The following is a 144,179-nucleotide window of genomic DNA, read 5'->3' as shown; positions in this document are numbered from 1 at the left end:
GTTTGAACGATGTGTTTACGGTGCATAGATCGTTGTAGATAGGGAACACACATGAAATGCAAGTGTTCCCAATAACGATATAGTATTTATAAAAGGTGTCATTTTGCTTGACTCACACTATACAACTCTAAGCAACTGACAGACTTGAGCTGAGAAAACTGTGCGGGGTGGGGGATGTAATAGCAGGCTGCTTGCTGTTTGCTGCTAATCAACACATTTAAAGGACAAAAGACGCTAACGGAGAAGTGCGAAGCATTTTAAGGTGGGACGGACCTACGAGTTTTTTCGTAGGCTCTGGTAATTCTAGTGCTAGTCACGGATGGTCTCATCACATTAGGATCAGCAGTCACACCTATCCATAAGTTCCTCGTACAATCTGCTTGCAAACTCCTTAGAAACAACTTGATCTTGGCGTCTGGCCAGGTCCAGTCTCATTCTCCTACTAGGTGGTAGCATACTGGACCTAAACTGGATCTTCAGAGTAGCAACAACAGGTTTGTGGTCAGAATTGAAAAAATAGGAGCCTGAAATTCTGTAGAAGCCTCCAGCATCTGTCCACAAGGATGTGGTCAATCTCCTTTACCGCACCACCAGTATTGGAGTACCAAGTTAATGTACTTTGTGTACGGGTAGAAAGTTACTCACTGTCAATGGCCGTTTCTGCTTGTGTGGATGGGTAAGTGTAAGGCTAGGCAGGCACATGACTGGGCTGTTGCTCAATCCGGCAATTGCAAGCACAGCTGTGCGGACGCAGAAAGCTCTCCATCCCCATGTTGCTTCTGCTTTATGAAGGCTTTATAGCGGCTTGAATATAAACAAAAGACAAACAGTGTACCAGCATTTCACTCTTCCCAGTGCTTTAAGCCAGTATTTCCTATGGATAGGCACTGTTCTGTAAAAAGTATTTGCTGGTGTTACATTAATTTGTTGCGAAAAGGCAGGAGTGACAAGCATATTAACGTTGTTATAGCCTACTGCCGTTCCAAGAAAGCTGGCTATGATTGTCACTGGTCTGTGGAGCTTCCTATGGAACCAATCTGCTCCTCCATCTATTGTCACTTGATTGAGCGACTCAAAACCCCATGGGGGACCCCTTCTCTTTGATCAAATGTTCATCAGAGACTCTCGAAATTCCATGAAGAACCCAAACCCTTGGTCCAGCAAGAGATTCTATAACTAAAAACAGTCCACTTGTCAAAAAGGTTGAGAGATACCCGGGGGGGCTGCCATCAAGTGTCCAGTGGGAGGTATTGCACAGTCCATGGCTGCTCCCCTTGAAAATATAGCAAAGGGCACACTAGATATGAATGAAGTACCCTGTAATATGTTTATTTCACTGACACTTTAATTTACTATTAGGATCAGATGTCCCAGTATCAAGGACAATTCCGATTTTAGGCTATGCGTCCCAATTAATATCTGATTAATATCAAGCTTTCCGGGTTTTAATGGGCTAACTGTTTAATAAAGTTTTTCCAAGGCCGCAAAACGTTGTTTCACCTAAACAAATCACACTATATACAGTAAAATGCTAGTACTAATTAATCACTTGTTTGATATTTAAAAAACATCGATCAACAAGAAGCAGATTAAAAACAGACCACCGGCATTTATTAGTTAAGCACTGTGTGCAATTCTGTTCATTTGTGAACATGCTTTTGTTTCCATGCCCTGATCCCTGATTCCCTTGATGATGATAGATAGATAGATAGATAGATAGATAGATAGATAGATAGATAGATAGATAGATAGATAGATAGATAAAAAGACATGCAAGGTTAGGTGCATTGGCGATTCACTGTAAAAAATTATTTTTACTTTTTGTTGTCATAACTCTTAATTATTTGTCAAATCAATCTAGAATCACCAATGCTGTTAAGATAACCTAAAAATGTGTGTTTTTGTCTTGGAAACTTACATGACGTTTTTAATTAATTGAAACAAATTATTATTTTATGTTGGTTCCACAAAAACAAAATCAAAAAACATTTCACGTTTAAGAAGGAGGCGCCATTTTATTTCAAAGTCAAATCAAATAGAAAGTACCGTATCCTGGTTTAATAGTAAGTAGAATGTCGTATTTATCATTTTCGGAACAGTTTCAGTTTTTATTCCATAGTGAAGAAAATTAAGAATGCGGCCATCTTCATAATTATTAACACTAGAACTGCCAAGCGCTTTTTTTTCCAATAGTAAAACCGCCATGGAGTCGCAGGGCAGAGAACTGCTTCCGTATTCATTAGTTAAACGCCAATACATTTATTTCAGCTAGGCTCATAAAATAATACACAGTAAAGTAGAAACCTATTTTTATGGTGACATGTTAGATAGCTTTTGTGTGTCTGCACATGTGCACTTATAAATTTTGCACTCCATCGTTTTACCAGGAAAGAGAATGAGCAGCTTTCCCCTTTCCCAAGTTGGTTTTCAGCACGGATATAACCATTTCAGTATTTAATTGTAAAAAGCAAAAATACAGTTTTCGATCATCTGGAAGCATGTAATATTAAGTCAAAGCAATATGTTTCTGTAAAGTGGTAAGTGTAAAGTGTAAAGTGGTGTGTGGGTGTGTTTGTGTGTGTCCTGCGGTGGGTTGGCACCCTTCCCGGGATTGGTTCCTGCCCTGTGCTGGCTGGGATTGGCTCCATGACCCTGTATTCGGATTCAGCGGGTTAGACGATGGATGGATGGATTATATCGGCAAATGTTAGGCAGCATGATGTTCCAGGTATCGTGCCCATCACCAGCTCGTAATAATTTTTTTTGGCTGGCGTGCACTGGATTCAGTGTTACTTTGCTACTTGTGTTTTCTGCTCTGCCTTTACATGTTATTAGTGTCTCGCATCTCCCGTCTCATTTTGTATTTGTATTCAGTGCGGGGAAGTTGCTATCTTTAGTGCAAATAACTTACTTGCCAAGCTTGAAGTTGAACAATTTAGTGGCATTGCACCCCAAACGAAATCAGAGGTGAATTTTCTGCCTGACTGACAGGGGAAAAGTTTTAAAAGTCTTGAAACAGAAAGAAGTACATTGGAGTTTGAAATGAAGAAAAGAGTGGTGGACTGGAAGCAAGTCGATGCCCTTATGGACAGTACATTTTCTTTGAGGAGAAAGGAAGTGATTGAGGAGGAGCCCTTGGTGAAAGACGTGATGATCAGGTGGCCTGCTTTGTTTACGGAAAGACAGGTTAGTATCCTCTTTGTAAAAACTTGGTTTTGTCAACAGTTTACTGCACTGCAATATAAATGATTAAGATTGTTAAACTACCTGCCAATCGCAAAACAAACTGCTTTGATCTTTTTCTGTATCTTCTCAGCACAAGACTAATATATGTTCATATTGTATGTTTGCTGTTTCATCAGATTGCAGCATAATTTCAACGAACAGTATCTGCAGACCTTAAGAAAACCTTTTTTGATTGTCCTTGAAAAATATCTGCCAGGATTGTTGAGGCTGTATCGTGCAAGAGACCCGGTAGCCTTGTCTAGTCTGTTGATGTAAGCATTTATAATATTTTACTTTGGTTCTGGCATTTGTACTTAGATTTCAAAGCTCAATTACTGAATGCATTTTAGAAAAAAAAAATCATAATTGATGACATTTGTTACTTTGATAATTGAAATCCAGTGTGCCAACCAATAAACAATCTGATAAATTAGTTTTTCTGAAATGGGTACCACTCAAATTAATTGTGATCACTAGATGATCAGAATGTTCAGATCAGTGTCTTTGTTGCGGAACTCAAACCAGCGTAAGAGAGCCGTTGTCCTCCTTGGCCTTCCTTATTTCCTCAGAGAGAAGTCTGCCAAGCTTGTCAAGATCTGTGAGGTACATGGGCATATCCTCCTTGCTGTCTGCTTTATCAATTTTTGAATGTGTCACATGTATATGGTGACTGTGCTCAGCTTTCATTGTTTTTATGAGGGAACTGGTGGTGAACATGTTCTTCTTTGGTATGACACAGTTTGGTAGATCAGGCTAGACAATGTTTTATCACTGAATCTGGAAGCAGCTCATTGGGGTTTTTCTCCTTAGTTTCTAACCTGCCTAGACATACAGTTTGACAAGTTTGTGTAATAAGCTTGCTTTTATATCAAGTAGCAGATTAGACATACAGAATAGGGTGCAAACCTCTGTTAATGAAAGCTATTCAGAGGTGAAACAAAATAAATAATATGGGTTATCAGGATTTTGTTTAATGTTCAGATACTTCCAACAAAAGACAAATTTTAGTGATTTTTTTTCAGCCAACACTTTTTAAAATTTCTGAATACTTCAGAAATATGCATTTATAAAGCATACTCAAACTGCTACTTGAGAGTCCCCACTTACAGTATTGTCCATTTTAATACTGTAAATAGGAACTCCATCTCCATTTAACTAATTGTTACACTCTAGAACCAAATTGCTACACCAGTGATGATTTAGGCATGTCATTTAACTCTTTGAGGGCTGAATATTTTTTCTAAAAAACATATTTTTATGAAAAGTACACATAAATCAACATAAAACAAATGTTTCTACATGCCGTGGCTGCTGTTGGCGCATGTTCGGCATCTCTAGATGCAGTGGCTGCATGGGGGCACCTCGATGGACATCATGAATGTACGGTGGGCCTGCTGCCTGGCTGTCATTGCACAGCAGGTGGGTGGAGCTGGTGGTTGCAGTGCAACGCATTATGTGGTGGTCCTCCTAGGTGAATGCTGCTGTAGGCGCATCAGCTACAAGAAAATGTTCAGCACCATGATCAGCTGGGGACCGATCAGATGATGCTGGTACCTCACTTTCGTCCATCTCCAGATCACTTATACCAAACTCTGAGTCTGACAAGTCAGAGTCCTATTCAACGAAATTACGTAAAATGTCTATGGAGTATTTTGCTTTGCACATTCGCTTTGGTCTATCGCCAGATGTTGATGCCAATTTAGAGGTGGTTTGCTCTTTGTCGCTCATGCCCGCATAGGTCAAATCAACAAAGCTATGTAACTTTCCATCTAGCAAAGAGAGTCAAACTAAAATGTAAGGGCATTTTTTGTCACATTTTACAGCTGATTACCTTACTCTACCCCTAAATTTTGACAAAAGTTGACATCAGCCCTGAAAGAGTTAAAGGGGCTGTGTACTTATGTAATTTATTTTGTTTAAAAATTCTAATAAGTTTAAGCTAACTTGTAGAAACTTCTGACTTTCACATGAAAGAATCTTTCTGTTGATCGGTGTCAAAAACGTCAAATGAAATGTGCTGCGATTTATTGTTTTAAGACAAGAAAAATTCCAAGGGGGTGAATACTTTTTATAGGCATTTTAAATTTGGATTTGAAATGAAACAGCGACTGAGTGCATCTGCTAATTGCCTCCTCACTTTGCTAATTTCCTCAGTCTGGTAAAAGTCAGTTTCATTTGACCATACTCTTTTTTCTAAAACTTATGTTATAATATTCTTGTAACCTTGTCTCAGGTTGTGCTGGTGTAGTATTGCATTGTGTCTCCTATAGTGTTTCATGTATCCTAAAGAGTTCCTGTTACTTGTAAGTAGATTTTTTTAGTGGTATTTGTTTCATTCACACCACTCATTTATACATGTGTCAAGATGCTTTTTTTCAGCCAGATGATTACTTCATGATGGGCTGCTTCTTTAGCATTGATCTCTGGTTCCTCATTTTGCAACCCTAATCAAAAGTGATGTACTTAGAGACTTTTAAAAATATTTTGGCCCGTTCTTTATGCTTCAAAAAATGATGAAATGATATACTTCTGCTTAAAAACATTTGAGCTGTTAGTCTTCAAATGAGTTTTGGTCATTTGAATATGTATTAAAAGTATTTACCCAATATAAACATGGTCCCCTTTACATTAAAGCTGCAACTTGGCACTTAGTAGTCATAGTCACTGTTTTTTAATTTAGAAACCATCTGAACGAATAAACCAAAACAGTGGTGTTTTGCAAATTTGTATGCAGTGTACCATATACTTTGAAGAACAGTCCTTTTTAATACTTTGTCTAGTTGTAAATTGCCTTTCTTCTCTAACTAGCCTACGCCTGAAGACACTGTCAGAGGAATGAATATTGGACTCCTCTTGATAACAGAAGAGAATCCTGCAAGCCTTCTCCCTCAGGAGGTTATTGATGTGGCAGTGGTTTCGGAGAAGCAGATTTTACTTCATGACTTAAAGGATGTCCCAAATGCCTTTGTTCTTCTCATGGGTCTTCTCTATGCCTTAAACATCAGTTACCCTAAGGAGCTGAGAAGTACATTCGAGGTCATCCAAAAAAGTTTAATGAACATTGATGGGGATACATGCTCTGCAAAAGTTCATGGACTTCATGACGGACTATTGCAGAAAACTCTTTAATAATACTGTATATGTAATTGATGAAGAGAAAAGAAGTCCTAATGTTTGCTTCCAGTGTTTTTGTCAATAGTTCTGCTTTTCTTTTTCTCATGCCTTATTGCAACTAAAAAATGACCTAAAGTTAAATGCTTCTTTTTTCCACCTGATGTTTGTTACTGTTAAAGAATCTTTTATAACCTTTGATTCAGTCACACACAACAAGTTTTTCTTTATTTCACTGGTGTGACACTGTCCAATGTCAGAGTTAAGATTCTAATGTGAGATTTTTCAAATTTGATTTATCAATTCTGTGCATTTAATGTCTCCACACATATACATGCACATTTTTGTCATGTTCAGAGAGTTGACATGCTTTGACACAGCATTACTGTTAAAAAAAAAAGTACCTCTAATATTTAAATTTTGTGATGCACCATATCATTTATTCTCAAACACACAGACAGAAAAAGGAGAATCATTGCATTGATAATTCTGAATTATGAAGGATTAAATATTTGAAATAAATGTGTTTTTCTGTTCTTTACAACATGGTGCTTCTTCACTTGACTGCTTTCCAGTTCATTTTTTATAGAATAGCTGTAATGCATAGAATTGCAAATTCTTGTCATGGTAACTTAAGTAAAGAGTTGAAAGAACTTGTCATTTTAAGGCAACCAGGTCAATTTCTCAAAATGTTAATTCAACATTAATTGAAAAGATACTCTGTGTGAAATTTTAGCCAGTACAACTTAAAATTATACATTACTGCAACCAAATTTCAGTATCATAATGGTGGAGTTCACTCAAAATTGGGAGTTGACTCAGTCATTCCTGATGCTCACCAAAGTTGATATAACACATAATTGTATGTCAGATTAACTAAAAATAATGTTGTGTTAACAAAATGTCTTTAGTTTGTTCAGCTTTGAATGATTATAAATATTTGTCAGATCAGCATGGTAACTCCATTTGACATGACTTCATTTCAATACTGTGTTAACTTACTATTTGAGTTTGAGCCAGCTCAAAATTTTAAGGCAACCAGGTTACTTTTTTTTTTTTTTGTTAAACCAAGAAATAATTTTTTACAGTGTTCTAAATTGTCCCTTGTGTGTGCTTGGTTTGTGTGTGTGTGTGTGTGCCCTGTGGTGGGCTGGCGCCCAGCCTGGGGTTTGTTTCCTGCCTTGCACCCTGTGTTGGCTGGGATTGGCTCCTGCAGACCCCTGTGACCCTGTAGTTAGGATATAGCGGGCTGGATAATGGATAGATAGATAGATAGATAGATAGATAGATAGATAGATAGATAGATAGATAGATAGATAGATAGAAATACACTATATGATAGATAGATAGATAGATAGATAGATAGATAGATAGATAGATAGATAGAAATACACTATATGATAGATAGATAGATAGATAGATAGATAGATAGATAGATAGATAGATAGATAGATAGATAGATAGATAGATAGATAGAAATGCACTATATGATAGATAGATAGATAGATAGATAGATAGATAGATAGATAGATAGATAAATAGATAGATAGATAGATACTATATAACTCATAGATATAGATAGATAGATTGATAGATAGATAGATAGATAAGAAAGGCATTATATAATTAGATAGATAGATAGATAGATAGATAGATAGATAGATAGATAGATAGATAGATAGATAGATAGATAGATAGATAGATAGATAGATAGATAGATAGATAGATAGATAAACAGACATCTTTATTAATCCCCAAGGGAAGGATGGGCGTTATGTGTGGGCATAAATGCTACACAAGTGTCCTGGTCTGAGATTTCAAGAATCTGGTCACCCTATAGTTTACCATCAGAATGCCACATAATGACCAGTCGCTGTAATAAAATTTACCTATCACTGTTATTTCCTAACATTTGTCATAATGGAGTAGATTTGTAAGAACTATTTTGCAAAATTACTAACTCTAGATATGCTCAAGCAAATAAAGAATTAATTACAAGTTTTTGATTTTTTTTTTTTTGGTAATATTAATTGACACTTGTGTGTTTATATGTGTATGTGAGTGAGAGTGGTCCCTTTGATTGTTATTCAGCCAGTCCTGGTGAGATAGCCTTTAGCCACTGCAAACCTGATATGGATCCAGAAGATTCTAGAACTCACCTACTAAACTTAGTCTATTGAGGACTTCAATGCCTGCACAGCCCTTGAACGCTGAATTTTAGACCATGTGTACATTTTCTAATGTGCTTATATATAGGGTATGAAATATTTTAATCAGAGTTGTTAATGGGTTTGTATGACCTTCTATGTACTTTGCTGTCTCTTGTTTACAGAATATTCTTTATTGTGTTACAATGAGGGTACTTTATGTTGGGAGCATGCGCTGATAGCACATTGCTGCACCCACCACAAAACGAACCACCTGAATTGGGACCCGAGTGCAGTAGGTAACACTTCAGCACCACGCTGGAACAGTTTCAGTTTTTTTATTTTTTTTTATGGTGGCTCCATGTGAAAGTAGTTAAATCAAACGATAGCATCAAAATGCAGAGTGGCGATAAGCCTATAAACCTATAAACAGTGGAATAGCCAGGCTCGATCTTTGTTGTTAAAAACACTGATTTCCTTCATATAGAGACTTGTAAGAGCATTGCATAGATAAAAGACTCTTATCTGATACAATGATGTAAGCAGCTCTAGATTTGTTACAAAAACCCCCACCTCGTTTTGTTTTATTGTTTCATATTTACTTTCTTTGCAAATCTCCTTGTTATATTTTTTATTATTTGAGGTGTTCTATAAAATAACGGTTGACAAATTAATTATATGATTTATTAGCCCAGCATTACTTTAGGTGCAGCAGTCTATGGAGGACAGCGGTTTAGAAAAAAAAGTGAATAACATCCATCAAACTGAGATGCAAACATAGAACACATTTCGTTAAACAATTTCAACTCATTTGTCGCTTTTATATGACCGTCTTTGATTCCTGTTCTTTTCATTGTTTGAATACTTTACTCTTTGTTGTTAAGAATTCTGGGACACTTTCGATAACGCTGTAAGCATGATCTTCTAACTGCTGGCGAACAATAAAGACGTCCCTTAATGTGGTTATGCGGTATACAAGTGAGTGACACATCGGAACATTTTAATCAGAAGCGTTACACGACCGTATCTGTAAAATATATATTTTTTCTTCTTCTTCTTCTTTCCCTTTTTTGCTTTATCATAAAATTTATTATTATAATAACAACGGATTTGAAGAATCTGGAATAAATGTAACCTTTCTGACACCAACAAATAGCGTTCATCATGTGCAGCAAGTTGATTTTGGTCTTTGGTTTTCATCTGTTTTTCTACACGGGGATCACAGGTAAGCGTGAGATGTTATAAACCTCGACAGTACATTGCATTGTTGCTTCTTTTTTGCCGTCTAAATCAGCTATTCTTTAATGTATGCCCGGATTTATTTATTTATTTTTTTGTTAATTTAATGTTATAATTTAATAATTTACCTATCCATTCATTATCGAACCCACTTAATTCAATTCAGGGTCATGGTGGTCGGAGGCTAACCTGCGACATACGGCAGCCAGAAATCACAGGCAGGGCGCGATTTATGACTTTAAGGACGATGGCCAACAGCAAACGCACAACGAGAATGTTGTACTGTACTTAGTACGAGTCTGGCAGGAGCTGATCTTCAGGATTAAAGATCCATTGCAGGGAACAAATGAATGAGACGAATACGACCTCAGTTTTATTCCGTCTGCCGATAGTAACGTTAACGTGCTACTTAATCTGCGCCGTCACATTTAAGGGCGCACATTTTAAGACATTCTGTCTACGTCTCGTCGCCTTCCTAGGCTGTAAAAACTGAATAATATCGGAATCGATCAATATTAAACGTAAAAGGCATCGTTTTTAAAGACATTGAGCATGCACACAATACATACATTTCCAAATTTCCTCCGGGGGACAAATAAAGTTATATCTTTATTCGGCGGAAGTGTGTCAAGAAACACTCCTTCATAACAATGGTAATACTGTACGCCATTAGAATCTATCTATCTATCTATCTATCTATCTATCTATCTATCTATCTATCTATCTATCTATCTATCTATCTATCTATCTATCTATCTATTATATAATGCCTTTCACATCTATCTATCTATCTATCTATCTATCTATCTATCTATCTATCTATCTATCTATCTATCTATCTATCTAAATGATTAAACAATGAGAGCCCCTCAATGTTTGTGACAGTACACATTTAAGCCCCTCAACAAGGCACCATAATCCCAACTCCCTTAGCCCCATTTCAAGTACACTGAAGCTTCAGTTTACCAGTCGGAAAAAAATGGTAGATTTATACACTCTTAAAAATAAAGGTGTTGAAGTGTTTGTTCCTGGATGATGTCATAGGAGAACAATTTTTTGTTTCCAAAAGTCCTATCTTACAGTAATGAAAGATCCAGAAAGAAGCTTTATTTAGATCTGTAATAATTCCCACAAATAACCATGAACAGATGATGGCAGATTCGTGAAACACCAGTGGACTTCTGGTTTTAAATGGAATTTTGCAGCATAAAGTCACACGCTAAGTTCAGGTTTGCGTGATCTGTTAGTATAATGCTAGGCCGCCTACTATACATTAAAGATATATTTTGTTCATACATTAGGAACCATTTCAAAGCACTTCCCAGTATGAAATGGTTCTTTGTCAAGCAACTGGTTCTACGAGGAACCACACAACCCAGAAAAGTGCCATTAGAGAACCATGTAATGTTGGCTCATATAACTTGTTTAGACCTAAATGTTTTATTATTTACAAGTAACTTAATAGTGTAACATGCCACTAAAATAACTCACATACAGTATTTTAAAATATGATTGTTTTTCTTTATTGGATACTTCGGTTTGTCCAATCTATTCTTGATTACCTTTCTGAATCATACCCAATCCCCATTCCTATTAGTAATCAATGACTCTATTGTCAGTCAGTTATTCTCCAACCTGCTATATCCTAACACAGGGTCATAGGGGTCTGCTGGAGCCAATCCCAGCCAGCATAGGGCGCAAGGCAGGAACAAACTCCACGTAGGGTGCCAGTCCACCACCGGCCACACACTCGCTAGGGACAATTTAGAATCGCTTACCTGCTTGTCTTTGGACTGTGATAGGAAACTGGAGCACACAGATATGGGAAGAACATGCAAACTCCATGCAGGGAGGACCCAGGAAGTGAACCCAGGTCTTCTTACTACGAGGCAGCTGTGCTACCACTGCGCCACCATGCTGCCCTGATTCTATTGTATTTATTTTAAATTATTTTAACTGCTAATTGAGAGAAAAAGTAGATGTATGTTTTGGAAGCAGGATTTGGGTTGCATTAAGCAATGATAATATTGCTCAGAGGGGACTGGGCAGTCTAATGGTCTGGAATCCCTACAGATTTTTTTTTTTTTCCAGCCATCTGGAGTTTTTTTTTTGTTTTTTCTGTCCACCCTGGCCATCGGACCTTACTCTTATTCTATGTTAATTAATGTTGACTTATCTTATTTTCTTATTGTCTTTTATTTTTCTATTCTTTATTATGTAAAGCACTTTGAGCTACTGTTTGTATGAAAATGTGCTATACAAATAAATGTTGTTGTTGTTGTATCAAAAATATGGGGCTTAATTAAATAAAAATAATAATAATTTTATTTATATAGCGCCATTCCCATGCTCATCTGGCCTTGCAGTAAGGAGACTAGGGTTCATGTCCCAGGTCCTCCCTATACGTGGAGTTTGTGTGGGATTCCTCCGGCTACTCCAGTTTCCTCCTACAGACCAAAGACATGCAGGCTAAGTGGATCGGTGCTACTAAATTGGCCCGAGTGTGTGGTTGGAGTGTCTGTGTGTTTTCACCCTGCGATGGACTGCTGCCCTGTCCAGGGTTTGTTCCTACCTTGTACCCTATGCTAGCGGCCCTGTTTAGAACTATGCAGGTTAGACAATGACTGATTGACTGTTCTTTAGAGTAAAATGTCTTCTGTTTCCATGAATGGAACACAAGTGAAGTTCAGACACTGAGCTATACCATTAAGTTTTTCAATCGGCTTCTTCCGCTGTTTTTATTTAGGACTACAAGCCAGCATTCAAAAAACAAGGAACAGGCATTTGTCCACAGGTGCTGTATTTCCTTTGTCTTTGTATCTCTGCCTTGGGCAATTCTCATGGCTAGTGACAAGCAAAGCAAAAGAGCTCCTTTTTGAAAAATGTGTTTTGCATGCAGCTTTGCAAATGCAAAACTATGTAAAAAAAGGACTTACACATACAGTGGTGTGAAAAACTATTTGCCCCCTTCCTGATTTCTTATTCTTTTGCATGTTTGTCACACAAAATGTTTCTGATCATCAAACACATTTAACCATTAGTCAAATATAACACAAGTAAACATAAAATGCAGTTTTTAAATGATGGTTTTTATTATTTAGGGAGAAAAAAATCCAAACCTACATGGCCCTGTGTGAAAAAGTAATTGCCCCCTGAACCTAATAACTGGTTGGGCCACCCTTAGCAGCAATAACTGCAATCAAGCATTTGCGATAACTTGCAATGAGTCTTTTACAGCGCTCTGGAGGAATTTTGTCCCACTCATCTTTGCAGAATTGTTGTAATTCAGCTTTATTTGAGGGTTTTCTAGCATGAACCGCCTTTTTAAGGTCATGCCATAGCATCTCAATTGGATTCAGGTCAGGACTTTGACTAGGCCACTCCAAAGTCTTCATTTTGTTTTTCTTCAGCCATTCTGAGGTGGATTTGCTGGTGTGTTTTGGGTCATTGTCCTGTTGCAGCACCCAAGATCGCTTCAGCTTGAGATGACGAACAGATGGCCGGACATTCTCCTTCAGGATTTTTTGGTAGACAGTAGAATTCATGGTTCCATCTATCACAACAAGCCTTCCAGGTCCTGAAGCAGCAAAACAACCCCAGACCATCACACTACCACCACCATATTTTACTGTTGGTATGATGTTCTTTTTCTGAAATGCTGTGTTCCTTTTACGCCAGATGTAACAGGACATTTGCCTTCCAAAAGTTCAACTTTTGTCTCATCAGTCCACAAGGTATTTTCCCAAAAGTCTTGGCAATCATTGAGATGTTTCTTAGCAAAATTGGGACGAGCCCTAATGTTCTTTTGCTTAACAGTGGTTTGCGCCTTGGAAATCTGCCATGCAGGCCGTTTTTGCCCAGTCTCTTTCTTATGGTGGAGTCGTGAGCACTGACCTTAATTGAGGCAAGTGAGGCCTGCAGTTCTTTAGACGTTGTCCTGGGGTCTTTTGTGACCTCTCGGATGAGTCGTCTCTGCGCTCTTGGGGTAATTTTGGTCTGCCGGCCACTCCTGGGAAGGTTCACCACTGTTCTATGTTTTTGCCATTTGTGGATAATGGCTCTCACTGTGGTTCGCTGGAGTCCCAAAGCTTTAGAAATGGCTTTATAACCTTTACCAGACTGATAGATCTCAATTACTTCTGTTCTCATTTGTTCCTGAATTTCTTTGGATCTTGGCATGATGTCTAGCTTTTGAGGTGCTTTTGGTCTACTTCTCTGTGTCAGGCAGCTCCTATTTAAGTGATTTCTTGATTGAAAAGGTGTGGCAGTAATCAGGCCTGGGGGTGGCTACGGAAATTGAACTCAGGTGTGATACACCACAGTTAGGTTATTTTTTAAAAGGGGGCAATTACTTTTTCACACAGGGCCATGTAGGTTTGGATTTTTTTTCTCCCTAAATAATAAAAACCATCATTTAAAAACTGCATTTTGTGTTTACTTGTGTTATATTTAACTAATGGTTAAATGTGTTTGATGATCAGAAACATTTTGTGTGACAAACATGCAAAAGAATAAGAAATCAGGAAGGGGGCAAACAGTTTTTCACACCACTGTATAATATACATGGCCAATTTACTGTTGCTAAAACCACAAGTGTTTTGACTACTATGTAAAGGTTTGTGACCAGCAATGGAATTTAACACTTACAGAAAATTTGTTGTCTTACCATAGGCATTGGCCAGGGCACCAAATGAGCATAATGAAAGTGAACATCACAGACAACATACCGACAAAATATTTGTTGCAAGAAGTCCTCATGCTAACTTGCTTTTCTCTCCCTTAACTATTGCAAACATTTGACATTTTTGTTTTTAAATGAATTCATGGATCAAGTGCATGCTCCTAGGTGCCACCATCTTTCATTGTCTAAGTGCAATCACACAGTTTGTCACATGACAACAGCAGTGCCCGTAGCAAGCAAAAACAACATGGCTGCAGCCGTCTAGAACTCCACACAATGAAAAGTAATTTAAAATGATCTCAATGGTAAATCAATTAAATGACACCAAAAAAGATTCCTAAAATGAACTCAATTGATTTTACAATGGATTCAGAAAATATAGACCCCTTTCCTTTCTGCACATTTTGTTGTGTTGTAGATTTAATATCAAATGAATACATTTGCCCTTTTTGCCAATCACACTACACTTGATAACCTACCTATATGATAGAGTTTTGCAAATTTATTAAAAACTAAAAATTAAAATCTCTCACTTATGTACGCATGTAGACCCTTAACTCAGTACTTTGTAGAAGCTCTTTTGACAGCAATTCCAGCTGTGAGTCTTCTTGGATGAGTCTCTACAACATTTACATACCTGGTTTTGGGCAGTTTATTCCACTCTTCCTCTCAAGCTGCATTACATTGAATGGGAAGGGTCTGTAAACTACCATCTTCAGGTCTCTCCACAGCTCTGTTATGGGGTTTAAGTCTGCACTTGTCTGGACTACTCAGACTACTCATGCACTTGTCTTGGCTGTTTAATTCTAGTCATTATCGAGCTGAAAATTGAAGTGCCACTCCACTCTGACGTCAAGTGCATTCTGGAGCAGGTTTTCTTGAAGGACCTCTCTGTATTTGGTTGCATTCATCCTTCCCTCAGTTCCGATAAGTCCCTCTGTTCTTTCCACTGAAAAGCACTTCCACAGCATAATACTACTTCCACCATGCTTCACAATAAGAATGGCATTAGGTAGGTGATGAGCAGTGTTTGGTTTTGGATCAGATTGAATGCTTAGAGTTCTACCCAGAAAGTTTAATTTTTGTCTCATCAGATCAGAGAATATTCTTCCTCATGCTCTCAGAATCCATTAAACTTTAATTTGCTTTTTACTGAATAGTAGCCTGCACCTAGCCACTCAACCATATACACCTAATCAGTAGAGAACTGTTGAGATGGATACCCTTTAGAAGGTTCTCCCATCTCAGTGGTGGACTTCTGTTTAACATGACCATTGGGTTTTTGGTCCCCTCCCTGACCAAAGCCCATATTGACTTAGTTTGGCTAGATTGGAAAACCCTATGAACAACAACAACAACAACAACATTTATTTATATAGCACATTTTCATACAAATAATGTAGCTCAAAGTGCTTTACATGATGAAGAAAAGAAAAATAGAAGACAAAGTAAGAATTAAAATAAGACAGCACTAATTAACATAGAATAAGAGTAAGGTCTGATGCCAAGGGAGGACAGAAAAAACAGAAAAAAAAACTCCAGACGTCTGGAGAGAAAAAGTAAAATCTGCAGGGTTTCTGAGGCCATGAGACCACCCAGCCCCCTGTGGGCATTCTACCTAACATAAATGATCAGTCCTCATTGTATTCAGGGTTCTCATGGAAGAACTTGATGATGATGGTCATGTAGACTTCTGGCTTTTAATCCATCAATGTAGGAACATCATGGTGCTTTGATTAGGTGGTGGTGGCACAGATTGCCACCACAGAAAACCGGGAAAAGAAACAGAAGAGAGAGTAGGAGTCAGTATGGATTTTAGAGCCACCATGAATAGTTATTATAATGAATTGAATACATAGAGTATCAGGATTAAATGAAGGTGAAGTTATCAGAAGGCCATGTTAAAGTAATGTGTCTTCAGCAGTTTTTTAAACTGCTCCATTGTATTAGCCTGGATGAAGAGTCCTGGTGGTTCCAAACTTCTTTCATAAGAACATGACAAAAATTTGACAAACGAGAAGAGACCATGCAGTCCATCTACTCCATTTGTTTAAGTAATCGCTAAGCTTCATTTCATTTATTGAGGATACTGTGCTCCTGGGAACCCTTAAAGCTTCAGAAATGTATTTATTACCTTGCCATGATCTAAGCCTCACCACAGTTTTAAGGCACATGTCTTTGGACATCATGGCTTGGCGTTTGTCCTGACATGCAGTGTGAATTGTGGGAACTTATATCCACAGGTATGCCTTTCTAAATGATGTACAATCAAGTCAGTTTGTCACAGGTGGACTCCAATGAAGTTCTTAAAAACATCTTAAGGAGAACTAAGATAAGCAGGATGCACCTGACCACAATATGGAGTGCCAAAGGGTCCTAATGCTTACATGAATGAGAAATTTCAGCTTTAAATTTTTTATGAAATTTGCAAACCTTTCTGAAAACCTGTTTTCACTTTGTTATTATCGGATATTGAGTGTAGATTAATGAAAAAAATGGCAAATTTATCCACTTGAAATTAAATCCACAATAAAGTGTAAATAAAGTGACAGGGTCTGGATACGTTCTGAATTCACCATAAACATGCTAAAACTAAGCTTGAACACAATGCATAAGGACAATATGACACAAACACCAGGCTGATGTAATGACACCAACATGCCTATATTTTTGAGATGTAAGAAGAAAGTAAAATACCCAGGAAAACAAATGCAGGCACTAGGAGGTAATGTACACTCCACCCTTGTAGTTATTATACCCAGGACTGAACTCGGTTCACTGCAGCTGGCTGACATTAGCATTAACCTCTACGGCATCACAAAGGCCTACAAACTCAGGCATCAGCAACTATTTTTGTTTTAAAGTCTAACATTAGTAATCACAAAAGCCAAACTGAAAACCCATCCTGCAGTTTTCTCCTTTTTTATTCTCAGCACTATCTGAGTTGACCGTGGGCTCTTTAGACCGTAAATCTGAATAAACAAGGCCAGAAAGTAAATGAATAAATAACAACTTTGACATTAACAGACTTTGCTTGTTTAGAACTAATTGCTGTTTTTGGTATTTGTAATACAATCCATGGCTCCATATCTAACTTTTACAAATACTTATTTTACTGATTTTTGACAGATTGTTACTCTGTTCAGACTTGGCCAGGATCATCTATTTCACTGCCTTGTGAACTGAAGAATGGTCTGTCGAGGCTAAAACTTGATGGTGGTCTTTCATGGTACCGTTGCTTTGGCAACAAATGTGACCAGCTGCTTGGGACTATTTCAGCTACAGGCAACATCATTCATATAACAGAAGACAGAAGGATATCAATTTCAAGAGAATCGACTAAACAGCACAATTACTCTCTTGCAATTCGTGATGTGCGGAAGACTGACCAGGGTTCATATCAATGCTTAATGTATGATGCCAAAGGAATTGTGTCAATGCAAACAATCCTTCTCCAAGTGCTTGAAGGTAAGGTGTGTCACATTTATGCTAGACTTTACCTCCTTGGTGTTAACCAAAAGCATGATTCCAGCCTGGAATTCTATGTAATTACAGTTATTCCCGAGTCAGATTTGGGTGACATGATGATCTGCTTTACAATTTTAACCCCGAAAAACTCTTCATGACAGTATTCTGCTGCCATCTAGTGGATGCAAAAAACATCATGCTGCAAAAAATCATGAAAATATCTATGTATTTCGTCACTATAAAGTAAATCATCAATATTCATGAGTAGATAGATAGATAGATAGATAGATAGATAGATAGATAGATAGATAGATAGATAGATAGATAGATAGATAGATTTATTAATCCCAAGGGGAAATTAACATAATCCAGCAGCAGTATACTGATACAAAGAAACAATATTAAATTAAATAGTAATAAAAATGAAAAAATTAAAATAAAATTAATGTTCGCATTTACTCCCCCGGGTGGAATTGAAGAGTCGCATAGTGTGGGGGAGGAATGATCTCCTCAGTCTGTCAGTGGAGCAGGACGGTGACAAAAGTCTGTCACTGAAGCTACTCCTCTGCCTGGAGATGACACTGTTCAGTGGATGCAGTGGATTATTCATGATTGACAGGAGTTTGCTTAGTGCCCGTCGCTCTGCCACAGATAGGGCGGAGCCTTCAACCCAAAACACAATGATGTAGAAATGTGAAGCTATAAAGTCCATTTTATAACAAACTGAAACTGAACCATTAGTTGAATCAAGCAATAGTGATGACAATGTCAATTGGTTATCAGATGTCAACACGGAGAGTGAAACTAATGCATACCACCAAACGTCTTGATATACCTGGTGACTTCAGTCGCATAATGCTGCAGGGGAGTGCAAGTAAGTGCGTGACAAAAGGTCAAAATGTCCAAAAGGTCACACCACATCTTTTCAGGTTGGCTCTTGGAATTATAAGCGGACCTTCATTTGAAGATCTAAGGTTAGTGTAATGGGACAAACATTCCAAAATATAGGATGGGGTAAAATTATTTAAGTCCTTGTAAACCATTAGTAGACTGAAACCCAAAGCGTGAAGTAATTTTTCAGCGTCATGCAAAGTTATGTGAGGTCTAACTTTAGCTATATTCCTTAAGTATAAAAAAAGCAGTACTAGTAATCTTATCAATGTGTGATTTAAAATGTCATTCAGAGTCAATAGTTACCCCTAAATTCTATAACTCTGACTTGACTTTTAAACCTAAGGTATCAGGTTTATTTCTAATACACTCACTACAGGGTGGTCCAGATCTAATTATGCAGATCCAGATTGTCTGGAGGACTTTGATTTATGCAGGAACAATTCCAGTTCAGTGCGAAGATGATTCTTCATGTCGTCAGTTCGCACACTTCTTGATGGTCTGGGATTTTTTGGGTGATTTTCTAAGTAATAAACTTAATAAGTTATAGCGTAATGAAAATTGCATAATTAGATCTGGACCACCCTGTATATCCATTTCTGCCAATCATTAAGATTTCTGTTTCCTCCTTATTTAGTTTGATGCCATCATCATCTGCCTGCTCCTCACCTGGGCAAAGTTGGCAACACAGTTAGGTTTATAGTTTCTGATTTCTTCAGTGCCTTCAGTGCACCATCCAGCCATCCCTATTAAACTCTGGGTAAACTGGATGAGCCTATGGCACCCTGGATAATGGATCATTTGTCAGACAGACCACAGTTTGTGAGACTTAAAGACTGTGCTTCTGATACAGATGTGAGCAACAAGAGTAGGCCTCTCTGCTCTTCTCTTCACTCTGAACACATCAGAATACACTGTAAACATAACGCCAGGTCATGTCACTTGCACGCATTTTGTGATGATTCCACAATAATGGGGTGTGTTGATAAGGGGCAATGAGACAGAGGAGAGGAGTCAGGTGGAGAATTTATTTTCTTGATGTACGTAGTGAGAAGTTAAGCAAGATGACCCCTTTTATGGGCTAACTAGACAGATTACAATATGTAAGCTTTCGAGGCAACTCAGGCCCCTTCTTCAGGCAAGAGAGAATTTTCCACCGGGTCTTCAACTCCATGTAGTAGTGGTACATTTCAGTGTCTTGTATGTCTGTAGTACTAGGGTGTTCTACTGTATTAGCCATTATGGATGTAGTGAGAAGTTAAGCAAAATGACACCTTTGATTGGCTAACTATAAAGATTACAATATGCAAGGCAACTCAGGCCCCTTCTTCGGGAAACAACATTTATTTACATAGCACATTTTTATGCAAATGATGTGCTTTACATGATGAAGAAAGAGAAAAAAAGACAACATAAATAAGAATTAAAATAAATGGAGAAAAAATATAAAATCTGCAGGGGTTCCAGGCCACGAGACCACCCAGTTCCCCTTGGGCATTCTACCTAACATAAATGATTTCGATCAGTCCTCTTTGTATTTAGGGTTCACATGGAAGAACTTGATAATGACGGTCATGTGGACTTCTGGCCTTTAATCAATCAATGAAGGGACATCACGGTGCTTTGATTAGGTTCGTGGTGGTGCTGATCGTCACCACAGAAAACCAGAAATGAACAGAAGAGAAAGTAGGGGTTAGTAACGAATTTTGGAGCCACCAAGAATAATAATGATAATTAATTGAACATACAGAGTATCAGGATTAAACTAAAATGAAGTTATGAGAAAGCCATGTTAAAGTAATGTGTTTTCAGCAGTGTTTTAAAGTGCTCCACCGTATCAGCCTGGCATTCCTATTGGCAAGCTATTCCAGATTTTAGGTGCATAACAGCAGAAGGCCGCCCGCCTCACCACTTCTTTTAAGTTTAGCTCTTGGAATTCTAAGCAGACACTCATTTGAAGATCTAAGGTTACGATTTGGAGTGTAAGGTGAAAGACCTTCTGAAATATACAACACCAACAACAACAACCTTTATTTATATAGCACATTTTCATACAAACAGTAGCTCAAAGTGCTTTACATATTAAAGAATAGAAAAATGAAAGACACAATTATAAAACAAAATAAATCAACATTAATTAACATCGAATAATAGTAAGGTTCAATGGCCAGGGGGGACAGAAAAAACAAAAAAAAACTCCAGACGGCTGGAGAAAAAATAAAATCTGTAGGGAAATATAAGATGGAGCAGATTATTGAAGGCTTTGTAAACCATAAGCAGCATTTTAAAGTCAGTTCTAAATGAAAAATCACACTGTTCCACTCCATCTAAACTAGTGTGGTGGTGAGGTGTCACCCGCTGCATGGCTGCACTCGGGTCCTAATCTGAGTTGATTGGTCATGTGGTGGGTGCGGCAATGCGCTGTATCAGTGTGTGCTCCTAACCTCTCTCTCTCTCTCTAAATGGCACAGGTAACCAGTGTAGTGACGCTAAGACTGCGGTGATGTGCTCAGATTTGCTTTTCCTAGTTAAGATTCTAGCAGCTGCATTCTGTACTCGTTGCAATTGACTGATGTCTTTTTTTGGTGGTCCTGAGTGGAGTGCGTTACAATAATCTAGTCAACTGAAAACAAAAGCGTGAACTAATTTCTCATCATCTTGCAATTTTATAAGAGGTTTAACTTTTGCTATATTTCTTAAGTGAAAAAATGCTGTCCTAGTGATCTGATTAATATGTGATTTAAAATTCAGGTCAGAGTCAATAATTACCCCTAAATTCTTTACCCCCATCGTGACTTTAAATCCTAATGGATCAAATTTATTTCTAATAACCTCATTATATCCATTATTGGCAATCACTAAAATTTCTGTTTTCCTCCTATTCAGTTTGAGAAAATTACTACTCAGGCAAGATGTATTTCTTGATGTATAAAGAATTGTCTGCAACTTAACATCTGCAAAACCAATAAACTGACGTTCAGCACACCTAACAGCCTCCATGACCGGTCACTATTCAGGGAGTAGATGTGGGGGTGATGCATCCCTACAAGTAGTTGGGGGTCCACATTAATAACAGGCTGGTCTCATAACACAGAGGAAGTGTATAAGACAGGACAGAGCAGACACTTTTTTTCTTAAGAGAATGCACTCCTTTAATGTGGTTAGTGACATCCCCTACATGTTCTACAATTCTGTGATGGCCAGTACGTTTTCTACACTGTGGTGTGCCAGGCTGGTAACATCACTTCAAGAGAGGCCCGCTAAATTAATTATCTAATTAAAAGGGCAGGCTCAGTTATTGGACACACACTGTACCCCCTGAAGGTATTAGTGAAGGAGAGAATTAAAACAAAACTGAGTGCCATTATGAACAATGCAGCAAATCCTCTCTCTGACACACTAACACTGAGGACATTCAGCAATCTGGTGGCCTGCCTACCCACACTTACTTACTGGAAGACTCTGTCGTCACCATTGTGTGTTTCTTGGACTTTGTGTGGGTTTGCCACAGTTTTGTTTAAGCCTATAACCCATGATATTGTGTAAAGGAGATAATTATTCAAACACAATTATGATTTTTGTTTGTTTTGTTTTTCCTGTCAAATAAAGCAAAAGATGTGAAAATGAACACAGAGCCAGCAGCCTCATGGAGATACACCATCACTCAGCCTTCCTATACCACAGAGAAGATGTTGGAGAGAGCGCCACTGTCCCTTACATTTACAGTCCTTTTGTCCTGTAGCTGTGTTGCCTTGCTGCTTCTCATCCCCTTTGTTTGTCTTTGCTACCAGTATAACACACTGCAACAAAGGTGAGCCAAGCTATTGCAAAGCTTCCTCTAGAAACCACAATGATAAGATAGCCACTTAGATGTAACAAGAGATTATTGCTGCCACCCTTCCTTGATGATAAACACCAAAACAAAAAAACACAATTTGGGTCATTTACTGTAAGTGTAGGTTGGTTGCATTAGCGGTCCTTGAGCCATTTACCTTCCATACCAAAATGCTAAAAGGAAATAACCAATATCATTTTGCTACCATAGCTTCACCTAATATCAAACAACTCACAAAACTGAGCCAGACTGGTTATATTAAATTAGCGATTGTGAGCGGTTGGGCCATGACAATGCTGTGCATAATCCATCTAGTCCAGTGGAGAACTGGCCGATGTTGAATGCCTCAGCAGAGGTAAAAGCAGCTCAGAAAAAAATGGTAGAACTGGTGAGAGGGTACAATGGGGAAAGAGGAGTTTTGTGAGGGTGGAGTGTGGTGTGGTTTGGGGTAGATGATGGGTGGGTATAGGGACATGCAGCCAGGTTGCCTCACCTGTCATCAAAAAAAAAAATTACGATAACATAAAATAAATGTGTCCACTGGTCTGTGCTATAAATTTGTTTTCTGTATGATTCTAATAATTTTGATCATTTTTATTGTCAAAATTGCTGAATTGGTGCATTTTCTGTTCAAATATAGGGGAGAAACGCGAGGTGTAGCAGCGACGAGCCTCACCTCACCTTGGACTGTATACAATTATTGTGTGCTTGTTGCTGTCTCTTTGTGTGTCACCAGTATAATGTTTGCAGACACGTTTATTATACACCCTGACTTTCCACAGTCTGGCTAATACCTTTGACGAATGCATGTGACATATTTAGTCTTGCTGATTGGACACAAAACCGCAGTGAAAAGGCACAAGATGAGGCAGACAGTACCGTGCCGCACTGAAAGGGGAAGATGTGAGCCCAACAGATACTCATTGCTGCTGTTCTTCCATGCCAAGGATCCTCAATCACAGTCCTAGAGATTAGAAAGCAGTCCATGCTGATAATGAAACTTGGTATTGAACTGTTTAGCATGTTATTAGTTCTCTTCATCAAGAGCAATTTTAATTACACTGTAGAGTTTCCTTCTGTGAGAACATTATCCATGTGTTTTGTGGACCAGAATAGATTTAAACTTAATGGTCCTTCCAATTCCACTCTCATTCATTTCTAAACACAACAATTAAAACTTAAATGCAGCTGCTAAAATGTAAAATAGGCAATTAAGGGTTCTGAATGGTGACAGGCAAGAGAACTAAAATTAAGCCCAAAAAACATATTGCTTTAGTAGTAAACTAGCTGATTACCTAGTGGCTTTGCTCACTGAGTGCAAGGGAAAAAAATAAAATGTAGTATTTATAAAATAAGTTATTAAGTAGTAAAACGTTTTGATAAAAGAATTTGAAGAACATATAAGAAGCGTATAAATTATTAAACAGTAAAATATTTCCATAAGAGAATTTGAATGATATATAAGAGTAAAACAGTAAAACATTAACATTTAAGAAGCAAAGATACATTGAGTACTACTGCAGTGGTTTCAGGTAAACTACCTGCTTGACAACCTTGCACTACGTGCCTGTGATTTAAGAGGAAAATTATTTTGAGAAATGTGGATGCTGCCCTTCCGTGCTTAACGGGCAGAAGGTCCAAACAATTCCTAAGTCCAATACTTTACATGAAGAAGTCGGTACATCTTCTTAGATGTAAACCCTCCATCTTATTAAAAGAATTGATCACAAAAGCAGCCTTGAATGTTGCGGGGTTTTAGTGACCCGAACTCACCTTAAGGGACAGTAAGTAGTCGGGCAGCACAATTTACCAAGAGAGTCACGCTTCGATGGCATCAATTGCACTCATTCATAAAGATTTCCACTGTCCAAGGAGCCGACGGGGCACTTGAAGTGTCACAAACAGTGCGAGAAGAGAGGGCGCTGCCCGAAACCGCGAAGCTCTCGACCCGGCGGAGCAGCCCAGCATTCTGTGCCTCCCAGCGTCCACTTTGTTGTCACGCCCCTCGCCACTGAAGGCGGTCTCGTCTTCACATTGTTTACAGCTCGGCGCAGTTAAAAAGTAGAAAGACGCAATGCTGTTTTCTTCATCTCTTCTACTATTAAGTATTGCCGATTAAAAAATAGTTACAATATGGCAGTTTCTGTGACAGTCACTTGGACGAATAAATAAAACTTCTCTGTCAGAACACACCTGGTGGCGGACAGCTCAGCACTGGAGTCGAGAGAGGAGGGTGACGTGGGGCGCACTACTATGGGATAGATCGGCGTGTTTGTGTTTACTTCTTTTAAATATCAGTAAAATAACTCTAACACAAATAATAACAATTCGTAAAGATGATATAAAAATGGCATCCACAAATGGAGTGATTAGTTCCTGTATTATAATGTGTTCTGTGGCCATACGTAATTTCCGTTTCGCGTGGTCATACGCAATTTCCGTTTCAAACACGAAAAGAATTTTATATATATAGATAAAAGGATTCTAATTAAGAAATTGGTTAAAGTGAAAACCTGCAGCCACTGCAGACCTCCAGGACTGTAATTGAGGACCTCTAAAATTTGCCTTTGATGACTAAAAGCACTGACAAGGCATAGAGTTAAAAAGCAACATTCATTATCAGCAAGGACTGAGTTCTAATTAGGACACTGGCTGGAATGAAAACCCGTAGACACCGCGGCCCTCCAGGACCGTGATTGAGGACCGCTGTTCTATGCAGAGGCTCTCGGCGCCAATAAGTTATCGATATCAGAAAGTCAAGTGCACTGCAGCGCTCCATTTATTTTTAGTTTTTGTTCTGATTGACTGCCACAATGGAAGATTAAGGCTTTTAAAACTAATGACTTTTACAAGAAAGTGACGGAGATTTTCGTGGAGAAGGGTAGGCACACTTCATTTACAACTTAACGTAAGACCATAAACGTTTTTCAATTTTATAAAAAAATGCGTTCAGACAAAGAAAAAAAAAAATTTAATATTTAAAAACTAAATTTTGACCTTAAATAAAATATTCTTGTGTTTTTCTTGTTATCCTTTTGTTGAACAGTCTGTATTAAAATTGATTAAAGCATCAGAATTAAAAGCTTTTTAAAACAACTAAATATTTCAGTTAAGGTCAAAATTGAAATCCGTTTTTCTACACCACTCTATACTCTACTCATTTGTGTTGAAAGAGTATTAATTGTGGAATTGCAACAACAAATTTTGAACACATGGAGGGTGAGGAGCAAATGCGCTCTCTCCGCTCTCCCCCTCTCTCTCTTGCCGCTAGAAATGTGACGTTCTTTCTTAGCCAAATATGCACCTTAACTTACTTATGTGTGTGTAAAGAATGCTGATGAGATATGACTCTGGGTGTCTCTTCTTAGAGGTGCGCCAGGCAGGTCCTACTGGAAAGAGAACCTGCAGCAGGCCCAGAATATGCTGGACTGGCCTGGGAATGCCTGGGAATTCCATACAAACAGCTGGAATCTGTAGCTGGGTATACAGTAGAGAAGTCTTGACTCTCCAGGAGAAGTTAGATGAGAAGATGAGAGATGATGAGACATAATAATTAGACCCACCACTCCCCCTCATTCATTAACTAACTGTCCTGTCTTCAAATGAAAAGGACAACCCCATGTGAAGTGGATTACTTTCATTTTATAGAGGTATTTATTTAACAATATTTTAGCAAACAAAATACATGAACGTTGTGAGCATATACTGGATGACTTGATGTGCAAATTATTCAACAAAAGTAACATGAGATTTTTTTCATGGACATGTTTTAGAATGATTTGCTGTTGTCCAGCTTTGGTCACCTTTGGCTCCTGTCCTGTCAGAAACATAAGATTAAATTTTTTTCTGAGTCATCACTACAAACTACTTGGGGAAAATGACTTAGAAAATATATCATTTTTGGGTGGAGTATTCCAACGGTGTCCCTGTGTTCTTGCTGAACTTATTTTAAAGTAACAGCCAGTATCCGCTCTACCAGTTCCTTTCACAATTTAAAAACCTTTCATTTTGTCGTCTTTTCATCTCCGGCTACTTAAAAGTTCAACTCTTTTAGTCTTTCCTCATAACTCATACCCTGCAGTCCTGGAATCAGCCTAGTCCCTCTCCTCTAGAACTCTGTCACGTCTCTTTTGTAGCCCAGATTCAAAAACTGCACACAGTACTCCAGGTCAGGCCTCAACAGAGCATGTAATAACTTAACCCCCTTTTTATTTGTAAGTTAACTGTTTTATTCTCTTTCTTCACCTAAGGGTCATTGCTACACCTGTAAGGCCCGTCCCAGATGTCCAAGAGGACATTACTGGCTTTGTGCTACATGGAGAACACATCTACTCAGAAATTCACCTTTCAGACAATGAAAATGCCCTCCAAAGGAGTCTTTCAGGTCAGATGGCGCTCTGTTTTATCCACCTTATTAAAAGTGTGTCTGTGTATCTGTGTGTTTGTTAAGTTTCTGTGTCTCTGTCATTCCAATAGATCTTGCATCACAAACATTTGTAGTAATAAAATGCATTACTACAAATGCTTGTGATGCACCGTTTGTTAGAATGACAAATGCAATACATATGTCTCTGTTATATACCATTTTGTTTGGGATTTGAAACAGCAGTGCTAATGTTAGATGATGATGTGCCATCTGTTGGAATGACAAACGCAATACATTTTATTACAACATACATTGCAAAATACATTCCAACAAATGGTGCACTGCAAACATTAACACTGAGATTTACGTTGATTATTTACATTTCAACTGTAAAAGACCCAAAACCCAAAACACAACTCACTAAACAGTCCAAGGTGCAAAATAAAGGGTTTTATTGCAGCAAAATAGCTTCTTTGCAGACCAATCCCACAATCTTTCAATAAACTATGCCTCCTTTTCCTCCTCCAAGTGAGGTCTCGTCTCTGACTCCCTGGAGGAGGCAGTATGGCTCGTTTTTATGTCAGACCCACAATTACTTCCAGCACCCAGGCATAGCCCACCAGAAGCACTTTTGGGTCAGATGGAATTCTCCTGAGGCAGGGAGTCGTCTCTCTGCAGTGCCCTCTGGTGGCACCCAAGGACCCTGAAAGGGTTGTCCCTCAGGACTACGACTCCCATAAATCCCTACGGGTGTCTTTACTGGGTCCACGCCAGCAAAGCACTGCCATCTGTCAGAAACTGCCCTGGTTGCACCAACTCCCCTTTCTTATCCATTAAGTTATCCCTAATACTAATTGTTGCTTCAATTACACCCTGGCTAGGTTATGACTCCATTCATACTGTCCTTACATTATGGTGTCCTAGCCGGGAAAGGGTCCAGCACTGTACTCACACGACCCATCTTGGATGGGTAGCACAGCCATTTATTGTACAGATTAATCGTTATAAAAGCGATAGATGGCTTGATTTCAGCTTTGTGCCACTGTTAACAGAACAAACCCCAGTGAAGCACTCAAATCACATACAGTATGTGTATGACAGTCCTGTTCACAACTTGTGTGCTTTTGGGGGGTGGCCATCATGTGGCAGGATGAAAAATAAAACTTAGCACCCCACTGAGAGCCACAAACACAGATACATACATTTGTTCTTCACCAAAATCCTGACGTGTAGTGGATCGATTTAGGGGTGGAGAATCCACTTCTGAAACTGGAATTTCTCTACCACACACCATTTCTGTGAGCTATCACAGTCTGTGAAAATACCCTTTTGAAAAACAAAGTAGCTGTTTTACATTGGTTTTATGACAGAAGTATTTTTCCTGCTCAGAATATTATTAAGATTATATTTTGAGCTATAAAATGGAAGTCTTCCTCTTTCTATAATATCAAAATCAAATATTTGCCAAAGATTTTTGTTCTCAATGACTTGCTACCTAAAATCAAATTTGATTGTGCTGATCTTGTGGAAGGCAGTGTCATTTTAATTGTTATGCTCTATGCTACCAATCCCATTTTAAAAATCTAATTGGTTATCTTGAAAAGTTTATTTTTCAATATTTCAAAAGCCTGCCCTAAACCTGTTAAATCCTGTTTTCCAGTGACTGACTATGAGTACATCAATGAAGGTGTGGACTATGAAATTTTAAGCAAAGTTACAAGATCAGTCAATGGTAAGCATTACATTTTGTCTTTCTTTGCTTTCCTGCATGATGATCTCAGTAGTGTGGAGGATGACTATGGTGACTGGACTGTTAGTAGTCTCTGGTTTTGTTTCAAGTGACAAGTTTCAATGTGACTTTTCTCAGTGCTGGGTAACCACAAGTCCATCTTAAGCGTATTGACGCCTTCTATTTTCCATTGTGGCTTTGCTTAACCAAGAAAGGTTTTGAGCTCTGTGGGTTTGATATAAAAGCAGGAGACAAACAAAAATGGAACAGAAGCCTAATGTGGCATTTCCAAAAATAATAGTAATAATAATAAACATAAAATAAAATAGGCGGCATGGTGGCGTAGGAGAGTGGGTAGCTCAGATACCTCCCTCCAAAGACTGCCTCACAGTTAGGAGACCTGGGTTCGCATCCCGGGACCTCCCTGCGTGGAGTTTCCTCCGGGCACTCCAGATACCTCCCAGTCCAAAGACATGCAGGTTAGGAGGATTGGTGATTCTAAATTGGCACTAGTGTGTGCTTGGTGTGTTTGTATGTGTCCTGCGGTGGGCTGGTGCCCTGCCTGGGATTGGTTCCATGCCTTGTGCCCTGTGTTGGCTGGAATTGGCTCCAGTAGACCCCCCGTGATCCTGTGTTCAGATTCAGCGGGTTGGAAAATGGATGGATAAAATAAAATAGGTGGCATGGTGGCGTTAGGAGTGGGTCCCGGGACCTCCCTGCGTGGAGCTCCGGCTGATACCTCCCTGACATGCAGGTTAGGAGACCTGGGATTGGGTTGCCCTGTGTTGGCTTCCGGGTCCTCCCTGTGTGGGTAGTTTGCATGTTCTCCCGTGTTCTCCCGTGTCGTGGGTTTCCTCCCACAGTCCAAAGACATGCAGGTTAGGTGCATTGGCGATACTAAATTGTCCTTAGTGTGTGTGCCCTGCGGTGGGCTGGCGCACTGCCCGGGGTTTGTTTCCTTGCCTTGTGCCCTGGATTGGCTCCAACAAACCATCGTGACCCTGTAGGTTGGATAATGGATGGATGGATAAAATAAAATAGTAGCAAATGGCGCAATTGATTACTAACAGTAAAATATAAAAGCGGTAAGGCCAACTTCTATTATAACTTGTCAAGAAGTGCTGAAGATTTGAACATTTTGTACATTCACTATGAGAGGTGAGTTGTGCTCAGTAAAAGCCAAGCGTCAGGACAGTAATGGCACTCATGTGGGTTTTTGGCCCCTTCAGTAGAAAACCTGAGAAAAACATAATAAAAGACAAGAAAGGAGATGGCAGGATTGGCAGAGTAGACAGACAATGAAAGTGGGCACCAGAAGGCTAAATTTAGTCAAACATTTGTAATCCTAATGTATACCAGTGCTTTCCAACCCTAGTTCTGAGGACGCCCTGCACCTGCAGGCTTTAATTCCAACCATTTTCCAATCAGCCACTCATTTTCCCTTTAATTGATCCCATTGTTAAATTTGCTGGTCTTTTTTTTTTTCTTTTCTTATTATGCATTTAGAACCGAGCAGTAGGGTGAGGTTTGCATTTCTAGCATATTTCGAAGCATTCGTTTTTTTGACATACTGTACGTATCTTAGTTAGGATATAGCGGGTTGGACAATGGATGAATGGATCTTTAACCAGGGCCTTCTTAACAGCATCATAGGCCCCCTGGGCAAAGTAGTGCATGAGGCCCCTGTTTTGATACCAGAACAGAAATATACATGGGCATCAGAAACATCTTGGACCCCCATTCTTCTGGGATCCCTGCCCAGTGTCTGTTGTGCCCATACGTTCAGATGGCCCTGGCCTTTAGTTCTTAACTATGTGGACAAGTGTAGAATGCAGCTGAGCTCCCAAGAATTCAAGACAGAGACAAGAAAGCACAATGCAGTAAAGCAAAGATATAAAAATACACATTTATTTATGTATAAGATGGGGTTAAATCTAATTAATGAACATGGACCTCAGTGTTAACCTTTGCAGTGCACCATCTACTGGAATGTACAATATTTTGCAATGCATGTAGTAATAAAATTTATTGCATTTATTATTCCAATATGCATTGATACAAATGTTTGTGATGTGCCATTTGCTGGAATGACAAAGGCAATGCAGATGTCTCTGTTATATTCCATTTGGTATGAGATTCATAAAACCAGTGTTAGTATTTGTGATGAGCCATCTGTTTGTTGGAATGACAAATGTAATGCATTTTATTACCACAAATGTTTGTGATGTGGCATCTTTTAGAATGACAGAGACAGAGCAACCAGATGGACACACAGACACTTATCCTTATTTATAAATTTATTTAATACACTGGGGCACTGGGATCCACATTCAAGCCGCAAGGGAAGCGCCCCACTACTGGCCTGACCAACACCTGTTCCAGCAGCAACCCAGGCTTTTCCTGGTTGGCCTCAAGCTGGGCCCGAACTTGCTTAGCTTTAGGTGGATTACCTGTTCTGAAGGGCATGTGAAATGACTGCTGGCTATGGATCAAGTACCTGATGACTGGCAAGTTACTCCAGTCCATAATATGTGGCACAAAGTGGGTAACAGTAATTTCAGACTACTATGTTGTACTTCTGTCTCATGTAAGGTTGTGGAAAATAAAATCAGAAATACAGTAAAATCATGTCTGGGTGGCACAGTGGCGCAGTGGGTAGCACTGCTGCCTCGCAGTTAGGAGACCCAGGTTTGCTTGCCGGGTCCTCCCTGCGTGGAGTTTCCATGTTCTCCATGTGTCTGCATGGGTTTCCTCACACATTACAAAGACATGCAGGTTAGGTGCATTGGCGACCCTAAATTATCCCTAGTGTGTGCTTGGTGTGTGTGTGTGCGCGCCCTGCAGTGGGCTGGCACCCTGCCCAGGGTTTGTTTCCTGCCTTGTGCCCTGTGTTAGCTGGGATTGGCTCCAGCAGACCCCCGTGACCCTGTAGTTAGGATATAGCGGGTTGGATAATGGATGGATGGATAAAAATCATGTCCACATCTGTCAGAGTGTTTCATGGTCGTTCAAGCCTTCATCTTTCCTCTTCACAGATGTCTACAGCACACTGAGCCAGGGATTGGAAAAGAGACCTCATAATGAGGGTCCGGACGGCTGTAAAGCATGATGACTGCTCCACCTTATAACACCTGCATTATACCAGGTTACTAACAGGCAGCTGGCTGGGTTTTTAAAAGGTCTGGGCTGTGTAAGTGAAGGAGATTTCTGCATCTGTTAATAAAAGGTCTTTACTGTATAAATATGGGAATTGTATTCCTGCTGATTGTTAGATTAGCTGCACTATAAACTCCTCATTCTGTGTTTCTACTGTGTGACAGAACCTTCTGCACCCTGATCGTGTAGTTCCACTATGTGAAGAGTATCTTTAGCATTTCTGAAGGTTTTTTTTCTACAGTCATATAATACTACCTTTTTCCCCAGACATTTCCATTGTTAAATGAAATTTCATTAAGCAAAAAAAAAAAAAAATTAGAAAATGTACACATGGTATGAATTCAGGTGCATTCAAGGGCTGTGCAGGTGCTGTAGCCTTCAATGGGTCGGTTCTGGAACTTTTTCAATCCATTTCAGGGTTGTGGGGACCAAAGGCTATCTCACCAGGACTGGGCAAAAGGCTGAAAACAAGCTTGGATAGGACTGTAGTCAATCAAAGGGACCACTCACGCTCACACACACACATAAACACACACACTATTATAAAAAAAAATAAAAACTTGCGACAATACAAGACTTTTACCCAGGGACGAGACGTGATCTTTTGAAGAGAGACAGAGAGACACTTTCACATCCCACGACATGGACAAGTCATGTCATACTTTACAACCTTCAGACGCAAGTCCCGTGATGCACATGCAGAGTATCTTACAGAAGAGATAATGGAAGTAGGAAAATTTGAAAGTCTCTAAAAATGAGAGTAAAGATTGCATTAGCGCAAACAAACTGAAAATATTAGATAGATAGATAGATAGATAGATAGATAGATAGATAGATAGATAGATAGATAGATAGATAGATAGATAGATAGATAGATAGATAGATAGATAGATAGATAGATAGATACTTTATTAATCCCAAGGGGAAATTCACATAATCCAGCAGCAGTATACTGATACAAAGAAACAATATTAAATTAAATAGTAATAAAAATGAAAAAATTAAAATAAAATGAATGTTAGCATTTACTCCCCCGGGTGGAACTGAAGAGTCGCATAGTGTGGGGGAGGAACGATCTCCTCAGTCTGTCAGTGGAGCAGGACGGTGACAGCAGTCTGTCGCTGAAGCTGCTCCTCTGTCTGGAGATGATCCTGTTCAGTGGATGCAGTGGATTCTCCATGATTGATAGGAGTTTGCTTAGTGCCCGTCGCTCTGCCACAGATGTTAAACTGTCCAACTTTAATCCTACAATGGAGCCTGCCTTCTTAACAAGTTTGTCCAGGCGTAAGGCGTCTTTCATCTTTATGCTGCCACCCCAGCACACCACCGCGTAGAAGAGGGCACTCGCCACAACCGTCTGGTAGAACATCTGCAGCATCTTATTGCAGATGTTGAAGGATGCCAACCTTCTCAGAAAGTATAGTCTGCTCTGACCTTTCTTGCACAGAGCATCAGTATTGACAGTCCAGTCCAATTTGTCATCCAGCTGCACTCCCAGATATTTAAAGGTCTGCACCCTCTGCACACAGTCACCTCTGATGATCACAGGGTCCATGAGGGGCCTGGGCCTCCTAAAATCCACCGCCAGTTCCTTGATTTTGCTGGTGTTCAGGTGTAAGTGGTTTGAGTCGCACCATTTAACAAAGTCTTTGATTAACTTTCTGTAATCCTCCTCCTGCCCACTAATGATGCAGCCCACAATAGCAGTGTCATCAGCGAACTTTTACACGTGGCAGGACTCCGAGTCATATTGGAAGTCTGATGTATATAGATTGAACAGGACCGGAGAAAGTACAGTCCCCTGCGGCGCCCCTGTGTTGCTGAACACAATGTCAGACCTGCAGTTCCCAAGACACACATATTGAGGTCTGTCTGTAAGATAGTCCACAATCCATGCCACCAGGTGTGAGTCTACTCCCATCTCAGTCAGCTTGTGTCTAAGGAGCAGAGGTTGGATGGTGTTGAAGGCGCTAGAGAAGTCCAAAAACATAATTCTTACAGCATACTCAGTGAAATAACGGAACAACGAAAGGAGATCAAATATTCAGGTGCTGTACAGGCTTTTAAATGTTCGAATCGCTGTACCAAATGCAGATCACGCAGAACACAGCAGCAGCAGCAAGCCAACAGTTTCTCGAGCAAAGAGGAGGTGAAAAAAACAACTGTTACTTGTTTCCCAATGTATCACCGTTTAAGAGGGGTTTCAGAGGAGTGGCCGCATCTCCTTGGGGTGCACTCAGCCACCCTCTTCACAATGGCGGGGGGTCAGGAGGGAGAGTAGGCAAGCGGAATGCACTTGAGGTCTGCAGCAGCAGCATGCCAGAAGCTGCTCGAGCAAAGAGGAGTTAAAAAAAAAAAGAATTTGTTTCCCATTGTATCACCATTTAAGAGGGGTTTCGGAGAGGTGGCCGCTGGCAGGGGGCAAAGTGGCTGGCAAGCAAAGCGAGCAGAGGGTGAAGCCCCTAGTAACCTAAAAAAAAAACTTTGTACAACCCCAATTCCAATGCAGTTGGAAGTAAGTTGTGTAAAACGTAAATAAAAACAGAATACAATGATTTGCAAATCCTTTTCAACCTGTATTCAATTGTTATTGTTGTTTTGCAAATCTTCACTCATTTTGAAGTTGATGCCTGCAACACATTCCAAAAAAGCTGGGACAGGGGCAGCAAAAGACTGGAAAAGTTGAGGAATGTTCAAAAAACACCTGTCTTGAACATTCCACAGGTGAACAGGTTAATTGAAAACAGGTGTTTGTCATGATTGGGTATAAAAGGAGCATCCCCAAAATGCTCAGTCGTTCACAAGCAAGGATGGGGCGAGGTTCACCACTTTGTGAACAACTGTGTGGGCAAATAGTCCAGCATTTTAAGAGCAACGTTTCTCAACATACAATTGCAAGGAATCTAGGGTTTTCATCATCTACTGTCCATAATATCATCAAAAGATTCAGAGACTCTGGAGAAATCGCTGCAAGGCCGAATACCAACACTGGATGCCCGTGACCTTCGATCCCTCAGGTGGCACTGCATTAAAAACCGACGTCACTCTGTAAAGGATATTACCACGTGGGTGCAGGAATATTTCAGAAAACCATTGTCAGTTAACACAGTTTGTCGCTACATCTACAAGTGCAAGTTAAAACTCTACCATGCAAAGCGAAAGCCATATATCAACAACACCCAGAAACGCCGCCGGCTTTTCCATCCATCTGAGATGGACTGACGCAAAGTGGAAAAGTGTGCTGTGGTCTGATGAGTCCACATTTCAAATCGTTTTTGGAAATCATGGACGTCGTGTCCTCCAGGCCAATGAGGAAAAGGACCATCCGGATTGTTATCAGCGCAAAGTTCAAAAGCCAGCATCTGTGATGGTATGGGGATGTATTAGTGCCCATGGCATGGGTAACTTGCACATCTGTGAAGGCACCATTAATACTGAAAGGTACATACAGGTTTTGGAGCAACATATGCTGCCATCCAAGCAACGTCTTTTACAGGGACGTCCCTGCTTATTTCAGCAGGACAATGCGAAGCCACATTCTGCATGTGTTACAACAGCGTGGCTTCGTAGTAAAAGAGTGCCTGCAGTCCTGACCTGTCTCCCATTGAAAATGTGTGGCGCATTATGAAGCGCAAAATACGACAATGCAGACCCCGTATTGTTGAGCAACTGAAGTTGTACATCAAGCAAGAATGGGAAAGAATTCCACCTACACAGCTTCAACAATTAGTGTCCTCAGTTCCCAAACACTTATTGAATGCTGTTAAAAGGAAAGGAGATATAACACAGTGGTAAACATGCCCCTGTCCCAGCTTTTTTGGAACGTGTTGCAGGCATGAAATTCAAAATAAGTGAAGATTTGCAAAACAACAATAAAGTTTATCAGTTTGAACATTCGATATCTTGTCTTTGTAGTGTATTCAATTGAATATAGGTTGAAAAGGATTTGCAAATCATTGTATTCTGTTTTTATTTACGTTTTACACAACGTCCCAACTTCATTGGAATTGGGGTTGTAATTAATTCTTGGCTAGAGCATGTTTGGCCATAAAATGGGACTTGCAGAGGTGTTACATTATAACAAATATGTAGCGGGTGCCACATGTGCCATTGTTTCGTTAGCAGTTTGCTGCTCCGTCGGGTGCATTGCAGGGAAAGTGGACACTGCAAATACACCTTTAAGGGGGACGCCATAACACGGTCAGGACAGTTGGTGCTGAAGACTTTAAAAAATGGAAAAGAAGGGGAGAAAGGGAAACATCTTGTGGTGGAGCAAAGGGAAGCGATGAGGTAGCGCCAAGAAAAATACCTGCTGGAAAAAGTTTTTTTTTTTGTTCACTCAGCAACACAAGGGAGACGCGTCTCTGAAGACGGACTCTTTTTTCTTTGGTTTCGCTGACAATTCTTTAGACTGGTAGGACTGAACTTTTTTGATATCGGCTTGACGGCCGGCGTATTCCGGTGGGCTTCCTCTTTGTCATAAACAGTAAAGACAGTTAACCTATATGGACAAACTGATTTCTCCTACTCATGAACATCTCGCTCCTAAACCAGGGAAGATGGTGTTGATTGTTATGTATTTGTTTATTTGTTTGTTTTTTAGTCTATATGTAAAATATATATGTGTCATTTTTTTGTCTCTTCTCAATTTTGTGATATGGCTTGTAGTTTAATGCGGAGCTGGGACATGTGGTGAGGGGTTAAATAAAAGGACGAGCATTGGTCACGTTGCCCCGATAGATTTTCGATATTTAACTGCTTTGCTCCAGCAGTCTTCTAATTGTGCGGCAACCTGAGGGTTAGTTGTTCTCCTGGGGCAGTGGTACAAATGTGAAGGAATTACAGAAGTGAAAAGTAAAATTTATTACAGCGAGTGGCTATTGCAGATATCAGGCGAATGTGGCACTTTGATGGTAAATTATAGGGAGAGCAAAGTTTCAAAGTCACAAACCAGGGCACTTGTAGCATGAAGTCCATTCTCATTTGTTCAATGCCTGCTTTATCTCATCGTCATCAGAGAGGGAAATTCTTTCACAAATGAAGATGTAGGATTCCATGCAGTGCTTGAGGTGTAATCAGTTCAGTTTGTTGTACAGGTGGTGTTATTCCAGTTCTGCATTTGCCTGATGCACCTCCACCAGTGCCCATTAGGCCAGCTACAGGGCCATCATTTAGTGATGTTTCACCCCTATCGAGTACAATTTCCTATGGTGGTGGCAGTGCCCACTCCCTATAGCTGGCCTCACCAGCCACAACCAGTAGCTGGCCTACTCCTCCTCCTCTGCCAGCTCTTTAATGGCCTTCTGGAAGTTGGTACCAGTCATACCCATAGCCCGCATGAGCCAGATTACTGATTTACCCATAAAGCCCCTGCATCTACCCTCTACTGGGTAGATGGAAGTCACTCAGCCTGCCTCTTTGCACTCTGCTGCCAACTTCAGGCGTTGCACTCTTATGCTACTGGTAGCCCCTTTCTCCCAGGGGATGGTAAATTCGATGATAAGGACTCTTCTGGCAGCAGTGCACCACATTACAGTGTATGGTCTTAATGGAGTTTGAGTGATTTCTGATGGAAAAACCAGATGCTTATCCAAATCCAACCTCAACTCCCATGCTTTCTTGGGGGTCAACACTCACTGCTGTTTTTGGTCAAGTTTCACCTTGTTTAACAAATACAATGTCAGGCTGATGGAGTTCTGAAGTATTAGTTGGCACCACCCTGCACCTTACTAATAGCTCAGCTAACTTCCTCAACACTAGGTTAGGGCGCCACCTATAGCGCCCCACATTCAACCTCGCATCCCAACAGGATGTGCTGGAAACCTGCGTTACTGTTATTACACAGTGGGCACTTCTCCTCACTCCCAGACCACAGAGCGAGGTTTCGTGGACAAGGGAGAGTGTCATACGTGGTGGCCCTTATCTGGAAGCTCAGCCATGCATGTGGTGTCCTCCAGATGTCTGCTCAACTGACAGCTCTAGTTGTATAAGGCCTCCCATCATGTCCATGCTCCATACTGGCCCTGAGACTCTGCCTTAATGAGGTAGCACTCATGTTTCACCAGTGTAACCTTCTCCACAACCATCATCTTTCTCTGTTCCTATGTGGCCTTACTCCATACCAGTGTAGGTTCTCCTCCACCCAGTCCTACTCGGCTGTATTGCACTTTCCTCAGGACTTTTAGTTGTTGTGCAACTTAGTGATGGCAAGGCCACCATCACTCATGCCCTTCACTTGCATCCTGTGCCAACATGTACAGTACTTCTATATTCCTTATCAGGTGATCCCTGGATTCCCTCAGTTCTAGCACCAGACAAGTTTTCTCCCATTTGTATCCAAGGCTCACTACCTTGAGAGGGCATTCTTGCTAAAGAGACCTGTGTAGTTGAAGTAATGGGGGGCGGCCAAGCCACTTCCTTATGTAACAGCTAACTATTCTGGTAACTATTCATGGTACCTTGCTCACTTGAGTGGCTAGTAAAGTGCGTACTGATAACACAACACCTTTTATTTCCCTGGAAGCTGACAGCTGCCAGTCTTTGCCAGCCCTTCTGACAATTGTTTCTGTGCCAACTTCAACCTGTTTGTCCAACAAGTGTATATTGTCTCCCCAGACTTCTGATAGGTTGCTCTACCAGCCGTGGGATTTCTTCACCTCCAATGACAAACACAACGTTATCCTTTTTAATGCCCTTCATGCTCGATAGGTTTCGAGACTTGGATGACTTGATCTTCATCCTCGGTCATGTAGTCAGGTCATCAAGACGTTTCAGCAGACTTGTTGTACAAGGGGCTATCTGGAAGATACTTGTGTTGTCGTCCATATGACTTCTAAGAGGAGGAGGCCTATCATTGGATGGAAATCTCATGCCTCTTACTAGCTGTCTAGCTCCAATGAGCATTAGAGAAATGGGGCATGCCATACAAATGCCAACTTTCAGTTGTTGCCATGTGGTCATAAAGCCCCTTATAGCAAATAAATGGCAGTGCTGTGAATTGTGGGACCTTCTCAAGCTTTATAATGCACTGGTGAGACCTCATCTGGAGTGCTGTGTGCAGTTTTGGTCTCCAGTTTTCAAAAAAGACATAGCAGCACTAGAAAAGGTCCAGAGAAGAGTGACTAGGCTGATTCCAGGGCTACAAGGGATGAGTTATGAGGAAAGATTAAAAGAGCTGAGCTTTTACAGTTTAAGCAAAAGAAGATTAAGAGGAGACCTGATTGAAGTGTTTAAAATTATGAAGGGAAATAGTCTAGTGGATGGAGACTGTTATTTTAAAATGAGTTCATCAAGAACACGGGGACATAGTTGGAAACTTGTTAAGGGTAAATTTCACACAAACATTAATAGGTTTTTCTATACACAAAGAGAGATAGACACTTGGAATAAGCTACCAAGTAGTGTGGTAGACAGTAAGACGTTAGGGACTTTCAAAACTCGACTTGAACCCAACTTTTTTGGGAGAAATAAGTGGATAAGACAGGCTTTGTTGTGCTGAATGGCCTGTTCTCATCTAGATTGTTCTAATGTTCTAAACACAGGTACACGTGTGCCTTTCTAAATGATGTGCAGTCAAGTCAATTGGCCACAGGTAGTCTCTAAACAAGTTCTCAACACGTCTCAAGGAGAATGAAAGCAATCAGGCGGCACAGTTTGGAGTTTTACAGCAAAGTATAGGAATACTTCTATGAATGAGAGACTTCAGCTTTTGATTTTTATTAAATTTGCAACGGGCTACTGAATGTAGATCGGTGGTCAAAAATAGCAAATTTACCAATTTAAAACAGTTCTACAACACAATGAAATGTGCAGCAAGTGAAGGGGTCTGAATACCTTGTGAATCCACCATATTTTATGAACCATTAAAGAGTGAAAATGAGCTTGAAATTAATGCCAGCACCATCAATGACAAAGCAGGAGCCAGCCCTGGTCTGGATGCCAGTTTCTCATAAGGTGTTCTCACCACACTCTTACAAACTCCAGTTTCGAGACGCAGGATCAACCTACACACAGATTTGCGATCTAAAAAGAAACTGCGGCACGTGATGAAAATCCACACATGTTTACTGGGCTGTGAATTGAACCCAGCTGCCCAGAGCTCTGTGAGGGAGCAACGCAAACCGTCCCGCTGCCCCTCTACAAAGTACACGAGTCTATAGCACTTCCTCGGGTCATCATTTAGTATTTATTTTATCTAGTACCTTTCACATAGCACACTACATTAAGGCACTGTACAAAGCAAACAAGGTTCAGTTCTCACTTTTAATCAGTCTTTATTTTATATAGCGCCTTTAAGAGCAAGCACCATCCTAAAGTGCTTTACAAAGCAGAACAGATTATGTCAACTCTACGTTCACCTTTTACAGCCCATGGAGGAGGGAAAGCCGTTCTTGCTTGCTTGACAGTCACAGCCAGACACTCGCAGAGCCTGGGAAGCTGGGAAATCTTTTAGAAGAGTCTGGCCGCATCAAGATATAACACAATTTCATGGTCCGGTGATTGTCCAGTTGGAAGGACAATTGTGCCAGGATCATTTGAACAATTTACTTCTCTTTGACCATCGGGGCCAGCATTGTGTGTTGTCAGTGGATTCCCTCTGCAGTTCTTTCTGGGCTCTCTTGTCTTGACTGTTTATGACCTTTGATGAAAGTGGTGCAATGTGACCTGGGAGGACGTGATGACCAAAATATTCTTTCCATGCAGTCCACTTCCCCTTGGGCCCTTACAGTGGACACTACGAGCCACTGATCATCAGCTGTCATGAAGTCCAGTACCTTAATACAAATAATACTCATCTAACTCTTTAAGTCCACAATCACACATTCACATTGTTAAATAGCCTTCTCTGATCTATTAGGTCTTCTTTTTTTTAATAAGGAATCTGTAGGGACTTTGATGCAGGAATGGACACATATCTGAACTATTCAAGTTTATCTAATCATCCACAGCAGATAAAAATGACTTCTCGTTCAGTCACTGAGCAATTCCAAACCGACAAGGCTGTCAGGGTCTCCGTCACGTCTCTCCATCTACCCTCTCGCCCTGTGTCTTACGTCACTGGGGTGTCGACACGGCTGCTTGCTTGTTTTTGAAAGTCTCAAAAAATGCCAGCATACCCTTCTTCATACTGGAAGTTGCAAACTTTGGTGAGGAACTGCCCCGGGTGCTGGGCAGGAACCCTGAGCTGTCCATGGATGTGGCCCGCTTCACCTTAGGCTCAGCATGGGATATCTTGGACCGCACTGGTGGGGTCTGGGCCACTAAGCATTTCTGATACTGCACCTGCCACAAGAGGAAAATAAAAAAGTAAGACGCTATACACAAAGAATGTAATGACACCTTTCTCAATGATTGCTGAGAAGGTCAGGATACACTACAACTGTTTATAGAAATACTAGGGTGCTTATCCCCTGCTCGCTTCACTCACCAATCCCCCAGGGCCTGCACCATGTGCCAGCCACTTTGCATCTCTGCTGCTCGAGTTGTGAAAAAGGGGGGCTGAACGCACCCCAAGGAGATGTGGTCGCTCCTCTGAAACCCCCTCTTAAACTCTGATGCAGTGGGAAACTATATTTCAAATAGTTTTATTTTACCTCCACTTTGCTCGATCAGCTGCTGGATTACTGCTGCTGCTGCTGCCGTCATGCGTGATTTGCATCTCGCATGGCACTTCAAACATTTAAAAGCCTGTACAGCAGCTGTCCTACTCTTTGTCTTTTATTTCTGGCCCATGGCATGGTTAAATCTCTTTGCACAAAGCCTCGTCTCACGGGACGTGAGTTCTTGATATTTTTTAGTTTATAATTTAAAAACGGAATAAGAATCTGAAAATCTAACAACATCACATTAAAGCGCGATAAATTCTGAAAAGAATGACACCAAACATATATATGTAGGTTTTAAAATAAGCCTGATTTAAAGTGTGACATAAAAACATCACATAAAATCGTTGCGCAAAATCGTTGCACTTTTAGGCTTAGGATTTTATATAGAGAGAGATTTACAGGCTAAGTGACATGTTCAGTGTCATACAGGGAGTCACAGGCCTAAGCTGAATCCCTGTTAAGGTGTAGCTGTAAGCTTAGGAATATGCAGCTGGTCCGGATAATGCAGATCACAGCTTGTGCACCTAAAGGATTGGTCTGTGATAAGGAGGTGAGCAATGCTGAAACACTGCAAGGATTAGTCCTGTCACCTGACCTGTCTGACCTGTATACCTCAAGCTAGAAATATAGCAGCAGGTCACGTCACTTGTAGAAAATCTTAGGTGATTTTGCTTTAATGGGGTGTACTGACAAGGGGGATGAGACAGAGAATAGGAGTCAAGTGGAGAACTTTGAAAACTGTTTGAAACTTAACATTAGCAAAAACAGATATCTGATTACTACTGCACCAAAGGGTCTCAATGTCTGGTCACTATTTCAGGGAGCAGATGTAGAGGTGGTGAACTCCTACAAGTACTTGGATGTCCACATCAATAATAAGCTGCATTGCTCTAGTAATACAAAGGAACTATAGAAGAAAAGGCAGGAAAGATTCTTTTCTTTTAGGAGACTGCGATCCTTTAATATGGGTAGTGAAGACCCTTTATATTTGCTATAACTCTGTGATGGCCATTGTTATTTTCCTACGCTGTGGCATGCTGGGCCAGTAAGACCGCTTCAGAAGAGGTCTACTAAATCAACAGCGTGATAAATAAGCTGGCTCAGTTATAGGACACAGTCCTGACCTGCAGATCATAAGGGGGAGGGGGGACAGCTGCACAGGTTATCTAACGAACAGTTGGTTGGCAGAATAATAAGCTTGGCCAAGGGTGCAAAATAACCTAGCTTGGTACTGGATAGAGGTATAAGTGAAGGAGAAAATGAAGACAAACCTGCATGTCATTAGGAACAGTGCAGCACATCCCATCTCTGACACATCAGCATTGAGGAATTTTAGACAATGAAATACTCAGCAGAAGTATGTTAAGAACATAACAATGTTAATACTGAATGCCTTTAGAATCTATCTATCTATATATCTATCTATCTATCTATCTATCTATTTATCTATCTATCTATCTATCTATCTATCTATCTATCTATCTATCTATCTATCTATCTATCTATCTATCTATCTATCTATCTAGTATTGCCTTTTATACAATATAATCTATCTATCTATCTAGTATTGCCTTTTTTACAATGTAACGCATCTATCTATCTATCTATCTATCTATCTATCTATCTATCTATCTATCTATCTATCTATCTATCTATCTAGTATTGCCTTTTTTACAATGTAACGCATTTTTCTATCTATCTATCTATCTATCTATCTATCTATCTATCTATCTATCTATCTATCTATCTATCTATCTATCTATCTATCTATCGGTCAACCTGTGCTTAGAAAGTCTTTGATAACCTGTACTGATATGTTACAATATGAATGAATACTATTAATTGTACAAACTCGCCTTTCCAATTTTGAGTAGCAGGACATATCCCTTCAAATTTCATCCATCCACCCTCCAAAACCATGTTGTTCTACGTAGGATCATGCAGAGATGAAAGCTTTAGCGATAGCACTGGACATGAGACAGGATCCAGCCATGGATGAGATGGCACTCTATCAGTTTCACACATGTTTATACACTCAACAAGTTTCACACATACAGATGGGTAATGAAGAGTTGGACTTTAGCAACCTAAACATCTTGGCTCGATGTTGTTTTGGACAGTCTTAGTAAACAGGATGAATGAGCTTGTTGGGTTGAGTGGTCTGTTCTCATCACAATTTTCGAATGGTCTAATGTTCAGTTTTCACCAGTCAATTTTACATTTTCAGAATCTATACATTGTTCTCTTCTCCTGCTAAATGACTCTTAGGCTGGAGAAGTCTGTAAATTTTTACCTTGAAGATGACCCCCTTTAAGCTTTTCCAATGCTGTTTCTGTCATGGTATCTACGTACATAAACACAGGAAATTCTAGTTTCTGTAGTACATTTTGCCTGAAGAAGGGGCCTTAGCTGCTTCTAAAGCTTGCATATTGTAATCTGATCAGTTAGCCAATAAAAGGTGTTGCTTTGCTTGGCTTCTCATTACATGTACACCTCATAATACTTCATTTTTGAATCTATCTATCTATCTATCTATCTATCTATCTATCTATCTATCTATCTGTCTGTCTGTCTGTCTGTCTGTCTGTCTATTTGTCTGTCTGTCTGTCTGTCTCTTTACCAAAACCATATATATGTGGTTAGGTACTACTACAGCACTATCCAGTTTTAAATTATGGTATCACATGAGCAGTGTCTATTCATGCCTTTTGTCTTTCTCAGCATAGCATTGCGACCAGATGCTGGTCTGAGTACCTCCAGTCACAACATTCAATTCTCTCCTCTTACCATACAAGCGGCCTGAACAGCTTCTGAAATGCTCCCCGCGTCTGGATCACACCAGAAGACATGACACTCAAAACGCTGGCGTCCAGCATCCACAATTACTGCAAATGTGTGTGTGTCCTTTCCTATTCCTAGGAAAGTCAGGTAGCGCACTTGGCATTCCCAGAAAGGGTCATCTCCATCCTATTACAAAGAACAGACACAGATAGAGAAAAAAAAAAACAATAAAGTGAAGAACAACTTTTTTGATTAAAGAGGGTCACTCAATAGACACTTCAAAATGGTGGCAAAGTTCGATGACTGTGGATTATGCAAGTACTCAAGCACCTTATATAACTTTCATTTGATTGCAAGCAGACAAACAGACAGGTAGATGTTGCTGTAGCCATCTCTAACAAGTTGTGTGACAGCATATTATTGCGAGTGTCTCTATCTGTATCAAGCTGAACAAAAGAATGTATTCATCTAAGTGAGTAAAAAGAGAGTCAATAATATCTGCCTTTTTATACGCCTTGTTAGAGACAACTATGAAAATCTCAATATATCTGTTTATTAGGTTGCCAATGCTGTAATTCAAAATGCCAAAAGGGAGAGGCCTCAAAAAAAGTTCCATACACCAGGTCAGGGCCATCCCTAGCCCTCACCCCTAGGCCCAGCAGCCTGTCCTAAACTCTAAGGATTGGTTTTGGCCTACATGGGCCTAAGAAGAGTCTGTTTCAGAGACAGGATTGTGTCAAGGCACAGATCTGGGGAATGCAACAGAAAAAAATACAGTAGTACTGATGGATCCCAAAAGCACAGTGGCTTCCAGAATTCTTAAATGGAAGATGTTTGGAACAAACAGGACTCTTCCTAAAGCTGGCTTCCTGGCCAGCTTGGGAGAGATTCCATGGTAAGACAGGTGACTAAGCACCTAATGGCCACTCTGACTAAACTCCAAAGACCCTGTGTGCAGATGGGAGAAATTACCAGAAGGACAACCAGCACATCAACAATCCACTGCTCTGGGAAAAAGCTTCTCCTGAGTAAAAGACACTTGAAAGCATGCGTGGAGTTTGCAGAAAGGTACCTTTTCGACTGTTAGAAATCAGATTCTCTGGTCTGATGAAAACAAAATTGAACTGGTAGGCCTCAGTTGTAAGCATCATGTCTTGAGTAATCCAAGCACCACTCATCACCTGCACAATAGCATTCCAGTGGTGAAGCCTGGTGGTGGCAGCTTCAGGCTGTGGGGTTTGCTTTGCAGTGGAAGGGACTGGAAGACTAGTCAAGGTTGATGCCAAGCTAAATGGAGCAAAGTACAGAAATATCCTTAATGAAAATCTGCTTCAGAGTGCTCTGGACCCCAGATTGGATGGAAGGATCACTTCCCAACAGAACAATGACCCTAATCAGAAAGACAACCCAACAGTGGCTTAAGGACAACTCTGGGAATGTCATTGAGTTATCCAGTCAAAGCCTGGACTTGAACCGAATCAAACATCTCTGGAGGGAGCTGAAAATATCTGTCCATCAACAGCCTCTATTCAAACTTGACAGATCATGTGATGATCTCCAAAGAAGAATAGCAGAAAATCCCCAAATGCAGGTGTGTAAAGCTTATTGTGTCACATCTGAGAAGACTTCAGGCTGGAATGGCTGCCAAAGGGGCTTCAACAAAGTACTGAGTAAAGGGTCTGAATACTTCAAAGAGATATCCATCCATCCATCCATCTCTTATCCAACCCGCTATATCCTAACTACAGGGTCACGGGGGTCTGCTGGAGCCAATCCCAGCCAACACAGGGTGCAAGGCAGGAAACAAACCCCGGGCAGGGCACACACACACACGCACACGCACACACACACACACACACCAATCACACACTAGGGACAAATTAGAATCGCCAATGCACCTAACCTGCATGTCTTTGGATTGTGGGAGGAAACCTGAGGACCCGGAGGAAACCCACGCAGACACGGGGAGACAAAGGGATATCTCAGTTTTTCAATTTTTTTTAACAAACTTTGTAAAAATTTCCATAATACTGTTCCTGCTTTGTCATTTCAGTATATTGATTGTTGTCTGATGAGGAAAAAAAAATAATTTAAATCAGTGGTCCAGTGACCCAGTTTTGTCTTTTAAAATCGATTGATGACACACTAGAAGATATTGCAAAACTGCTTCCTTGGTGAAAGCTCACTTAGAAACCTGTCACGAAGCCCTGCCGATCGCTTAGGTAAACTGGTCGCAAACCAACGATGACAACTTGTGACCAACCGATGGTAACCCAGGTCTGATCTAGAGATTAAGAAGCCCTGATTTCATTGATTTTAGTACATGGCTACAAGATCGGGAAATGTGAAAAAGGGAAGGGGTCTGAGTACTTTCTGAAGGCACATGTACTGTTATATGTGTGTTAGTGGTAGCAGCAGAGATATCTACTGATAAGCTTGCCCAAGAGTTTAAAGTAAAGCTGCTTAGAGGTGACATCAGTGAGATATCATAATGACATTTGAGGCACTTTACTAGCAGCCTCATCATACCTTTGTGGCAGGACTGGGAGTCAGGAAGTCCCCTGGCCTTTATGAGCAGGAGGCCCTTATTTCAGAAACAACATTGTGATTTATATTTGCAGTTGCTACCTTAAACAGGAAATGGCCACCCCCTGAAGACATTTGTGTCACTGTTGTTTTTTCCGGAGGGTCAGTGTGGAAAATTCAGTACAGTACCTCTCCTTTCCATAATGATAAGACAGTGTCCGAGACGTGAATGGTAATGGGTTCCCATTCAGATCGCTCTGATGAACTCATGACATTTTCAATCGCTCTGTTCAGCACTTCCATTCCTAAAAAAGGATTTTAGAGAAACACAGAACAGTGTCTTAATAAACCTTAAACAGATATGCTGAAAGGTTGCACGGTCTGTTACAGTGAAGTAATTGGATGTGTTTTATCTATGCAGAACATAGATCTTGTGTTTTTCTCCCCCTACACATGAAATATGACATCAGATTTTTAAAACAACACTACTTGAATCAAATTCTTATATATTACAGTCAATCAGGTAATAAAATTATTACCCTTGGCATATAAGGCATTGATAAAGTAGCTGATCTATCTATTGTGACAGATTAGGGCTGTATTGCTCCCTTGAACCCCTGTCCAAGACTCCAGACACCAGATAAAAGTCCAAATGATGACTTTATTTAATTGCCACAGTGCACAAAGCACCCTCTCCTCCACTAAATTCATAAACCAAACAATAATCACTACAAATACAATCCTCCGACTCCCAGACACGTGGCCAGCCTTCCACCCAGCTCAGCTCGCTGTCTGGGAGCTCCCACAGTCCTTTTATCCTCCCTGACCCGGAAGTGTTCCCAAACCCCAGTCCATGTGATTCTTTATCACTTCTGGGTCAGGTACAAGTCCTTCTTCTCACCCCAGAACCACGTCGCTCTTCCTATAACGCACTTCCGGGTTATAGGGCACGAATGATTCTTTGGTCCTCCCTGCAGCTCCCTCTTGTGGCCCCTGTGGTATCCAGCATGGTCGTGTATAAAAACTACATAGTCCATGACTCCCTGCTGGTCTTTGGAGCACCTCCATACTGCTGGGAGGACTCCATCTGGTGGCCTGGGGGTATTGGCCAGGATGACAAGCTGGCCACAGACCACACTATCTATCTATCTATCTATCTATCTATCTATCTATCTATCTATCTATCTATCTATCTATCTATCATGCTATCTATCTATCTATCTATCTATCTATCATGCCTGTCATTTCTATCTATCTATCTATCTATCTATCATTATATAATGCCTTTCATTTCTATCTATCTATCTATCTATCATTATATAATGCCTTTCATTTCTATCTATCTATCTATCCAACCCGCTGAATCCAAACACAGGGTCACGGGGGTCTGCTGGAGCCAATCCCAGGCAGGGTGCCAACCCACCACAGGACACACACACACACACACACTCTAGGGACAATTCAGAATCGCCAATCCACCTAACCTGCATGTCTTTGGACTGAGGGAGGAAACCCACACAGACACGGGGAGAACATGCAAACTCCACACAGGGAGGACCCAGGAAGTGAACCTGGGTCTCCTAACTGCGCGGCAGCAGCGCTACCACTGTGCCACCGTGCCACCCCTATCTATCTATTTCCTTGAATTATTTAAATATCATTTTTCATATGACATCACTAATTCTTTTTTGTTTTTGGTTTTGTTTTGTCATTGTAGTTATGGAATACGGTACTGTGAAAAAGCGATTGCACCCTGTCTAATGATTTTTTCCCTTTTTAATACATGTGGACATATTCTGAATTGATCTTCATTTAAACAGTACCTATTGGTAAAGGTGACAGAATATAATAAACGTCATTCCACATTTACATTTTTTAGTCCATTGTATAATTAAATATTAATATTAATATAAATATTAAACAATAATGCAAATTTAATTTGTGGAAAAGGTAAGTTCACTCCTCCATTTATATGAAGATTTATGTGAAGGACAATAACACTCTCTCTGAATGTCAGCAAGACTAAGGAGATGGTCGTTGATTTCAGGACTTTAAAGCATATTGGCCAGTTACCCATTTTCAGGGCCTGCTTCATTTAGAAGAACCCCCAGTTCATGACAATACACTGCTATCTCAAAACAACAGCATTTTTAGTTGAATAGCATGCCAGGCTGCTGAAAGTCCCCAATTCAAGTGAAAGACTTGCACTTTACACAGGATATGTCAGCTCAGGCCAGGCTGAAATACCCTTCTAGTTATAAAAATCCCTAACCACAAAATGACTTGGACATTCTGTAAACAGCCAACCACCTGGGATACAAAACAAATATTTTCACACAATCTTTGCCAGTCAAGATAATGAGGAATATACCAAGGGTCTCTGTATGCTTGGTGGTCCAGCAGACTGACAGTTTTGTGTTCAAAATTCTTGTATTTTGTGTTGTTTAGTTTTGGTCCTTCTTCTGTTTGCAGTTTTATTAAACTATATCACTCCTTTTGTTCGTTTGCTTTAATTTTACTTTTCAAATGTGTTTCTGTTTTATTTTGTGTTTAGAATTTAATTGAAGTATTCTGTTTACTCATTAGTTTACTTTATATATATTTTTTTGGGGGTTTTGAATTTTAAAAAATAGATTTTTTCATAATTTGTTTTCAAATGAATTAATTATGTAGGACAGTTTTCTGGAGTTAGTTCTCTTCCAATTTAGCCACCACTAAAAAATTTTAGTACTCAAAGGTTGCTCTTTGATGGTTTGTGAGACTTAAAAGAGATTATCATTTATGGTTCATTTAAGAATCATGTTTGTCAGAGAAGTTTCTGCTAAAATCCCTTAGGAGGGTAGCTTTAGGCAACAAAGGACACATGAGATACAACCGATTTAAAAGTATTCAAAATTGAGAATTGTGTTCGAAAAGCATTTTATATTTTGTGAGATTTCTTTCTAGTCTTGTTTTAATCTCCTTTGACACTCCATAAATTGTATTTATTTTTGGACCAATGCTTTTTAACCAAGATGACCTCTAACATTTGAGACACAATCAGTTACATATCTTTTGCTCTTCCAAATAGAGCACAGGTATATGTAGTGATTAGGTCATAGTCACATGGTGTCAGCAGTGGGATTTGAACCCACAACCTCAGGATTTGAGGTCCAATGTCTTAATCACTTTACCTCACTGCATGTCACTATGATCTAATTGGAGAACAGCAGTATAAATTCGAGAAACTAATAATATTATTCATTTATACAGTTTTCTAATCATAGTTTTATCACCATAAACAACTGTCTGTACATTTTATAATATTAGGGGGCTCTGCTCCCTGCTCACTTTGCTCACCAATCCCCGGGCGGGCGCTACTAGCCACTTCACAGATCTGCCACTCACGAATGGGGAAGCAAATGTACAATTTAAACAGATTGTTATTTCCATGGGAATTGTTACATATGCATAATAGAACTATTTTACATTACAGAGAGTAATTAACCATAGTAAAAAATAGTAAAATGTAATAAATTGAAAAAAAATTATGCTTCATGTTGCATTAGAGGTATTCGTAGTGTTATACGTTTCGTTCTGTTTGACTTTGAAATTAACACACAAATACCTTTTAAACTTTAACTGTAAAACGTCAGTAAAAACAATATTTGGAATTAACTTTTCATCAATATTGCATTGAATTTTGATTCCGTGTTTGGATTTATATCGTGACAACACTTCGTATAACTGCCCATGAGTGAATATCGTTTCTTTCTCTCTAATAAATAAACAGACTTTTTCAAATGTTTGTCCCTGTGATTTGTTAATTGTCATAGAAAAAGCTATTCAAACGGGAAAGTGTAAAAGTTTGAATACGAATAGCATATCAAGATCTCCTTTGGTGTCTAATGTTGTCCCTTGAAGAAGTACTGCATTACCTTTCTTGTCGCCTGTTAAAATTTGACATGTCAGAATTGTTCGACCAGTTTTGAATACAACTAATCTTGTCCTATTACATGGCCCGTCACTCATACATAAATTACACAGTAACATTACGGTACATTCTTCTTTCAACAGACCGGACAGTTTTAACGGATGTAGATATTCTTCGTGATATTGTAAGTTGATGTTTTCATCTTCCACACCATCACCACCAACTGCTTCAGCAAAGTCTATTGATACGCATTTAACCAATCTGCCATGTAACCGGTTGACAATTTTCACATTAATTCATTTGACTTTGTTTCTCTGTGCTAGGATTGCCCGTGTACTCATTTCTTCTGTTGATAACCCTTCGGAATGAAATTCTTCAATAACATTTGGACATAATAAGTCTTCTCTTTATTGGGAAATTAAAGTGAGGAAAACATAAAAAGTTATCAGAGCTGAGAGTGCAGGAACTGTGTCTGACAAAAGCATTCACACGAATGAGAGGTGAGAGGACCGTGGGAGTGGGCCGTTAACCGGAAATGGTTGAGAGGAGGATGGGATCCCCTCTACCAACCTGAAAAAAATCTCTTGGCAATAGACTCGTCTCGTGTCAAGATTTTCTTTTATAACAGAGAGATTTTACTGAGCACACAATGCAAATATTTTCAAATTGCATAATAGCATCAAGACATGACTTGGAAAATCTGCGCCGCTTGTGTGACTTTGCTGAGACCTCTGCTAAAATTCAAGAGAAGACACTTGTGAAACTACCGAGGTATTTTTCTAAGGAGAGGGGCTTGAGACAGAAAAACATGTCTTCATTTTATTTTTTACCTTATCTCATTGTTGTTTAGGAGAAACTAAAAAGATATTAAGGAGATCTCTGTTTTGATTTTTCAGTCCTATGGGAGGGTACAAATCATAATTATTGCAAACTTAGAATTCTGTGACTTTCATGTGTGAAAATCCACCAGAGAAATGAACTGGTTGACCAGACGAATCCCACTGAATTCCCAGGACAGCAAACCAAGCAATGTTTTTGGTTCTGTGTTTGAAAGTGACTGCTCAGCATTTCCTGGAATAAGGTAAGAATCTTGTATAGAATCACCTGAATTTTAAATATTTAAGAAGATGAAAGGTCCAATAGTGAGGGATTTTATGCATATATTGCAAAGAAGAAGATGGATGACTTTTATCCGATTATACATTTGCAAAGCGGCTTACATGCAAGCTGAATCCTGCGTATGCTTGTAAGATTAGAGTCTTAATCACTAAGGCTTTTCCTTTTTGCAAAGATGAGCTCTAAACTGGAGTACTGTCATGAGCTGGAGTGCTTTTAGTCATTATTTAAAGGTTCTCCTTGGCCTCTAAAAATAATTAAAACTTTCTTTTGGAGAGTTTAAATTTCAAGGAATCTGGTTGTCACATTGGCTTTCGACTCTGACACATTTTTAATTTAGATTCAAAATAAATACGTTCTACCCCAGTACTGTCTTGTTTTTGTATTAGATGTTGTTATCTTCAGCACCTGTAGTTAGGGGCACGATTATGGGATTGTCGAGTGACATCTCTTGAAAGTGACATTATCAGCTTGATGATTCATAAGCTAGCCGCATGGAGCGTTCATCATCCAAGTGCTTAGCATTTTTCTTTGGACATTTAGAAGAATCCCTGGTTTGTAACTTTGATCTGCCCCTCATCTTCTGTTGATAACCCTTCGGAATGAAATTCTTCAATAACATTTGGACATAATAAGTCTTCTTTTATTGGGAAATTAAAGTGAGGAAAACATAAAAAGTTATCAGAGCTGAGAGTGCAGGAACTGTGTTTGACAAAAGCATTCACACGAATGAGAGGTGAGAGGACCGTGGGTGTGGGCCGTTAACCGGAAATGGTTGAGAGGAGGGTGGTATCCCCTCTACCAACCTGAAAAATTTCAAGGAATCTGGTTGTCACATTGGCTTTCGACTCTGACACATTTTTAATTTAGATTCAAAATAAATACGTTCTACCCCAGTACTGTCTTGTTTTTGTATTAGATGTTGTTATCTTCAGCACCTGTAGTTAGGGACACGATTATGGGATTGTCGAGTGACATCTCTTGAAAGTGACATTATCAGCTTGATGATTCATAAGCTAGCCGCATGGAGCGTTCATCATCCAAGTGCTTAGCATTTTTCTTTGGACATTTAGAAGAATCCCTGGTTTGTAACTTTGATCTGCCCCTCATCTAAGAATTCTGTCTAACACTCATGGCTTTGGCTCCTGTAGTGGGGCGTAAAATGAGTGTATATCTAGCATATAAGTTGATAAATATTTTTTAGATCTTTATTTGCACGCTGGAGAAACCAAATGTGATATTAGATGGTGTTTCAAGTGGCATGTTTTACTTTCATAGCTGTGCTATGATGTTTAGCTAACCAACCCTCTTGATTCTTTAAGACTGACTCGTGGATGCTGAATTTATGGCAGGGGGGCGTATGTATCAAACCAGTTTTGCAAGGTTGATTGTGTTTAGACTTACATGAACCTATAAACCCTTATTACAGGAAGGCCCTAAACTACAAAGCTGGCCAAACAGGCCACAACTAATCGAAGCATCTGGGAGATGAGTTTTACCAGAGCACTTTCATTGGTAAATTATCCAGGAAGGGACAAGTAAACTAATTTTATTAGTCTGAAGTAAGACTGTTTTTGATTGGTTTTGAACCAGAGGCCTTTCTGTACCACAATACCCTATTGGTTCATGATTTATGATAAGAATGTTACAAAATCTGGTCACTCCACTTTTACCTCTCTCGTTCACCACCTGGCCATGAAGAGACAACCACCTCTGTTTCTTGCAACTTCTCCATAATGAAGACAACTCTATCATGGCAGCCTTATTGAGACAGGCATGTGGCCCGTTTCAATATGCCTTCAATGGCCATATGGTAGCAAAGACAAACTTTGACCTAGGATAAGCCGAGAGCCACCTATGGATGCAAGTTGCACTGCTACTCAGGCTGTAATTTTATACTTTGAAAACATTTATATTGTACTCTGTTTCCTTATTATTTCTGGGCATATTATGAATAACACATCATTAAATGTTTATTTTAACTTCTGCTTGTTCCTTTACTCTGTCTAATTGCCTGAGGTTATAGAAGAAGAAGATAAGGATGCAGAAGTGCTGAAATACTATACTGAGTAAAGATTGGTCTTGAGTATAAAGGGTGTGATGGACAGCCGGCAGCTCAACTTGGTCGGCACACCCAGGACGCTAGATGGCGACTTCCCTGCAGCTTAGCGGTGCCCCAGATTCCCACAGGGCACTATAGGAGATGGGGTTCGGCTTTACAGCCCTGCTGGGTACCGTGGGTGCTGCCGGGTGATGCTGCAGGGAGACAGGGTGATTTTTGTTTCCCATATAGCCTGGAAATACTCCCAAGTTATGGGGACTGAAGGACAGAAGTACTTCCGGGCTGAAGAAAATACAAGTCTCCATCTGACCCGGAAGTGCTGGTGAATCACATGGATGGAAAGACAGAAGCACTTCTGGATCAAGGACTATATAAAAGACTAGTAAAGACCCAGCAAGAGAGCTGGAGTTGGGAGGGAGTGTGACAAGGCTGCTGGGAGGAGAGAACTATTGTATTTATTGTGTTAGTTTATTGTTTATTGTGGTGGGTGTGGTGTTTTGGGGCATAATACTGAAAAATGAAAAAATTAAATTACTTCTTAGTGATTTTATCCCATGTCTTGCATACTGTCTGTTGGGGTAAAGGTGAGCAACAGCACCATCAAGCATCCACTTTGTGACAAGGGGAAAATAGGTTTACATGAAGACAAAACACTTGGCGTAGTCGGCTGTATTTTGGTACAACCATGTTTTGCAGCCTGTTTGCAAATACTGTTTTAATGCGTGTGTGTGTGTGTGTGTGTGCTCAGAGGTTACAGGGCACCTGCAGAGGGAAAAATTGCCACTTTCTCTCCCACAGAATGGTCACACCTCAATAGGAAGAACAACTGTGGTAGAAGTAAGACAGTGTTGGTTAGAATGTATGACCAAAGTGTTGAGTTTCATGTGTCACAAGGACACCTGCATGTTTGCTAGTGCTGGTGATAGTAAGTCCTTATATAACGAATCCTATGTGGTATATTGTAGAGTGCCTGAGAATTGGTCACCATTCAAGACTTTGTCTGGCTTTGATCTCTTTATGTATGTGTGTGAACATTGTGGGGGGGCTGGCAATTGGACACCAACTGAGATTTTGTCTGCATAGGATCTCTCTGTATATGCATGTGTAATTATATCTATATATATGTGTATGTGTGTGAATGAAGTTTAGGCCATAGGGTTATCAAGGCTGAGAAGTTGCTCCTCAATAGAAGAACAAGGGTGGTGAAAGTAAGACACTGTTGGTTAAGAAAGTGCTGAGTCTTCATATGTTGTGATGATGTTTGTTAGTGCTGGTGATTGTGAGTCCATATGTAGAGAATCCTATGTGGAATATTGTGGAAGGACAATAGGGCACTACTTGAGACTTTGTCTAGATGGGATCTCTCTATGTTTGTGTGTGTTAGCTTACAGATGCCAAAGCAGTCAAACCCATAACAAATTTTTCAAATAGTATTACATTAGCATTTTAGATTCAGAAATATCTAAATTCATATTAAAGCCAGCCATATTTAAGTGGAATGGTAGAGGAAATCATGCTAAAGCTAGGAAATGGAAATCCCTCATGGAGGAAGAGAAGGCAGATGCTGAGACGAGCATGCCACAAAATATAAGGGATCTGGAAGGATTAAAAGTAAGAAAATGGAGATCAGGTATAAAGAAGACAACTGATGTTAGACGAGGTATACTGACTTGTATTGTTGGTAATAAGGAAGAACAGTATGTGGAAGAGAATAGGAAAGTTGTGGCAATGAGCGAAATTTTAAAGTTGGTGTCCGATGGATGTAACAGTTGACATGAAAAATGTGAGGTTCTACAACATTGAAAACCCACTGCTAAAGCAGAGAGCAAAGAAAGAAGAGAAAGGTCAGGAGCATGCACTGACAGTGTGTTGGCGCACCCACCACACGACAAACCACATGGATTGGGACCCGAGTGCAGTGGGTGACACCTCATCATCACCCTGGAACAGTGTGAGGTTTTTTTACAGTGACTAGAGTGCCAATCCTGCCACCATCCTACAGTTTTCCCTGTATATTGGAGGACCTGCTTGAAGAGTTGGATGCAAGTTAACGTCATACCCAGGACAAAGACATTGCAGCTTTAAGGGCTTTGCTCACAGGCCCAACGGAGTAGAGTCACTTCTGGCATTTATGGGATTCGATTGCTGGTGCAGATCCCTAGCCTCTGAACTAGCAGGGAAAAGAAAGAGAATAAGCCAAACATAATAAGTTAGAATGAAACCCTAAAAAATGGCAAGTCAACGAGTGCTCAGATAAAATGTGGGAAATTGAGTGTGAGCAAAAAGAGAAGACTGAAAACAAAGAAAAAGAGCAAGGCACTTCCTTCCATTACTCTCCACTGCAACATATTATCTTGTAATTCTGAGGTCCACCTGGTGACCCTGAACCAGAATGTTGTGTTATCTTGTTACATCTGTGCTTATTTTTATTTTCTTTATAAAGCTCCCTTTGATAAGGTGACGTGCAGGAGGCAGTGTAAAAAAAAATACACAGACTGGTTGTGTTTATTTAGAAATGTCCTACATGTCGTCACCGAGTGAATCATTTCCTGTCAAAGTAAAGAAGATCTTAGAGGAAGGCGCTTTTTTATTTTTTGTATAGATTTCACTTTAATAGCTAATGACTTGGTTAGAAATTTATTGAAGACATGCAACTAGTGTGAATCCAAAACTTCAGTTATTCCTGTCCAAACCTCACCTCATGCTTCACAATGTCAAACTCTAATGGTGTCACCACAGAATCAGATACATGAAGCCCTATGTGGCTGACATTAACTTAGAATCGTGTGTTTCAAACTTTCATTTTCTGTCTTTTGTTTAATTAAATAATTAAAAGGTAACATAGTCCTTACCCATAGCTCTAGGTACAGGCAGATGTCCAATATAAAGCACCTGGAACTTCTGAATGCTTTCTCTCACAGCTTCCAAAAAGTCAACTTTGAGGAAAAATCAAAAACAAGAAATACCAAATATATTAGCATAAAAAAAATGAATGTTTAATCTTGGAAGTAAGTAAATCCCACTTCTGCCACCATCAGTCAGCTCTACTGTGTTGTAAAATTATGTTCAGTGTTTTTGAGGGGACAGAATCTACTTGTAATAATCATTTTCTTTACGGTGTTATTAACTGTTGTTGATTGGTGAGCTCCTGGGATAACCAGAAGCAGGGCCGTTCTTAGCAGTTTGGGGGCCCTACGTGGTTCAGAAATCTGCACTTCCTGTTTTCCCCTTTAAAAGCTTCCACCTTTTCCCTATTCCCTCAGGTCTGTTTTGGACTCGGTTTTGTGCGCATCAGTGCTGTATCAATTTAAAAGCGACCTTGCAGCCAGGAAACCAAATTATACGGGTGGCTGCCCCAAACCTTTATATGACTCTGTCTTGAGTTTGTGACAAAGGACATAGCAGCACTAGAGAAGGTCCAGAGAAAAGCATCTAGGCTGAGTCCAGGACTACAGCAAAAAGATATTAAGAGAAGACGTGATTAAAATGTTTAAAAGTAGGAAGGGAATTAGTCCAGTGGATCAAGACTGTTATTTTAAAATGAGTTCATTAAGAACACGGGAAGATAGCTAGAAACTTGTTAAGGGTTAATTGCGCACAAACATTAGAAAGTTTTTCTTCACACAGAGAACTACAGACACATGGAATAAGTGACTAAGTAGTGTGGTAGACAGGAGGACTTTAGGGCAGGGGTGACCACAGTTTTTCGGCTTGCGAGCTACTTTTAAAATGACCAGATCGAAATGACCTACCTACATTAAAAATAATATATAAAAAAAAAAATATATATATATATATAATATATATATATATATATATATATATATATATATATATATATATCTTGTCACACACGTGCGCATGGGAATCAGCTGAAGGGCCTAAACACTAGTAATTCTACGCCAGGCCAGGGGGTGGCGGAGTGTACTGACTATCTCTCTCAGTCCCTTGCAGAACTTTTCCGGGAAATCCTGCCTGTTGCCGGCCCCAAGGATGACGTCACTTCCGGGCACAAGGACACCACTCCTAGTTCCAGCATAGATGACGTCATTTCCCTTCCAGCCATCTTGCCTCAGTACAGGCAGTTCTGTTCTGAACTCTAAACTAAGCACATCGTGCTACTTAAAACTAACTTTTGCATCTGATTCAATTATACGGGTGGCTGCCCCAAATCTTTATGAGGTCTCCGATGAAGGGCAGAAGTACTAGTGATAAAGGCGCTATATAGTGCCCGACCCGGCACAGACTGACACAGAGGCACGTGTAAAATCACACAAGTTTTTTATTTTCTCTTCAGCCGTGGGGCACGTCTTCCCCGTGTCCCATAGGCCCAACACAGTCCTAAAGCACTTTAAACAGAGCACAAACAACCCTTCCTCTGGCACCACCACTCCTCCCAGGCAACCTCGTCCTCTTCCTTCCGATTCTGGCCATTGAGTGATGGAGGCTGGCCAGTTTTATAGCCCACCCGGAAGTGTTCTAGGTGTTTGACCACCTGGTCCCAATTGCACCTCCGGGTGGGGCTGATGACTCATCCAGCCGGGTTCTTGAGACTCAGCAGCACCCCTTAGCGGTCATCCCAGCTCCGAACCAGGCTGTGGAAGACTCCATCTCCCATGGAGCCAAGTGGGAGGCTGGGGAATCCTCTTCGGCCCGGGAGGCTGCCACCAAGCATCCCAGAGGAGGTATTGAGCTGTCCAAAGTTGCCCCCCCCCCGAAACATACATAACAGGGGCTTCCCGGTCGGGCATGGAACCCAGCCCATCACAATATATATATATATATATATATATATATATATATATATATATATATATATATACCCTGTATATATATATACTGAGTATACATGAAATGTATGTTGTTGTACCTTGCATAACTGAATAACCTTTATGGCACAATAACAATTCAATACATTTATCGTCACTACTCTATTTGGATTTAATAATCATCATGTGAGAAAAGGCTGACTCGCATAAATAAGTAGAGCCAAATAATGCAGTCAAGGAGCTTTTGAATTCAGCCGAGTGAAAAATGACGGCAGTCCGATTAACTGCGATTTTAGTTCCCTCTCCTTTCTCTTTCTCAGATCGCTTTTTGGAAGGATATCAGTTTCGTAGTTTTTATGAACAGTTCGAAAATGCCTTTCCACATTTTCCTTCTTTGGAATAGCAATGATAGATTGACAGATCAGACAAACGCACTTTGATTGTGACATTATGAGAAACAAATCCTCTTCCAATTCCACATCCAGCTCATACCCTCCCCAAACATTTTTTTTTTAAAATCCCTTCTTTAGTCGATATAAATTGGAAGGTTAACTAGATCACTGAGATAGCCGGAGTTTTGCAGTAGCTTGCGCATTTGATCATCTGTGCGGGATGACCAGTGTGTTAGAAGAGAAGAGATCTCAGACTGGCCGTCCTGTATGTCAATCAAGTGGCAAATGCCATATGGAGGATATATTATAGACCAACGTTTACATTTTTTTTTTTGTGAATGCAACGCGATCTACTGCACTACCTTTGCGATCTACCGGTTGATCGCAATCAACGCATTGGGCACCCCTGGTCTGGGGACTTTCAAAACTCAATGTGATGTTATTATAGAAGAATTAAGTTGATAGGACTGGCGAGCTTTGCTGGACTGAATTGCCTGTTCTCATCTAAATTGTTCAAATGTTCAAATATTGCTGTCAAAATAAATAGATGGATCAGGAAGAGAGTGTAGTGGGACAAGCAAGGGTCCAAAACCAGGAGATCAAAACAGCCAAGAGACTAAACCAGGGATTAGATAAGAATTGTAGCTGAAACAGAAACCAAAATAAACATGAGAACAGAGTGCAGCAAAAGGTTTAGAAACAATATTCTCAAAGTTGGTCATTTGAATGATCTATCCAGAAGCTACTTATAATGAATTGAAACATGAATTTGACATCAAGAATTGTGATATAAGTCAGTCAGTCAGTTAGTCATTACCCAAACCGCTATATCCTAACACAGGGTCACGGGGATCCGCTGGAGCCAATCCCAGCCAACACAGGGCACAAGGCAGGAACAAATCCTGGGCCACCACAGTGTGATATAAGTTGAAAATGTTAAAGTTAACCGCATAGTGATCAAGATGAAATAAGTCAAAGACTGACCTGAAGGTGACTGTGAAAAGTGCTAATGTTACAATCAGACATGTGCCATGTTTTACCTTGTAATGGCAGATCTTCAGGGGAGATGCTTTCCATCGTCAGAGACCTGGGCACTGAAGGGTACATTATCGCTCGTTCTGCCATGATCTGCACAGAGTAGAAAGAAAGACAATTTACAAATAAAATGTATCATTATTATTATTGTCATTATTAGCTTGTTTCAAGGGTTTCATGCCAGGGTATGCACTGGTGGCTTGCTCATTGAGCGCCAGTGAAAATAAAGGGGTAGTGCATTTATGGCTGAAACCATAGAAGCAAATTTCATCAGAAAACTTTGTTATGTTCGTTCTCTTTGCAGACATGAGACTGAATTGTTTCTCAGCCATCACTAAAAACTACACGGGGTAATGAACAAATAAAAAATATTTTGTGTGGACTTCTTCATACTTTACTGATCCATGGTGTCACACATGTGCGATTAGGAGGCAGTCAAAGAGCCTAAAGGTGAGTGAAACATCGCAGGATAGAGGGTTGTCACGTGGTACTTACCTGAATCTCTTTTGCCCGACAGAAAACTGGAAGAAAAATAACTCCTCCACTTCCGGATTCCAAAATGGCCGCGACGACGTCACTTCCGGTCCACCATGATGATGTCACTTCCGGCTCCATCAATTCACATCACCTCCGTCCCATCCTGATGACATCACTTCCGGTTCCTGTTTTCAAACGTCACTTACTGCCAACCATTTCCTGTCCCATAATCCTTCCCTCTCTAAAGTCGCCATTTTGTCTCAGGAAGATTGTTCATTGTTTTATTTTTGACTTTGAATCGTGTTTTCTTTGATTGTCTGGACGACAATATATGGGGACGGTCCCCAAAACTTTTTCTTTGTTTGAGTATCATTCTTTTGAAGAAGAAACCTTATCACATTGGCGTAGTCGGCAGGATGGGACGGAGGTGATGTGAATTGATGGAGCCGGAAGTGACGTCATCATGGTGGACCGGAACTGACGTCATCGCGACCATTTTGGAATCCGGAAGTGGAGGAGTTATTTTTCTTCCAGTTTTCTGTCGGGCAAAAGAGATTCAGGTAAGTACCACGTGACAACCCTCTATCTCGCGATGTTTCACTCACCTTTAGGCTCTTTGACTGCCTCCTAATCGTACATGTGTGACAATGGTAATTAGTAACTATCAAGTCATGTGTTAAATGAGGAAACCCGGACAACTTTAAAAGGTATCGGTTTGAGATATTGGAACCTCTGTTAGCTAAACAAACAAGCTCAATAGTCTGAATGGTCTCCACTTGTCTGTCAGCCTTCTTATGTTCTTATTTTCAATGTTCTGGCCATCTCTAGCTGAGATGATGTTACACAAAGTATTCAACTTTTTCATGTACTCACACTGAGTCATATGCCTAGGGCTGTCAGCAGCAGTGCAAAACTCTGCTAGACAGCTCGCCCTAGAGAGTGGTCCTCAAGGCTGGAGATGTACTGAAGGTCTTTCATGATTTTCTCTGATGTTTGCGTGGCATTGGTGGCTCACTGGTAGAATTCTCGTTAGCCACTTGGGAGGCCTGAGCTCGTTTTCCCTACCAATGCAGATGCTCTTGGCAGGTGGTACATTGTAGTGGTTAAGGTTTTGGACTTCAAACCCTGAGGATGTGGATTCAAATGTCTTTAACTGATACTTTGTGACCATGAGCAAGTCATTTCACCTACCTGTGCTCTAATTGGAAAATCAGAAGAAATGTAACCAATCATATCTTAAAAGCTGTAAGTCACATTGAATAAAGGTGTCAGCTAAATAAGTAAATGATGACTGCAGTTACCTTTGAGCACATCTCATGTAGTGTAGCAGCGATCGCTTTTGCCGGGACATCACAGCGAAAGACGTGGCATTTCAGCATACAGGTATCCTTGTCACTGGCAACAAACGCAAAATCCCTAGAAGAAACAAAAAGACTTGTCACCTTATCGGGTCAACGCAACCACAGAGTGCTCATAAATTTAGCTTGTGGACACATGCTATTATATATTGTACCAAAAGAGAAACACCTAACATGATCATTCGCCATACTGGTTCATTCGTTTATCTGAAATGCTAATTAAAATCTACTTCCATGTTACATGAAAATACACTTTAAATGCCATTGCTGCCACATGTAAGGGGTCAAGCGAAGTTCTTGTGCTGATTAACATGCAATAAGTCGCCACTCTCAGGTCATGGGCGGAGTTACAGATTTTGGCCAATGGAGGTTTTGGGTAGACAAACCATAAAAACAATATTACATTTTATTGGAGCCACAACTGTACTACTGAATATTTACATCATATATCAAGTCAAATATCATAAATTCTTCATAAAATAAAGTTACAATATAAAATATTAGTCAGTCATTTTCCAACCCAATTAGTCATGAACAGGATCACGGAGGTCAGCAAATTTAAAACTCTGAAATTATGAAAACTACACAAGTACAGTTAAATATATTTAAATGGCAGAAAACTTCGAATTTTTTAATTTGTTTACTTATGGTATTTGTGGCAAAATGCAAATTTTTTTTAACAAATTACAAAATGAATGGTGTATCATTCAGGTGTGTCCAGCATATAGTTGCATTTGTCCAAGATTTCCAAACCTCTGCAACTTTAGTTTGCTTCAGAGAAAGATTCAGACAATCAGTTTGATACACATGCAAGTAATTGCACAATACAAGTATCTTTGTTTTAAAAGTTTTCGTTAAATTTAAAGCAAAAGTAGTTCACACAAAAAGGACGAGAAAAACTGACAATACATTGTCATGTATGACAGTGTAAGGATCACCTTCCAGGCTTGGGCATAAGAGACGCCGATGCTAACAATGCTGTCTCTTTTCTTCTCTCTAGCTCTGAGAAGCCACCCAGTGTGGGCACTTAAGCCATGCCTGCTATTGTTGTGGAGATGAGAATGCAGGACATCCCATTATTTGTACAGAAATATCTCAGTCCAAGGAGTGAGCAATCAATTAAACAAATCATCTCCTTTTATAGTCTACTTTTTCTAATTACCATTACCTCATCAAATACATCAGATCATCCGACTCTTGATATGCAGAATTTTATCACCTCCTCCAATCAACTTACACCACCAGTAATTTCTGATTCTTGTTCATTCTCCTATTATTCTTTACACCGCTTTGTTAAGAGAGCTGTTTAGCAGAATGTCCTATTGATCTTGGCATTGCGTCATAGGAGACATACATGGGCTTTCCCATCAGTTTATCCCCACTTTCTGGACTGGTGTTTGTAACTCATTTACCTCATTCAAATCTTGGAAAATTACATTGGTAGTTTCTCTAAGACAAGGCAAAGCCCTCATGAGCTTAAGCTTTAAGTTACATTAAGTTAACTTTTGAGTTTCAATCAGTTCTTTTCTTTATGTTTAATAATTCATTCTGTTATACTTCCTGTTTGTGGCACATTAGTATATGTGAGAGGGGAAAACTTTTCAAGATGGGTGGTGACCATGGTGGCCATTTTGAAGTCGGCCATTTTGGATCCAACTTTTGTTTTTTCAATAGGAAGAGGGTCATGTGACACATCAAACTTATTGGGAATTTCACAAGAAAAACAATGGTGTGCTTGGTTTTAACGTAACTTTATTCTTTCATGAGTTATTTACAAGTTTCTCTTTGTTTACAGCCATTGACATGTCGCAGAGGTTAACACGTGAGGAGCGGATAGAAATTGTGTTGATGTCTGGTGAACGCAGTAACCGGGTCATTGCAGCAGATTTCAATGCAAGACACCCTACGAGACCACCCATCTCCCATGCTACAGTTAGCAAACTGCTTGCTAAGTTTCGTGAAACTGGTTCAGTGTTGGATTTGCCAAAATGTGGACGCATGAAAACTGTCACTAATGAAGAAACATCAGTGGCTGTCCTAGCTTCATTCAGCAAGAGCCCACAGCGTAGCACTCGCCGCATGTCACTGGAGAGTGGCATTAGTCGAACATCCTTCGGCGGATATTAGCTACTCACAAATGGCACCCTTACAAACTCCAGCTACTGCAGCATCTCAACGAGGATGACCCAGATCGGCGCACTGAATTTGCAGAATGGGCAAAACAAAAATTGGAACAGGACCCTCAGTTTACGCAGAAGATTTTGTTCAGTGATGAGGCAAACTTTTATGTGAATGGTGAAGTTAACAAACAAAACCACCACTATTGGTCTGACACTAACCCACATTGGATAGATCCCTCCAAGACTGTTGGAACAAAAAATTGATGGTATGGTGTGGTATATGGGGTACAAAGATAGTGGGGCCATTCTTCATCAATGGAAACCTCAAGGCCACTGGATATGCGAAATTGCTACATGATGATGTGTTTCCCTCTTTATGCACCGAAGCTGGCACGTTGACTGAGTTTTTCCAGCAAGATGGTGCACCACCACATTATGGGTGTCAGGTCCGAGCATTCCTAGATGAACAGTTTCCTGGAAAGTGGATTGGTCGTCGTGGGCCAGTTGAATGGCCCCCAAGGTCTCCCGATCTGACCCCCTTAGACTTTTATCTTTGGGGTCATCTGAAGGCAATTGTCTATGCTGTGAAGATACGAGATGTGCAGCACCTGAAACTACAGATACTGGAAGCCTGTGCTAGCATTTCTCCTGCGGTGTTGCTATCAGTGTGTGAAGGGTGGGAGAAGAGGGTTGCATTGACAATCCAACACAATGGGCAGCACATTGAACACATTTTATAAGTGGTCAGAAACTTGTAAATAACTCATGAAAGAATAAAGTTACGTTAAAACCAAGCACACCATTGTTTTTCTTGTGAAATTCCCAATAAGTTTGATGTGTCACATGACCCTCTTCCTATTGAAAAACAAAAGTTGGATCCAAAATGGCCGACTTCAAAATGGCCACCATGGTCACCACCCATCTTGAAAAGTTTTCCCCCTCACATATACTAATGTGCCACAAACAGGAAGTTAATATCACCAACCATTCCCATTTTATTAAGGTGTATCCATATAAATGGCCCACCCTGTACTTTAATATACTATTTAATATATAGACCATTTATCTGAGAAGGTAATTGTTACAGCTGACTTCTGTTGTGCCACCACATACTAACCACATGCCCCTGCATTTGTTCAATTTTTATTCTCTTTTTTTCGATTCCCGCATTAAACAGGGTGGCCCGTTTGGCACCCCAACTTTTCTTTAGGTCTCATTTGCACCTCACAACACAAAAAGGGAAACGTTCTTGCAAGTTTCTGTTTAAAGCTTGCATATCTTGTTATGTTTCTTTAGACATTGTCTTCTGTGTTCTTTATATGACTTACGGTCATATGCAACATTTGGTCAGAAAACTGTACGCCATTGTATCCTTCTGTTTATCTGTTCTGTTATACCACTACAAATATAGCTTACCAATAAGGGTGTTCCATTATTACACTGGCGCAAAGGTGGATGCTACACATCAGTAGTGGTTGAAGTGGCTATCAACTCACTATGTAAAGCATCTTGAGTAGTGAGAAAGCACTATATACTGTAAATGTCAGTCAGTCATTGTCCAACCCACTATATCCTAACACAGGGTCAGAGGGTCTGCTGGAGCCAGTCCCAGCCAGCACAGGGCGCTCGGCAGCCCAGCGCAGGGCACACACACACACACCAAGCACAAACTAGGGACAATTTAGGATCGCCAATGCACCTAACCTGCATGTCTTTGGACTGTGGGAGGAAACCCCATGCAAACTCCACACAGGGAGGAGCTGGGAGGCGAACCCGGGTCTCCTAACTGCAAGGCAGCAGCGCCACTGTGCTGCCCCACATTATAAATGTAAATATTACTATTATTTTAATTGTAATTATTATTATTGTTATTATTATTATTACAGATTCGCTTTAGGGACTAAAACAGAATCTAAAACAGAATCTTCCATTATTTATGTAGCTTTGAAAACCTTACATTCTGTTCAAACTAACACTCATCTGAATTCACCCTTAGCATTAACATTCTAGGTTTGGCTCTTCCATGGGGATTGTGTTAGAAGTTTTGTAAGTTGAAGTGTTTTGAAGACATCTCATTTTAGTTTATTAAATGCTAGCATATCAAGACACCCATTTAATTAAACAGTAAGTCCATCTGTTTCAATCACGTCCTGCATTTGAAAACCTCTGCTCACCACATATGTCTTACATCTCTCTTTCTTTGTCTGTCTTGTTGCCTTTTTTCATTGGACATTCAGCCCCTGCATTTGTTTTCTTTGTGCTTCTTGTTGCCTTTCTTCGTCAGACAATCCAGGCCTGTTGTAAACGCCGGATAACGTGTTGCCCAGACACATGGACATATGCTGCACAGTTTACTGTTTTACACCAGCCACTTCCCTTTGTTCAGCAGACATTCCCACTTCCTTGTGGAAATCAGATGACATTACACCCAGGCAAAGGCATGGATGCCGAACAGACAGACATCTTGTCGATTTATATAGAGAGAGATTAGTCACAGTGGTGTGAGTGCGTGAGATGTATATTTGAGGTTTGTGTAGACCGCCATGTCACTGTTTGGACAATTGGCACTTTCAGGCATCAGGGAAAAAATGAATGGAAATGATTTTAGCATAAGGCTGCAACTTAACAAAATATATAAAAAGTGAATGGGTCTGAATACTTTCTGAAGGCACTGTATCTGAAATATTAACATGGAGAACTCCATTGGAATGATTGGCAGTAGATCAAACATCCTGATTAAAGGAAAAGCAGCTCATACAAAGCAGAGCTTAGGGGGGCAAGTGGGAGAGCCGCTCCACTCCTTAGATAGTTGGGAAAAAGCAGGACATGCAGGTAAGGGAAGGATGATAGTTTGTTAAAGTCTCCCTTTATAACATCACATTCTGCCAACCCAGTCGAGTATCCCTTGCATTACATAAGCCAGTCAACTAACACTGATGTGCTGTGCTACTGTATGCTATGCATTTGATTTTAAATGGCTGACTTTTTACCTGATATTAGTCTCTATACCATAGCTTTCATAATTATCTTGAAATTATACTAAAAGCATGAGTGCAGTTTCTTACCTGTCTCTGTCTCAGATCACAGGTATGGAAGCAAAAGAAAAGAGAAAGAAAAAAATCATTAATAACATTTGGAAAAATGGCAATAATAAGCCAAATACATAGCACTCCATTCTGAATTCAGCTTAATGAATTCTATGAGGACCTCCTTAAGACACAATACACATAGTCAATGATGTTATTCCATTTATGATCACTCATTACTAACACCGTGTGATGTATGGCCGGCCATTCATCCCGGCCAATACCCCCATGCCGCCAGGTGGAGCCCCCCCCTCCCCTGCAGTATGGAGGTGCCCCGAAGACCAGCAGGGCATCATGGACATTGGAGTCTTTATGCACAGCCCTGCTGGATACCATGGGGGCCGCTAGGAGACGCTGCAGGGAGGAACGACGATTATTTGTCTTACACCTCAGAAGTACGTCCGAGTCACATGGGCAAGGGGAATGACGTGCTTCCGGGGTGAAGAAAAGGACTTTTGATCTGACCCAGAATTGACAGGAGATCACATGGACTGGGGAATTGGAACACTTCCCGGGTCAGGGATGATAAAAGGATTGTGGGAGCTCCCAGACGGCGGGCTGAGCTGGGTGGAAGGGTGGCAACGCGTCTGGGAGTGGTGGAGAGTTTATTGTAATTATTGGTGTATTGTTTAATGAGTATTGTGGAGGAGAGGGTGCTTTGTGCACTGTGCTGTATAAATAAAGTCTACTTTTGGACTTTTACTACGTGTCTGATGTCTTGGACAAGGGTTCAAGGGAGCGATAGCGGACCCAATCTGTCACAACTGGAATTTGTAAATTTAATTCTCATTTCCATGGACTCTTTTTCCATGGGAGTTGGGGATACTCACTATGTCACCTGAACAATACTCGACTTTCATGTAACTCCCGTAAAATGTGTCTGAGAATGTTATTTGAAAGAATAGAACAGTGTCACAATCTGATTTATAACACAATTCACATTCTCTCACAGTAACGTCTTATTTTTCCAATGGACACCACTATGTTGTAGACTGACTGCAAGGAAATGACATCCAATTGCTAGGATGTGGCTTTGAGTGGTTTCTTGGCTCTGATTATGTTTACCGTATTTGGTTCTACAACTTACCACTCAATTCCGGCTACACATCCTGAGCTTAGTTATTTAATGATTGTCTTCCCTGCAGAATTCTCTGACCTTTTATTCTTTTTCAATTCCGTCGCAGTACAACAAATCATAAAGCATGAGATATCAGACAGACTAGCCTTCATTGTGTTTGTGCAGTCCAAAAGACTGTTAGGCGTTGTACTTTCGGGTGATGCTCATTGGTTGTCAGGTCTCACAGCTCTCGCACACAAGCCCCACCCCTGCAACCTAAGACAAGTTAGGGGGCAGTCACAGACTGGTTTGACTGAGTCATTAAGGATGTCACATTACACAACTAGTGGTCACAAGGGTACACTAGAATTACGTAGATGAAATCTGTGGCTGAAGATTGCTAGAAATATTGTGGCATGTGATTTAAGTTGTTTTTGTACTCAGTCTGGAAGTTTATAGTGATAAGTCCACTGCTACTCCTGGGTTCTTCTCCTAAAGCGTACTTTCAAACTTCAGACCTCTCAACGAGAATTCAAAATTTAGCATTTTAACTTCCTACATGAAATACCTTGTATTTACTTACAATGAATTTCATCCACCACAAATATTAGAACATTAGAACAATCTAGACGAGAACAGGCCATTCAGCCCAACAAAGCTCACCAGTCCTATTGACTTAATTCTTACAAAATAACATTAAGTCAAGTTTTGAAAGTCCCTAAAGTCAAACTGTCTACAACACTACTTGGTCACTTATTCCATGTGTCTGTAGTTCTCTGCATGTAAAAAAAACAACTTCCTAATGTTTCTGTGAAATTTACCGCTAAAAAGTTTGTCCTTGTGTTTTTGATTAACTTGCTTAAAATTAACAGCCTCGATCCACTGGACTAATTCCCTTCATAATTTTAAACACTTCACTCATGACTCCTCTTGATCTTTGTTTGCCTAAACTGAAAAGGCTCAGCTCTTTCAATCTTTCCTCATAACTCATTACCTGTAGCACTGGACTCAGCCTAGTTGCTCTTCTCTGGACCTTCTCTAGTGCTGATATGTCCTTTTTGTAGCCTGGAGACCAAAACTGCACACAGTACTCCAGATGAGGCCTCGTCTCCTCCTCCTTCTTCTTCTTCTTCTTTTGGCTGCTCCAGCTAGGGTTCACCACAGCAGATCATCTTTTTCAATATCTTCCTCACCAGTATGTTACAAAACTTGAGAGTTATCTCATTTGACTTGTACATCACACATCAACATAACTTAACATTCTGTTAGCCTTCTTAATGGCTTCTGAGTACTGTCTGTCAATTGATAGTGTCAGCTCCACTATGATTCCTAAATACGCTCATAACTGGTACTTTCGATTTTCATACATCTTATTGTAAATTCATACGTAACATTTTTGCTTCCTACATGTAATACTGTACATTTACTTATACTAAATTTTATTTCCCACAAATCTGCTAAGCCTGTATGCTGTCTAAATCCCTCTGTAATGATTTAATGGGTTCCAGATTTATCAGTGAATCCACCTATCTTGGTATCTTTTGCAAACTTAACCAGCTAACTATTTATATTCCTATCCAAGTCATTTATATATTTTAAAAATAGCAGCAGCTGTAGCACTAACTCCTTTGGACACCACTCTTAATATCAGCCAATTCTGATCAGGTTCCTCACACCATCACCCTCTGCTTCCTGTGTCTGAGCCAATTCTGCACCCATCTACAAACATCACCCTGAACTCCTGTTTCTTTTAGTTTGATGCCCACCCTCTCCTGTGGCACCTTAACAAATGCTTTCTGAAAGTCAAGATAAATAATATCATATTTTCCACTTTGATCAAATCCTTTTGTTGCTTCCTCATAAAGTTCCAGCATGTTGGTGAGACTTGACCTCCCTCTTCTGAACCCATGTTGACTGTGCAATAAAACTTCTGTTCTTGCCATGTGTTGCTCAATCTTTTCCTTAATAATTCCTTCCATTAATTTACTTGTGATGCACGCTAAATCTTCCCAAGTCTGAATTCTCTCCAGGTCCATCTGTTATGATTTTGCTAATTCTGTATTACCTACCATTCTGTGTAGTTCTGGTATCATCTACAAACCTAATTAGCTTGTTATTTATGTTCTCATCAAGAGCACAAACAGTGATGTCAGCACTGATTAACATCACCTAATTCAGAAAATATACTTCAAATCATATCAGATCTTGTTTTTCACATATACATACAATACAATATATAGTGAAATACTGAGTTACTCAACTCCAATGATTGTGCCTTGAAGAAGAATATAAAAGGACAATAACAATAAGACATGACTTTGTAGAGCCTTCTGGTCCTGTTACGTACTGATCCTGTAATACTTCCTGTCAGGATACCTTAAATGGAGGATGTGTAGAAGTTTTTAAGTAATTGTTAGGGCAGCCTGAAATTCCTGAGGTGTCTAAGCTGGTAAAGATATTGTCGTGCCTTCATTACGAAGGTGTTGGTGTGTTTGGACCAGGTCAGGCTACCTTGCACCAAAACCCTTGGTGTCCTGTGTTTGTAAGTTTTGCATAGTGCGCCTTGAACTTTGACTTCTTTTAGTTTGATCCTTAGAGTTTCCTGCAGTACCTTGTCAAAAGCTCTCTGAAACTCAAGATACATCATTTAATATGCACCTCTCTGATGCTTTTTCTTCTTCCTGATAGAGTTCCAGTATATTGCTCCTTGGACTTTGACTTCTTTTACTTTGATCCCTTTGGGTTCCTGCAGAACCTTATGAAAAGCTTCCTTAAAACCAAGATAAATAATTTGATATGCACCTCTCTGATGCTCTTGCAGCTTCCTGATAGAATCCCCCCATACTGATGAAGCACAAATGTCTCCATTTGAACCCATTGTCATGGATCACTAATGCGCCTGCTCCTGCCGTGTGCTGCTTGATTCTTTCCTTATTGATTTCTTCTCTTAATTAACTCCAACACATGGTAATCTTACAGGCCTTACTGACTTGGATCAGTCCAATGACCATTTTTATACACCGGGGTGACACTTTCTAGATTTTATTCTGCAGAAATGTCTCCAATGTTCTTGGATTTCTGAAAAATATGCATCAATATTTTATATGTGCACTCACTAAGCTTCTTAAGCACTCCTGAATATTTCCGCATCTGCAATTTCTCTGAATTCAGCATTTTTAATCAAAGCAGAACTGCTCTACATACAATTTGCAAAAAAACTGCTGATGTTATCAGCTTTTGCACATGTGAAAATGTAAGAAAAATGCAAATTTAGAGCATTCAGTGCCTCACTGTCTGCATGTTTTAGCCTGCCCTGGCCATTTTTAATAGTCTTCTTCTCCTCCTCCTTTACCATTCTTTACTACTAAATACTGAAAGAATTTGTTTGGGTCATTTCTATTATTTATTTATTTGCACTTTCCATAATAATCCCCACCAGCTGCCTTTTAACTTTTCTAATGCCATTTTTAAGTGTTTCTCTCATAAGCTATACAGTGAGTGCTGAAGTTATTTATCTTGTTCACATTATGCATGCTTTTTTTTTTTTTTTACATTTTACAGCTTCTAATTTTAGATATTTATTTATTCACTGCAAATTTTTCTTTACTTTCTTTCTGCTTGTAAATTTCTGAATGAACTTGTCTTGGATTGTAAAGAAACTTCTGAAAGTATTCAGAAAGGATTTTTCACATTTTGTTGTATTGCATCCTTGTGATAAAATCATTTAAATTCATTTTCCCCACATCAAGCAATGCTCAATATCCGAGATTGACAAAGGGATAACAAAAATTTTAGGAATTTGTGCAAATTTATTAAAAGTATAAAACTGAAATATCATATTGACTCCGATATTCAGATCCTATGACTGGCTCAGGTGTATCCCATTCTTTTGATGATCAAAATGTTTCTACACCTTGTTTGGAGCCCACCTGTGGTCAATTCAGTTGAATGCACTTGATTAGGAAAAGCATGCACTGGTCTAAAGAAAGTCCTATAAGTTGAACAAAATGCAAGCCATGAGGGCGAAAGAATTGCCTACAAAACATTGAGACGGGATTGTGTTGTGGCGCAGATTTGGAGAAGGCTACAAAAAGATTCTGCAGCATTAAAAATTCCCAGGAACACAGTGACCTTCATAAATCTCAAATGTAAGAAGTTTAGAACAACCATAACTCTTCCTAGAACTGGCCACCTGACCGAACTGAGCAATCAGGGGAGAATGGCCATGGTAAGAGAAGTGACCAAGAATCTGATGGTCACTCTGGCTACATAGATAGATAAATAGATAGATGGGCCTGTTTAGGCCATTAAGTATGAGTTGGGGTTTGGATGCCGGGGAGAGGCCTATGTGTGGGGCCACTGTGTCATAAGCCCTGATTGGTGAAGTGCTTCAGTGATGGTTGTCCACACATCTCCACACATGAAGGACAACCATCACTTCAACACTGTGTGGAGACAGGAGAAGCTTCCAGAAAGACAACCATACATACATACATAAAAGCCCACTTACATAAATACATGAAAACCCACTTGAAGTTTGCAGAATGCAACCTAAAGAACTCTCAGACTGTAAGCGACACAATTCTCTGGTCTGAGGAAACCAAGGTTGAATTGTTTCATTTCATGTCAGTATTAAACCAGGTACCGCTCATCACCTGTGTAATACCATTCCAGCAGTGAAGAGTGGTGGTGACGCCATCATGATGCTGGGTTGTCTTTAAACTGCAGGGACTTGGAAATTAAACAGGTTTGAAGGAAAGCTAAATTGAAGCAAACACTGAGATATCTATACTAATAAAAGGCAAAGCCCTCACTGACTCACTCACTCACTCACTCACTCACTCATCACTAATTCTCCAACTTCCTGTGTGGGTGGAAGGCTGAAATTTGACAGGCTCATTCCTTACAGCTTACTTACAAAAGTTAAGCAGGTTTCATTTAGAAATTCTATGCGTAATGGTCATAACTGGAACCTATTTTTCTCCATATACTGTAATGGAGTTGAGCTCGATGGCCGTGGGGGGTGGAGTTTCATGTGACATCATCACGCCTCCCACGTAATCACGTGAACTGACTGTGAGCGCAGTACGTAGAAAACAAGGAAGAGCTCCAAAAAGCGCTGAAGAAAACATGCATTATACAATTGAGAAGGCAGCAAAACAATAAGAAGCGAGCGAGTGACACATACAAGCATATTCATAAGTGCAGCTACTGCGGAAACAAAGCACAGTGTAAACTTAAAGTTTAAATTAAGTTCATATACAGGCTGCCGCTGGTGTTTGTCATGCCCACGACTAATGCAGGATACAAGTTTAATGAGAGGACGCAGGATATAAACGACAGTTTTGATCACTTTGTAACTAAGTTAAAATTGCTGGTGAAGGGCTGTGCTTATGCAAATTCCGAGAGACTGTGTTTGTGGGGGATTGACAGTTAAGGCGGGTGGGGGAGTCACGTTATCATCTCCCCTCCCATTCACCTCATTTCGCTCTGAGCTGAGCTCCGCAGCTAACGCGGTCTTGCAGAAGCAACTTTGTCACGCTGTCACCAAATACTGACAGAAAAATCCACAAGTTAATACACACGCTGTCTCTAGAGGTTCTCCACATTCAATGTATTCCTCGGATCCCTGTTACACCCTCTGATCTCCCATTTCAATTGAGATACCTCCATTTTCCAGTAAGGCTCTGCTTCGCGATGAGAAGTAAGAAGTCTCAGGGACAGACCCTACAAAAGGTTGCCATTGATTTCAGTCACGATTGCTTTTCTCCTGGACAACTATACGTTGCATTCTCAAGAGGGAGCTCGCGCAGCTTCGTCATATTACAACCAGAGTGCTGAACTGACAACGTGATACATGTATATAAAGAGAACTATAATAATCGTAATAAACGAACAATAAAACAGCAGAGAACCCGTGGATTAAATAAAAAGGCAGCTTTCTTGGCAAAGCAAGGAAAGAGGATGGCTTTATATGTCGTTCGTTTATAAAACAGCGGAAAAGCTGTGTCAAGGCTGCTTCACAAAAAGCCAGCGGAGCGCCTTATATGAGCAGGCAGTCAGCTAAAGAAGGGAATCAATAAATATCTCTAACCGTGATAAACGAACAAAAAATAGCATACAAGCCACGGATTAAATAAAGGAAATGGGTACCTGATCAGTAAAGTAAGTCTCGAATAGCTACACAATAGCTATAAGAATCGTAATAAACGAACAATAAAACATTCTCAAAAGTAATCTCAGTGCACAGCTTGGTCATATTACAACCAGACTGCTGAACTGACAACATGGTATACGTGGGGATTTTGCTATATACACTATATATATATATATATGTAGATATATATGTATGTATGTATGTATGTATGTATGTATGTTTATATATATATATGTAGATATGTATATATGTATATATATGTGTATGTGTAGATATGTGTATATGTAGATATGTTTATATGTATATATGTATATGTATATATGTTTATATGTGTGTCTGTCTGTGTGTGTGTATATATAAATATATATATATACTGTATATATATGACAGCAACACTCATAACAGTGACAAAACAATTACATTGACAATCATGTTATGTTATTTTTAAAATGTTTCCTTTTCTTTTTCATAACTTCTTTAATACACTACTTCTCCGCTGCGAAGCGCGGGTATTTTGCTAGTCTTTAATAAAAACCTACTCAGCCTGCTCAAAGTGCTTCTTAGAATAGGTTGCAATTACAAAAGGACTCATTCAAACAAGGAAGCTAACGCCCCCTGCTGGATAAAACTTGTCTGCACTCAATTTAAAATTTGTCTTACCAATATTAAGCAGAACAGTTTCAATATTAGAATACACCAAAATACAGAGAAATAATTTATACTATGGTCGTCATATCATAATGGTTTGTCCAACTCTACTGCTAAATTCCCCCCTGATTTTTACAGAATGATAAATCTAGGCAAACATCCTCAGTCATTGCTGAGAGGTCTGCCTGCCTCTCTTTCTACACACTTCATTTCATTTTTTCATGTGATTTATTTTCTTAATACGCAGTCCTTCCCTGATTGGATCCTGCTCATTACATTTTCTCAGCAGCTTTGCTCATATTATACTCATTCCTTACTCTCCATCTCATCGTCAGTCCAAACATAATTTGCTTTTTGTTTTGTCGTATTTACCATTGCTGTTCCTTATGTGTAAATTCAAGCTGCAAATGAATGTCTAGCATGGAGGACACTTCCTCTTCTTGTTTCCACCAATATGCTTTTTAGGCATTTGTGGTCATTTTACAACAGGCAGAGATATTTTCGTAAAGCTTTCATTAAAAAATGCTGTTTTTAAATTAAAACATAGTAGCATGGACATAGCCACAGATGTGGGATGTCTGACTTATGGCTGTCCTGTGCTAAACCTTTGAAGCATCAGCTGAAGTGGAACAGTAGCTGGTTTCCTTTCTAAGTAACTGGAATGGTTAAAAGTGGCATCCATAGGTCTGAATTCACTTTGCTATTTCAAAATCAACTTTTTAACTCTCTTTTCAAGGCAAGTGACACTCTTTTCAGCTCTCTCTGCAAACACCAGTTTTCAAAGAAGTCTACATATAGCATGTGACACCAGCTAACCGGCTCCTCATTGGCTCTTGTGTTATCTACGTTTAGCTCGTATTTACAAGATTGTTAAAGATTCAAAATATTTTAGTCATCCATGTTATTTCTTCAAATGCCAAAAGACTAAAGCTATGCTCTGTGCTGAAGAAAAAAATAAATTGGGTCCCACAGGAATCATGTCAGCCCCATGACAGTGAATTGGACTGAGTGGATTTCGAAAAGGATGGATGGATGCACATTGCAGCTTCTCACGACTTACTTTGTGTCTATCTTCAAGTCTTGTTTTTAAGGATTGCGGAAGCCTTATACTGTAGATAGATCAGTCTAAATATCTAGGATCGGTGGTAACCCATTTGATGCAGAATTAACCCATAGAGTGCAATGTGGATGGAAAAACTGAAAGAAGAAATCTGGAGTTTTGTGTGATCAGAGAATTTAAAGTGAAGGTTAAATGTCATTTTTTAAGACAGTGGAAAGACCAGCAATGATGTAACGTATGCAGCAGAGACATGGGCAGTAAAGGGAGCACAGCAGGAAAAGAAGTTGGATGTGGCAGAAATGAGAAGGTTGAGATTGATGTGTGGAGTAACAAAAAAGGACAGAATGAGTAATGAGACAATCAGAGGGACTGCAAAAGTGGGAAAGATATGTAGAAAAGTACAGGAAGTGGCTTGGACATGTGATAAGAAGAGACAATGAATATGTGGGCAAAAGAGTGATGGGAAAGGAAATACGGGGGAAGAGAAAGTGAGTGGAGGTCATCATCATTATCCAACCCTCTATATCCTAACACAGGGGTCTGCTGGAGCCAATCCCAGGTGCAAGGCAGGAACAAACCCCAGGCAGGGCGCCAGCCCACCAGCCCACAACAGGGCACACACACACTAGGGACATTTTAGGATCACCAATGCACCTAACCTACATGTCTTTGGGAGGAAACACACGCAGACATGGGGAGAACAACTCCACGCAGGGAGGACCCAGGAGGTGAACCCAGGTCTCCTTACTGCAAGGCAACAGCGCTACCACTGTGCCACCCGTGAGTGGGGGTGGATGGTTAAAATCTGACTAGGGAGGAGGTGCAGGACCGAGCTGTATGAAGAAGTAGGATCACGCAAATCGACCTCTATAGAAGTGGGAAAAGAAGAAGAACAAAAAAATGACATAGAAATTTTATCATACAACATAGCAGTCATTTGTGTTGTGCTAACATAGATTGATAGGTAGACAGAAAACCAAAAACAAAGAATTAATTATGTCATATAAAAAATGCTATTTAAATAATAGATAGATAGATAGATATGAAAGGCACTATATGATAGATAGATAGATAGATAGATAGATAGATAGATAGATAGATAGATAGATAGATAGATAGATAGATAGATAGATAGATAGATAGTGTGGCAGCATATCTTCTGGGGGAGCAACAATAGGAAACCCAGTATCTCCCCCTGGATGCTAGATGGCAGCCTCCCTGGGTTGCAGTGGTGCCTCGGATTCCCCCAGGGCTTCATGGGGGTTGGAGTTTTGTGCAGTTTTCCACAGGAGCCGCCAATGGGTACTGCAGTTGGCACTTCTGAGCCCAGCTGGACTAATCTTCAGCCCCACACTGGAGTGCAACCAGAAACAGGTGATCAAGCACCTGGAGCACTTCCGAGTGGACCATAAAAGGAGCCAGCAACCAGGAGGAGGAGGACAAAGCTTGTGGATGAGTGGTGGTGGAAGAGAGAGAGGAGTGTTTTGGTGTTTCATTTGTGTTTTGGGAGTGTGTTGTGGCTGGGGGGATTACGGGGAAGATGTGCCCTCCAGTTGAAGAAAATAAAAGTTTATTTTTATACATGCCTCCCGTGTCCAATCTGAGTCGGGTCGGGTGCAATATAGTGTTTTGTTACAATAGATAGATAGATAGATAGATAGAAATGAAAGGCACTATATAATAGATAGATAGATAGATAGATAGATAGATAGATAGATAGATAGATAGATAGAAATTTGGCTTATTGCTCAAATAAATAAATAAATATTATTATATTATGACAGACAACAAACCCTTCTGAAATACAAACCAAAATAATGAAAAGAAAGAAAACTAAAAAGGAAAAGAACACTTCTGACTTGCACTAACTGTACCTGCCATTGTTACATCCAACTCCCCAAACGCGAATATTGATGATGGGCTGGCAGTGGATTAGGCTGTGGTCCACGGGGTCAACCAGGCTTAGGGTGTCTTTTTTGAGGATCATGACCATATCTTGGCCCTGGCAAGAGAAACACATTAAAAGCCTAAATTAGGTGCGGTTGTCCATCATGGCTGAGGTACTGGATTTTTCAATCAGAAGGTTGCTCATTCCATTAGCCGCCTTATTATTAAAGACCTCAGGCATCTTGCTCGGTCAGCTTTTTCACTGGTGCAATTGGCACCTGTAACCGCACACTCAGGAACTAGGTCTATCCCTAAATCTTCATCAGAAAATAAATAACAAGATGGTTAAGTTTGCAGATGATACCAAAATGGGTGGAATGCAGATAATGGAGAACCTGCTAAATTGTTACAGAGGGATTTGGCTTGGGAAGATTTGTGGCAGATGAAATTAGAAACTAGAAGTTAATGGCATCAGAGGTAACCTACAGAACTGGGTCTCAAGTTGCTTAATAGACAGGAGAAGGAGAGCACAGATAAGTGGAGGATGGATTGAGGTTATCAGTGGAGTTCCTCAGTTTATCCTTGGACTGTTACTTTTTCTAATTTATATGAATAAGAGTTTTGAATAATTAATAAATTTGTAAAATTTGCAGGTCACAGTAACATTGCCAGAATGGCAGACACTGAGGAGGCAGCAAAAACAATTCAAAATGAGCTGGACAATCTTCAGCACTGGGTGAAAACTACTTTAATGTAGAAAAGGGCAAAGTGCTATATATGGGCAGAAGGAACATCAATTATAAATACAAGACGGGAGACACTGTCATACGGGAAGTAACCTCTGAAGAGGATTTAAAGGTTTATCATGACATGGCATTTCCATAATCTAATCAATGAACAGAAGCTATTGAAAAGGCAATTTAAAAAGGTTATATTGTAAAAACTGCTGAATGTAAAGTGAGGGATGCTATGCTCAGACTATATAATGTACTGGTGAGACCACACCTGCCGTGTTTTGTATACTTCTGGTCACCACCATACAAGAAAGACATGGCAGCACTTGAAGCTGTGCAGAGGAGAGTGATCAGGTGCATCTCAGGACTTAAGGACAAGTAAAGTAGGCTGCATGGAGACCTAAGCCAGGTCTTTAAAATTGTCAAAGGCATTGATTAAGTAGATCCATTAGAATTATTTTGATAAACAGTGAATCACCTAATCAAGGGCACCATTATTAGTCATGAATTTGATGATAAAAGATTTGTGAAGTTTCAACAGTCTCCTAATTTTAAAAGGACTCTTGCTGAATACAATCGCACAGATTAAGTTCTGGTTTTCTTCATCTGTTAGTATCCTGCTAGGTAGCCTACTATACACAAAAGATTTCTGTATTGTCCACATATTTGAAATCTTTTCAAAGCCTAAAGAACCAACTTCACATAGAAAGAACCCCACCAAGAATGACATTTTTCTTGGTCAAGCAATGGAGCTACAAGAAAACCACACAACCCAGTAAAGTGACATGAAAGACCTATTGTTATTAAGAGTGTGTGATTCTTCAATACCTCATTCTTGTTCATTCTTGCACCACAACTTTAATTTTTAAAGTAGTTAATAACTACTTAATGACACAAAGAGCTATGCGATGCTAGAGCCTTTTAAAGATGCACTATAAAATTGCTGAATTGATACATCCGGCAGATTCTTTTTAGAAAGCATTGGGATCAAATCAAAGTAAATGTACTCCTTTGTTCATGTGCTATGGGAAGGTTACCACTTGTCACGTCTCGTCTTGCCACTTTATTTTGTGTGCATAAATTTCTGGTTGGTATTTGAGGGATATGCAGGATTGCTGTTGATTTTCTATTTGTTTTGCATTTTTGAAAATGAAAGGCAGCCCAAATGCATTAAGCATGGAGTGTGTTGCTCCAAATACAACTTGGCCACCAAAATGTCATTTCAGGACGACCTGTTTTTCAGTTTTATAATACTGAATGAGATAATAGATAACTGTTACATTATCAGTTGGCAAATTTGTGATTTTTCCAAATATTCCCACTGGAAGGTTCACTTGAAATTTGCCAGTACGAACAGTATACTTTCTGTCCATCCCTTAGCACCTGAATGCGGCACATGAATATGAATAGCTGGGTCTTTGACACAACTGTGCTGAGCGGCAGTGACATTTCAGTCCCGTACCTCTCCCCAGGCTCCCACAGCATCTCTCCCCTCACACTTGCTGTGGGACAGCTGCTGAATGCAGTTATTCACTGCAATGCTACTCTTCCCTGGAGTTAGATCTTCTTCTGGGATTTCCACCCATCCCAGCGAGCGAACAGCAAAGCACTGTGAGAGGAAAAACAAACAAAATACAGGTGAGTCACACGTGAAAGGAGACAATACAATGCCCATTCTAATGACTGAGCCAGGAGACAAAGCGAAGTAAAATAGCAAGTATCTGCAGCTCTGTGCTGTTAAGATAGGAGTCCATGTCATTGGATAGTAGAGAATGTCGATACTGGAGTGTGGAGAAATCTCTTTAGGGCCAAAGCCTAGGATGTTCAGACCCTTCGAAGAGTCCAAGTGGAAGTTACTGCAGACATGATAATGATGCAGAAGGAGAAACCAGCGGAGAGATATAGGAAGGGATTAGCTGATCTGGTTTATTTCACTACAGGATTAGCGGTGTTTCAGTCTATCCTGTTATAACTGGGTGCAAAGCAGAAATGAGGCTGGTGGGGCAGAAATCCACCAAAGAGAGTCAATAAGCACACACACATTCATGCACCAGCTCATTTAAGAGATACTACCAGTTAGATACCCTCTGCATGTTTTTGGGATGAATATTTAGAAAGACCCTACATAGACACTCAGATATACTGTAGTGTTGTACAGGCAGAGAGGAAAAGGGCAACAGAGCTCAAGGGGTGACTCAGTCGCAAGGGGTGCACACTGTAACACATGCACGTCTGAGAGACTCATCTTTGGTAAACAGTACCACCCCAGGGAAAGGGAGGGCACTGTCACTAACGGTATTATCTTATTTTGTCCCCGCAGCACAGAGAAGACACCCAATGAGCACAACTGACTCCACCCCTTCTGATCGGAGGACTATAAGGCACTCCTGGAAGGAGGAATATCATTATGGACTCACAGTTAATGGAGTCAGAGCTCTACTCCAAAACTGAGACGTTTAAGAAGGCATAGCAGCCCTTTGTTGTGCTATGTTGGCACCATCATGCACTGTTTTTGTTGCACTCTCCATCATTAACTGAATGGAGCGACCCAACAATTGTTTTGGATCCCTAGTCATACCTCGCACGAACACAACGCATTAAAGTCTCAGTCCCTCTCTTGAGCTGATGGCATGTTGGACTTGAGAATGTGACCAGACTGTCAACCAGCACGTCCCACTAGGTAAACTTACAGTAAGTGCAGTCCCAATTCCAAAAAAGCTGGGGCAGTATTGGAAATGGCCAAGCTGTTACATTAGTGAGTCAGGGACTGTTTCCTTTAGAAACCCTAACCCTAACCCTAACCCTAAAGCTCCCTTGTTGGTATAAGTTCTTTTAAATTGTGGCGTTTTAAGTAACCAGAAACTATATAGATATAATGTAAAAGGCGATATCTCTCCCATAGTGATATTGGGGTAACAATCACATAAGAATGAATAATTTAGCTTTCTTTAATGACGATTTATGCGGCATTACAGACGAAAGGAAGCCATGACAACATTTTGTGCATAGTTTGTCATTTTTGTCACTGCACTGAAAGGATTTTCCGGACGGATGACATAATCTTACGTCCATCAGCTTCGAAGTGTTTGGCAGTTGTCCAAGCCTTATATACTGGCTGCTCCACGTGCCGGTCCTCTCTGGTCTCCAAACAAGGAAAGTAAAGGACTCAACCCCTACCTCCAAAAATACAAGAATAGCCCAATGCCTACCCTCGCAGTTGTTCCCTTCATTTTCCAAACTGCTAAATTAGTGGTGTCTAAATGCAGCACCTAGCCCCTGTGCTCCAAACTTGGCCTGCACAAGTGAATCAATCGTTTAAAAGTATTTTACAGAGACAGTGACATTAACCTTAATATTATAACAGGGACTACATAGCAAGAGGCTTGCAAAGGCATGATCTCTCTCTCTCACTCTTTGTCATTTTACATCCTGAGAAGACCACCTCTCTCTCTCTTTTCACATATTCAGACAGACAGTGTTGCCTGGCTATAATCAGACAAACAAGAGAAATGACATGTAATGACCAGAGAGAATTGAGTGTAACTGCAAGTTTATGATCTGCCAGAAACGAAACATCTAAAACTATTAGGTTGCATGGTTCCAAAGCCTGAGAAGACCACCTCTCTGTCTGCAGCCACATTTAGACAAACCATGCTGCCTGGTCCTGGAAGAGCTAATTAAATATTTGCTGACTAGAAAAAATTCAGTGTAACTACAGGTTTACACACAGCCTGAAACTAAACAACTAAAATTATGAGGTTTGCAAAGCCACACTGTTTGCTATTGGTTTATGGCAGTACTCATAATATTTAAAGATTAAAAGTTACCATCTATAATACATGATGAACAACCATGTAACATTTTCTCTGACATGTTCTGGTGCTCTATCTAAATGCCTGAGGTTACAGATGTGACAAGAAGGGAGAAGTGCTGAGCTTCAGTAAATGACAGTATGGTAAGAGTATGAGATTTGGGGCATTCTGTTAAGATCTACATAATAAAGAGTATAAGAGTATACTGTATCTCAGCAGCCATACCGCATGCACTTCAGAACAGGTCATCCACCTGAAGCTAAGCATGATCAAGCCTGGCCAGTGTATGAATGGGAGACTAACCAGGAAAAAGCTTGGGTTGCTTCTGGCAGAGGTGTTGGTGAAGCCAGCAGGGGACGCTTACCCTGAGGTTTGATGCAGTGATGGGGACACTGTGCTGTAAAAATGGCACTATTCTTTAGATGAGACCTAAAATCGAGGTCCTGGCTGTCTGTGGTAATTAAAGTTCTCTGGTCATCCTTTGTAAATAGTAGGGTGTATCCCAATGTCCCGGTTAAATTGCCCACCATATCCTGGTCATTCTGGCCCCCTATTCATCCCCTGTCTCTAATGGGCTATTTCTCTCACCACTTCACTACCTAACAGCAAATATGTGGTGAGTATACTGGCACAAAATGGCTGCTGTCACATCATCCAGGTGGATGCTGCACATTAGTGGTGGTTGAAGTGGCTCCCCACTCACAGAAGTGCTTTGAGTCATGAGAAAAGAGCAATATAAACATAATAATAAGTATTATTATTATTATGGGTGGCGCAGTGGTAGCGCTGCTGCCTCACAGTTAGGAGACCCAGGTTTGCTTCCCGGGTCCTCCCTGTGTGAAGTTTGCATGTTCTCCCCGTGTCTGTGTGGGTTTCCTCTCCCAGTCCAAAGACATGCAGGTTAGGTGAATAGGCAATCCTAAATTGTCCCTAGTGTGTGCTTGGTGTGTGTGTGTGCCCTGTGGTGGGCTGGCACCCTGCCCAGGGTTTGTTTCCTGCCTTGCACCCTGTGTTGGTTGGAATTGGCTCCGGCAGACCCCCGTGACCCTGTGGCTGGAATATAGAGGGTTGGATAATGGATGGATGTATTATTATTATTATTTTATTTTTTTATTATAAAGGGGATACTAGGGACTCCCTAAAACCCTACCATGACAAAACAAAGCCAATGTCAAGTGCATGACTTCTAGTAGGAGAAAATGTTAATCTGGACGACTGAAGTTGCTAATCATGTCTTCCTGAGCACTTCCTTCTCAACTAGAAATCACTTGGGATGTTGAAATAGATGACAGTGTTATGACTTTCCAGCACAGTTTCACATTTCCAAAGTACTGTATTATGAGTGTAATCTTGAAAAGGATGTCAGATCAGACTTGGAAATTAAGCAAACATGCAGGTCTTCAAGTTGTAGCAGGACACCAGAAGGGCCATTAAGAAGTTTTGAACAAGAAGATAACAGAATCGACTCATGGACTTGATTTGGAAATTAATTTAGGTCACCGGAGATGTAAGGCAACAGAGCTTACCTCTCTGCCATATATTAGTGAATCACAGCACCTTTGAACACCAATATGACACCTGAGGTGGTCAAGATGAAGTAAAATATGAACCAATAACTGGCTAAAAGTGAATATGACTACCTTAGAGTCTGGGTCACTGTTGGTCCGGAAATATTCTTCCTCTTGCCATGGTAACAGATTTCTGTAATGCAGAAAGAAAATGTAGAATATTTAATATTAAGGTCCCAATATGTCATACATATAGACATATCAAATTGGAAAAAAATATTTTCGGTAGGAGAGGTCCCCTTGAAAAATTCTAACCTGTATAATTAAATACAACTTGCAATGATTTCAGAAAGGGGGAGGTCATCCACCATTTTAAAACTTTCACACCATGGTGTGGTCCTTCCTTGAAAATCTCTGTGTGACCATAATAGGCTGTCACAGAGCCTTGAACACCAGACACAACTCCAGCAAACACAGTTTTGGGATAAATAAAAGGATTTTTTTATTACCCAGAGACATGTTCACATGATTTCAATAACAATCCAACACAGTATTTGTCTTTAATAAAGCCCCTTCTCCTCTTCCATCCCCTTTCATTCTTCCACACTAGCTTTCATTCTCTCCCTTCCAAATCTCACTCCTGGATGAGGCAGTGCACTAGAAACACTTCCAGGTCATATCCAGGAAGCTCTCCAAAATGGTAATGTCCATTCTCCTAGCAAAGGACACCGATAGGATCTCCCTACCAGATTACAATACTCAGGCATTCCTGCGGGTGTCCTTACTAGGTTCCAGGCAGGGGAGTACTGCCACCTTTCACACCATGGAACAAAATGTCCACTAGCTCCTTGTCCATCCATTATTTGGTTGTCCTGAGTGGACAGTAACTGAGGAACATCCAAGCCGGGTCGTGTCTCCAGTCTTGGGCTTTATCCATTACAGCCTTCCTGCCAGGCATTTAGTCATTCCTGACTCCAGTCGGGAAGCCAGTCCATCCAATCCAGCACTTACATCAGTTATACTTTTTAATATAATTCTCTTGATTTTTTATACTAGGGTTGTAGCCAACATAACAAATTGGGTTCAGACAGCAGTTTCTAGGAGATTGTGGATGACCTCAATCAGGGAGGAGACATTAATTTGCAGGAGACCTTGAAAACTTCAGGGAGTTTTAAGATGTCTGCACAGATTGGCATAATCTCACCATGGAGAGGCTGCTACTTCACCACCTGAGGCCACAGGTCTGCCAAGCCCTTGACCCTCTGCAGTTCGCATACCAGGAGAAGGTGGGGGCCATCATCTACATGATACACTGATCCCTCTCCCACTTGGACAGAGGCAGTAGAGTGGAGTAAGAATCATATTTCTGGACTTCTCAAGCTCCTTCAACACCATCCAACCTCTGCCATTTAGGGACAAGCTGACAGAGATGGGATTTATACCTGGTGTCATGGATCGTGGACTGTCTTACAGACAGACCTCAGTATGTGCGTCTCAGGAACTGCAGGTCTGACATTGTGGTCAGCAGCACAGGAGTGCCGCAGGGGACTGTACTTTCTCCGGTCCTGTTCAGCCAATATACATCAGACTTCCAATACAACTCGGAGTCCTGCCATGTGCAAAAGTTCACTGACAAAATTGCTATCATGGACTGCATCAGGAGTGGGCAGGAGGAGGAGTATAGGACCTTAATCAAGGACTTTGTTAAATGGTGTGACTCAAACCACCTACAACTGAACACCAGCAAGACCAAAGAGCTGGTGGGGGATTTTAGGAGGCCCAGGCGCCGCATGGACCCCGTGAACATCAGAGGTGACTGTGTGCAGAGGGTGCAGACCTATAAATACCTGGGAGTCCAGCTGGATGATAAATTGGACTGGACTGCCAATACTGATGCTCTGTGCAAGAGAGGACAGAGCCGACTATACTTCCTTAGAAGGTTGGGGTCCTTCAACATCTGCAATAAGATGCTGCAGATGTTCTATAAGACGGTTGTGGCGAGCGCCCTCTACTACGTGGTGATGTGCTGGGGAGGCAGCATAAAGAAGAGGGATGCCTCACGCCTGGACAAACTGGTGAGGAAGGCAGGCTCTATTGTAGGCATGGAGCTGGACAGTTTGACATCTGTGGCAGATGAGCAGACTCCTGTCAATCATGGAGAATCCACTGCATCCACTGAACAGGATCATCTCCAGACAGAGGAGCAGCTTCAGTGACAGACTGCTGTCACCGTCCTGCTCCACTGACAGACTGAGGAGATCGTTTCTCCCCGGCACTATGCAGTTCCACCCGGGGGAGGTAAATGTTAACATTATATAAAGTAATTGTGTGTTATACCTGCCTTGCACTCTCCTCCTTGCATTTTTTAACTTGCACTGCATTTTTATCACTATTTAATTAATATTGTTTTTATCAGTATGCTGCTGTCGTCTTCCCCCCGGCACTTCCTGGTGTGGCGGAAGTGCCGGGCTCCCGGGATAATCAGGCACTGGGGCGGCGCCTGGCGGTGGCCACGGGTCCCTACAGGGCTGGGCTTCCAAGCCCTTTACCCGAGGCCCCCAACACAACCAGGACGGACGCCCCCTCGCGGTCTGGAGGAGGCACAAGCCCTCCTCTGGTCCTCCTGGGCGTCCCGGCCGGGCTCCAGCCCCAGCCGGGGACCACACTATCTATCTATCTATCTATCTATCTATCTATCTATCTATCTATCTATCTATCTATCTATCTATCTATCTATCTATCTATCTATCTAATATTCTCAAACCTAACTAATCTAAGTCAGGACTGAAGGGTCCCAGGGCCTATCCCAGCAGCACTGGGTCCAAACCAGGAACCAACCCTGCACACGGTACCAGCCAATCACAGAGTCCGCTCACTCATACACCCACTCTTAAGTGACTAATGTGAAATTGTCATTACTCAAACTTACACACATCTTTGTGATACCACCTGTTATGCTATAGCCAGAGTTTCTTCCCTGGCTTATGTGTATTTTCCTTTGTATAATTGTTTTTGTTATTTTTCAGTTGTTGCTTTCCCTGTTTTATTTAATTTTATTAATATTTTATGTTTATTTTCTGTTCTATTTTATATTTATGTATTTGAGTGTGTTTTCTGGGTGGAACCCCCAAGAAGTGGGGCCATCGTGACATCACTGCTGAAGTACCACCCTCAGTCTTTATATTTGAGACTAACGAGTTGGTCCTTCAGTGGATCATTCTGAAGAGTGTTGTAATTATTTATTCTTTGGTTTCACATTTTATTTGCTTTTGTTTTTATCACTCAATTCTTGTATTTCATGTTGGGATTTGTTGGCTCTGGACTGCCTCTTTTGACAAGACCATTTCTCGAATGTTTTCAGTGTTTGATTTGTAACACATTTGCAATTTTTTGGGTCTCATTAAACCAGAGAGACTTTTTCCTCATGCTCTGAAAGTCCCAAAAATGCTGTGTGGCAAACTCCAAGCAGGCTGTCCATTCTACCATAAACACATGATGGATGGAGAGTTGCTTAGATGGTCATCCATTAGACAGATTCTACTATCTCAGTGAAGGATTTCTTGAAGCTTTGTTAATGTGACCATTGGATTCTTGATCACCTCCCTGATCTAGGTCCTTCTTTCCCAGGTAATCAGTCAGCCTAAGAAGAGTCATGGTGTTTAAAAGTATTGAGGCCCCTGTTCTCCTGGTAACACTCAAAGCTTTAGAAATGGTTTTATCCCCTTGCCCTAATCTATGACTCACCACAATTTGATTGAGGAGGTCTACAGAGAGTTCTGTGGACTTCATGGTTTCATGTTTTCCAGACACAGAGTGTGAATTGTGAGATCTTATATACATAGGCACACGTGCACCTTTCTAAATGATGTCCAGACAAGTCTTAGACACATCTCAAGGAGACCTAAAGCAAACAGGAGCACAATTTTGAGTTCTAAAGCAAAGGTTCTAAATCCTTAGATTAGATTAGATAACCTTTATTAATCTCTTGCAGAAATTCAGATGCATACAACAACAGAAATATAAAAAATCAAGAATACAGACTCACAGGACAAATATCATGGAGATGAGTCAGGGTCCAGGTTAGGCATGTAGGACTTTGTCTTGTGGTGCAAGAACAACTTATCATCAGCAAGGCAAAAGAGATGGTGGTCGACTTCCATTGTGCCGAGGAGTCTCTGAGACCAGCCACCATTACTTATTTATTTATTTGGCTCACTTACAAAATTTATGATATAAGTGGTTGCATTTGGTTTTCCAATTAGAGAACAGGCAGGTCATATGAATTGACTAGGTTCACACAGTGGTGTCAGTGGAAGGATTTGAACCAACAACCTCAGGGTTTGAAGTCAATAGCCTTAACCACTGCACCACACTCCCTGCCATTATAGCCACCATCCAGTGGAAGGACGTAAAGGTGGTGCAGAGCTACAAGTACCTATACTATTCTACATTAATAGATAGCAATAATACAAATCCTCGGGTACTGTTTAGAACAGTGGCTAAATTAACAAATGGCAATTCAGATCAACAGTGCAAAATACCAACAGACATTAGCAGTACAGACTTCTTCAATGAGAAAATTAAAAATATAAAATCCCAGATCTCAGCATCACAGTACAAACCAAACATTAGCTTAGCAGACCCTGTCTCACATTGCATTCAGCACTTTAATAATTTTAATCCTGTAACTGAGCAGGAAGTCGTAACTTTAATTTCGAAAATGAAGCCGACTACTTGTTCCCTAGATCCAGTGCCAACAAAACTAGTAAAAAGTGCAATGGATGTTCTTGTAGCACCAATTCTAAACATTATCAATAATTCATTATTGCATGGTACAGTACCTGATGCACTAAAAGTGTCAGTCATTAAACCATTACTTAAAAATTCAGATCTATACCCACACATACTAAACAATTATAGGCCTATTTCAAATTTACCATTTCTCTCTAAAATACTAGAAAAAGTAGTTGCCAGTCAGCTTCCGTCACACCTTACGCTTTACAATTTATTTGAGAAATTCCAGTCTGGTTCTCTATACAGCCTCCAGTTAATCCAAAATGCAGCTGCAAGAATTATTACAAGAACAAGAAAATATGAACACATAACTCCAGTTCTTAAATCCTTACACTGGCTCCCGGTTAAGTTTAGGGCAGATTTCAAAATCCTCCTTTTAACATATAAATCATTTAATGGCCAAGGTCCGGCTTACTTGTCTGAACTTATCATGACTTACAAACCAGAGCACACATTAAGATCTCAAGATGCCGGTCTGCTTATGATTCCAAGGATTAATAAAATAACAGTGGGAGGTTGAGCTTTTAGTTACAGGGCCCCTAAACTGTGGAATGGTCTTCTTTCTTCTATAAGAGATGCCCCTTCAGTCTCAGCCTTTAAATCTCGGTTGAAGACTCACTACTTCAGTTTAGCATATCCTGACTAGAGCTGCTGATTAACTGTACAGACTGCATCTCTGTTGTTAGTCATTTGCATTAAAACATAAGTAACATGATAGCTATAACTGAATACTAACCCTCACCTATTCTGTTTCTGTTCTCGGTACTCAAATGTGGCACTTGGTGCCACGGCCCACCTGCCAAGTTGTTTGCCTGCCTGTGGTAAAGTCATCCCTGATAGAGGATTGCAGGAATCATGGGAAAGAGGGGTCCTTTCATTGGATTGGCTGGCCCAGCACTGTTTCAGCCGTGGAATGGCCAATGGGGGAGGCAGCTTGATGGATGAGGTCTCCAGGACTCTAAAAATATCCCAATCTTATTATGTGATATCATCCACTGTTGAATTCTGCTCCATACTTCTAAAATGTTTATTTTTATGCTGTATTGAGGATTTGTTCTGTTCTGTGTATTGTATTGTATTGACCCTCTCCTTTTGACACCCACTGCACGCCCAACCTACCTGGAAAGGGGTCTCTCTTTGAACTGCCTTTCCCGAGGTTTCTTCCATTTTTTCCCTACAAGGTTTTTTATTGGGAGTTTTTCCTTCTCTTCTCAGAGAGTCAAGGTTGGGGGGCTGTCAAGAGGCAGGGCCTGTTAAAGCCCATTGCAGCACTTCCTGTGTGATTTTGGGCTATACAAAAATAAACTGTATTGTTTTTTATTGTAAACTGTTCACATGAACAACACACTGGACTGGTCTGACACAACACAATGGCGCTGGGGAAGAAGAACCAAAGCAGACTGGGCTTCCTGAAAAGACTCAGATCTTATGATGTATACTTCAAGCTACTGGAAATGTTCTACCGATCCATAGTAGCCATTGTGGTGTTCTATGCTGTGGTCTACTGGGGAAGCAACTTAAGCTAAAAGCAAGCACAATGCCTGAACAAACTTATCAGGAAATCCTGCGGACCCTGGAAACACTGGAAGCTGATGTGGAAAAGAAGGTGATGGAAAATTGGACGCCATCATGACAAATCCCAAACATCCCCTCCGGGAGGCGCTCTTTTAGCCACAGGCTCATTCCTCCACAGTGTGCTAAGAAGCACCCTTGCGGGTCTTTTCTGCTCACTGCTATCAGGCAAATCAATGCTTCCACCTGCTGTAACTTATATGAATGAGAAATTTCAGTTTATGATTTTTAATAAATTTGCCAACCTTTTTGAAAACATTTTGTCATTAGGGGCCATTAAGTGTAGACTGACGGGCAAAATGGACAATGTGTCCTTTGAAAATTAAATCTACAACACAAAAAGTGTTGTAAGGGGTCTGAATACCGTCTGGCTCCACTGAATATCAGATAACATTGAAAAGCATTAACAATTATGCAGGGAAGTGAAGATGACAAGATAATAAGAAAAGAAATGTTTCTGAATGCTTTGAAAAAGGAACAATGGTTGGATTCTGTATGTAATTAAGTTCATAGAATGTGGGAGGAAAGCTCACCGAGGTAAAAGCCATGGAGTTTTAATGGGTATTGAAATAAAACTAGAAGTATGAATTTGAGATTGTATTAGAACAAAAAAAAATCTTTGAATATAAATTTTAAATACAATATGAACAGAGCTTTATAAAAGACATATTTGTGCGAATTTTTAAATGACATCCTGAAATTAAAGAAACAGTGTAAAGCAGGAATTAGTTGCCAATTAGGAAACCAATTGATGCAACACTAGTAAGTAGGAGCTCAGGAGCTCGATGAACAGCTCAAAGTTTGGGTTCCATTGCTAAGTCCAGTCTTCATTAGGCGCTTTTCCACTGCATAGTACGGCACAGCACGGTTCAGTACAGCTCACCTTGGTTCGACTCAGTTCGGCTCGGTTTGCGTTTCGACTGCAGTTTAGTACCGCTTTAGAGTGGGCGGGATTATTCACGTGTCGTTATAGTTGCGCCGCCTCTACTGCCGTGACACCGTGGAACTTTTACAACAACACGCAGACAACGACAACACTTTAGCTCGACGACGCGCAAGGGTAAGCATCTAAAAAAAGCACATCACTAGCTAACTTTTATCACTGTTGCAAAGCATAAAATGAACTTAACTGTCAGTGTAACATTAAAATGCTGATTCTGTATATTACAGATCTTCCACATTTTGCAAAAAAGTCGCCGCAACAGACCATCTGTTTGGACATTTAACCGTGCCTCAGAGTGTTGGGATGTGATTGTTCCCGGTTTTACAAACACTCAGTGGCTGGAGAACTTTCAAATGTCTGAAGAAACATTCATCTACTTATGCAACAAACTGCGTCCAGCGATGGAGAGACGGGACACAAACTTCCGCGTGTGTGTACCTTTAAAGAAAAGAATAGCCAGTGACGCAGTAATGACGATTTTTCCGGCCAATCAGTGACCAGCAGTTTACACGTCACGTTTTGGTAACGGTTCGGCGGCTTGGAACCTCGGCTGAGGTGGTACTAAAAAAAGGACCAGGTACCAGGTACTGTTCCCAGTGGAAAACCCCCCAAAAGTGAGCTGAACTGAACCGTGTCGTGCCGTACTATGCAGTGGAAAAGCGCCAATTGATCGTAATACACAGCACACTATAAACAAGGTGATGAATAACCACTAGATGGCACTGCAGAGATTGACTCCACCTCTTTAGTGAGCAAAACTTTAGGAGATGGTTGGTTAACCTAACCTTGTAGACACCTTGAACTGGATTACGGTGGTCAATCTCATGGGATCCCAACTTCTTTCATCCTGTTTACCCTGTGTCAACATTTTGAAAATGAACTTACTTCTACCATAATGAAGCAATTGACAAAGAGGAAATTTTAAAATATTGTCTTTAACATTTTTATTTTAAGCCTAAATAACTATAATACTGTATAGACTCGCGTTTAAGTTCTCCCGCGTATAAGTCAGGCTTGATTTTACTGTATAATTTCCTGTATATTATATTGTCAGTCACATAAGTCGAATGCGGAAAACTCACGCTATTGGTCCAAGAGATTATGATATGCTAAAACCCACCTGAGAGATTAACCATGGAGCACACTGCCTTTTGTTTCTATGTATTGTGCCTACGTGACCATACAGTAATACCCAAACTATTCCGAAGCGACGTTTGCACTGTTTTGTGTTATTTGTATCTCACACCCTCATACACCTTTATCGTAAGTGCATCTCTTATCTACAACGAAGCGTTCGATCAGAAGAAAATATGGAGCTGGTTTTAAATTAAAATTCATTGAAGTGATGAACGAAATTTGAAACTGCGCTGCTGCAACAAAATTCGATGTGTCTGAGGAACTGATGCGAGATTGGAGGAGGCAAAAAGATGTATTTTTGAACAGGCGTATAAGTCAGGATCTGATTTTATGATCGATTTTTTGGGTTTCAAGACCCAACTTACACATAAGTATATACGATAATAATAATAATTGCAAATCATAATGCTATTTCGCTTACTTAAAAAAAACTAATTATGAGCAGATACCGGTATACAGGAACGAAACATACTGAGTCGATGAGAACGCATCAATTAGTGAGATGCTTGTCCCTGCTTTCACCTATGATTTTCGATATTTTTGGCAAAGTTATTGAAAGAGCAGGTATCTGCAATCGAAGGTCCGTAGCAAAGTGCGATTTTTAAATAAATAATCAGGTCCCAAAACGTGCAGGCTCCAAACGGGAGCTGGCTACAGGGTTGATTGGGGTACTTGGCTGACTGCAAATTCACTTGCAAATGCGAGGGGATCAGTCAGGTGCCTCATTCACACTTCAGAGTAGGTGGAGGAACGCTCCTACCTGCAATCAGGCTGTATATAGGGAGCCTGGAATGCAGAGATAGAGGGATCAACAAAGGAAAAGCGAACCGGGTGCCTGAGACAGTGTGAGTGAGAACAGGCAGAGCGGGTGGTAGCCCAGTGGAGGAGCAAGTGATCGGGGCTCCAGGGACTGATTGTTTCCTGCTGAATTTATGAAGGAACAGGTATGATGGTGGCGGTGCCCTCCTAGGGTTCCCTAAGATGCTAGGAGAGTGTAATGGAAAATGGAAGGACAGTCGGCTTGGAGTGTCACAGCAGCCGTGGTGAGATACCTGAGCAGGGTGAGTCAGGGAGACAGAGTGGGCTCAGGAAGGATAAGACAAAGAACCAGATGACTGCACGGCTTTATGCTGTTTTTATCATTGGGATTATTTATTGGATTTCAACTCACAGACATCATTGATTTTTATGAATTATTTATTTATTGACTATTTTGATGCTCTATTTTTGCACTACACTATTGTTCATTTGTGGATTTTAATAAAAACACTTTTACACCAGCCCCTTGCTGACTGTGTGTGTGTGTCCTCATTTGCCCGGCTTATCTCGGGTCATGACTATCGACAATTCTGGGTTCATAATGTTCATGAGATTCAATGAAGCAACCAGGGAGTGTGGAGCTGACCTGGACCATCAGAGTCTCATATCATCATTGGGTAACTATTCAAGATAGTGTAGCTTTTTTAAGCAAATTAACCCCCTGAGTAAGTGAGATTTGCCTCCTGGGGTAAATGTCACCTTGGTTGGGGACAATGTGAAGGTCTCACATTGGCTTGTGACTGTGTTCCAGCAGATTAATAGGGCAGAGTGAAGTTACTGGTGGTGATTGCCAGGTGGGCCCACCCACAAAAAAACACAGAAAATAGCAAAGGCAATTAATATACATAGACAAAACCAAAAATAAAGAATGAAATACATATTCAAAAGAATCAAAAAACCAAACACAAATTTGAACCCCAGCCAGGGGAGGAAATTTAGCAGAGATATGACAAAAGAAAAAAAAAAGAAAAAACACAAAAAGGCAAAGCAGGAAAAGACGAAGAGAGAGACAATGGCTGAAAGAAACTTAACCGTACTATTACCCTAGGGTCGGTACCGACCCGTTTTCAAGTTTTAAACGCATACATTTTGTTTACTGCATCAAGGCTTTTTCTATTTTTCTGAAACTTCCATTTAAACAAGAAAAAAAAAAAAAAAGGTAAATTATTTCTCTAATCAGAAATTCACTGCCTGTGGTCTTACCGGGTCGGCCACGACCCAGGGTACAATAAGAGATCATAAAACAATAAATACTGGCCAAACTTAAGTTCCAGTATAAACACACTCTCAGCTCACTCTGGCCCCCCCCACACCCCCACACAACTCTGTCAGGTAGTAGGCCTCTCCCATCCCCCGAGCTGTAGTCAGGGGCTTATCTCTTCACATCTCCCCCGAGTAAAAAATCAGAGACAGCCCAGACAAAACAGACCCAGACCAGTTCAGTTTGGTGATTGTGACTGGAGAGAGAGCATCTAATTTGCAGAGGTAAAAATGGCCAGATTCACAGCACTCCAAGCTCTGGATCATATCCTAGCTGAAGGACAAGTTACAGAGTGGCACATATCGACACTGATGAGGTGGACTCAGAGGAGGAAGACATTGTGGAGTGTCAGTCAGAAGACACAGACACAGAGTCTGAGGAGGAGATCACCTCTGAAGCAGTTTCCCCACCAGCTGAAGTACTACAGTCCAAGAATGGCAGCATCTCCTGGAGGTTAGTACCACCTGACGAGACTCGCAGGACAACTGGCAGGGCAGCTGCTGAAAATATCATCAGAATGACTCCTGGGGTCACAAGGTTTGCCATAACAAGGATAAGTGACATCAAAACAAGTTTTGAACAGTTCATGCCATCATCGCTGAAGAAAATAATACTTGACATGACAAACCTAGAAGGACAAAAAGTCTACGGAGACACATGGATTGACTTTGATGAAGAATTCCTGGATGCTTATATTGGAATTCTTCTTCTTGCTGGAGTATACCGATCCAGCAATGAGGCCACAGCCAGTCTCTGGGACACAGCAACAGGCAGAAATATTTTTGGGCCACGATGTCACTGAAGAGCTTCCACATGATCTCGAGAGTCCTCAGGTTTGACAACGAGACATGAGAGCAAGACGTGACAAGCTTGCTCCCATAAGGGATGTCTGGGAGAGATGGGTGCAGCGCCTGCCTTTGATGTTCAATCCAGGAGTGGTCAGCAGGAAGACGAAGAGCTTCAGCACCAGCATCCTTCCCTTTAGCCAGCCCTGCCACAGCCAGCCCTGCCACAGCCACAGACCCAGACCCAGAGAGGCTGCCGGATTCCAAAAGAAAGCGCTGTCAGGTCTGCCCAAGCAGCAAGGACAGAAAAACCAATTCCATGTGTGCCAAATGCAAGAAATATATTTGCAAAGAGCACACTAAAAATGTCACTTACTGTCCTACTTGCACATAGTGTAAACATACAGTAGCAATACTGGTCCTGGAGAGCTACCACCCTAACACCGTATTACTAATTCTATTGGTTTGATTGTTTGTTTGATCTACATTTTGTAATTTATTTTGTATTTTATTTTGTCTTACTTGTTTGACTTTGTCTTTGTAATTGAATTAAAGTTCAACTTTTGGAAAAAAAATACTTTTTTTGTCTTCTTCTTGAAGTAAATATATATGGGTCAAAACCGACCCTAACACCACAGATGTTACTAATATTAATAATATTGATATTGATAGTAATATTATTAAAATAAAAAATTTTAATTTTTTTTTTTACAGTTGTGTTTTAATACCCCTCAGTAATAGTCAGGTAACATATAAACCTTTGATTTATTTGTATAATTCTCCTGAGGTTTATTTTACCAATTTTTTTGGACTGGGCCGTTTTATTGACATCATCTTCAGAGGGCCACACCAAAAATTTTAAAACCAAATTTTAAAATCTTTTCATGGATAAGGAAGCCTAACAAGGTAACCAAGAGGTAAGGAAACAAACTGGATGATAAAAAAATGTTTGAGGGTTGAGGGAGGCTGATTTAGGACACGGGTCGGCACCGACCCGCCCAAGATAACAGATGGGTGGAAATGCTAGGATAATAGTAGGGTTAAACAGTCCCTAGGTCATACAAAGAGCTAATTCTAGCACTTGGCACCAGTTTCCTAAATAATAGCCTCAAGTGTCCACCACCACAGACTACAGTATGTTCAATAGGACGTCATATAAATGGGAATGAATTGAACTAACAAACTGGGACCAGCAGAAACAGAAGTAAAACCAAACATTTTAGAAAAGATAGGAGAACAAAAGCTCTGCAGCAGAACATGGCACATTCATGCAAATGCATATCCACACACACACGAGTACATACTGTCAACACAGTCACACACGTTCTCATAGGGAGCATCAACAAGGCTCAGATAAGATAAGCTTATCACCCCATGTGCCTGAGAGACCAGAGTTGCTGATGCCTGCTTCTGTTTCCCCCACAGACCACAGGAGAATTTTCCAAGATGAATCTGTTTTTTCTGGTTCTTCCCTAAGGTCTCGCCTTGTCCACCCTGGACGTTACTTAAGGAGAAGTGGGCATTCAATTGGGATCCCGAATCCGATGAGCATAGTGAGAAACTCTTTAGGTTACAACACACATAGTCAGCAGAGGACATGAGACGTCACAACGTTTTGTTTGTCATTATTCTGCTTTTCTGTATTTTAAAGCGAGATACTCTGCTGATCCCCAACCCTTTATGGCCTTTCTCCCTCTTTATCATTACAAGATACACACAAGTCTTCACACATGCTGTACATGCAGATTCCATATTGCACGTCCACAAAAGAAATGCTTATGAGCCTCTCCTTGGCGCTCTTTCCAAAATCTATTGTGTTGACCAGGCCCGTCGCGACAAGGCAGGCAAACCAAGCAATTGCTTGGGGCCCCGAGACAACGACTGGTTAAGAATAAAATGCAGCGACAAACTGTGTGAGCGCCCCATTGATAGTGAATGCAGTAAAGTGCAATGACACTGTTATCGGGATCCCCCTCAAGGGGGGCCCCCCTCGCTGACAGCAGCCAGCCAACCACGCGATCTCTGCTGCTGGCAAAATACAAAACTTCCTCGGCAGTCATGAAGCGGAATTATGCTTCAGGAAGCCAAAAAAGAAAGAAGAGAAAGGAAGAGGAGGATAAGAAAAAACAAGACAGTGGTAGGTGATAAATTACACACATAAAATAGCTCTACTTGTCTTGTACAAATGGTGCAATTTTGCAGCAGGTAGGCTAGCAGAAATATGTATGGCTATGCTGTGGTTCCTTTGAGTGCGTGCGTGCGGGGGGCCTCCATGTCCATTTTGCTTGGGGCCCCCAAATTCCTTCAAACGGCCCTGGTGTTGACATTTGAAGGTAAACAAAAAGTTTGATTATCTGCTACACTGCACGGTAGTTTATCTTGTCTACATGTGTTGCATGGACAATCAATTAATCTGAAAACAAACTCCCCAGAAAAAGTCTAGTGTAGACATTGTCGCATGTGAGAATTTAGGGAGCGTCTTAGCGGCTCAATGAAGTTAAGACAGTTGGCCGCAGGGCAGCAGTGAAAATGATCTCTGACCACCTCTTCTCAACCCAGGACGCACCTTGATGTCACTTTCAGTATAATCTCTGTGGTTCCACACCTTCCACCCTGGGAGCCATTTAATCCGCAACACCACCAACAGGTGCCACCCATTTGGACCACCTTCACTTCACATCAACAAGTGCACACCTGAGAAGCCCTTGACTGATTTAAAAACTTGTGAGTCCTTATTGTTGCTTTGTTTTATTTCTGGTTTTGATTTCCTTCATTAAACAAGGTAATTGGTTGGTCCCCAGCCCTTCATAACATTCTGTTCCCTTATTTCTACAGAGTATCAATGCATAACTTCATCGGTGGAAAGTTATGTACATACATGCAGATTCCCCCTCAGAGAAATCTAACTGCATGTTGTAAGGGACGGCCGGCAGCCCAGCCCGGCCAGGATGCCCAAAAGATGGAAAGACAGGGTCGTTTTAATGCATGGGCACACTGGGCAGTTGCCCAGGGGCCCCATGCTAATCTATGTATGTTGTGACTTGCTGTCAATCAATAAATCATATACTATACTAAACTATAAATATTTGTTATTGTGTTACAAGTGAACATTGGCATTCACATTCCGATTTAGTACCACGGTCATCTCTGCAACCTCACATGCCTATATGTGTTGTCACAGTCGGCCGGGGAGAGAAGACTGGGGGGGGCAAGCATGAGTAGAACAGTACCTACCCTGGGATGCTAGATGGCAGCCTCCATGGGTTACAGTGGTGCCTCTGACTCACGCAGGGCTTCATGGGAGATGGAGTTATCTAGAGCCTTGTTGGGATCCGGGGATGCCGCCACGGGGTGCTGCAGCTGTTCCTGAGCCCATGTGGGCAGTTCTTCTGGAAGTGCAGACAGAACTGAGGTAACAAGCACCTGGAGGACTTCTGGGTGACTTATATAAGGGCCCAGCAGAGAGTACTTGGTGAGCCAGAATCGGGAGGAGGGAGACAAAGCTTGCAGAGGAGGAGTGGAAGAGAAAGAAAGAAAGAAAGAAAGAAAGAAAGAAAGAAAGAAAGAAAGAAAGAAAGAAAGAAAGAAAGAAAGGAAAAGTATTGTCTAGAGGTGTGTTTTGTGCTCTTGGACTGTGTTGTATCTGTGGGCATCGAGGAAGGCAATGCCCGCAGGCAAAGAAAAGAAAAAACTTTTGTGTTTTATTAGTGTGCCTCCTGTGTCTGTCTGTGTAGGGTTAAGCGCTGGTATAGCGCCATCTACTGTCACAGTGTATGGCTCTCATGCACTACATAATGTAAAAGCGTATATGTTAACATCACTTCAACTCAATTCTCTGCAAAGAAATTTTGCAAATGTTTATGTTGAACACTTGATTAACAACATTTATTTATATAGCACATTTTCATACAAAAAGTAGCTCAAAGTCCATCCATCCATCCATTTTCTAACCCGCTGAATCCGAATAGGGTCACGGGGGTCTGCTGGAGCCAATCCCAGCCAACACAGGGCACAAGGCAGGAATCAATCCTGGGCAAGGTGCCAACCCACCGCAGGACACACACAAACACACCCACACACCAAGCACACACTAGGGCCAATTTAGAATCGCCAATCCACCTAACCTGCATGTCTTTGGATTGCGGGAGGAAACCCACGCAGACACGGGGAGAACATGCAAACTCCACACAGGGCGAACCCAGGTCTCCTAACTGCGAGGCAGCAGCGCTACCACTGCGCCACCATGCCGCCCCATAGCTCAAAGTGCTTTACATAATGAAGAAAGGAAAAATAAAAGACAGAATTAGAAATTAAAATAAGACAACATTAGTTAACATAGAATAAGAGTAAGGTCCGATGGCCAGGGTGGACAGAAAAAACAAAAAAAACCTCCAGACGGCTGGAGAAAAAAGTAAAATCTGCAGGGGTTCCAGGCCACGGGACCGCCCAGTCCCCTCTGAGCATTCTACCTAACATCAATGAAAGAGTCCTCTTTGTAGTTAGGGTTCTCACAGAGTCACTTGATGTTGATGGTCATACAGACTTCTGGCTTTTAATCCATCCGTCATTGTTGGAACATCACAGTGCATTGAGCAGATGGTGGTGGTGCAAGCATTAAGAATAAATAATACATAATAATTTCATACCGTGCCATCTCCATCTGTATGGTTTACAAATTGAGTATCATTTATACGTTGAAATTTTTGTGTTTTATTGTTTAAATGTTTGTGTTGATTAATCTTTGCTGTACAGCATGTTTTTTTTTTAATGTTTAAACACTGATTTTGTTGGAAGTACTAATACAATAAATATATATGTTTAATTTTATCAACCATTTACACTTTTATTCCTGTGAGTGGTTGTGTAGGTAGGTGTCCCAGTGCACTGCTTTGCCCGGGGGCCTATAATGCTGTTAAGACGGCCCTGTGGAAGGTGGCTGCTATAGGGCACTGTCTCTCCCAAAATACTAGATGGCAGCTCCCCTGGTTTACAGAGGTGCCACTGATTCCCACAGGGCATCATGGGACCTGGAGTTTGATATCGCAGCCCTGTTGGGTACCGTGGGTGCCGCCAGGGGGTGCAGTGGAAGAGACATGTGGCATGATGTTCCAGAAGTGCTTGCATACCATGTGGGCAGAAGAGCAGAACCACTTATGGGTTGGCTAATATAAAAGGACTTGCCAGCCTCGGAGTGATGAGACAGAGTCGGGAAGTGAAGAACAAAGCTTGCGAGAGGAGTGCAGACTGAGAGAAAGAAAGATGAAGAAAAGGACGGTGTTACATGTATTTGATGCTTTGTACTGTGCTGTGTAGTGGGGAGCAAAAGAAAAACGCTTCCCACTTAAATAAAGGCGTGTTGTCTGGAAACCCTTGTGCCTCAGCCTGTCTGTGTTAAGGTTTGGGGAGCGGTACTCCCCCTGGTGGTCCACAATGTGCATAACTACACATCCAGCAACATTCTTTCATCTTCAGGGTGAATCGCATACTTGATGACATCCCTGGAAATTAAGAGGAAGGTGCATTTAAAACCAAAGTCGGGAAGCACTTCTTTACTCAAAGAGTTGTGGGACTCTGGAACAAACTACCGGGACATGGAGTTCAAGTAGGAACCTTGACAACCTTTAAGAAGGACCTGGAGGAGATGTTGGGACAGCTTAGCTGTTAGCTAAACAAACTGGCTTGATGGACAGAATGGTCTCCTCTCATTTGTCAAATTTCTTATGTTTCTTGTGTTCATTCAGGCATTTAGAGGCACACAATCCATCTGCCACTGTAAGCACATCATTCTTGTATGCCTGCAAACAGACACGCATACACACATCTAATTACAAGCTAACACACACACACACTTTAACATTGGCACACACTCCAGCATACATGCCCTCTACACACATGCAAACACACACCCATGTATGTGCTTCTACACTCCTGACAGACGCAGACCTTTTCTATATTGTATGTCTGCAGTGAACACTGCCTGTGTCGTCATTCCTTTTAGTCCATCCTATTTAGCTTTTAGATTTAAACAGTCAATCAGTTGAATAATGAATGCCGCCTCCCAGCAGCAAGTCAATCTGTGTACTCAATGGCACTGTCTACGTGACATGACAAGCAAGTACCAGGTCAGCATAAGCCGTGGAGCTGCTGGAAGGTAAGCCAGGATCAAGCCTGGGTCAAACGCGTGCCGAAAGAAACTTCTCAGTCCAAACGTTCATTTTTAAAGGTTTAGTGAAAATTCAAGCAAACCATCCACACAAGAATAGAGATGAGTTGCCACACACGTGAATAAAAAGGCAAAAAAAAGGAAAAATGCTTCTTCTTGTTAAACTTTGATTGATTCTATATTTAAGGATGAATTGTTTCACTATGTTTTATTCACATTCAGTACGTTATAAACATACGGCTCTGCACATACAACTGAGCACGTTTGAAACCGCGGGCCCTCCAGGCCTTACACACGGCAAGGCAGGTCACTAACCGCAACTAATCTGCAAGAGCATCTGGCTGCAGCCACTGTAAGGTGTTGAGCTCCACAGTAAGCGGAAACACGTGACCTGCATAGATACATTGGAAACCGCGGAAGTGGATCGTAAAGGTTGGGACAGAGTCATTCATATACAAATGTGCTGTTAGTAATTCTAGTAATCAACTAGTCCGCTTACACTGATCATGTTGGCACTTTGTATGCGTTACAACATGGAAATATTTCAAACGAAGGCCATTTTTAAACACACAGATATGCTTGTTTCCAGGCCCAGGTTTAAGTAAGAGAGCTGGATTAAGGGCTTCTGTGGGCGACATGACAAAAAAATAGTCTCTAAACCACATTTTGCATCAGAATATGATTTATTGTTGGCATATAGTGGTCCGTTTCAAATGTATTCTTATTGAACAAATTCACTTCACTACTTTTCACTAGGCGGCACGGTGGCGCAGTGGTAGCTCTGCTGCCTCGCAGTTAGGAGACCCGGGTTCGCTTCCCGGGTCCTCACTGCGTGGAGTTTGCATGTTCTCCCGTGTCTGCGTGGGTTTCCTCCGGCGCTCGGTTTCCTCCCACAATCCAAAGACATGCAGGTTAGGTGGATTGGTGATTCAAAATTGGCCCTAGTGTGTGCTTGGTGTTTGTGTGTGTCCTGCGGTGGGTTGGCACCCTGTTCTGGATTGGTTCCTGCCTTGTGCCCTGTGTTGGCTGGGATTGGCTCCAGCAGACCCCTGTGACCCTGTATTCGGATTCGACGGGTTAGGGAATGGATGGATGGATACTTTTCACTATCTGTTGCCTGCTGGTGGTGGTCGGAAGGATTGGTGGCGCCAGTGTTCGGCAGCCTCACTTCTGTCAGTGTGCCCTAGGGCAGCTGTGGCTTCATAGTAGCTTATCATCACCAGCGTATGATTGTGTGTGTGAATGGGTGAATGACTGTTGTGTTGTAAAGTGCCTAGGGGGGTTCTTGAACTCTAGTTAGGCGCTATATCAAATACAAGCCATTTACCATATCTGTAACATCAGTGCACATTGTTCCATTTACTGCATATTGCACTTTATTCATGTCTCTCATTCCACCTGCATCAACACTGTAACGTTCTTCACAAAGAGATTTATATATTTAGAAATACTTCTATTCTCTATTCTATTCTCTACTGCTTTTTTATTGCCCAGTTTTTAGCTAGCCTTTGTTAAATTGTATGTCAATACATACAGTACTGTGCAAAAGTTTTAGGCAGGTGTGAAAAAATGCTGTAAACAAAGAATGGTTTCAGGAATATAAATAATGATTGTTTATTTTTATCATTTTATAAAATGTAAAGGGAGCGAACAAAAGAAAAATCTAAATCAAATCAATATTTGGTGTTACTACCTTTTGCCTTCAAACCAGCATCAATTCTTATAGGTACACTTGCTTCCCGTTTACTGTGGAGCTCAACACCTTACAGTGGCTGCAGGCAGGCCCTTCTCCTAATCTGTGCTCAGAGGAACAAGAAATAGTTAGAATATACCAATTTAATTCAGCTTGTGGGGGTTATAAGAACCTCCCATATTCTATGCACTAATATATAGTCAAACATTTAACTCTTTAAGGGCTGAATATTTAGTTTCGAAAAACACAGTTTTCCAAAAAGTACACAAAGCTTGGGTTTCACACAGAAGTCAACATAAAATGTCTGTTGCCACGTGGTGTGGCTACCAGTTCGGCAGGAATGTCCTGCTGCCAGGCTGTCTCCGCATGGCTCAGACGGTCACGGTCGCAGTGCATCGCAATCTGCTTTGTACCTCTCGTCATTGTTACCGTAGGTATGTTGGCTACACGATCATCTGGGGACCAATCCGCTGATGCTGGTATCTCACATTTGTTTTCGATCACAAAATTGGAGTCTGACCATTTAGAGTCTGCGATGCGAAACGTCGTCCACGGAGTATTTTGCATTACCCATTCACTTTGATCTCTCGGCAGATGTCGATGCCATTTCTGCTGGTGTTTCCTTCTCTCAGGGAAGGTAACTTTCCTTCTAGCAAACAGAGTCCAACTAAAACGTAACGGTGGATTTTGTCACCGTTTACAGTTGATTACCTCCGTCCAGGGCCGGATTTTCCTATAGGCTAACTAGTCTTCAGCCTAGGGCCTCAAGATCAAGAGGGGCCTACATTCAAATTGTTAGCAATTTGAACAAACGTAAAAATGGGAGGTGAAAGGGCCTCATAAGTGGAATAGCCTAGGGCCTCTTTTCATCTAAATCCGGCCCTGCCTCCGTCAACCCCTTCTTGCGACAAAAGTCGACATCCACCCTGAAAGAGTTAATATAACGTAAATAACAGCAAATGACTCTTACAAGCTGAGTAAGCCACACATAGTATGGGGGTCTCATAGCCCATAGGATTGAAATATCAAAAAAGCTATCTCCTTAATATCTTTTTGGTTTCTACTAGACAGCACTCAGTCAGTATCCAACCTGCTATATCCTAACACAGGGTCATGGGACTCTGCTGGAGCCAATCCCAGCCAGCACAGGGTGCAAGGCAGAAACAAACTCCGGGCAGGTCGCCAGCCCACCACAGGGCACACACACATAGCACAATTTAGAATCGCCAATCCACCTAACTGGCATGTCTTTGGACTGTGGGAGGAAACTCACACAGACACGGGGAGAACATGCAAACTCCACACAGAGAGGACCCGGGAAGCGAACCCAGGTCTCCTAACTGCGAGGCAGCAGCGCTACCACTGTGCCACCCTACTAGACAGCAATAAGATCAAAAATAAATAAAATGGAGACAAACTTTTTAAATTAAAAACAGTGTCCTCACAAGTGTCTCCTCGAGCGCTTTAGCAGAGATCTCAGCAAAGGCACAACATGGGCTCATCTTTTCAAAGTAGTGACTTGATATTTTTCTTTTTACTATTTGCAATTTACAACTATTTTCATTGTGTGCTCAGTATTATCTGGTGAAATGTTTGGAAGGCTGTTTGTGCTGATTAAACACTTTACTATGATTACAAAACTGTAGTCCCTGCTTCTGATTAATGCATTTAATTTATGTTGCTTTGCTCCAATTAGATTATAGTCATTCTGGAAAAAAAGGTAGACAGCGACGCATAGTAGTTAAAAGTTTGTACTTCAAACCCTGAAATTGTAGGTTCAAATCCCACTACTGACACCTGTGTGACCACAAGAATGTCACTTCATCTGCTTGTGCTCCAATTGGAAAAATAAAAAAATGTAACCAATTATATCGCAAATGTTGTAAATCACCTTGGATAAAGGCATCAGTAAAAGAACAATGAAGTCTTCTCCTATTTGCATCGCTGCATAGTAATTTTTTTAATGCTATGATTTGCAGACATATCATCCAAGTGTAGCAATAATTCCAAAAGAGTTTTTGGACCCAAAAGGAAATGTGCTTCATATTAGATTGATGTAACAAACTGAAGGGAGAATGGAGAACAGGTGATTGATATTTCTTGTGCCCTTAACATCCCTGAAACAACAAAACATGCGATTATCAAGAAAAGTTTGTATTTGAAAGCCAAAGTAAAAGCTACGCCAGTGCATTCTGAGTTAAAATTAACGTGAATAAGGAGTGATGTGATTGACATGATGAAAAGGTGACTAGCAACCTGGATTAAAACTCTCTGCTAACAACACACACATATAAGCTTGGCCCTAATTTATAAAAAAGCTTTATTTTTATATGAGGATATTCAGCAGGACCACATTAAGCCATTTTTTTCTTTATTCCCTGAGGGTCTTTGAACTCCACTTGGGACAGTTTAGCTAGCTAGCTTGATAGACTGAATGGTCTCCTCTCGTTTATGAAATTTCTTAATTCTTATGTTTTAAAGTGGTAATTGTGACAGCTGTATTATCCACCTCAAACAAACACAGTATGTAATTAAAAAACTGAGCACCCAAAATAAAAATCCAAGCTGGAGCAACCTGAACAACAATAGGAAACTTAATGCCGCAGCATAAAATTGACAGGCTGCTACTCCCTTAGATAGTGAGCTGCAACGTTATGGGGTGCCACCCCCCTTAGGCCAAAAGTACAAATAACAAGGAACATCTCACATTCAATGACTAACAGAATTGACATAAAATATAAAACACTTAATTAACAAGGTAATATTAATAAAAGAATGACATAGTGCAGGAAGAAAGAAATCAAAAGCATATTCAGTCACACAATGTACAATATAATATTCTTAAAACAATAAAACAAACGCAAAAAGGGAAAAGAAAAAAAAACCTGACTGCTCACAAAAGCAGACAAACCAGACAAAGCAATAAAAGTGAGTGTATAAAATCATCACGAAAGAACATACACTAACAGTTGTAGCATCCCCATGATGACAAGGCTTGAACACAATGGCTTTGCTGAAGTTGTTTTCACTCGCACACATTCCACCAACCCAAAGAGCCATGAAACCTCTCCAGTGGTTCCTACTTGTGTTGGGCAAGGAAGAGAGCACCATAGCAATCCCTACCTCGGATTCGCAGAGACTGCTGGGTCCTCAGTCTGCCTCCCTCTGGAATTTCTTCTCAAAGTGTCCTGGTGCCTGATCTGCAGAAAGAAAAATGTCAGGTGATCATCTGAGTGCAGGTCAATGTTAAAGTCTGTATGGTAAAAGTATAAGTGAGCCCCCAAAACTCATCAAATCTTATTTATTCAGTGACTGCAAAAACAATCTCAGATTAATATTTGAAGTTCCTTTTCATAACAGTGTGGACTGCATGGAAGAGTACTACAAAATAATTTTATTTATTTTACCATATTTGCTTTAAATGGCCCCGAAGGCTAATCATAAGACCCTTTCTATGATATAACAGTACCATAAATGTCATAGTATTGCTATTCTATTCTTTGATATAGCATTATCTATATAACACTTTGTAATCTGGTAGTTTCAATGGATTATGCACTGCTTTATACAGTATTTTCACATAATTGCATACATTTTGTATGGACTAGACATATATGTTTGTTTTATAAATAGGAAGAAGACAGAATAGTTGTGGCTTAATGATCATCAGTATTCATGTTTAGCCTGTAGTGAGAGCCAATGAAAACAGTGGATCAGTTTAAATATAACATCTGTGGCAGAGCGACGGGCAGTAAGCAAACTCCTGTCAATCATGTGGTCACTCTGATGGAGAATTAATGCATGACCCATAGAACATAGTGTGATGGAACAAATGGAAGAAGGTATCAGAAGTATTGTGTGATCAAAGAATTAAGGTGACGGTTAAAGGCCAGGCTTTTAAGACAGTGGTAAGACCAGTGATGATGTATGGAGCTGAAATATGGACAGTAAAGGGAGTACAGGTATAGAAGTTGGATGTGGCAGAAATGAGAATGTTGAGGTGGATGAGTGGGGTTACAAAAAAGGACAGAATAAGAAATGAGACAATCAGAGGTAGAACAAAAGTGGGAGAGAAATCTAGAAAAGTACAGCAGAGTAAGCTGAAATGACATGGATATGTGATGAGATGAGACAAGAAATATGTTGGCAAAACAGAAACAGAAAGGGAAGTACAGTGGAAGAGAATGAGAAGGAGGTCAAAGTGCATGTGGATGGGTAAAATATAAGAAGAACTGATGGAAAAGGTTCTGCCTTAAGAGGAGGTGCAGGACCGAGCTGTATGAAGAAGGTTGATCAGGCACATCAGCCTCCATAGAAGTGGGAAAAGAAGAAGAGGAAGTACTGAAAATTATATAGAAACCCTATCATACGATACAGCACTCATTTGTGTGGTGTTTACATAGATAGATAGATAGATAGATAGATAGATAGATAGATAGATAGATAGATAGATTTTTGAATTATTATTTTTCATGTATTTATTTAATTTCTGTTATATTTGTCTATGATTTAGTAATTGTTATGCTACAGTTAACAACACCAATTTAATGATTTACTAAATATCTATATATATAATTCACTAAGGCAAGACAACCATGAAAAGCACGCCGGAAGGGGCGTGGATTCACTAAGCCGCCGACAAGTGAAACACCTATGGCGTACGCAGGAAGGAGCCACGCCCACCAACTCCAAGACCATTGGATACGATGACAACTCACAGAGCCACGCCCACCAACTCGGACACAACGACACAGAAAAACCGGCGTCATTTATATTCGTCTGTCGGAGAGGTCACATGCAGCTCCGACCCACGTTGACTGTTAATAGAGGCATGTTTCTCATGGAGGTGAATCGCCATATGCAGCGTGTAAAACGGTTTGCGAGGGGTATCCCATGGGATCTTTAAAACGTTCCTTTACAACTGAGGTTAAAACACAATGAAGTGAGCAGTCTTTAAAAAACGAGTTTTCGGTTACGACGCACGACCGCATACACCATAGCAAACTGTTTTGCACACTACATACAGCAATTCGCATCCGTGACAAACATGCGTCTTCTTAGATACTCCTGCACTTTGTACACACCCCCCTCCCACCGTAGTCGGGTGTCTTGGTGGATTATATATAGAAAGTCAGCCAAAACTGCACAGAGCAATGAAAAGTCTACGTGAGTCACAGGTGCATCTGGACTGTACAAAGACGACAATGACTCGAGTGACGAGTTGGAGGTGGGCACATGAGCAGGCAGTGTATACTGAACAAGAAATCAGCAGACTAGCATGACGGAGTGAGCAGAGTGGATGTCCTTCTCCTCTCCTCCTGTTCCACCCTGAGCGCCGCACGGACGATTGTGTGTTGGTTCGTTCCGTGCATTGGTTAAAACCAAGTGAAGGAAGCAGTCTTTAAAAACCAATAAGCCCTGTACCTCTGTTTCATTACCGTCTCACCTGCTTCACCAATGCAGGCCCCGCAACAGGCGATCCGGAGGCGTCATTCCCATGACCCGCCGGGCAGCCAACCGGGTAACCAAAGTCTTTGGGTTCGGGGGGAGTATAGTTACAAAGCTGAAACTTAAAGGAATTGACGGAAGGGCACCACCAGGTGTGGAGAGTTTCGCTTCATTTGACTCAACATAGGAAACCTCACCCGGCCCGGACACGGACAGGATTGACAGATTGATAGTGGGTGATGGTGCATGGCAGTTCTTAGTTGGTGGAGCGATTTGGCTGGTTATTTCCGAAAACGAACGAGACTCCTGTCTGCTAAATAGTTACACGACCCAACAGCGGTCGGCATCCAAATTCTTAGAGGGACAAGTGACTTTCAGTGAGATTGAGCATTAACAGATCTGTAATGCACTTGTATGTCCAGTACTGCACGCGCGCTACACTGAATGGATCAACGTGTGTCTACCCAGCGTGGGTAAGCCGTTGAACCCCATTCGTGATGGAGACCGTGGCTTCCAATTGTTCCCCACGAACGAAATTCCCAGTACGTGCGGGTCATACGCTCGCACTGATTACGTCCCTGCCCTTTGTAAAGCCCCCCCATGGTCGGTTGACTTGGTGGATTATATATAAAAAAAAAGCAGCCAGAACCGCAAAGAACAATGAAAAATCAACGTGGAAACCGACTGAGGCGGTGTTTGGAAAATTAACAATCAACGTGACTCACAGGTGCGTGTGGACTGTACACAGACAAAAGCGACTCAGGTAGGGAGTTGGGGGCGGGCACATAAGTGGGCAGTGCGTACTCAACGAGCGCCGTTTAACCGCCGTCCTTTGCTTTGGAAGGAGAAAGCGCGACTGCGCTCCTCCGGTTTTCAGTCACGGACAATTGTATGTTGGTTCGTAGCGTGCATTGTTGCAATGTTACTTTTCTTGGTGGTTTATTAAATTACGGATTTTTCAAATGTTTATTTTTTCCTCTGTGCTTAAAAATCATTTAGAAAGCGGCCTGATTATGCGACGTATGTTACGCCGCGGGTTGGCTAGTATTCCTTAAAAGTACCATTCCTAACTCTAAAGTCATCTTTGTCACAATGGCTCAGTGATTAGTGCCACTGTCTCAGACATCCAGAGTCCAGCGTTTGAATCCTAGGTTTGGAGACTACCTTTGTGGAGTCTCCTTACTACCCCTACCACCCCTACTCCTAGATACCTCACTCTTGAACATTCTCTCCAACCTCAATTTCAATGTTTTCTTACTGTTTTCTTACTCTTAACTCTATGACCTATATAAGATTCTTATCTCCTGAGTGATTCCACAAAGAATTACAAGTCTGTAAGAGAAATACACTGTATGTGATGTTTAGCATATTGTTAAATAATCATGTAGAATAGCACAATAACGGTTAATCTACATCAGGGATTCTAAACTTTTCTCATGATTCGATCTTGCCTCAAAGCCCATGATGAGCATGAGAGTTCTCCCCCTTGGATCGTCAGTGTGGGAATCTGCGCCAGAAGTTAAAGTGGACTGAGGTTGATTACTTAAACATCTTGTCGTGACTTGTCGCAAACCATATGTGACCCTTTCCTATTTAATACAATCAACAACAACTCACAAAATTACGCAACCCAGAAGCGGCAATCCGATAATTTAATGCTCTAAAACTGCTTGCCTGTTTTTCTTTGCATTGATTCCTGTCTTCTTCTCAAGTCTTCCATGTCCAGCTTAATGTCAATATTTTTTAATTGAACCCCGAGATAGTAAAAGCTGGAATTGTTTTTGTAAGAATAAAATAAGAGAGGAGGCTCTCTTCCTTTAAAATGGATCACGTTTTGCTATAAATATACCTGCATGTAATGAACTCTTTAAAGTAGCCTCTGATCAATGCATTGTGATGGACTATTCTCTTCTAGAGAGATCAATAAAAAGCTTATTGATCAGACATCAAAAACATAGTGTGGAGTTTAATTTCTTCCAGAAAATTCTTATTGTGTCTGCATGGATTTTCCCCTACACATCCCAAAAATGTGCAGGTTAGGCTGAATAGCAGTCTCCCAGAGTCAGAGGAATAAAACGTATATCTCTGGGCAACAAGTGAATTTGGCTTAAAAGTGGGTGGGAACTCAGTTTGAAACCAATCAAATGGTTCATGAAGGCGGAGCTCAGCAGTAGGAGCGGGGATTAAAACATGTAAAAAGTAACAGTGCTCTTTGTAACCTGACAGACAGCAAGCCTGTGGTCATGATAGATAAAAATTCTGTGGCCGAAGAGTCTCCCAAAAAGAACCCTCTTAAACATACACTTACTGGCCGCTTTATTAGGTACACCTAGTACCCGGTTGGACCGCCTTTTGCTTTAAGAACTGCTGTAATTCTTCACGGCATAGATTCAATCAGATGCTGGAAACGTTCCTCAGGGATTTTGGTCCATATTGACTTGATAGCATCATGTAGTTGCTGCAGATTTGTCGGCTGCATGTCCATGATGCAAATCTCCTTTTTCACCACTTCCAAAGGTGATCTATTGGATCGGAAACTGGTCTCTGTGGAGGCTATTTGGGTCCAGTGAACACATTGTCATGTTCAAGAAACCAGTTTGAGTTGATTTGAGCTTTGTGACATGGTGTGTTATCCTGCTGAAAGTAGCCATCAGAAGATGGATACACTGCTTTATAAAGAATGGTCATGGTCAGCAACAGTACTCAAGTAGTCTGTGGCTCTTGAACAATGCTCAGTTGGTACTAAGGGGCCCAAAGTGTGCCAAAAATACCCCCCACACCATTACTCCACCACCAGCAGCATGAACAGTTGATACAAGGCAGGATGGATCCATGCTATCATGTTGTTGACACCAAATTCTGACTCCACCATTTGAATACCGCAGCAGAAATTGAGATTCACCAGAACAGGCAACATTTTCTCAGTCTTCTATGGTCCAATTTTGGTAAACCTGTGTGAATTGTAGCCTCAGTTGCCTGCTTAGGTGACACCCGGTGTGGTCTCATGCTGCTATAGCTCGCCTGCTTCAAGGTTCAATGTGTTGTGTGTTCAAAGATGCTCTTCTGCATACCTCTGATGTAACAAGAGGTAATTTGAGTTACCGTTGCCTTACTACCAACTAAAACCAGTCTCTCCATTATCCTCTAACCTCTGGCATCAACAAGACATTCTCACTCAGAGAACTGCGGCTCCCCTATTTCAGACCATTCTCTCTAAACCCTAGAGATGGTTGTGCATCAAACTCCCAGTAGATCAGCAGTTTCTGAAATACTCACACCAGCCCGTCTGACACCAACAACTATGCCACGTTCAAAGTCACATCAGTCTCCTTTCTTCCCCAATTTGATGTTCAGTTTTAACTTCATTAGGTCATCTTGCATTGAGTTGCTGCCATTTGATTGGCTGATTGGATATTTTGTGTTAACGAGCAGTTGACCAGGTGTACCTAATAAAATGGCCGTTAAATGTTTAACTGTGTGTTGCGAGTGCAGAGAACAATTCACATATGGTAAAAATAAACATAGCCTTTTACAAAGGAAAAACCTTTCTCTATAACCAGGTTGTACCTTGGCATTCATCCTTGGCATAGTGATAAAAATGGACTGGCGCCAGCTGAATGTAGTGTTTGTCATTCTCTGCTACAACTCTACTGCTGCAGTTAAGGAGAGGTTACAAGAAATATCAGCTATGTACATCTGTAAAATAATGAAATGGAAAATACGCATTTGAACTAAATGGAGTGTCCAGGTGGTGTTCCTGCCTTGCGTCCAGTGATTACTGGTATAGGCTGCCCCTCAACCCTGCCCAGGCTAAGAAACAATATTTATTTCTTTAGCACATTTTTATACAAAGGACTTAGTCCAAAGTGATTTAATAACACGCAAAGAAAATTAAAATTAAATTTAGATAATAATAATGAATAAATAGTATACACAACTGTGGTGGGTTGGCACCCTGCCCAGGTTTGGTTCCTGCCTTGTGCCCTGTGTTGGCTGGGATTGGCTCCAGCAGACCCCCGTGACCCTGTATTCGGATTCAGCGGGTTAGAAAATGGATGGATGGATAGTATACACAAGATAAATAAATAACGCACCCTTACACAAGAAAGATATATAATTAAGAGAAGCAGAGTCCTTAACTCTTTGAGGGGTGAATTATTTTTCCAAAAAACTCAAGTTTTCTGTAAAGCACACAAAGCAACGGTTTCACACATAATTCAACACAAAACGTCTGTTGCTCTGTGCTGTGGCTGTTGTTGCCGCATGTTTGGCATCATAGCAGGACGGCAGCGGTACTGGTCTCAGTGTGACACAATATGGTTTGTACCTCTTGTCATCATAAGTGGTGGTTTTCCGATTAGATGATGCCAGCACCTCACTTTCGTTTTCGATATCCATCTCCAGATCACTTGCATCAAACTCGGAGTCCGACAGGTAAGAGTCATAGTCGATGAAATTACGTAAAACGTCCATGGAGTATTTTGCTTTGGACTCTCACCAGATGTCGATGCCATTTTCGAGGTAGTTTGCTCTTCACTACTCACGCACACATAGGGCATCGAGATTAAATCAGCCAAGCTATGTAACCCTCCTTCTAGCAAAGCAAAACTAAAATTTAAGGGCAAATTTTGTCACAGTTTACAGCTGTTTAGCGTCCTCTACCCCTGAGTTTTGACAAAAGTCGACCTCAGCCCTGAAAGAGTTAAATATAGAATTGTTTTTTAAAGTTCCTAAATGACAGTCCGATGATAACTAGAGAGGCCAGGTAGGACAGAATTTAAAAAAAAAAAAGCTGCAGGGGTTCCAGGCCAAAAGACCATTCAGCCCCCAGCAGGCACTCTGTCTAACATAAATATCCTCAAGTAGCTCTTTATTGGTTCTTTTTAGGCTTTGTCACAGAGGATTCAATGCAATGGGTCTTGTGACAAGTTGGGGTATCTGCTTTCATTTAGTCACCACAGGTGACTGCACAAGACTTTGATCAGGTGGTGGTGGCATAGCCTGTGGGATCGCCAATACAAGAAGCAGAATGAGATTTCATTGTAAAGTGGCTGGGCTGACACTCTGTGATAAGGTGAGAAGCTCAGCAATTGAGGAGAGCCTCAGAGTAAAGTCTCTGCTCCTCCATACCAAAAACGGGTGGCTGAGGTTTGAGCATGTCGTAAGAATGCCCCACAGGGTGGCTCTGCCCAAACTTGCTCCAGTCATGTCCCACTGGGTGGCACCTTGCAGCAGACTCAGGGCACACTGGAGCGGTTCTATGTCTTTGTTGGTTTGGGAAGGTCTGGGAATTCCCCAGGAAGAGATGGAATGTAGCTTGGGACAAAGAGTTCTGGGCTGACCACCATAGAATGCCACCATGGAAGAACTGAAAAAAAAAGAGATGGACTAAACCAGGGACATTGTTAGCTTTAGTACTTATTAGGGGCTTAGCCCACCCTCTCTGTTAACGCTATTTGGAGGGGGGACTTTTCAGAGTTCATCATCAGAATAAAAGGAAAGCCCCCTTGAAGTTTTGCACGAGCCGTTCATACAAATTAGGTATTGTAAGAGCAGGTAATTGGGTCTTGTTAGTCTAAAATCCAGGGCAGGACTATGGGCATCACATGATGGGGTGGCGAGAGTGTCTTAGAAGATCAGGGGCTGGATACCTGAGATCAGGGACTAAAGCCCCAGAAGCAAAACAAACAATGTCTCTGGACTGAACAGTTGATCAGCTAAAAGGAGCTTTTTTATTTTTAATATATTTGCAATAACTTCTAGAATCTTGTTTTTTCTTTGTCATTCTGGAGTACTGAGTATTGCTTGATGAGGGAAAAAAATTAATTCAAACAATATTAGCACAAGGCCACAACAGAACAAAATGTGAAAAAAGTGAAGGATTCTGAATACTTTCTGAATCCACTGTAAGCGTTAAGGTAACTACAAGCAATTACAGAACTGCGAGTCTGGATATATTAAGGAGCCTGTGGGCTCAGTCTGCATTCAGTATGGCTGTCTTCAGGACAAATCAAAGTATTCACTGCTGCTGTTTATACCTACCTTGGGATCAGGTGCGGCAATGCCACTCACTGTCGCTCGCTCTCCCTCCAGGTTACATGTTGGGTGCTGCCACTGTGTAGTGCCTGTGGGCACGTGCCAGTAATAGGTGCCTGTGCTGTCACGGATAGTTCTCCATCCAGGTGGTAGATCTGAGTCCGGCTCCAGATTTTGATCATTCCAGATGTTGTCTTGAAAAGAAGAAAATGCACAGTAAAGAACATCTCAGGAGCTCCAGCCTCTTACTCACAATTGTAAGCTTGTAAACTGAGTAAATATTTGAAGCTGACCACAATTATTTCATTATTTGTCTGTTTTGGCTGGGATCCTTGCCCGCCCGGAAAGCCTTGATGTTGGAAGGACCAGGGGAGAGGGCATATCCACAACAGTACCTCCCCCGGGACACGAGAGGCCAGCCTCCCTGGATTGCATCGGGGACACGGGCTTGGAGCTGGAAGGCTCAACCCTGTTGGGGCATGTGGTCACCACCAGGGGGCGCTTGGACAGTCCCGGAGCCTTGGACTGCAGCACTTCCGCCACAACCGGAACTGTTGGCGGAAGAGGATCCGGGAATATGTGGAATACTACAGGGGACCCTTACAACACTTCCGCCACACTCGGGAGTGCTGCCGGAAGAAGATCAGAGCGCACTTCCAGGTGCACTACAAAAGAGGCCGCCTCACTCCATTCAGGGAGCCGGAGTCTGGAGGTGGTGGACAAAGCTTACGTGGAGGAGTGTAGGTGGTAAAGAAAAGAGATAGAAAGAGAAGAAGAAAAAGAAACTGAGCTGTAGTGGTAATTGTGGGTGATTTGTGCACTGTGTGCTGAAAAGAAGAAATTAAAAGGGTGTATTTTGCACTTGTGTCTCTGTAGCTGTGTGTGTAGGGGGCTGATCATTCGCACTGTCTATGTAAAGCACATTGGAAAGTGAAAAATGCATTATCAAAAGGTAATTTATTATTATTATTATTATTATTATTATTATTATTATTATTATTATTGACAAAGTTCTTGGTTTAACAGTCGATTTACATCCTTGTCCTCACTAATGGTCATGAGCTGTGGGCAATTGACCAAAAGAATGGGATCGCTAATACAAGAAGCAGAATGAGATTTCATTGTAAAGTGGCTGGGCTGACACTCTGTGATAAGGTGAGAAGCTCAGCAATTGAGGAGAGCCTCAGAGTAGAGTCTCTGCTCCTCCATACCAAAAACAGGTGGCTGAGGTTTGAGCATGTCGTAAGAATGCCCCACAGGGTGGCTCTGCCCAAACCTGCTCCAGTCATGTCCCACTGGGTGGCACCCTGCAGCAGACCTAGGGTACACTGGAGCGGTTCTATGTCTTTGTTGGTTTGGGAAGGTCTGGGAATTCCCCAGGAAGAGATGGACTGTAGCTTGGGACAGGAAGGTTTGGGCTGACCTGTCTGGCCTGCTGCCATCTCAACTGTCACTATGACAAACAGAGAAGAAAATGAGATTATGATTATTAATAGTATTATTATCCATCCATCCATTATCCAACCCGCTATATCCTATCTACAGGGTCATGGGGGTCTACTGGAGCCAATCCCAGCCAACACAGGACAGAAGGCAGGGAACAAACCCCAGGCAGGACGCCAACCCACCGCAGAATCAGTATACTGCTGCTGGATTATGTGAATTTACCCTTGGGATTAATAAAGTATCTATCTATCTATCTATCTATCTATCTATCTATCTATCTATCTATCTATCTATCTATCTATCTATCTATCTATCTATCTATCTATCAGAAGTATTATTATTATTATTAAACACTATTTAGTAGTAAAAAAAACACAACATTCTCATACCCAATTATTTCTGTCTGTCCAACATTTAAGTCCCTCAGAAGAGAAAACTAAATTATCACAGTGGAATGGCAGGCCATGACACCTACAACATCACCTTTGACATGGTCACTTAAGGGCATCATTCTTGACATGCCAATTCTAAGGCATTTCTTGTGTGTACTATTAAAATGTATTGTGTTTTTCATTCCAACAAATGGTGTATACAATGGACACTATAACCTAATAGTGTATTTTAAACTGAAAAAAAGAATAGGAATATTTAACCCCAAGTATTAACCCCACTGACTGTCCCACAGAGGAAAGTAGCTGATCGTCTGACCATGGGGGTCTCAAACTCAGGTACTCACAAGCCAGTGTACCCTGGTAATATTTGTTAATGGAGTTTATTTGTTTACATGATTCATTCCTGCTCTCATTTTACTACATTAATGAAGTCAGATCACCAAAGTGTTTAATAGACTCAAAAGAGGTTAATACTCCATCTATGATTCCTTTTTAATTCCTAAATTTTATTGTTGTAAAATGTACCTGTGTTAAGTTATTTTGTCATTTTGTCAGCTGCTGTAATTATAGTATTTACAATTAGACTCTCAATAAAAGTTCTAATGCTTGCACCATCTGTTGGAATGAACATCACGAAGTGTTTTATTACTACATGATTTACAAAATACTTTTCAATAGATGGCACATTTGAAACATTAACACTAAAGATGTACCCCAATGTGTAACTGATAGAAATATCTACACACTGATCAAGCCCAACGTGGGCTGATTCTGCAGTTCTACTGTATATTGCAGAGGCATCAGCTAATTTGTAAGGACTAAGAGACATGTAAGTGTCCAAGGATTATCATGATAAGTAAAAGGAAGACTAAGAGATGAAACGCGGGCTTAATTGTAAGTCAGGACAGGCAAAGGATCAGAATGAAGAAAATTAAAATAACCAGGCTACCAGGAATTAAGGGGCCACAACAAGAGCCGAAAGTCAAAGGCCAAAGAAATGTCACAACTGAAATGAAAACCTGACGCTAGTGCCAACTTTGCTCAGAAGCTGTAAGGAGACGTCTGTCTCCAGGATTTTATTTGTGAGAATAAAATAGATAGCCAAGAGATGTAAACATACAGCTAAATGTGATGAGGGACTGAAAGGCCAACTTGCTATAAAACAACTACTCTAAAGCCTTTGTTCGTTTATCTATACTGGGATACTGAAACAAAGAAATGGTGCCGTATTTGTGCCGTCACTACCTGTGACATAAGGAACGCCTTGATCATGATCATGTGACTCATCTCCTGTGTCGTGTTAGCAAACAACAATGAATGAAAACAAAATTAAACTTGTTCAAAACAGTTTAAAATGGTTAGAAATCACTATAAATAGATTCTCTATACTAAACAAATCTTAGAATAATGCAAAATATACATATCACCCTGTGCCATCACTACACAAATTCATTACACTAAAGATCTGGTTAATCTACTGGGGGATGGCTTACACTGTAACTTCCATGACATTTCGATACTTTGGTAATATCAGAGACGTGACAGTCGTGGTGATGTATTGAAAACGTGTCACAAAAACAACTGAAACTAACAAAGTAGAACATTTTCAAAATTAATTTAATTTAGCATTAAACTCCAAAAATGGAATCCAGATTTTTATGAAGCCATCTGTTATTTATTTTTTACATGTTTACTTTCATGAATTTATATAATCTGACTCTCCAGTTAGGGTTTTCCACTCCCAGGATTTAATTGCCGAGAGCACTTTTTTTTTACATTATGCTAGTTGTAAATTTATTTTGCCCGTTCTCACCACCATTTTTGCTTATCACGGGCACCACCCATCATTAGGACACATCCTGCATTTGTTGGAGGCGGGCCTTTAGAGGTCATGACCCTAAGCTTACTATGCGACAGGCAAAAAGGGCGGCAATTAATGAATTTCCCTACCCAAGTTCGCGAATAAAAGAAAATGTTTAACTTTTCGTGTGGCAAATGCATATATATCATTTTTATGAATAAATAACCTTGACCTGAAAAATACCAAACTTATCCTTTAATGCAAATTAATTTTTCAACACTGATGTTTACTTCAGCACACTCACATGTTTAAAGCACATATTTGGACAGAGCTCCCCCTACACAAATACATATGTTGAGGCGTTGAGCGGGATGTAACATGAATAGTGAACACCAAGCAGTAGTTAGCTAGCATGAAGAACATACAGTATCTGACTAATGCAAAGAAACCAGACATGCTTACTTACTGACCTGATACAACTCTCATGTAAAGGAATAGATTTTTTTTTCTTAGATTTGAATTTGGGTCAATAGCACCCTCTAGAGACCACAAATGACACATATAGTGTTTGAAGCCTAACCCTACCCAGTAAAAATCTCACGTAAATAAATAGAGATACACAATACAGTATATACTGTATGGTCAAAACATTTGTAAACACCTGAACTTTGCACTAATATCTATCTATGCAACATATAGTGCATTTTCTATCTATCTATCTATCTATCTATCTATCTATGCAACATATAGTGCATTTTATATCTATCTATCTATCTATCTATGCAACATACAGTGCATTTTCTGTCTATCTATCTATCTATCTATCTATGCAACATATAGTGCATTTTCTATCTATCTATCTATCTATCTATCTATCTATCTATCTATCTATCTATCTATCTATCTATCTGTTATATAGTGCCTTTAATATCTATCTATCTATCTATCTATCTATCTATCTATATTAATAAAAGGCAAAGCCCTCACTGACTCACTCACTCACTGACTCATCACTAATTCTCCAACTTCCCGTGTAGGTAGAAGGCTGAAATTTGGCAGGCTCATTCCTTACAGCTTACTTACAAAAGTTAGGCAGGTTTCATTTCGAAATTCTACTCATAATGGTCATAACTAGAACCTACTTATGTACATACTGTATATACCAGCCATAGCCTGCAGGTCGGTCGCTGTGTGTGGCGGAGTTGCATCTCTCATCGTCACGCCTCACACGTAATTGAGTGCCTGCCCATATAAGGCCGTCCATCAGCGGCAATCCAATAGAAACACTCTACTGCTAAGTATTCACAGGTTTAGGACTATGCTTATGGAAACGAAGATGAGATGGTCAGGGTGGTGTTTGGCACTAACTCAGCGAAACTGTGAGAGAAACTTTTAAGTGCTGGGTCTTAGCTAACATTAAATACAGCCGTGGACATCACACGAGATAGCACAAGCACAGCTGGGAACCTTCGATGCATGTACTCCGTGCGGCTCACATGAACTGACTGTGAACGCAGTACGCAGACAAAAAGTAAGAGCTCCAAAGAGCGCTGAACAAAAAAGCATTACACAATTGAGAAGGCAGCAAAAGAATATGAAGCAAGTGACGCATACCAGCATATTCATAAGTGCAGCTACTGCGGAAACAAAGCACACGGTGGAAAAAGTCAATGTCCAGCTAAATGAAGACAGTGTAAAAAATAACTCGTGCATGCAGTGTGTGATGTCTGAAATAAAGAGGAAGACAAGCTGTTTATTGATGCAGTAAGAAAGGAATTGATAAATAAAACCTGTCATCTTTACAACGGTTGACAAACATGGAAAATAACTTGAACACAACACATCCTCCAAATACGAACCTGATTGAAAGAAATAATGATAATCAAATGATGATGACAGCAACACTCATAACAGTGACAAAACAATTATATTGACAATCAAGTTACGTTAGTTTTAAAATGTTCCCTTTTCTTTTTCATAACTTCTTTAACACATTACTTCTCCGCTGCGAAGCGCGGGTGTTTTGCTAGTCTATCATATAGTGCATTTTCTATCTATCTATCTATCTATCTATGGAGGATTTGTGAGGTATTTTACTAATGTTTGACAAGAAGCCCTGGCTTACATTTCCATAATTTCAATTCATTCCAAAGGTGTTCTGTAGGCTTGAGGTCAGGTCAGGCCACTCAAGTTCATGCTGGAACAGAAAACAACCTTCATCAAACTGTTGCCACCAAAGTTGGAAGTGCACAATTGTCTACAGTGTCTTTGTATGCTGCAGCATTAAAAGGACCCTTTCCTGGAACCAAGGTGCCTAGCTCAAAACCTGCAAAACAATTGCTCCAGACCCTTTTATTCCTCCTCCACCAAACTGTACAGTAGGCACTATGCAGTCCAGAAGGTAGTGTTCTACTGGTATCCACCAAACTCAGATTTGTCCATCAGATTACCAGATAGTGAAGCGTGATTCATTACTCCATAACACACATTTCCACTGCTCCGATGGCAAGTGTGCTTTACACCATTCCAGCCAACTCTTGTAATTGCAGATAGTGATCTTAGGGTTGTGTGCAGCTGGAAACCCATTTCATGAAGCTCATCAAGCACAATTCTTGAAACTGATATTCTTTCCAGTGGCAGTTGGTTACTCTGTTGTAAGTGATGCCACAGAGGATGGGTACTTTCTACATGCTATGTGCTCAGAATTCAATGGTCCTACTCTGTGAGCTTGCATGGTCCACCACTTTGTGGCTCTTTGATGCTTCCACTTATCAACAATAGCAGTTACAGTTTGCCGTGCCACTGTAGCAGAGTAGAAATTTCACATACTGACTTGTGGCAAAGGTGGCATCATATGAATGTGCCTTATTTAAAGTCACTGAGATCTCCAGTATGACCCAATGTTGTCACTGGAGATTGCACGGTGAGCTTGATTTTTGTCATCTGCTGAAACACCTGAACTCAATAATTTGGAGGTGTGTCCACATACTTTTAGCCATAGATTGCATATACAGCTGACAAAGCACTCACTAAGTATTATTACTAAGTAAGTGGACTGTAAACCACAAAGGTTGCTGATTCAGTTTCCATTTTTCACTCTCTGTGGGTTCTGAATGAGTCAGCTAATCTGCAAGTGCTTGCAGTTTTTCGCTACAGAATTCAAAGTGGATAGATAATAAAAGGCCAAACACAGTCAAAGTGCCTCCATGGATTTACTATCTGCTCTTGGTCTGGACCACAGGCTACGGCTTGGGCCTCCCGTGACACATGTTAACAGCACTGGCTCTGATGCGCTCCACGCTTTTCCATTGGAAGTCAGAGTGGCTGTAGTTGAATTTCATCTGTTGCTATTATGAATTGTGGTCTACTTTATAAAAGTCCGAGTTTTTTACTGTGTGAAGTGCTATATATAATACGCATTGATTGATTACCTGATCCCAGTATATTAAAAAAAATAATACGTGGTGCCAGGGAAGATCTCTGAGGTTGACCTCTATTCATTCTAATCCTCTAATGAATTCTGATGAGCATCTGGTGTAGTATAATCCACAGCCAGCTGAGTGCTTACAAGGTCAAAGCTCCTGCATCCGCAAGGATTAAAGCCGGCCTGAATAAAGGCACTGCTGGCTGATTCTGCTGAATGTGACTACCTGCCACTCATTACGTCTCTAGCCACCATCTCCAGATAGAAATGTTTCTTGCTTTAGACTTGTGGCTAAACTTTAATTAAACAGAACCTTCCACTGCAAACATCACCATGAAGGGCTTTACAAAGCATTGTGTAACATTTAATAAAAAAAATTATCCACATTGTGCATAAGACTGAATGCAAAAAGCAACAGAAAAAAAAATCTGCAAGGCAACATGTAGCAAGTACCAGTTTTAAAGGTCAGAGGGCAATGTCGTAGAAAAGACATGCGATTCTGAAATGAAGCGTCCTATCCGTTATCTGTGACTCCTGACTTTCTCTTCAAGTCTTCTGTTTTCTACTGTCAGATCCACGTGGTAATGCCATATTGATTAGGTTTAAATCATGCTGTGATTACAGAAAATATGAAAGGTGTTATATATAATGCAGAAACTTTGTGTTATTGTTCATTTTGAAAATAATAATATAAACCAGGCAGCATGGTGGTGCAGTGGGTAGCGCTGCTGCCTCGCAGTTAGGAGACCTGGGTTCGCTTCCCGGGTCCCCCCTGCATGGAGTTTGCATGTTCTCCCCGTGTCTGTATGGGTTTCCTCTCAAAGACGTGCATAAGCGATTCTAAATTGTCTCTATTGTGTGTGTGTGTGTTTGTACCCTGTGGTGGGCCATGCCCGGGGTTTGTTTCCTGCCTTGCACCCTGTGTTGGCTGGGATTGGCTCCAGCAGACCCGCGTGACCCTGTAGTTAGGATGTAGCGGGTTGAATAATGAATAGATGGATAATATAAACCACTGTGGAGTGACCATAAAAAAAAAAAAAATTTCAACACCGAGCAATGTATTATGATAAAGTATAAAGGTTCTTTTGGTTGGTACTACTGATCATTTCAAAAGGCATAATGTACTGTATGTTGTTTAATAGGATTTAAAGTTCTTAATATAATCTAATATAATATAATATAATATAATATAATATAATATAATATAATATAATATAATATAATATAATATAATATAATAAACTGCTCAAAAAACTAAAAGGAACACTTTGAAAACACATCAGATCTGAATGGGAAGAAAATCCTGCTGGATATCTCTACTGCTGTGGACTGATATAATAATGTGTTAGGAATGAAAGGATGGCACATCCTTTGATGGAAATGAAAATGATCAACCTACAGAGGGCTGAATTCAAAGACACCCCGAAAATCAAAGTGAAAAAATGATGTGGCAGGCAGGCTAGTCCATTTGGCCCGAAACTTCATCACCGCAACTCCAAATCATATTCGGTAGTTTGCATCGCACCCCATGTTCTTGTATGCATGCCTGACAACATTTGGGGGGTGGCATGATCCTAATGAGATGACGGATGGTGTCCAGGGGGATCTTCTCCCAGGTCTGGATCAGGGCATCACTGAACTCCTGGACAGTCTGAGGTGCAACTTGGCGGCGTCGGATTGACTGAAACATAATTTCATATCCAGAGGTGTTCTATTGGATTGAGGTCAGGTAAGCGTGGGGGCCAGTCAATGGTATCAATTCCTTCATCCTCTCGCCACATGAGGCCAGGCATTGTCATGCACCAGGAAGAACCCAGGAGCCACTGCACCAGCATAGGCTCTGACAATGGGTCCAAGGATTTCATCCCGATACCCAACGGCAGTCAAGGTGCCATTGTCTAGCCTGTAGAGGTCTCTGCATCTCTCCATGGATATGCCTTCCCAGATATACCATCACTGACCCACCACAAAACCGCTCATGCTGAACGATGTTACAAGCAGCATAATGTTCTCCACGGCTTCTCCAGACCCTTTCATGTCTGTCACTTTGCTCAGGCTGAACCTGCTCTCATCTGTGAAAAACACAGGGCGCCAGTGGTGGACCTGCCAATTCTGGTATTCTATGGCAAATGCCAATCGAGCTCCACGGTGCCGGGCAGTAAGCACAGGGTCCACTAGAGGATGTCAGACTCTCAAGCCACCCTCATGAAGTCTGTTTCTGATTGTTTGGTCAGAGACATTCACACCAGTGGCCTGCCTACTGGAGGTCATTTTGTAGGCTTTGGCAGTGCTCATCTTGTTCCTCCTTGGCCAAAGGAGCAGATACTGGTCAGTCCTGCTGATGGGTTAAAGACCTTCTACGGCCCTGTCCATCTCTCCTAGAGTACCTGCCTGTCTCCTGGAATCTCCTCCATGCCACTGAGACTGTGCTGGGAGACACAGCAAACCTTCTGGCAATGGCACGTATTGATGTGCCATCCTGGAGAAGTTGGACTACCTGTTCCAGCTCTGTAGGATTCAGGTATCGTCTCATGCTACCAGTAGTGACACTGACCGTAGCCAATTGCAAAATGAGTGGAAAAACAGATGAGGAGGGAAAAATGTCAATGGCCTCCCTCCACCTGTTAAACCATTCTTGTTTTGGGGGTCATCTCATTGTTACCCCTCTAGTGCATCTGTTGTTAATTTCATTAACACCAAAGCAGCTGAAACTGATTAACAACCCCCTCTGCTACTTAACTGACCAGATCAATAGCCCACAAGTTTCATTGACTTGATGCTATACTCTGATTAAAAAGGGTTTCTTTATGATGCTAATAAGTAGTGACTTTGCTTTGTATGAAACAGGTTACAGTTATGTGTAAAGCTAAGTAAAATCTCCTTTCATTTTTTTTGAGCAGTATATATACAGTGTAAATATAAATAAATTTTATTTTTTCTCCAGCCGTCTGGAGTTTTTTTGTTTTTTCTGTCCCCCCTGGCCATTGAACCTTACTCTTATTCGATGTTAATTAATGTTGATTTATTTTGTTTTATAATTGTGTCTTTCATTTTTCTATTCTTTAATATGTAAAGCACTTTGAGCTACTGTTTGTATGAAAATGTGCTATATAAATAAATGTTGTTGTTGTTGTTGTTATATATATATATATATATATATATATATATATATATATATATATATATATATATATATATATATACAATACAATACAGTTTATTTTTGTATAGCCCAAAATCACACAGGAAGTGCCACAATGGGCTTTAACAGGCCCTGCCTTTTGACAGCCCCCCAGCCTTGACTCTCTAAGAAGACAAGGAAAAACTCCCAATAAAAACCTTGTAGGGTTATATATATACAGTACAGGCCAAAAGTTTGGACACACCTCCTCATTCAATGTGTTTTCCTTATTTTCATGACCATTTACATTGGTAGATTCTCACTGAAGGCATCAAAACTATGAATGAACACATGTGGAGTTATGTACTTAACAAAAAAAGGTGAAATAACTGAAAACATGTTTTATATTCTAGTTTCTTCAAAATAGTGAAGGACCGCAGAGTGAAGGCAAAGGGGCCAACAAGTGCTAAGCAACTCTGGGAACTCCTTCAAGACTGTTGGAAAACCATTTCAGGTGACTACCTGTTGAAGGTCATCGAGAGAATGCCAAGAGTGTGCAAAGCAGTAATCAGAGCAAAGGGTGGCTATTTTGAAGAAACTACAATATAAAACATGTTTTCAGTTATTTTACCTTTTTTTGTTAAGTACATAACTCCACATGTGTTCATTCATAGTTTTGATGCCTTCAGTGAGAATCTACCAATGTAACTGGTCATGAAAATAAAGAAAACACATTGAATGAGGAGGTGTGTCCAAACTTTTGGCCTGTACTGTATATATATATATATACTGCTACAATATATTTCTGACTTTGACTACATATATTCAGAAAAGACTTTATATATATTCCGATATACAACATACTGCATACTCTTTGGTACCCTATTATTTCTATATATTTACCAAACCCACACCTGGGCAACATTTAAAAAATACAACACCAAATACTTCAGTAAATTGAATAAAATAGAATAGAGGCTGCCAGAGTAATGGAGAGGTAAGGATTTGCTTCAAGTATCCCGTAACCTGAGTTGAAATCCTGTGCCTGGGTGCTGCTTACACAGACCTTATATTTTCTTCCCAAGGCCACACAGATTTCCTACTGGGTCCTCCAGTTTTTGCTTCCACATCCCCAAAGAAGTGAAGGTGAAGTTAACTGGAAACTCAAAACTGTCTGAGGGTGGATGAATTCGTGAGTGGTTTCAGTGAGGGACTTGTGCCCTCACCAGGGCTGTTTTCCTGTTTTGTGTCCATTGCTGTCAGGATAGGCTTTGGCCCCTTGTTATCCTGAATTGTATTAAGTGGCACATAAAAGAGTTAATTTTAGGTTCTCAAGATAACAAAAGGATGTAAAGACTCTTAAAGACCCACAATGCCAGGCCAGAGTCTTGACTTGCCTGTTTAAGTTAGGCCTCACCCGAGTAAGCTTGACCCCAAACTATAATGTCAGACTTTGGCCAATCCAGACCTAAAAAACTGAGAGCAGACTTTTAAAGTTCAAACTAATTTAAGTGCTCTAAAATATACTAGAAATGCCCCCAAGAGAAAAAAGAACCATAAAACATTTGACTTGAGAATCCAGATATCAAAGAATCATTATAAAAAGAATTATTTGAACTCAACCAAAAAATGGCAAAAAACGTAATAAACATGCAACAGGTGAAAAGGCAAACCACAACAAACAAATCCTTATCCGAACTCCAATAATCATAAACTCAAAGTAAAAGCAAAAATTCAAAAGCCAAACAAATAAATAAAATTCAAGAAATAATGAAACTCTTTGAAAAGGCAACAATAACACTGGTCTACAAAACAATATTTTTTGTTTGCTACTGGGAACTTCAGAGCAGCTCTCTATTAAATTTTTTACACTGATTTCATATTAAATGAAATCGTAAATAAGCGAGCACATCAGGTTTTTGAGATACACATCATTGCAGTTTTGACACTTGAATGCCAATATAATATATCAACACAATATCTAGAGTTTGGTCTCTGTCCCACCAAAATTGTTTTGATGTGTTTATTCTGAAAACAAACCAGAAGACGATACCAGAGACACTTTAGAACATATTTATGTCAATTTACCTCAGTATAAAAGCGAGGTCAGTGTGCTCAATTGCTTTTGCTCTTGTACTGCACATCCATCTCTCTTTGCATGAACAAACAGCAGTCACCCATCATGCTCGGAGTGAATTTTCCCCGATATCGGTTTTCCATCACCTTGATATCTTGATGAAATCTTTCCCTGTGCTCATCTCTGACATCGCTTAGATTTGGTGGAAAAAAGTTGAGATTAGAATGTAAAAAATGCGTCTTTAGCGACATTCTGGTTCCCGTAAGCTGATACGCTCTCAGCAGGTTCTCCACAAGCTCAGTGTAATTCTCTGCTCTGTGACTGCCAAGAATATTCTGGACAACCCGCACAAATGAGGGTGCTGATTCAGTGGGCTTCAGTTTCCTTTTGAACTCCTCGTCAAGCATCAGTTCACAGACTTCACGACCAACAAAAACACCTTCCTTAATTTTGGCTTCACTTTTCTCGAGACTAAACTTATTTCTTAAATGCTGAAACACATCGTCTTTACTGTCCAGTCACCCTAGATGTCCAAGACCTGGAACGTCATAACTAAAAAACGGGACGTGCTGATGGACGAAAAAAAGGTTTTCAGGTTTGGAGTCAGCAAGTGAAATTTGTTAAAGTACAGGTGAAAGAATCCCAGTAGCACAATGCTTGTTGACCAGTGCAATGAAACATGAAACTGCTTCCTGGCCTCAAATACACTACTGGTAGAAGCTTTAAGAACATCCTTGTCTTTTCTGTTTTTATTGACATTTATTCAAATCCATTGAATAACCTCAAATGGTGCAAACATAAGCGGTAAAATTCCAGACATTGAAAAAAAGTTTAGGTTACCAAAAACTGAAAAAAATTTAATTGTAGCGATGCCTCCGAGGGCATAGTAACACACTTTGTTCCAGCACGGCTTTACACAGACAGAGGGTTTGTAGGCTAATTGGTAAAGAATCAGTCAGCTTGGTGTCAGCAATAGAAACTAGACTGTAACAAAATGAAACTTTGTTAAAATAAACTCAAATTAAAAACTCTAAACCATAATAGAATCCTTGGATCATAAAATATGAAATAAACAAAGACCCATATATATAAATGCTTTATTGTACTTCGCACAAGTTCTTAAAGCAGCTATGCACTATAAAGATTTCCTTTAAAGTCATTTGTGCTACAGCACTTAATAAAAGTCAAGTCAAGTTGGGGAGCATGCACTGGTACAGCTCGTTGCCGCAACCACCACACGACGAAACAGCTCGGGATCATAGTTGGCAACCCCTCAGGCAGACACGCGGCCCAGTCCCACCCTCCAGAAGTGACCCTCTATCTGCCGCAAAGTGTTACATGAGCGACCCCTTAGCCTCGTCCAGCCACTCGGGTCCCCAACAATGAGGATCCTACGAGCCAGATCACACTTGGGGAAATGTGCCACATGGCCGTAGTGCCGTAACTGACGCTCCCTCAATGCAGGTAATGTGCCTCATTTGGGACTCCATGAGCAACACAAAGTCAAACCAGTGGTACCCAAGGATTCTCCAAACAGACACAGTGCCAAAGGAATCCAGTCTTCATATCAGGTCACTGGATAGCGTCCATGTCTCGCTATTTCCATGTCTACTTAATGAAAAGCACCTTATAAATACATTAACTGTTTGTAAAGCACTTTATATTTAATTTATGTATGTTTTTTGTTTGCCTCTCTTCCATTGCCATCTGACCATTATCTTAATAAATAATAAAGTAATGACCTCATCACATATTCATTAATCCATATACTTTTCTAAATGTTTCTTTTTCTAGCTATTATTATTATTGTTATTATTATTATTATTATTATTATTATTATTAGTCAGTCAGTCATTATCCAACCTGCTATATCCTAACACAAAGTCACAGGGGTCTGCTGGAGCCAATCCCAGTCAGCACAGGGCGCAAGGCAGGAAAAAACCCCTGGGCAGGGAGCCAGCCCACCACAGGGCACACACAAAGCACACACTAGGGCCAATTTAGAATCGTCAATGCACCTAACCTGCATGTCTTTGGACTGTGGGAGGAAACCCACGCAGACACGGGAAGAACATGCCAACTCCATGCAGGGAGGACCCGGGAGGCGAATACTATAATGTATTATTTTATTATTATTATTATTATTATTATTATTACTAGTATCTGCTTTTATCTTTATGTATGTTCCCAGCACTGCCCAAATTCAATTCAAAAAATTGCTATAAATGTTATTTTACACTTGTCTGAGCAAAAGACATACAGTGATCCATGAGTAGATAGGAGATGTCTAGCTGCAGTCACTTGAAACAGAAGGGGTGATCTGACAGAAGGACAGGAATCCTCAGTATAAACACAGACTCTGCTTTGTCATCTCCCATTAAGATCCCGGACCATTTTTCTGCCCCCGAGCCACCATAGCTGGACTGTCATTCATTTTCCACCAGTCAGGGGTACAGTTAGCCTATTAAATTGACACTCAACAACAGAAACCTGACATTATTACATTCAATAATCTCTCCTCTCCACTGAGTCAAGACAGTATAAACTGGACTATCCTTAAATTAACCTTCAGTTTTTTATCAAAATATATACAGCTGTTTTTGAGTGATGTCAGCACAAATGTACAGAAAAACACTGTCGTTCAGTAGTTTGGGATCATCCAGAAACGTTCATGCTTTTGATAGAAATCTATACCTTTTATTATTAAGATACCTATAAATGGATTTTAAAATATAGCCAAGGCATTACTAGTGTTTATAATAGCTATTACTGCTTGAAATTGCTGATTTTATATTTATCATTCATATAGGGCTACAAAGCACCAGTTTAAGCAGCAATTCCTTCAGTGTCCTAATGGTCAACTCCTTTAGCTTATCCTTAGTCAAGTTTAAATGAAAAAAACTTTGTGCTTGCATTAGCACCACTAAAACATTCTGTTCACTTGGGTTACAAGGTACTGGCTCTCCTAAAGTTCAAATCTGAGTTCAAAAATGGACAAAATGAAACAGCTTTAAGGAGATTTTTTTTAGGATGAAGGTTACTCCATTTGACAGATTATCAAAAAAACTAAACTTTTCATACAAAGGTGTCTAATGCTGTCTTGAGTCTGTACTAACCAGGATAGAAAAGAAGGGGCCCAGGTGGGCAACTGCACACCAGGGGATGGACATCAGAATGTGAAGTTTGAGAAATAAACACCTTACAGATCCTCATTTGGCTGCTTCTTTAAATACATGCCTTATACCAGTGTCGTCTTCTTTACATGAAGAAAGACTTTCTAACATATTGTTGTAGCCAGCATATCACCCAGGAGCCTCCGCCTGCCTGCTTTAGCCTTCCCAGGCCTGTAAGGAGTAATGAGAATGTTGCAGGGATACCTGCAGTCTAAAGCTCAGCATCACTGTGAACATGTTGCTGTCAGTCACCTGCGCAGCCCCACCTATCTTTAGGGTTACATGCTGTCTACTGCAATATTTAGCCTTAATAATTTTCCAACTATGCCCCCATGTTCTTGCTGAAGGATTTATTTTAAAGTAATAGTCTGGATCTACTCTCTAATTCCTTTCATAGTTTTAAACACTTCACTCATGTCCTCTCCTTGTTTAAACTGAGAAAGTTCAACTCCTTTAATCACTCCTCACAGCTCTTACCTCTTAGTCCCAGAATCTGTCTTGTTGTTCCTCTCTGGACTTTCTCTAGTGCTGCCATATATTTGTATATTAAAAATATTACAAGTGTATGAGATGTTATGCTCATGCTCACTCACATCATGTTCCTTGGCAATATGCTGCATCCTGTACTATAAACACCCATTAGATAGACAGATAGATAGATAGATAGATAGATAGATAGATAGATAGATAGATAGATAGATAGATAGATAGATAGATAGATAGATAGATAGATAGATAGTGTCACACACATGCGCTTGAGAGATAAGTTCAGGGCTCATCTAATGGCTGGCACTTTTGCATAATGCTTCTCCTCCTCTCTCCCTAACAGATCTGATGACTGGCAGCAGCAGTGACATCACTTCCAGGTCATGGTTCCCCAGTTCCACCTCTTTAACCTCTGGGTGCCCCAACACTTCATATTTCCAATGTGTTTTCTCTTATGTTAGATAAATAGAGTTTTGAATTATTATTTTTCATGCGTTTATTTCTGTTATAATTTAGTAATTGTGTATGAAATGCCAGTTTCTATACTTTGTGGGTGAAGCACCAGGAGGTGGGCCACCCTGGCAATACTACTGTCATTTGGGTGGTTATGCCTTAGCTACTAATGAGAGACCAGTCCCAGTGAGGTACTATAAAGGTGCATTATTGTAGGTATACAATAAAGATTAGTTGACTAAAAGCACTCAATGAACAAAAAAATATATATTACTTAAGACATGTCATGTGATTTTATAACTCACTTAATCCAGACCAGAATCTGTGAAATGGGGGCTGCAGCCTAACCCACCCAGCACAGAGCACAAGTCAGGAACAAACCCCAGACAGGGCACCAGTTCTTTACAGACAAACACACACATGCACACACACACACACAAAGGCCAATATAGTCTCATCAATTCACCTAACCTGCACGTCTATGAATAGTGGCAGGAAACCAGAACACACGAAGGAAACACGCAGACACAGGGAGAACATGCAAACTCCACACAGTGAGGACCTTGGACACAAACCCTGGTCTCTTTAATGCAAGGCTGCAGACTTACCAATCCCCTGCCACGCATACCATTCATTAACACATCCATTGCTGTCGGGAGAAGCCTTGGTGAGGCCAGCAGGGGGGCCCTTACTCCGTGGTATGTGAGTAGATCCCAAAGCCCTAGTACAGTGACAGCGACATTATGCTGTAAAAATTGGCACCATCCTTCAGATGAGAAGTAATATGGATGTCCTGACTCTCTGTGGTCATAAAAAATCCCTGGGCATCCTTCAAAAATAGTAGGGTATAAACCAACCACGACTGCATGGTCATTCTGACCCCTAATCCTCCGCTGTTTCTAACAGACTACTTATCTCTCTCACCCATTCACCACATCATATCTAATGTATGTTGAGCATCTTGGCTCAAGAACAGCTACCGTCACATCATCTAGATGGGTGCTGCGCATTGATGGTGGCTGAAGAGTCTCACCACTGTCTATGTTATCATGTTGAGTGATGGTAGAAAAGAGCTATATAAACATATTTAATTTATTTACTATTTTTTCTAGCATTGTTTTGCTACATGGAAGGATCTTTGCTGGGTAAGGAGGTATGACCATCTAGTGGCTGAGGTGCTGAACTGAAAAGTAAGATGTTCCTGGTTTAATCACAGATCTCTAATTCATTATGTGACTTTAGCAAGTCAGATCATGCATCAGTGCTCCAAACATAAAAAAATATGGAACTGTCACACTATGGTGGTAAACCAATCTGAAAGGTATCAAATGAAATTAAATAAAGCATTGTCAGTAAAAAATGTGCACATTCCACCCCGTCCATATGGATTTTTTCCCCATTTTTCTCCAACATTTAAAGGTTAATTGGAGATGCTATATTAGTACAGTAGGTTTGTGCATAACTGGGTCCAGTATTGGACAGAAGTTCCATCTAGGGTTGGTCCATGCCATGCAGCAGATGCTGCCAGTATGGCAGCCTCACCACCCTGAACTGAATTAAGCAGGTTTCGGAATGTCATGTTATGCTACAATGATAGTTCTGAACTTGTAAAGTGTCTTGAGATTGCATTCACTGTAAAAAAAAACAAAAACATTTCATCTACAAAAATAAGGTGCAGATATCTAGAATAAAAATGAAGGACATTACATGTGAGGCAACTGTCACGTATAAATCAGTCTTGCGCATCCTGTGGGTGTAGAAGACTGGTATAGAAATTCTGGCTTGCCCACTCCAAATATACTTTTGACATCTCAAGCTGTATTGCAATGACCTCCTGGGGTCCATATCTCTGGGTCACAGCTGCTGTTTTATAAGATAGAGCTGGTTCTGCTCACCTACTTGTCTACGGGACCACCATGATGTTCACTCAGGCCAGGTAAGAAAATCAAAAGAAACCCAGCAAACACAGCCTGCATTACTTAAAATAGCTTGCTAAGAGAATGCTGGTGGCATCTGTGCACCGAGATGCTGTGTTGACGTGGTCCACTTACACGTAAACAGAGCAGGACACACAAAAAGTTAAAGCGTCTTGGTAATTCAGCTCCACATTGGCCAGCAGTACTTACCATCATAGTTGACTATGATGATGGCCAGCATGTAGTCTTTACCCAGCATGTTGGACCACAGGGAAGATGTGTTGTCTTGCCTTACACTGGTTAGCCGCAGTACATTTCAATCCGTCTCCGAACTCAGCCCCTGCCAGCCTTGCTCTGCTAGATCCTTATGCTCGCAGAGGAGCCGTTTTCTGATGCCAAAGGGAGAGAAATTTCCGTTTTCCAGGCTGCAATGTGGCAGCAATTAATGGAAGACCATCTTGCTCTTTCAGGCTTTTAATTGCCTTCCTCGCTGCTCTCACCGCCGCACGCCAGGCAGCTCGTTACTTGGATGTGTTTGCAGCCCTCTCTGCAGCTCCTGCTTTGTCACATCCCACCTCCAGGATAAGCAGGCAGCGCCCCCTCCCCACGTCGCCTTCCCATGGCTGCTGCCTTAAGGATGCCTGCAACTGCGGCTCAGCAATAAACTGAGCATCAGCTGCTGAAGCCAGGGCCTGCACAGCACAGCCTCACGTTTATTTATTCCCGGGGGTCTAAACTCTGTGTGCACAAGAATGGTACAAGTGAAACACAGGAGACGAGGTATCTCAGTAGAACTGCCTCTAATTTGAAGATGGGGGGCATGGCAAGAGAATTTAGGAGCCTAATAAAACGAATACTGTGCAACCCCAGGGTTGGAATGGGGTTTTGGATGGTCTGGTAGTGGCAGACACTTAATATTTTTGAAATTTTGAATAGTCCAGTGGTCCTCAAGTTCAGTCCTTCCTGTGATTGCAGGTTTTTGTCCCAACCCAGTTTTTCTCTTAATTGGACTTCTACCGTAATTAGACAAGCCGTTATTACCCAGGCAGGAATTTATATGTGCTAGATGGGCAAGAATTAATTATTTTTCCTTGTATTTCATTTTATGTTTTCATATCTTTAATGTTCTGATTACTCAATAAACACACAAGTGTGTGACCCTGAACTAGTTGCTGCTTTCAATGACATTTGCTCTGGCGTCTGCTTTGCTCATTATTAATTGTTGGTATTCAGATACAATTAAGTAAGGAAGCTCTACAAAAATGTGAATTTAAAAATATCAACACAAATTAAGCATTGAAGATGCAAAAAAACATACAAATATGTCTTAATGTCCTCTAAGTGTAAACCTGTCTCGACTGCACTTTTCTAAATGCAACATAAAAGGAAAAAAGGGTCAGCTAATTAAACAATGAGATCAATTAAACGCACAAAAATGACTGACTGATTGAAAAAAAACCCTAATTATTATAGCTCCTTTAACTGCGAACAAACCTCCATAATGCTGAAATCAATTTACATATAAAGTCTGATAATAGTCATCTATACGGCCTGTGGACGAGTGTGAGAGTGACAGGCCTCCAGACTGCAAAGAAGAAAATATGGGATGCCAACAAAATTAACAGAAGAATCATTCTCTTAATGTACATGGGAACTCAAATAAGAAAAGGCTTTTATTAGTAAGCAGTCATTTTTAGCAGAGCTCAGTATGGCAGCTGGACTGTAAGGGGCGCAATCAAATGCCTTCACATTTGGAGAAATAAGGAAATGACACAGTTAGTGGCAGTGGCCACTCTTTTTTGGCAGGACATTAAATACCTCGATATTCTGCAACCGCATGCCAGTGTGCAGGATACAAAATGAAGGTTGTATTTTGTAAGCCCTAGGGGGGTTTTGCCCCCTGCTTGCTTTGCTTATCCATCTCCTTACAACACCTCTGCATCTCTGCTGCTCACGTTGTTAAGAGAGGGGCTGAACGCACGCTAAGGAGATGCAGTCGCTCCTCCGAAACCCCTTCTTAAACGGTGATACAATGGGAAGCAATAGTTTTTTTTTACCTCCTCTTTGCTCGATCATTTGCTGGCTTGCTGCTGCTGCTTGATCTGCATGTCACGCAGCGCTTCTAACATTTAAAAGCCTGTACAGCAGCTGTTCTTTTGTCTCACTGCCTTGTCTCACAGGACATTAAAGTATCTCCGAGAAAATCACGTCTTGTCTCCTTCCAAGCCTTCCAAGACTTTTTTTTTTATAATAGAGAGATGTTACTGGGTCTTGTGATGGACTGGTGACCTTTCCAGGGCTGGTTCATGCCCTATGGTTGGTAGTACAAGAAAGAACTGGGCCTTGTAAATTGTATTCAGTGAGTTGGAGAATTTATAAGTGTTACTGGAAATACTATTTAGAATATACGTTGATAATGTATTTATTATTAACATCTAACAAAGTATATGTTTGAACAATTGTCTAACTGCTTCATTTTAAAGTGTAAAGACGCTAGAAGTAAGACATTCTAATTCACTCCTGACAGAGTTTTGGGAAATTGATTACTGATAAGAATTTCTTGCTCTGGCCATCTGTGATGGGGAAAGGGAGAGTTGACCCATTGTGCTGGGACACTTTACATTCTACAAGCCATTTCTTCAGGAAGGGACAAATAAACTTATTCTTTTGAAACAGGCCAGCCATCTTGGGGGAACACAAGTGGTGATGCTGAAACACTAACTGGAATGAAGTCAGGAGTCGGCTTATTCTGGGATGAAGGCTGATTAAGATTGGTCGCTGAGTCAGCAGGGTCACTCTGTAGCATGACACCCTATCTGTCCGTGACTGTGACAGGACACCAAAGGTCTCAAAGTTCGGTCTCTCTGTGCCATTTTCCATCTATGGAGGAGGCCAAGTCATAGCTCAATCTATTTAAAGGCCATGATGGATCAGGCAGGACCAAAGACAATTTAAAAGGTGAGCCACCTGGTATCTTATTATTAGGTTGTATTATTTTAAATAGCACTCTGCTTCCATATTTTCGGCCTATTATCCACAATCCCACCTTAATGAAAGGATAAGGGTCTTTGTGTCTATTTGTGTGTCCATCCAGTTGTCATGTCTCTGTCATTCCAAGAAATGGCACATCACAAACATTTCTAGTAATAAAATGCATTGCATTTGCCATTCCAACAGATGGCCCATCACAACCAGTAACTCTGCCTTTATGAATCCCATACCAAATGACATAAAAAAGAGACATATGCATTGCATGGTGCACTGTAAATATTAGCACTGAGGTCTACATTGATTAATATTTAGAGTACAACCCATCTCAGACAGGTGGCACAGTTAGTACATGAATAAATGTGTATTTCTTTCTTGTGCTTGTTATTTTACTCTGTCGAAACTCCTGGGGTTATACATGTAAAGGAAGGGGAAAGTGCTTAACTACACTACCTGACAGTGTGGTAAGAGTATGGAATTTGAGGAATTCTTTTAAACAAAGAGTGTAAAGGGGAGAACAGGGTCCCTAACATGAGATAACAATATCATGTCACATTACGTATGAGGGTAAGTCAATAGTTATCCCCACTTCCGAGGTCATTTTGTGTTGGTTGGCTGTACTGCTTTCCCAGTGCACATGTGGAAACATGATGTGCCTGTGGTCGCAGTGCTAATGTTTCAACCAGGATCAGTCAGATTCTCTTGTTGTTTTCTAAGAGTAAACATGGCTGCTCTGTTTCGCAACAAAGAAAATTAGTGAGTGGTGATATTCTTTTCATGGGCTGAAGGTGTAGTGTTGGTGAAATAATGTAGATATGTAGTCCAGGCATTCTACACAGTAGTTAGAAACTGTCTTTGTATAATGAGGACTGTAGGACATATAGTAGGTTGTTAATAATTTTACCGTTTTGCTGTACTTTGCGTTCTAGTTCTCTGTTGTAGTTAACCTTACATATAATATTTTTATACTTTTGGTTCCATTGGGTCTTCTTTGGGTTTGAAAATGGTTCAAGAGCATCTCATGCACTCCACAACATATAAAATCCATCTAAGGACTTCTCTGCAGAAAGTGTGGCCTCTAGTAGACGATCTGTTAAAATGCAGTGCCCAGGGTCACACAGTTATTCCACATCACTGATTTATTTCTGCAACCATGAGAAAGTCATTTCACTTGATTGTCCTCAAGTTGTAAAACATGGAAACAACTGTATTGTATATGTAAGGCATCTCAGGATGATACATCACCCCATTAATCCATGCTTTTAACCAGCTTATTTAGGTCAGAAACAATCTCCTGGACAGGGAGCCAGTCCAGCATTGGGTGGACACACGCTTACACACTTACTCTGTGGCTAATCTAGAAATGCAAATCCACCTGCCTGCATAAGGAAACAGGTACATCTGGAGGAAACCCATGTCTTAGGATGATGCTTACTATACAAAAGGAACTATACAAAATTGCAAAATGTCCAAGGACTGTCACCCTCAGTACTTTGTAGAATCCCTTTAGCCATAATTCCAAATTGCAATCTCTACAATCTTTTTGTGTAGTTTATCTCATTCTTCCTGACAGATCCTCTAAAGCTCATTTGGATTGGATTGGAACCGTCTGTAAACGGCCATCCTCAGGTAACTCCACAAATGTTCCATAGGGATCAAATTTACGATTTGCCTGGGTCACATAAGGACAGTCAAGGTCTTGTCCCGAAGACACCTCAGCATTGTCTCGGCTGTATGCTTTGGGTTATTGTCATTGTTATTGTGAAAGGTGAAATGTTGCTTCAGCACACTCTGAAGCAGGTTTACTTCAAAAATCTCTCTGTGTTTGTCTACATTCATCCTTCCCTTAATTCAGACCAGAATCCCTGTCCCTGCTGCTGAGAAACAATCTCATAGTATGATGCTGCCACCTCCATGCTTCAGCGTAGGGATGGTATTAGGATGATAAAGAGCAATGCGTGAACTTCACCAGACTTAGTGGTTAGAATTCTGCCCAAAGAGTTCAATTTTACTCCTATCAGAGCAGAGAATCTTTTCCCTCATGCCCTCAAACTTCTTTAAAACCACTATATGCCTTTTATTCAAGACTGGCGTTTCTCCAGATTTATGGAGTGCTGCTGAGATAGCCATCCTTCTGACAGGTTCTTCCATTTCAGGATTGGACTTCTGAAACTCTCATGGGGATACCATTTGTTTTTTTGTCACCTCCATGACCAAAAACCTTCTAAACTGGTTACTTAGTTTGGCTGGATTGACAATTCTAGAAACAGTCATGGTGGTTCCAGTCTTTTTTCATTTCACAGTTATTGAAGACCCTGTCCTTCTGGGAACACTCAAACCTTTAGAAATAGTTTTATGGTTTGGTGCTGATCTATGCCTCACCACAATTTGATCATGAAGGTCTACAGAGAATTCTGTGGACTTCATTGTTTGGTTTTTGTCCTGACATGCATTGTGAACTGTGGACCTTATATACACAGGAGTGTGTTTACCTTTCTTAATGTTGTCCAGTGAATGTTGTCAATTTTCCCTAGGTGGACATCAAACATTCTAGACACATCTCTAGGCTGTACCTGCTTACAATTTGGAGTGTAGCAAGTCTGAAAAATGTTATGTCATGTTTTGTTATGATTAAAAAGGTATCAGCATAAAGGAATGAACTAGTGAGAAATTGAAAAGCACACTCCTCTGGGATTGAGTTTAAAGTAACTATTTTTACTGTACTCATTTCCTTCATAATTTTAGAACTTCAATCATGTCTCCTCTTGATCTCTTTTTGCTTAAACTGAAAATGCTCAGCTCTTTTAATCTTTCCTCATAATTCATCCCCTGTAAACCCAGAACCAGACTAGTTGCTCTACTCTGGACTTTTTCTAGCGTTTCTATGTCTTTTTTTAGCCTTGGAGACCAAAACTGCACACAGTACTCCAGATGTGGTGTAACTAGTGTGTTATAAAGCAAAAGCATGGTCTCCTTTGACTTATTCTCCACACACCAGGGTGCTATATAACCTCACATTCTATTAGCCTTTCTTAATGACTTCTGAACACCGTCTGGAAGTTAATAGTGACAAGTCCACTATGACTTCTAAATCCTTCTCGTTAGTTGTAGTTTCTATTATCAGACTTCCCATTGTGAATTCAAACCTAACTTTTTACTTCCTCCCTACATGAAATACGTTACATAAACTTGCATTTAATTTCATCTGCCATTAATTTGCTCAAGTCTGTATGCTGCCCAAGTCCCTCTGTAAAGATTCAACAGATTCTCAATTATCTATCAGACCACCTAGCTTGGTATCATCTACTATACAAACACAACCAGCTTGTTAATTATATTCCTATCCAAATCATTTGTACATACAATATCAAGAAGAGCAGCACTTCTGACGGACTCCACTCTTAACTTCACACAATTTTAATAAGGATCCTCACACCATAACCCTCTGCTTCCTGCATTTTAGCTAATACTGCTACACACCAGACCCTGAACCTTCACTTCTTTTAGTTTGATGCCCAACCTTTTATGTGGCACCTTATCAACTGCTTTCTGAAAATGAAGATAAATAATATTTTATGCTCCACTTTTATCATATCCTATTCTCGCAATGCTTGTTGAAATGTATACTGCAACAAATGGAGGAGAGTTGATTACTGGTGTGTGTCCTATAGAAGGCAGAACTTAACCTAGAGTAGTGTAACTGATTGGTAAACCTTCATAGAAAAAAATTAAAATGTATATAAAAAGTCTTTCTTTTTTTCTTTTCTTTTGATTTGTAAGTCTTGGACAATAAGTGGGGTGTCATCTGGAGCCCCAGCTCTTTATGATACTGTCTTTCATTTACGTCACCTGTTTTTTGAAACTGCTTAGTCTGCTACAGGGTCACAGGGTGCCACAGCTAGTTCTAACAACACTGGACTCAAGGCAAGAACCAGCCTTAGAATGGTGCCCATTAGTAAGTTTACCGTAAAACATTAGTAAGTTTAACGGTGTTGTGCCCATAAGAGTTCCTAATGGTGGTAATTTAAGATATTGCATCATACCAAAACAACTTCCTGCCATGGCAGTACCCCCTAAAGATCTTTACCAATGACAAGGCAGTATTAAATTTCAGGAATAGACAGAAAAAAAACACTGAATGAACATGTGTTTTGGAAAGATCTGCTGTTAGTAACATTCAGATGTTAATGGAATGCCACCAAGTGTAGAAAGGTTTCCAACAAAGCTGTTTAAAGAACCTAAACTGGATTTTCTGAAGGGTAACATAGCCAACCTGGCTGAGGTGAAAGGAACAGTGCATGACAATGCTGTTTACCAGATTTGTTGCTGCCTTTTGTCTTACAATCAGCCTCCACAGGTTTTTACCAACAATCAGAACATCAATGCTGCATACTTTTTGGTGGCTTAATTTTCCAATGGCAAGTGGCATCTGTAAATCTGGAATTTCTTGGAATTCGTTTCTTTTAGAACATCCCCATGAACGCAGTGTGCTCAGTGCCACTATTGTCTGGTGAAACTGGAGAGAGAGAGAGAGAGAGAGAGAGAGGTGAAGCCGCTGTTTTCTACACATTTGGCAGGGACCTCCTTAACAAAAGGCTGCCTGCTTGCACCGCTCACATTTCGTCACTGGCCTGTAACTGCCTTCAGTATCAGCTATCCATCCCTTCCCTCCATCTGTTGCCATGGCAACCCCGGGCCCAGCGTGCAGGCTGCAGAGCAGAATGAAGGGAAACACACACACCATACGCACAGCAGCGGCAACATAAATGGCATAAACATAAATGAGGTCTTCTTTATTGTTAACATTACCGGTAATGTTGTTTATTGTGCTAACTGTTGAAACAGTCATCCTGTGCAACTCAAATTAAAGTGCAAGCTCTCATTGCTCACAACAGTAGAATATTGTCATCAAGCATCATTTCTGTTATTGCTGTTGTTATAAATGTTAGTATCAATAATAGTGTACCACTGGTAGGCTTGTAATGTAATTCAAAGGAGAAAGTGACACTGCCCATCATGTAACAATGCCAGCATTTTGGTGCCAGTTGTTGTTTGAGTTTCAGTATTCTCTATAAATGTTTTGTACACTTTTTTTTAATCTTCCTTGCGCAATACACTTTTGACTCTGCCATGCATGAGTATTTTATTCCTGGTCACTCCTCTCTTTTTAGGCTAACTGATATAATACACAAAAACAGACTTTCTAACTTGCACTAAAAACAAGAAAATGAGCACTAATATAGATAAAAAGCATGTTAGATTTGCCACACAGATTAGCTATATTAGTCACGTTCATCTATGTCCTAACCCACTTAATCCAACTCGGGCTCAAAGCAGGCCAGTAGAATCAGAATCAAGGCAAGAACCAACTCTGGATGGGGTGTCAGGCCAATGTGACAGGAAATCTGAGATCATATCTACTTGGTCAAGTAGACATGGAGAGAATGTGGAGAGGAGCTGGAAACTCCGCACAGACAGTAACTGTCACAGCATGGAGCTATGAGGCTGCACTTTGTCATCCCAGGAAACAAACCTTGTTTTAATTAATTTAGATTAAATTCTGTTTATAGCAACATCTTTTTGTACATCATATATAAGGCAAAATAATAATATTCTTGAACTTTCTTAGAAAGCCCAGTAATTAATTCAATTATTGTGATTTACTTTTCAACAAAACCTATGAACAAGAAAACGGAGCATGCTCAGATGCAACCAAGCATTTGAACTGGAGACCCACATGCCCACCTCATTCATTGGTCTGGGCCAGCCCAGTAACAGCTTATTCATTGGCTAACATTGTGCTTCGTGTGACATCAATGAAAAACAGAATACAGAGAGACATGTTAAACCAAAGATTAAAAGTTAAAGAAAATAGAGTGAAGACATTATCAGGATATTTTCTGTCGAAATATCCTAATTACTGAGCTGTACTGCTAATGGTTACTTTGTATGCTCACGTCGCAATTATGTCATGTCATGTTTTTTTATGTTTAGGAAAATGCCTACTAAGTTGTCCTGCTTGAGTTTTATTTGTAGAGCCACAGTGCCATGATGCCAGTGCAGTTTTATGATGGCAGTTTTAACACGGACGTTAAGGTTAGAGGATGGTGTGGTTAGGGTTTAACAGTTTCACTTTTGTACCACAGGCCAGCACATATGACTATCGACTTCTGCTATGATAATACAGTTTGATAGAGCAGGACAAATCAGTTTGAACAAGTATGCTTTGTACTTGTGTGTATCTGAGATGCTTCAACAACCAGAAAGTAAATTCACCAATGCAGTTTGCTGAATAATCCCAAGAGAGTCCATTTGTGGCTTACCAACATGAATATAAATGTAAAAATGAGAGGTGGATCTATAATTCAAATATTAGTTGGGATCTGAGTGCATTCTATTTTATTTTCACAAGAGTGTTTTTCAGAGATGGCTTATTTAACAATATTTTAGTAAAAAATGTATGTGTTTGGAATACTCTGAACATATGACCAAATGCATTCATGTGTAGGTGCGACAGGAGTAATGGGCATTTATGATGATGTTTGCTTTTGTCCAGCATTGGTTACCATAGATGTCTGTTATATCAGAAACTTTATCTCCTTTCTGCATGAAAACATGAGATTAAACTTCTTTCTCGGCCATCACTATAAACTATGTGGGATAAGAAAAATAAAAAAACATCTATATCATTTTTCAGTGGAGTTTCCTTTTGAAGAGTTTAATTGCCAACTGTATGACCCTTAGTGGAGTATATTGATTTAAGTTCTAGAATAGCAGCTGCATAGATAACAATATAATTGCATTTACAGAATTTAAGAGAAAACAAAAAGTTGATATTAATTTAAAAAAATGCTTTAAAGAAGTATATTGTGGTGATGTAGTACTGCTAAAAAAATCTCCATAGATCTGAAATACTGTGATTCCTAATAAAACATGAAATTATTATGATAGTTTTAGATACTGCAGTTACAGCTCTTGATGACCTTCCAAATTTAAAATTTAATACACAATTAAAATCTCCTGCCAGTATTAACTTATGAGTGCTCATATAGAAAATTATGGTAAAACCGTAAATATGAGTTCTTTATCAACCAGATTCTGACTATATACAGTATAATAACCTGAATCATTTTAGATTTGCAGTCCCCTTCAAAGTCTGATATTATTGCATTAGATGAAAAAGGATTTTGTTGTGAATTACAATTCCCCTGCGGTGGGCTGGCACCCTACCCGGGGTTTGTTCCCTGCCTTGCGCTCTGTGCTGGCTGGGATTGGCTCCAGCAGACCCCATGACCCTGTAGTTAGGGTAGCGGGTTGGATAATGGATGGATGGATGGTAATTCCCATTCCTCAGGTCCCCTTACTCTTATTAGAATGAAAATCTCAGCCAATTCAAACTCTTTTCAAATTATATTAATCTTTATCATTTTGCAGTAGCAGCAGTAGTACTAGTAATATTAGTATGTATATAGGGTACAGCAAAATTCTTGCTTGCATGTTCACCTAACATGCTACATGTTGTCACTCTCTAGTACAATGACAGACTTCATTATAATAAACATAAAAAAACAAATCAGCTTATCTTATGTTCAGTTATACTCTCAGATAATTAAACCTTGAAAAAAACTCCCTGAGTAGTTAGAAGTTGAGATGACAACAAAGAAATGGTGAATCTGGGTCATGGCTATCAAGTGGTTTGGGCCATCTGTTCAGCCAAAAGCCAAAGCCAAAGTTTTCCCTATGAACAAATAAAATTCTATCTATCTATCTATCTATCTATCTATCTATCTATCTATCTATCTATCTATCTATCTATCTATCTATCTATCTATCTATCTATCCAGTCAATAAAAGGTACATTGACCCAAAATGACAATCAGTGAACCATGGCTATTTATGCACATAAGTATCTACCAAAAATACTACACAGGACATATTATCCAGTTTGAAAATAGATGCATAGAATTTTATATGTCACCAGGGGCAAATTTGGCACATTTTGTATTTTAGAGTCCAGAAAAAAAAGTTAATAACAAGCACATATGCAATACAAACATATAATTACAAAACAATAATTACAGAATGTAATAATTATTATAATATTGAGAAAAAAAGTTAATAACAAGCACATATGCAATACAAACATATAATTACAAAACAATAATTACAGAATGTAATAATTATTATAATATAGATAGATAATATATTATCAATGTATCTTATTATATATTATCAATGTATTACATATTATCAATGTATCTTTTAAGAATTCTAATTTTTCCAGCAACAACGACCACAAG

General features: G+C 40.5%; 2 protein-coding genes across 2 annotated transcripts; one reads left to right on the top strand and one right to left on the bottom strand.

Moving 5' to 3' along the window:
• The first annotated feature begins 9,539 nt into the window (after window positions 1–9,539).
• Window positions 9,540–31,912, top strand: LOC120543035. The gene is made up of 6 exons (XM_039775864.1): window positions 9,540–9,708; window positions 17,533–17,871; window positions 22,372–22,573; window positions 26,848–26,981; window positions 28,624–28,695; window positions 31,728–31,912. The coding sequence occupies exons 1-6, from the start codon at window positions 9,648–9,650 to the stop codon at window positions 31,799–31,801; spliced, it is 882 nt and encodes a 293-aa protein (XP_039631798.1). The 5' UTR covers window positions 9,540–9,647; the 3' UTR covers window positions 31,802–31,912.
• Window positions 31,913–40,014: 8,102 nt separating this feature from the next.
• Window positions 40,015–133,574, bottom strand: apbb3 (amyloid beta (A4) precursor protein-binding, family B, member 3). The gene is made up of 13 exons (XM_039775286.1): window positions 133,102–133,574; window positions 114,609–114,796; window positions 106,242–106,318; window positions 84,084–84,144; window positions 80,094–80,240; window positions 77,885–78,012; window positions 67,068–67,073; window positions 61,826–61,940; window positions 60,053–60,140; window positions 56,704–56,787; window positions 46,950–47,065; window positions 44,241–44,420; window positions 40,015–41,130 (listed from the first exon to the last, which is right to left on the bottom strand). The coding sequence occupies exons 1-13, from the start codon at window positions 133,148–133,150 to the stop codon at window positions 40,903–40,905; spliced, it is 1,467 nt and encodes a 488-aa protein (XP_039631220.1). The 5' UTR covers window positions 133,151–133,574; the 3' UTR covers window positions 40,015–40,902.
• Window positions 133,575–144,179: the final 10,605 nt, after the last annotated feature.

This window comes from Polypterus senegalus, chromosome 13, assembly GCF_016835505.1.
Source record: "Polypterus senegalus isolate Bchr_013 chromosome 13, ASM1683550v1, whole genome shotgun sequence".
NCBI classification, from domain to species: domain Eukaryota; kingdom Metazoa; phylum Chordata; class Cladistia; order Polypteriformes; family Polypteridae; genus Polypterus; species Polypterus senegalus.
Note: the sequence above shows the minus strand (reverse complement) of the source record. Positions and strands in the feature narration are given on the sequence as shown.

Excerpts from the sequence above, each read along its gene's own strand:
- LOC120543035 (XM_039775864.1), top strand. The coding sequence starts at position 9,648 with ATGTGCAGCAAGTTGATTTTGGTCTTTGGTTTTCATCTGTTTTTCTAC. Across the intron at positions 9,709-17,532 it reads TTTCTACACGGGGATCACAG|ATTGTTACTCTGTTCAGACT; the intron begins GTAAGCGTGAGA and ends GATTTTTGACAG. Across the intron at positions 17,872-22,371 it reads CCTTCTCCAAGTGCTTGAAG|CAAAAGATGTGAAAATGAAC; the intron begins GTAAGGTGTGTC and ends TGTCAAATAAAG.
- apbb3 (XM_039775286.1), bottom strand. The coding sequence starts at position 133,150 with ATGCTGGGTAAAGACTACATGCTGGCCATCATCATAGTCAACTATGAT. Across the intron at positions 114,797-133,101 it reads CATCATAGTCAACTATGATG|ACAACATCTGGAATGATCAA; the intron begins GTAAGTACTGCT and ends CTTCTTTTCAAG. Across the intron at positions 80,241-84,083 it reads ACAGTGACCCAGACTCTAAG|TGCTTTGCTGTTCGCTCGCT; the intron begins GTAGTCATATTC and ends TTCCTCTCACAG.